General features: G+C 47.8%; 1 protein-coding gene across 4 annotated transcripts; it reads left to right on the top strand.

Annotated features, from left to right (window-relative positions):
- Window positions 1-24,067: 24,067 nt before the first annotated feature.
- Window positions 24,068-141,133, top strand: LOC132438038 (synaptotagmin-17). 4 transcript variants are annotated; one of them, XM_060031822.1, is made up of 11 exons: window positions 27,475-27,698; window positions 27,839-27,861; window positions 28,519-28,667; window positions 34,585-34,733; window positions 37,737-38,356; window positions 70,546-70,666; window positions 72,826-72,981; window positions 128,274-128,439; window positions 134,504-134,597; window positions 138,135-138,267; window positions 140,249-141,133. In XM_060031822.1, exons 1-11 carry the CDS (start codon window positions 27,596-27,598, stop codon window positions 140,326-140,328), a joined length of 1,794 nt encoding a protein of 597 aa, XP_059887805.1. In that variant the 5' UTR covers window positions 27,475-27,595; the 3' UTR covers window positions 140,329-141,133. The 4 variants fall into 4 exon arrangements, with proteins under 4 accessions (XP_059887808.1, XP_059887805.1, XP_059887807.1 ...); XM_060031823.1 differs by having other exon boundaries at window positions 27,567-27,698; window positions 27,844-27,861; XM_060031825.1 differs by lacking the exons at window positions 27,475-27,698; window positions 128,274-128,439; window positions 134,504-134,597; window positions 138,135-138,267; window positions 140,249-141,133 and adding exons at window positions 24,068-24,245; window positions 108,916-110,285 and having other exon boundaries at window positions 27,844-27,861.
- The last annotated feature ends 2,461 nt before the right edge of the window (window positions 141,134-143,594 follow it).

The following is a 143,594-nucleotide window of genomic DNA, read 5'->3' as shown; positions in this document are numbered from 1 at the left end:
GCAGGCTCAGCAGTTGTGGCACATGGGCTCAGTAGCTGTGGCATGTGGGCTCTAGAGCACAGGCTCAGTAGTTGTGACGCACGGGCTTAGTTGCTCCACAGCATGTGGGATCCTCCCGGACCAGGGCTCAAACCTGTGTCCCCTGTATTGGCAGGTGGATTCTCAACCACTGTGCCACCAGGCAAGCCCAGAAATCATCCATTTCTCTCCACTTGCCTGAACTCCCAGCAGAGACTGGCACAAAAAAGGTGCATTGTCAGGGTTTGTGGAATGAATAAATACATGAATAAATCAAATGATCATCTAACTTTTTGCTTGGCTTTGAAAAGCACACACTCTGAGTCATAGTTAATTCCCTCACTCCCAGGCTGAACCCTTTAAAAGATCCTAATTAGATTCTTAGAAGAAATAATATCCATCAGACAAACAAATGACAGGAGGTTGCCTGTGGAGCTAAACTCCAGGCTGAGAAAATGTAATAAGAGGGCCTATGCCTCTGGGGACTAGACAGATATGAGGGGGAAAGGTCATGCCAATTCACAGCAGGCACCATGCCCAGGAAGAGTGTCCTTCAAGGATCAGCACCCTATTCGCTGCGAGTCTGACAAGGAAGAGGCATCACTTTTATGTGACCATAAGGACATACTTGGTTTCTGAAAAATTAAGCTCCAGAGAGTTCTGGGTTGTTGACAAGGGTGTTTTACAACCAAAAGGGCTGTCTTATGGGCAATATGGGGAATGTCAGAACCATCTCTACGCTGCACTTTGGCAAAGCACCAGCAAGTCCTCCTGGGAAAGCATGACCCCTTCCTGTACTGGCCTATTTGTTATTCTCCTGTGTGAATACACATGGTTTGTCACAGTATCGTCAGGTCTCACAAGGGACCTCAGAATCATTCCAGAACCACCAGCTCAATTTGCAGATGAAGGAACTGGAGCCCAGACAGATTAAACATAGCACCGTTCGATATCTGTGGCCGGGCAGGTTGTGCACTGCACAACTTAGAGGCTGCTGATAACACAGGTCCCGTGTGAGTAGCGCCTCCTGGAGGTGTGCGGTTTGATCGTCCTACATCCTTCCATTGTGAAGAAAAAATGATCTGCTGCTTTGAATGAAAAATGTGTACAAATTTCAAGTATCTTTGAACTGAGATGATTTAAAAATGATTAGATTTCCAAAATTTTGAAGAGTCGCATATTTTTGTTTTCTTTCTGAAAGTCAGTGTTTCATTGCAGCTAAGAGCTCAAACTCGGGAATCAAGGGAGAAATGTAATTTGACCATTAATTAGCTGTGACCTTAGGCAAATCAATTTACCTCTCTAATATCAGGCTATTCATTTGTAATGTGGACGATGTTACCTACAAGTTACCCATCCCCCCTATTTTTTTGCCTACGCTGAATTAGTTCCAGGTAGGAGTGGGCTCATCTTAGACTATGGGTCACTAAGCCAGTCAGTTGGGAAATACTATTCCCTGCTGTCCCAGACGTCTTTGCAACCAGGGGTATCTGTGTGATCCTGTTTTGGCCAAGGGGAGGGCTACTTTCATTTCCAGGAGATTCGATGCCACTTGAGTACCTTTCATTCTTTTACAGAGTTGATAAGTCTTGGAGACTGTGTCCAGCTGGGAAGAGAATCCATCTGCCAAGCTCTGAATCAGAAATCAGAAACCCAAGTTCTCACTCCAGCTGTGCCGGTGGTCCTGTTGTGTGAGCCACTTTTCCTTTGGGGATCTCGGTTTTCTCATGCAAAGTGAAGGGGGTTGGGTGGTGCCTGAGAGGTTATTGATTTATTTATGTCCACATAGAGGACTCTTCAGACATCATGCCTGACCCCACTGCCCATCACCCTTTTAGTTCCTCTATGAGGGGAAGGTGCTAGTCGGCTCCCTGAGAGTCCAGGACACTCCCTGGGCCATGGGTCACTAGTGGGAGGGGTCACTGTGTGGCAATGGCTGCAGCTCTGTTCAGCCCCTCCCCCACTCCATGGGGCTGGGCAGGCTCCAAGATTTATATTCATGGATGGGGGCGGGGATTAAGAAGCCCGTTTTATTCTAGAGCTTAAGCTGAGTGCTCTAGAAAAGTGCTCCCTTTTTAAAGGGAGTTTTATTTTTTTCCTTTTTTAAGATGGTAGTATAGTTGATTTACAAGGTTGTGCTAATTTCTGCTACACAGCAAAGTGACTCAGTTATACACTATATATATACATTCTTTTTATATTCTTTTCCATTGTGGTTTATCCCAGGAGATTGGATACAGTTCCCTGTGCTATAGAGTAGGACCTTGTTGTTCATCCATTCTACATGTAATAGTTTGCATCTGCCAACCCCAAACTCCCAGTCCATCCCTCTCCCTCCCCCTCTCCCCCTTGGCAACCACAAGTCTGTTTTCCATGTCTGTGGGTCTGTTTCCCTTTTATAGATTGGTTCATTTGTGCCATATTTAAAGGAAATTTTACACTGGTGATTATTAGGTCTAGGTTCAACTATTAATAAAGTGTCTTGATTCCAGTCTAGCTACTATCCCTTGCACATGGCTCCCTAAGTAACATTGGGAATGAGGTGGAGTGAGCGGGTGGTATAAGGAGATTGACAGGGGCAAGATTCAGGCATTCCTGGATCCCGGATCTCAGTAGCATCTAAGAGATGAGCAAAATCTCAACCCAAGCTAATTCCTGCTGTAACCAAGCAGGGTCCTATGAGGCCTTCCCAGAATAGACCCCGTCCATGTCTTCTGCCCGCCTTCTGTCTATAGAAAAACTTTAGTCAAAGAAAATATTTAATCAGAGAAGTGAGAAAATGCAGAAAGAAAGGAAAACAGTCAAGTAAGACAAAATAATAATACTTTAGCCATTAAACAAAGTCAAGGACCTTTAGCTCCTCCTCAAGCACTGTGGATAATATTCTGAGCCATGTCCTTTGAGCTGTTTTGCAAATACTGAAATCCCCACCAGGTGGAAGAAGTTAACTGTACGCTGCCCACAAGCACGTGGACCCCACATGAGTTAGAACTGGAGGGTTGATGATGCTGACTCCCGATTACCTCACCACCAACCAATCAGAAGAGTGTCCACAAACCGATCACGCCCTGCTCCTTGAGCACTATAAGACTCCTCACTACCCCCTCCAGGAGTGGACACACCGTTTTAAGGGCATTAGCCCACCGTGGCCCCCTTTGTCTGGCAAAGCAATAAAGCTATTCTTTTCTGCTTCACCCAAAACTCTGTCTCCACATTTCTATTTGGCACTGGTGAACAGAGGCTGAGTTTTGGCAACACTGCTAAACTTTTTTTTTTTTTTTTTTTTTTGTGGTACGCGGGCCTCTCACTGTTGTGGCTCTCGCATTGTGGAGCACAGGCTCCAGACGCGCAGGCTCAGCGGCCATGGCTCACGGGCCCAGCCGCTCCGCGGCATGTGGGATCCTCCCGGACCGGGGCACGAACCCATGTCCCCTGCATCGGCAGGCGGACTCTCAACCACTGCGCCACCAGGGAAGCCCACTGCTAAACTTTTAAGAAATATTTCTGAAACACTCATCTTATGCCACGTCACAGCCAGCTCTGATGTTTTAAGATTGTAAAATTCTTAATCTGATGTGCTATTCGACATCCTCATTTTCAATCCTCCTTCCCAGCAGAGTCCCAACGTGTCTCCTAGTGTAAAAATTCTGGGGCTACCTCTGCTGAGTAGTCTCCAAAGATTTACCCTTCCTAAGATAGCAGAATGGGTTCCATTCAGAAAAATTACTTTCCTGAAGAGCAAACATCGGAACGGCACAGCTGAGTGTTGGGCCCTGGCTTTCAACAACTTTGGGGGGTTAGCTCTGCAACCAGGGACTCCAGGGCATTGTCATGCCTTTTAAAGTGGAACAGGCTATTGCTGAGGACACAGGCAGATGTAGTAAATTGGCTCTGTGCAGTGGATTCTTGTTCTTTTCCCTAGGCAGGGTTTAAAGAAAAAAAAAAAGGAAGTAGGCTGCTTGATAAAAACTCTAATAGGCAGGATGAGAACTTGATTCAATACTGTTCCCAGCAGTTTACTGTGCGAAGCTCTGTAATAGGTGTTCAGGAAACAGAGAAGTGAAAGAGGTGCAGTATTGCCCTTGCGGGGCTGGTGGCCTAGGGATGAAACAGACATATAAACAGGTAACTAAAATACTGACTAGCCTCGGCCAGCACCTTTCATAATTTAATATTCACATGAACTACCTGGGATCTTCTAAAAATTCAGACTCTCAGAAGTAGATTTGGGGAAAAGCCCGAGATCTGCCTTTCTCACAAGATCCTAGGTGATGCTGCTACTGGTCTAAGGACCACATTTTATTAGCGAGGGGCCAGGCATTGGAAGCATGGCCTCTAGAGCCTGACAGCCCTGGGTTCAAATCCTGGTTCCTCCACTAACTAGCTGAGTGAGCTTGGAAGCTCCTTTAGCTCTCTGAGCCTCAGTTTCTTCCTCTGTATGAGGACAATAATTCCTACTCAGGGTGTAGTGTCAGCATCAAATGGTATAGTTCAGGTTAAGTGCTCAGCCCAGTACCTGGCACACAGAAAGCACTCACTAAGTGGTAGCTGTTTTGGGGACAGGCTATTAAGAACAACTTACTTACTTTATTTTTGTGTGTGTGTTTCGTAGAATTTTAAAAAATATTTATTTGCTTATTTTGGCTGTGTCGGGTCTTAGTTGTGGCACACGGGCTCTTCGTCATGGTGTGCAGGCTTGGTAGGTTGTGGTGCACTGGCTTAGTTGCCCCACGGCACATGGGATCTTAGTTCCCCGACCAGAGATCGAGCCTGCGTCCCCTGTGTTGGAAGGTGGATTCTTAACCACTGGACCACCATGGAAGTCCCCTAGAATTTTTTAGTTTTATTTTTTAGAAGTTATTTCATTGAAGTATAGCTGACTTACAATGTTGCATTAATTTCTGCTGTACAGTAAAGTGACTCAGTTATGTATATATATTCTTTTTCACATTCTTTTCCATGATGGTTTATCACGGGTGATTGAGTATAATTCCCTGTGCTATACAATAGGTCCTTGTTGTTTATCCAGTCTATATATAATCATTTGCAGCTACTAATCCCAAATTCCCAATCCATCCCTCCACTGTCCCTCTCCCCCTTGGCAACCACAGTCCGTTCTCTATGTCTGTGAGTCTGTTTCTGTTTCATAAATAGGTCATATTTTAGATTCCACATATAAGTGTTATCACATCGTATTTGTCTTTCTCTGTTTTACTTCACTTAGTATGATCATCTCTAGGTCCATCCATGTTGCTGCAAATGGCATTATTTCATTCCTTTTCATGGCTGAGTAGTATTCTACTGTGTATAGATGTACCACATCCTCTTTATGCATTCATCTATTGATGGACATTTAGGTTGTTTCCATGTCTTGGCTATTGTGAATAGTCCTGCTGTGAACATAGGGGTGCGTGTATCTTTTTGAATTGTAGTTTTGTCTTGATATATGCCCAGGGGTGGGATTGCTGGATCATATGGCAACACTATTTTTAGTTTTTTGAGGAACCTCCATACTGTTCTTCATAGTGGCTGCACCAGTTTACATTCCCATCAACAGTGTAGGAGGTTTCCTTTTCTCCACAGTCTCTCCAGCATTCGTTATCTGTAGACTTTTAATGATGGCCATTCTGATCAGTGTGAGGTGGTATCTCATTGTAGTTTTGATTTGCATTTCTCTAATAATTAGTGTTGTTGAGCATATTTTCACGTGCCTGTTGGCCATCTGTATGTCTTTAAGAACTGTTTTAGAATTCTGAAGTTAGTGCTATGGGCATCCAAGGAAGGCTTCACAGAGATGGCAACATTTGAGCTGTTGAGCAGAATGGGAAGAAGTATAGGGCAGGTGGAGAGCATGAGCAGATGTCTTACAAGCGGCAGAATGCTGGGCACAGTTGTTCTTGGGTCAAGATTCTGTGTGACATATGGTTGGTGGAGGCTCTGCTCTTTCTGCTCCTTCTGCTTCTTCTTCTTTTTTTTTTTTTTTTTTTTTTTGCGGTACGTGGGCCTCTCACAGTTGTGGCCTCTCCCGTTGCGGAGCACAGGCTCCAGACGCGCAGGCTCAGCGGCCATGGCTCACGGGCCCCGCTGCTCCGCGGCATGTGGGATCCTTACGGACCGGGGCACAAACCCGTGTCCCCTGCATCGGCAGGCGGACTCTCAACCACTGAGCCACCAGGAAAGCCCTCCTTCTGCTTCTTACTCACTCCTGCTGTCATTGTTGCTCTGGAAGGGACATGTGTAGCGGTCTGCATGGAGCTGCTCTGTCCAAAACACTAGCTGTATGTGGCTAGCCAACATTTGCAATGTGCCATGCCACATGGTGAAATGACAATATTTTGGATATACTGGGTTAAAGGAAATATATAATAAAATATGTAACAAGATATATTATTAAAATTAATGTCACTGGGTTTTTTTTTTTTTACCTTTTTAGAAAATGTGGCTAGTAGGAAATATAAAATTAAGTATGTGTCTCATGTTATATTTCTATTTATTTGGAGCCTCTATCTGGTCCTGACTGGTTGCCTTGTTGAGGCTGGGTCAGGGTCAGTGGGAAGGTCTGATCTGGAAGGCTAGGGTATCCTCCCAGTGGCTGGGGCGGCTAGGAAAACAGGCATGGAACAGAAATGAGGGCTGGGTTTGGGGGAGTAAGGAGATCAATCACTGTTCCACCAGAAGTTCACACATGTGCTGTGTATCAGTTAGCTATTGCTGCATAACAAACTACTCCCAAACATAGTTGCATAAAACAATGCCTGTTATTAATGCTTACACCTGTTATTATGGTTTGTGGGTCAGTTGGGAAGTTCTGTTGATCTACACTTGGCTGGGCTGATTTTGGTCTGGTCTCTATGGGCTTTGGATTTAGTTGGTCTGCAATGGGACTTAGCAACCACTAAATTTTAAAAGCTACCCAGGAGATCCTAAAGCAACCAGGATGGAGAACTATTGATTTAGACCTTAAAGTAGGGGTTCTCAAACTTGAGCATGCATCAGCACCCCCTGAGGACTTATTCAAGTATAGATTGCTGGGTCCCACTGTCAGAGTTTCTGATTCAGAAGGTTTGGATTGGGTCCTAATCATCTGCATTTTTTACAAGTTCCTAGCTGCTGCTGCTGCTGCTGCTGGTCTGGGACCACACTCTGGGAACTACTGAACAGGAAGGAAACAGCTATGAGGTAATGATGAAAGAAGATTCCTACCAGACATAATGGGGAAGTAGAATCGGCTGGGAGGAGGAGGGGAGAGAAAGAGGGAAGTGAGGTAAGAGATTAGGTTTAAGAGTCCTCACTGCTTACCTCCTGGAGGAAGTAGCAAAGGCCAGTGAGTTGTAGAAATCTCCAGAAAGGTTTTGGGAGATCTGAGAGAATCCAGCTTTCCGTGACACAGCCTAGAGAGACTGTGGGTCTCTAAGAGAAACCTGCTTTGGCGTGGCATCGAATTCAAGGTGGCTCAGGAATGGTAGATTGACAAAGATTGAGGAAAACCTGGGGTGAGGGTGGACTTGAGGGTGACCGCCCAGAGTCTCAACTGCTGCACAACCTCCCTGCCACCCAAGGGTTTACATCACCCTCCCCCCTGCCTTGGGGCTACCAAGGTCATTGTGGACCTTTAGAAGCTGGGGTCGGAAAGAAACAATCACAGGGACACGAGGATGGAAGCAGGAACAGGACCCACCATCATGGGTAACGGATTCCAGCATGAAATCTAGGAAACAACACAATCCAGACTAGCGTAGACCTGCGACTCCTCAGCGGGAAGCAGCAAGAACAGAAGCTGACAGGGAAAGTGGGGCCTGCAGTAGGGTCAGGCAGGGGAGGCACTTTAGAACCCCAAATTTAAGGGTAGTTCAAGTGCAGGGTCAGTGCTCACCATAGCCCCAGTCCCCACACAAAGACATATGGGATGAGACCCCCCCCTAAACTGAGGTCCTACAGACCCAACAGTCTTCCCAGAATGCCGTTGGGATTCTTACATGTTCCATGCATCCGTCTTGGGAAGGGGTCAGGATACGGCACAGAGGGAAAGAGTTCTGATCCCTCTGTTTCCTGGGAAAAGTCTGTTTTAAGTGAGAGGAGACTGGATTATCTTTAACAGGTAAGTTTCCTGAAACAGGAAGAGAATTTCAGACCCAAATGCGAAGAATGATGGGAAACAAAGAAACTTGCCGGTTTCGCACAACTGAACAATAATCTGTAAGTATCAAATTTGTTACGAGGTATTTCACAGTTGACATAAATTACATCAAAGGTTTTGACAAACAGAGCTGCCATATGATCCAGCAATCCCACTCCTGGGCATATATCCAGACAAAACTGTAATTCAAAAAGATACATGCACCCCAGTGCTCATAGCAGCACTATATACAATAGCCAGGACATGGAAGCAACCTAAATGTCCATCAATAGATGAATGGATAAAGAAGATGTGGCACATATATACAATGGAATACTACTCAGCCATAAAAAGGATAAAATAATGTCATTTGCAGCAACATGGATGGACCTAGAGATTATCATACTAAGTGAAGTAAGCCAGAAAGAGAAAGACAAATACCATATGATATCACTTATCTGTGGAATCTAAAATATGACACAAATGAACTTATCTATGGAACAGAAACAGACTCACAGACATAGAGAATGGACTTGTGGTTGCCAAGGGGAAGGTGGGTAGTGGAGGGATGGATTGGGAGTTTGGGGTTAGCAGATGCAAACTTATATATAGAATGGATGAACAACAAGGTCCTACAGCATAGCACAGGGAACTACATTCAATATCCTGTGATACACCGTAATGGAAAAGAATATGAAATAGAATGTATATAACTGAGTCACTTTGCTGTACAGTAGAAATTAATGCAACATTGTAAGTCAACTATACTTCAATAAAAAAAAATTTTTAATTAAAAAAAAGCCTTTTTGGCCACCTAGAGGGGTGGGAGGGAGATGCAAGAGGGAGGAGATATGGGAATATACGTATGTGTATAGCTGATGTACTTTGTTATAAATCAGAAGCTAACACGCCATTGTAAAGCAATTATACTCCAATAAAGATGTAAAAAAAAAAGAGAGAGAGAGATAAGAAGAAGGCAGAATCAAAAGAAAAAAAAACTTTTGACAAATGAAGATTTGTCTGAGGCAAAAAGAGTTTGATCCTTGGAAGACTTTGGTGAGGGGTTTGCTAGGAGGCTCAGACATGCCTAGTGAGGATCTGGGTAATATTTGAGTCAGATGGGGTGATGGGTAGGTAGGTGTGCCTCTGTCTGAGAAAACTGGCTGAACCGACAGTGTGACAGCAGGTCTGGGATCAAGCAGACCAGGCCCCTTAGGAATTACTTGGTTACTCACTGGGTCAGCAGCATTTTTCTTGGAAACGGCGGGGGCCCAAGGGGCAGGGACAGTCTCTGGGTCGCGCCAGATCCAGGGAAAGGCCTGGGGTTACCAACTGAACATACCCCGTGTTGGGCTGTACCCCATAGGCCTGTAAGCACTTTTCTTGCCCAGCTTCAAGACTGAAGAAAGAGCCCAGAGTCAGTGACAGAGACATCCATGGTTTAATGGATGGGGGACCATACATGTCTGAAGCGAGGTCCTGGAGTCACACCCCACTGTGCGCAGTGCACGGCGGGCAGGACATGGCAGCAAGCTTCGCTATGGGGGCAGCGTGGGGGGTGGTTTACCAGTTATAGAGGGACTTGACCTCAGGTTGGCTCATCAGTTGCCAGGGAAACCCGCAGAGGGGCACGCCTCTTTGATAAACTATCATAGTGGAGATAGTTCTCATTGAATGATTAGAACAGTCACAAGCTGGGGTCAGGGCAAGTATGTAGGCATTTACTGATTAGGCTCCAGAGTTAAGAGAGGTTAGTCATGTGAGTAGGCATAGGTGAAGCAGGGACTGGCCAAGCAGGGGATGTACAGAGAGCAAGAGAACGGCCATCTCGGGTGGCCTGATCATATAGCCCCATACAAGGGGTACAAGCTTGTGTGTCAGACACCATGCACTCTGAGACTGTGATGGGGCATCTGATCTCATCAGGGAGATCTGTGGTTCGGGCGGTCAGGAAGGCAAAATGTGGTTCCCACACAGTGAAGTCAGTCCAGCCACAGAGATGAGCCACTGTTAACTGACAGTCAGGAGACCCTTCTCCCTTCCCAATGCCTGACCTCACTGTTAACTCAGCTCTCGCCTGTACGATCCCTCGCCTCCTCCAGCTTCGCATGCACTGTGTGCCTTCCCTCTAAAGATGGCATGAAGTCAGGTTAGTGAAGGCCTTGAATGCCAGGTCGAGGGGGTGGTATTTGTCCTGTAGGCAATGGGGGCCACGGGAGGCCTTTGGGCTGAGAGATGGCGCACCTTGAATCTCCCATTCCCTACACTCTGGCTGGCTCATAGAAATTTATGCTCAATACACTTGGCGGGATAAATGCTTCAAACAGTGTTTTAGGGAAGACGGGGCAAGTTTCCACTATTTTAGTACAGCCTCTCCTCCAGCTCTCTAAAGCAATCTCCAACCCATCCTTTCTCTGCAGGGTGGTTTACACTTACTCATTTCTACTAATTGCCCATTTGCTTTATTCAGGAAGACTATCGCTCAAGCTTCAGAGATTTTAACTCTGAACCTAGAAACATGGATAGTCTAGTAGGGTTTGACATTGGTTCTCACCAAAAGCACTTTGGTTGACCTATCTTTGATTTTCTTTTCCATGGTAACCTTCAAAGTTGATCAGTTTTAATGGAATTTGAGCACTGCAAAAGGCATCCACATGCATCTTAAGATGATAATGGCTTCATTTGCCCTGTGTCCAGTCTCCGGGACTCTGTGGGGTTAGAAATGGAATGATAAAACATTGTTCGGTGTCGCAGGAACTCTGCTCCCTGTCGGACCTGGACTCAGATCCCAGCTCTGCCACTGATTGGCTGTCTGACCTGGGATGATTTGCTGAATATCTCTTAGCCTCAGTTTTTTTCTTGAAAAGTGGATACTGCCTTTGTGCCTGGCTTACAGAGTTGTTGTGAGGATGGAATGGAATCCATGTATGTGGAGTGTGTAGGGCTGTACTTGGTCCCAGGGTAAGGGCTCAATAAATGGAAATAGTTATTATTAAACATCACCAAGTGGTGACAGCCCTGGGGACTGGGATTCCGTTCAGGAAGCTACTCATCTTCAACCCGAGGCCCACGAAAAATGCTGGGGCCGTTTCTAGGCAAGGATGAGGAGAAATACTGTAAGACGTACTTTAAGGTACTTAAAATGCAAAACTCTTTCTCCTGGCAGAGCTCTTTAGCCTCAGAGATATTTGGATTTAAACTTGCAGGAGAGGTGGGTTTTTTGTTTTGTTTTTGTTTGGTTGTTTAGTTTTCAATACTAGATACAAGTGGAGCCAGAGGTGAAGGAAGAGGGGGGCACAGGTGACTAGGGGGTGAGAGGGGTACCGGAGTCTTCTAAGTAGGACCAGAAAGAAGACATTTATGTCATGAGGACAGGGCCAGCTTTAGTGGCAGTGGCACAGATCCCATGCTCAGAAAGACCCTGTGCTTGCTTTTGATCAAGGGGCCCTTCATTTTCATTTTGCACTGAGCCCTGAAAATTACGTGTAGCCACTCCTGCATAGCTGTAAAGGTCAGGGGTGGAAAGGACCCAGTGGACAATGAACTGCCTGCTGTTGACCTTAAAAACTGTCAACAGTTTTAAAACTGACCTTAAATTATTAAAACAGCTAGTTATTTTACCAGCAAATGAGTTTATCTGGGAACAGCAAAGTACTGTGATTGGGGACGTGCAATCTATGATAAACCTTAAGCATGTCCAGAAAACAAAGGAAGGGAGCCTGGTTTTATAGGGGAAAGGAAGGAGTTGGGAGGGGCTGTTTTAAATGACAGTTCACTGGGGGAAAGGAGGAACTCAGGGTGGTGATGGCGTCTCATTAGCTTAGCAGTGACATTTCTCATTGGCCGGGCTGTTGCTGTGCTAGGAGAAATTCCGCCTTGGCATTTCCTGTTCAGGAGTGCAAGGTACCTTCTTCCCTCTGGGAGGCGATTGACATGGAGTCATGTCAGTAGCAGGACATGAGAGCTCCCCCTTCTGGTTTCTCGATTTTATTTTATATGAGGTTGCTGTTTTCACACTGCCCGTGTGAATCATCCAATGACCACCAGCTTTGGACCACAGGCTATCCCAGAATCCTCAACACTTTTAAGTCCCCTTGAGTGGAGAGCGAGGACCTGTATGTGTATGGGGCTGGCCCTAAGAAAGGAAAATCGTGCTGTCCTTGATCAAGGTGGATCTGAATATAACCAGGAAGGCATTTCCCTATGAGCAGATGTTAGACCTGTGCTCTCTGAAGCCCCTACTAGCTGCCCTTGCCCATAGGATATCTTGCCCTGTTGTGATTTTTCCACATGTGGGAGTAATGTAACGGCTCTCTGGTGCTGCTGCCTCCTCACCATCCTTACTTCCTTTGTGGGAACTTCCCTTCTCTTTTCCTTGTGTTTCCAGTGGGCTGCCATTCATGATGTGCCGTCCCTAGTGCTTACATGGGCACCTGACCGAGGCAGTGCCAAACCGAGCGCTACATCCCCCCTTGCATCTGCGCTCGCTCCAGGGGCTGCCGAAGTTGAAGCTGCCTCTGTCCTCTGATTGCATCGAGATGGAAACTGCAGGTCACCAAGAGACAGACTGATCAGAGTAGTTCATTCTTTCTCCACCTCCTGTAATCACAATGCAAGATTTTACTCGTACTCTTCCGGTTCCTACATGAATGTGGATTCTTCAGTTGCTCTGATGGGCACAGACCCCTGGAGCTGGTGCAGTTCACGCAGTGACAGAGTCAGATGACAAAGGGTCTGCATACATGAGCAGAGAACCACTTCAAAAGGTCAGAATCTTATGACCTTTTTATTGCCATAGGGCAGAAACAAGGCCTGCTTGTTTATTTATTAATTTATTGTGTTCATGTATATTATTTGGGACACCAATGGGGGCTTTTCATTGATCTTTCATAGAAACAGACATCTAAAAAGTAAAGAAGTATAAGCCTCAAAGAGAATTGAGAGGAGGTCCTTTAGACATAGAACCAAAGAAGGTTTTCAGCAAGGGCTTTTCATTTTATCTTCTTTTTAAAAATAGCTTTGTTAAGGTACAATTTACATGCCATAAAATTCACCCATTTTTAAGTATAAATTCAATGATTTCTAGTAATTCGCAAAGTCATGCAACTATTACCACAATATGATTTTAGAACATTTCCATCACCACTCCCCATTCCCCCCTGCAGCTGCGTTCGTTCCCCATTCCCACTACCAGCCCCAGACAACCACTAACTCCCTCCTATCTCTATAGGTTTGCCCTTTCTGGACATTTCATATAAATGGAGTCGTATAATACATGGGTTTTTTTGTCTGGCTTCTTTCACTTAGTAGAATGCTTTTGAGGTGATGCATGTTGTAGTTTGCTCTTTTTTTAATGACTTTAAATATATATATATATTTATTTATTTGGCTGTGCTGGGTCTTAGTTGCAGTGTGCGGGATATCATTGCCCCGTGAGGGATCTTTCAGTTGTAGCACGCGGGATCTAGTTACCAGACCAGGGATCAAATCCAGGCCCCCTGCATTGGAAGCACAAAGTCTTGACCACTAGACCACCAGGGAAGTCCCTTGCTTTTTTTTTTTTTTTTTTTTTTATTACTGTAAAGTTAGGCATTACATGACTAACCCTCATTTTGCTTATCCATTCACCCACTGATGGACATTTGGGTTGTTTCCACTTTGGGGCAATCATGAAGAGTGATGCTCTGAATGTTCACACACGAGTCTTCATGCAGGGCAAGGACTCTGTAGACAATGCTGAATTCTCCTTCCTCACCTCAGAGAGGCAAGCTCTTTCTTGGAAGAAAATGTACCCAGGCCTCCGGGTGAACCTTTCTTGACAATGATGGATAGAGTGTTAAGACTTATCCGCTACTCCTCAGAAGGCAGGTTGATACACGGATGTCAGAAGGTCTCAGTCCCTGTATAAGGGATTTTCTCACGTTTCTCTTAATAAGGTGGGACAAGAGCCAGGTGGGACCAATTAGTCCTTTCCTGGATTGATACACAGCAGTCCCCCTTGTTAGTGGGGCATATGTTCCAAGACCCCAGGTGGATGCCTGAAACCACAGACAGTACCAAACCCTCTATACGCTATATTTTTCCTACACATACATATGATAAAGTTTAATTTATAAATTAGGCAGAGTAAAAGATTAATAACAATAAAACAGAACAATTTTAATATACTGTAACAAGAGTCGTATGAATGCGGTCTCTCTCTCAAAATATTTTATTGTACAAATTTAATGCCTTTTCCACCTTTAAGCACTTATACACTGTAGCTGTAACTTTTTCAGTTTGAGGTGCAACAGCAAAACTAGTGCAGATTTATTTTTACTTCTTCACAATTTTGTGGATAGAAGATTCGTTCTTACTGTAGATCTTAGCAAACTAGGCATACAATTTCTTTCTTCCCTTGTTAAGTCAAGGACTTTCACCTTTCCACTTAAAAGAAGCACTTTACAGCTGCTCTTTGGCACATCTGAATTGCCAGCCTTGAGGGTCATTATTAAGTAAAATAAGGGTTACTGGAACACAAGCACTGAGATAACCCAACAGTCCATCTGATAACCGAGCTGCTACTAAGTGACTAATGGGTGGGACATGGACAAAGGGATGATTCTCAGCCTAGAGGACAGAATCGGATGGCGCGAGATTTTATCAGACTTCTCAGCATAGCATGCAATATAAAACAGATGAATTGTTTATTTCTGGAATTTTTCATTTAATATTTGTGAACCACAGTTGACCCCCTGGTAACTGAAACCACAGACAAGTGAGGACTACTGTATAAAAATGTCTGGAAAAACCTCTTTTCTCACTGGGGTTGCTATAGTGAAAAACTAAGGTTGGTGCCCATTACTGCTACTTGTTCACTGTATGGAGGGAGACTGTCGGCAGAATTCATTCATTCATTCAACAAAATTACTGAGTGCTTTCTACATGCTCGGCACTACTCTAGGTACTAGGGATACAGGTATGGGAGAAAAAGACAAAAAACAAACAAGAAAACAAACCCTGAGATCAGAATGCTTACTTCTAGTTGGAGAGACAGGCCATAAAAATATGAAAAGTATATGTCACAAGGTGATATGTATTATGGGGAAAAATTAAGCAGAGAAAAGGAATAGGGTGTTCTTGGCAGAATGGAAAGGTTGCTGTTTTAAAGAGGAAAGTCAGAAAGGTCAGATTTAAAAGGTGACATTTGAGCCAAACCTGAAGCGGGTTGTAGTGTCTAATGCTGTCTACCAAATTACCACAGCCTTAGCTGCTTTAAAACAACACTTGTGGGACTTCCCTGGTGGTCCACTGAAGAATCCATCTTGCAATGCAGGGGATGCGGGTTCGATCCCTGGTCAAGGAACTCATATCCCGCATGCCACGGGGCAACTAACCCCATGCGCTGCAACTACTGAGCACACGAGCTACAGCTAGAGAGCCCTACAGAGCCCACGTGCTCTGCAGCCTGTGCGCCACAACTGGAGAGACGCTCCCCTGCCACCGTGAAAGATCCCACGTGCTGCAACTAAGACCCGATGTAGCCAATAAATAAATATTTTAAAAAAAAGAATTTAAAAGCAAGTAAGAGTTCATCAAGGCTGCTAATAGATCAATCTACTAAAAGCAGTCCATTTGTATACATCTGCCACAAACATCTAAAAAATAAAAAAATTTAAAAAACCCAACACATTTATAATCTCACAGTTTCTGTGTGTCGGGGGCTAAGCATGGCTTAACTGGACCCTCTGCTTCAGGGTCTCTCACAAGTCTTTTTTTAAAAAATAAATTTATTTATTTTTGGCCGTTTTGGGTCTTCGTTGCTGCACCTGGGCTTTCTCTAGTTGCAGCAAGTGGGGGCTACTCTTCGTTGCGGCGTGCACACTTCTCATTGCAGTGGCTTCTCTTGTTGCGGAGCACGGGCTCTAGGTGCATAGGCTTCAGTAGTTGTGGCTCACGGGCTCTAGAGTGCAGGCTCAGTAGTTGTGGCACGCGGGCTTAGTTGCTCCGCAGCATGTGAGATCTTCCTGGACCAGGGCTCGAACCCGTGTCCCCCGCATTGGTGGGCGGATTCTTAACCACTGCGCCACCAGGGAAGTCCCTCTCACAAGTCTTTAATCAAGGCGTCGACTGGGGTTGGGGGGTCTCACCCAAAGGCTCAGCTCGGGAAGGATCTGCTTCCAAGCTCACATGGTTGTTGTCAGAATTTCAGTTCCTCTAGGGCTATTGGACTAAGGGTCTCAATTCCTGGATAAGCACCCCTCATTTCCTTGCCATGTGGGTCTCTCCAACATGGCAACTTGGGTCATCAAAGCCAGCAAGGAAAAGCATCTGTTACCAAGGCAGAAATTACTGCCTTATGTAATCTAATCACGGAATTGATGTCTCATTGCCTGTGATCGGTCCCGCCCATACTCAATGGTAGGACATTATGAAAGGGTGTCAATACCAGGAAGCAGGATCACTATGGACCATCCTAGAAGCTGCCCGTCACAGAGATGAAAGAGTGAGCCATGGGGGACCCCAGGGGGAAGAGTGTAACAGGCAGAAGGAATAAATGCAGAGGTCCTGGGTGGGAGCTTGCCTGGAGTGTTCAGGGAACAGCAAGGAGGCCAGTGTGGCTGGAGTAGAGCGAGCAAGGTGTAGGGGAGAAGAGATGAGCACAGCAGGGCAGGTAATGGGGGCCAGGTTATGTGGGGCCTTTTGACTTTTACTTTTTTTTTTTTTTTTTTTTGCGGTACGCGGGCCTCTTACTGTTGTGGCCTCTCCCGTTGCGGAGCACAGGCTCCGGACGCGCAGGCTCAGCGGCCATGGCTCACGGGCCCGGCTGCTCCGCGGCATGTGGGATCTTCCCGGACCGGGGCACGAACCCGTGTCCCCTGCATCGGCAGGCGGGCTCTCAACCACTGTGCCACCAGGGAAACCCCAGGGAAACCCCAGGGACCCTGCTTTTAGAACCGCTGGTCTACGGTATGCCCAGTGCCGGGGCTCAGGGCCGAGTAAGATAAAATCCCTGCCTTGAAGTGGCTCACAGCTTCAGGCCTTTCTCTGGCCTCTGCGGGGAGACAACACGTCAGTTCCAAAGCTCTTTCCTTGCCGTAAGTCCTAGGAAGGTAGATTTTATATGCTGCCCCTTGAAATCACATTAGTGATGTACGCTCATGACTACCCTGGTGTCCTGTTTTATTTCTGCAGTTAAATCCCATCTCCGTTTCTCCTAGCCATGGCAGACAGAGGGAACAGGTGGTCACCAGCTCCCTGCTAATAACTCTTCATATGTTTGCAGCCCATTATTAAATTGCCCTCAGATTTTCCTTCTTCAAGGCTAAATAATTAGCTACCCTTTTCTGAATCAAGGGGCGGAGAGAGTTTGGCTGACTATAGCTACCAGCCTTAATCAGGAGCATATGTGGTAGAAATTCTTGAACCAGTGTGAGGGCTGGAGGTATTATGGGTTGGGGGCTTCAGTGGGGTTTCAAAGGCGAGACCTTCAGATTCCTTCATCTGAGCAAGACCCTTAGAAGTGATGCCAGCAGACAGCATGCAAGATAAGGAGATGGCCAGTGGGCTGCAGGGATCAGCTGGAGGTCAAGCATCACCGGTGAGTCAAACATCTTGAGGGATTATGGACACCATCAGGCCTACCCCTGCCTCCATGAAATCTTCCACCTGATCCTTTCTAGCCAATGGAACGACGCTCATGGGGCAGCCTGGCTGCTGGTGACCATCTTCCTCGGTAGAAAGTATGTGACCAACATAAAGATGATGTTCTTTTTTTTTTTTTAATTAATTAATTAATTTTATTTTTGGCTGCATTGGGTCTTTGTTGCTGCGTGCAGGCTTTCTCTAGTTGCAGCGAGCGGGGGCTACTTTTCGTTGCGGTGCGTGGGCTTCTCATTGCGGTGGCCTCTCTTGTTGCAGAGCACGGGCTCTAGGCACGTGGGCTTCAGTAGTTGTGGCACACGGGCTTAGTTGCTCCACGGCATGTGGGATCTTCCCGGACCAGGGCTTGAACCTGTGTCCCCTGCATTGGCAGGCGGATTCTTAACCACTGCACCACCAGGGAAGTCCAAAGATGATGTTATAGTGTGTGGAGGTCAAGGTCAAACTTTAGACTACCTGCATCAGCCTACCCTAGGAGGCTTGTTAGGAAATGCAGATTCCCCAGACCCCACTGCACCAGAATCTCTGCTGAGGAGGCTGAGAATGGGAAATTAACAAGACAGCCCGCATCCTGCTCTTCTGTGCAGTCAGGTTTGAGAACGAATGTCCTAGTGTGTGACACAGCTCTCCTTCTCTTTTTTGGCCATGAACAGAAAAGGACAATGGTTCAGGGTAAACAAAGCGTCTAGTACAGCGACTAGTAAAAATAGTGACTTGTCTGTGTAGTGTGTATATATTTTGAAAATAAAAAATAATAATAGCTAGCATTTCTTGAGACCCCCCTCGTTGGCAGGCACTGTGCTAAGGGATGAATCCTCACTTCCATGAAATAGTGGCTGTTAGCATCCCATTCATGGAGGAGGGAGGTGAGGTGCACAGAGAGACAGGTGTGAAGTCACACAGCTTCTAAGTGGCAGGTGGTACGACCTAGACCCAGGCCTGGCTCACCCCGGAGGTCAGGATTTTAACCTCCACATTAACCCTTCCTTCCCCCTGACACACTCTTCCCTTCCAACTGTAAAACAGGGTAAGAGGCACCGTGGCTGCAGGTTAAATGTATGCTATGGCGGAAAGAAGCCACTGGTTTTGAACTATGCGCTCGTGTTTCACATGCATTTTTCTCATTGGCCCCATCTCACACCTGCCCTGGGAGGAAAGCATTATACCCATTCTTCAGGTGAGGAAAACTCAGGTTCCCAGAGATTAAATGGCTTACCTGAGGCCACACAGTTATTATGTAGGTGAGGTTGGACTTGAAGCTATCAAACCACACTACCCCTGGTGAAGATGGAGATGAAAGGGGTCTGACTCCAATGCATGGTCACTCAGAGGGTTGCCCTGTTATGTCAGCCCTGGGGCCGCCCTTCCTATTTCCAGACCAGCTATTTAATTAGCCTGGAGCCTTCTTACTTCCGTGGTGTTCAGAAACACTGCCCAGGGTTACGGGCACAGCTAAAACAGGACCTAAATGGCATGTGCTGGAAGCTGTGTAATTAAAATTGACTTGGGAGACGATGCCGTCAGCCTGTATGGCAGAAATAGAAAGTCACCTAACCAGAATGTGTGTTGCCCATATGGACGCCAGTAACTGCTTTTGCCGTTCTGGTGCTTTTTAGTTATAATAGCTATCCTGAGGTCTGTGGTTTACAATGCCACCTCTAACTACCTTCTTAAGGATCCTGAAGAGAAAACCATTATTAGGTGCCTGTGTCTGCCATCCAGGGCTGGGTCTCTGAGGGGAGAGTGTGAGAGGCCAGGTTCCTTGTAGACGCTGTAGACTGAGATGAGCTTGCGCGTGCCACCAGGAGGTGACTGAAGCCTCATCTCCTGATCTGCAACTCTGAGTGTCTTTCTGCATTAGGAGGGGCTGAACTCTGGAACCATCGAACCTGCCCATTGGGCATCTACACCTGGATGTTCCACTGCCGTATCATTGTGCGCATTTTTGTCTCCTGTAATCTCTTACAGAACCCCTCCTGCCCCTCTCTGGGTCCTTATGGGGTCATGGCTAATGATACCCACATATGTCTGGTCACCTGGTCCAGGCTGACTCAAGCAGAGTGCTGGGTCCTCTGGAAACACTGCTTGGTCCAGAGGTAGGCACGTGACCTAAGCAGGACCATTTAGAGTTTTTCCCTAAGATTTCATACAAAGTCTCTCTTCCTTTTGGAGCATAAACTGTTAAAATATAAGCTTAAGGCACTAGTGGCCATTTTTCTGCCATGTGAAACAAACCTACTCCAGGCGGAAAAAAATCCAATGTTCAGAGAGAAGATATGGAGAGAGAGTGAGTCCTCATGACTTCACCGCATCCCTAAATCCAGACATCTCTGTGGGATTTGCCCTTGGCCTTCCAACTTAATAAGCCCATCAGCTCTTTTCCGCTCAAGCTGGATTGAACTGGGTTTCTTTCAGGAACCCTAGACAATACACATCTGAGGTTCAACATATCCAAACACAAAACCCCAATTCCTCCCCCAGCAAACCTGCCCTCCTCCAGCCTCCCCTGCCTTCCCCACCTCATCACTGCTGATTCATTTTCGGCCACTGATTCATGGCCATGACCTTGGTTCAGACTCACACTGCTTGTTACCCAGATTGCTGCAACAGCCTCCCTGCCTTCAGGCCTGTCTGCTCGGCGCTCACAGACACACACACAGACAGACACACACACACACACACACACACAGACACGCCAGAAATCTGCCTCGGCCTGACTCTTCCTGCTCTTCTATGGGGTAACTCACAAGGCTGCCAGACTACCTGGCCCCTGGTCCCTCCTACCTGTTGAATTTCAGCTGGTACCACCCTCCCCTCACTTCAGCTAGAGAGCTACTTGGAGTTCGCACTCTCATCTCTAAGCTAATGTACATGTGACCTCCAGGGGTTCTTAATCCTTTCTCTGCCATGGACCCCTCTGCCAGTCTGTGGAAGCCTCTAGACCCCACCTCTGAACAATGTCTTTTCAATCATAGAGCAGGATACATGGAATTATAATGAAATTATAACATACTGAGATACATTTATCAAAATATTAAAACCAATTTAAATTTAACTATGGTAATGCATGTGCTTCTTCAATAATGCATTAAATAGAAAGACCTAGTGCGGAGGCCTAATAACTGCTGTAATTTTCAAACAGTAAAGGGTGTCAATGAAGAGTCAAGTTATAAAAGCAACAACTGTAATGTGATAGGAACATATGTGATTTCTACTGGTGACGAAGTCCCAGGTCAGTGACCATGGAGATGTAACTTTATGCCTTTCTAAATTCATGGACTCCTCCACCCCAATCAAGTACCACTGGGCTCTAGAATAATCTCCTCATCTCGGTTCTTTGGGACTCAGCTTAAGGTCACCCCTCAGGAAGGCTTCTCTGACCCTCACCACACTAGGTTAGGGCCCCTCCTCAGTACCCCGACAGCCCCCTGGGCCTCCCTTTATCACACCACAGGTCATATGCAATTCCATGAATTTGTCAGTGTACTGGCCTGGGGGCCTCTCCACTGAGACCCGTGAAGGTGCCTTATCCAAACAGGCACAGCCTCGGTCTGAGTCCAGGTTTCACCTCAAAGCTGGACCGCAGGTCCCCTGTGGGGCAGGTAGAGGCTCGCAGAGCCGGAGACCCTGAAGTGACATTCCCCTGATGAATGACTTAGGACCGATTTCTTGTTCCTTCTTTCATTGGAGGCAGGATGGTGCAGCCCTAAAGAAATGGGCCTTTGCAGCTAACCAGATCAGATTTTTCTCCTGTCTCTGCCACTTGTCACCTGTTTACCTTGAGCAACTCCCCTCCCCCTTCAGATCTTCACCTTCCTTACCTGTAATATGGGATGATGATAGTACCCACTTTGTAGGACTCTGGTGAGGATTACACAAGAATGCACGTGAAGGGATCAGCCCTCCATCATAATAATGACTCAAGAGTTGGAGGCACCCATATCAGCTATTAACACCATCCATTTGTTCATTCAACAAGCATTTATTAAGCGCCCATTGCATGCTGGTGCTTGACATAAATGAAAGTATTTGATAATCCCAGAGGTAGGTGCTATTATCCCCATTTAAAATAACCCCCTTCATTGGAGGAGGGGTGCTTGGTATTCTGAGGCAGTTTTAAGTCTTTACGGATTAAGGTACCAAACTAACCCTAAGGATTTCATCCCCCTACCCCCAATATCCGGCACTATGCAGCAACGTGGGGCAGCGGCTAGGGAAGGATTTCCGTTTAAGGGGTCTAGGTTTGAATTCCAGCTCCTCGTCGCTGTATATATAGCCCCTGGGCAACTTCACTGCTTTGTGCCTCCTTTTTATCTCATTTGAAGAGTGGGACAGTAATAGTGCCCACCTCAAGCATATCAGAGAATTAAAAGATTGAATTTGCTGTAAAAGGTTTTAAAAGGTTTAAAGCCCTGCCTGGCACTGTCTCAAAAAGCTTAGCTAGGGCTTCCCTGGTGGCGCAGTGGTTGAGAGTCCGCCTGCCGATGCAGGGGACACGGGTTCGCGCCCCGGTCTGGGAAGATCCCACATGCCGCGGAGCGGCTGGGCCCGTGAGCCATGGCCGCTGAGCCTGCGCGTCCGGAGCCTGTGCTCCGCAACGGGAGAGGCCACAGCAGTGACAGGCCCGCGTACCGCAAAAAAAAAAAAAAACAAAAAAACTTAGCTATTCCTCATGGGAACACCTGGCAAACCCCTCCACCTCCCTCAAGTCCCCACAAGGAGCACCTATCCCAGTGGGCACCCTTCCTCTGTGAAGCCCACTCCCGACCAAGCACACTTCCCATCAGTGTTAAAGAAACATTGTGGATACATACCATGAAGTTGTTAGGAGTACAGACCATGGTGGGTTCAAATGCCAGTGCGACCAACTGGCAGCTGTCATAACTTGGTAGAGTGGCTTTACCTCTGTGCACCTCACTTTCCCCATCTGTAAACTGGGGATAGTTGCAGCAGCTCCCTCATAAAGTTAAGAGGAGTCAAGCACTCTGCTAGATGTATAGGAGTACGCAAGGCAGAGGAGGACAAAATGAAATGCTTGTGAAGGGTTGAGCACGGTGCCTGCAGAATTATAATCGCTCAACATGTGTTACATGCCATGTGCTACAAATGAAATAGAATATCATACTTAGAAATGTATATGTATGCTAGATATTTACACAAAATATTTACACATATGTATATTACACCTTTTGTTTATAACTTCCGCATTAGTTTCCTCATTTACTCCCACAAGACAGCCCTGGAGGAAAGGCAGGGCAGAGATTTTATGCCATTTTTACTGATGAAAAGACAGAGGCAGTGGGAGATTTAAAAAGCGGGTAAACTGGTGACGGGCAACTGGAGGTGACTGGCAACTGGAGATGGCTGGGCATTTTAAAAAGAGAACCAGCGAAGGGCAGTCTTCCACTTCATATCCCTCAGTGGAGACCCAGCCTCAGCTCTGTGGCCTTGGGGTGGGAGGACGGGCTTGGGGGAGGCCTCCAGGCCCAGACCGTCCCAGCCACGAGGGCTGGCAGGCTGGCGGTGGACACGCCCGGGGGCGCACGCTCGCTGGCGCGGAGCTTCGAGCGGGCAGAGACGCAGGATGCTGGGCGCGACGCTGGGTGGCGCTGCTGGGCCGTCCCGCGCCAGACCTGTTGCGCCCAGGGCGCAAGTCCGGCAGCTTTAGGGTAAAGGGACGCGCCGATCTCTCCGCGCGCCCCTGCCACCCTGGCCGCGGTATCTCCCTCGGGGAGCCCAAGGCCCCACCTTAACTTGAGGCTCCCATTCGTTTGGCCTTTGCGTTCCTCACCGCAACAGTTCTAGGCGCGTCGGGGGCGGGGGCGGGAATAAAGTTTTTCCAACCTGGTCTGGGAGAGGGCTGGATGGGGAGGACTCTCCCAGCTCCAGACTACAAGGTGGGCTGGACCGTGCCCCTTCGGCTTCACGGCCGCCTCGGCGGCCCCGCTCTTCGTAGGTGCCAGCATCGGTGCCGACCGGATGGGCTGACCCGCGCACCGCCCCCTCCCACCCCGTTCCCCTTCGCGGTCCCCTCCCCCGCCTCGGGCGCGCACTGGCCCCAGCGTCTCCGGCCCCGCCCGCGCCGGGGTCGCTGCAGTCTCCGTGGTTGCCCCGGGCTTCCTCCCCAGGCGTCCCGGCCTTAATGTAGCCTGGGGAGCGCCTCGGGGGAAGCGCGGGACAGCGAGGGAGGCCGAGGCGGAGGCCCTGGGCGCCCGAGCTCTCCCAACCTGGGAGGCGGCCCCGACTCCGGGAGCCGGAACGCAGGGGAAGGCAAGGACGGGGCGGCCGACGGAGGGGCGGGAGCCGCTCATCAGCCACGCCAGTCACGTCTGGGGCCACCCGGCTGCCTTTTTCTTTCTTTCCCCCTTTGCTTTCTCCCCTCTCTCGGGCTGGCGAGGGCAAAGTGGCCGTGGCGGCGCCATGCCCGGGCCGGAGTGAGTGCGCGCGGGCGAAAATGGCGTACATTCAGGTAGGGCTGAGGCCGGGGGGCCAGGTCCGCGGTGTGGGTGAGGGGTGCCGCGCCCCCTGCGACTGTGAGCGCGCGGGGGGGAGGGCAGACGGCTGCGCTGCCACAAACTTGCCTGGAGAAAAAGGGTGTCTGAGCGCAGGCTACCTGTGCAGCAGTGGGGGGTGCGCCCCAGGAGAAGAGGCTGGGGACCCCCGCACCCCGTGACGAAAGGCCCTAAGCGGACTCTTCACGCGCGCCCTCACCTCCTGGGGAAGGAATGGGGGTGGGGCGGACTTTTCTTCTCCCTTCCCCCACCTCCTCCCTCGTGCACCCCTCCCCAGGGGAGGGGCCGCGGGCAGGGCGGCCCGGGGCGCGCCAGCCGCCCGGCCCGCCAGCTGCCGTTGCCTTGGTGACGGCTCCGGCTAATTGGCCGGCGGAGGGAGCCTGTTTCGGCCAGGAGGGACAAGGACGTCGTCTTTCCCGGGCACTGGGTGTTGAGCGGTGGGGGACACACCAGAGGCGCGCTGGTGGTGTTGGGGGGCAGCCGATTACTTTGGGCCATTGCACTGGGGTCTGGGAGTTGTGGACCAACATCATCTTGGGGACACCCCCCAAGAATCCTTAGGCTGAAATAATTTACAAGCACCTTCTTTAGGGGGCGGTGAGGGGGCGCTGCTTGACTGAAAGACCTTTCTTCTCGATACATGGGGGGGAAGTGGCGACGGGTCAGCGCCAAGGTCATGCAGTCAGACCCGCTGAGCTGCTTGCTTCTGGGGTTGGCTCCTCAGCCTGGCAGAGAAGCCTCCAGGCTCCCACAGTCAGGGTGCATCCGGGCTCACGTCTCCCCTCGGCTACAGCTGGGGTTGCTGCTGGTCCCCTCGTGCCCCTTTGGCTCACGCATCCCCTCGTCATGTCTTTAGACTTTTCCACCAGCCAGCAACTCTGCTCTGCCACCTAGGCCATAGCCTTCACATCCCTCTCCTTAGGTTCGCTCCATTGACTTCTCTTTTATGGAATCCCTAGGTCATCTTTTCAAGTTCAATGAAGGTCACATTTACTGTTCACCTACTGTGTGGATGTTGTCGGGCGGGGCGCTGTTCGACAGTTGCTCGAGACACATGGCTAATCACCTGCTATGTATGGGCAGTGGGGACACAGCTGAGAAAGCAGCAGGTCCCTGCCCCTCAGAATGCGCAGTGCAGCGAGAAAGGAACAATGCTTCTCTGGGTCTTAATGACTGCCTTCAAGCACAGAGTAATTAAGGGACCTGCCCAAGGCCATACAGGTGCTTAGGGGTCGTGGTGAGGCCTAAAAGGGGGCTGGTGGGGATCGGTGGGGGATTTGTTAAGCATCTGGTATGAGGATGGCCCGGTGATGTTGACTTTCCTCCTAGAACAAGGTGTTAAACTTTTTCTGTAAAGGGCTAGATAGTAAACACTTCTTTTTTCTTGGAGGGCTTCATGGTCTGTGTCACAGCCTCTTGACTCTGGCTCTGAACAGCCATAGACAGTAGTAAATTAATGGGCATGGCTGTGTCTAAATAAAAGTCTGTGGACACTGAAACTGAATTTCATATACTTCGTATGAGTCAAGAAGTATTCATCTTTAAATTTCTTTTTCAACCAAATAAAAATATACAAACCATTCTTAGCTGGAGGGCCATGGAAAAACAGGCTGCGGGCCGGATTTGGTCTGCTAGCCATAGCTTGCACCCCCTGTTCTAGAATATCTGGGTTCTCCTCCTTCCTCCTTTTTTTCCTGGCTCGAATCAGTTCTCCTCCATTGGGTCAAACACATGAAACCGAGCCTCAAAGACTTGGCATTCCTGGGAGCCTCAGAGCATCTTCCCTTTCCTCTTTCTTCATTTTCCTTGGTTTCTCTTTGCTGCCCTGACAGTCACCTTGCACCTGGGCCTTGAGAAAGCTGCGTGGTTGTACCTCATTGGGGCCCCTGAGGTGGCCTTGCTTCTGCTCATCATGGTTTTAGAAATGGTTCTCTTTGGATCACTGCATACCCAAGGAACACTTCCCTGTGAGCCTGGCTTGTTGTAAAGAAGCATCACTGTATCCTTGCACTTGACCGTAAGCATTTTAAAGCACTTTCTCATGTGAGCCCCACGAGGGCATAGCTTTTTCTGCATTGTTCACCTCACCGCTGTATTGGCCAGGACAGTCCCCGGTGCCTAGCAGGTTCCAACTGGACTTGACAAACTGTCTGGTTCTCATAAGCCACAGAAGGGGTTCAGATATTGTGCAGCTGGGCAGGACAAAGCATTTTCATAGTGTCCTAGCTTAGCCCTTCCACTAAAGAGAAGAGGTTAACTGAGGCTCAGAGTGCGCCCCCCCCCGCCACCCCTACTTGCCCAAGTCACATGATTGGCCACTGGTGAGGCCAGGACTAGCGCTTCTTCACTCAGTTTCATACCCTTCTCCTCACCCACCTCGGTGTGGTTAGTGCCCGAGACTTCGTTTCCCAAGCTGCAGTAAATCGCTTATCACTTCAAGGATTTTGAGTTTTTCATGAGCTGCGAACCACCTGTGCTGTTATTCACTTAATTTTTTTTCTATAAATGGACTTGCACTTTATTTTAACTTTAAAAAATAGTATGAAAAGGAAACTTTATGTCATTACCATAATAGAAAACCAGGGTCACGTGATATAAACAGAAGGCAACAGGAAAAATAAACACCATGAGAATAATGCCACATTCTTGGATTCTAGATGGGTAGGCTGTCTCCAAGGCTCTGAGCTGGGGTCTGCTCTCAGTTTAAAAAGGAAGGCGGGGATGGGATTTGCAACTGTTAGAAAAATGTCACATACAATGGTACCAAATTAAGACTTTCTCCTCCTTGCAAGAGAATTGAAAAAGACAGTTAACTTTCTCCCTCTTGACTCAAAGTTCTGAGTTCTGTGGGAGACTCCTCCTAACCTACCTGGTTTACTTGGCCCGTTTGGAAAGCCATTAAGACTCTCTCCCGGAAGGGGGTGGCGGGAGACTCTGCCTTGGGAACCGGAGAGAAGAAACTGGGGTGGAGGTGGGGCTGAAGAAGGGAGGGGCTCCCTCCCTTCTTCCCGAGGACCAGACTATGGCTTTCTTTTCTTTGGCTCCCTCTGTTTGTGGGTGGTCATGTGAAGCTCCCCACCATTGGAGCAGAATTGGAAGGTAGGGCCTCGGGGAGGGCGGGGGAGCCAAGTCACATCCACGCTGTGCCTGCCTGCCTGTTAGCTAATCATGTCCTTTTGGGTTGGCTTCATGGCTATTTCTGTATAGGAAGGTTTGCTCCTCTCCTGAAGTGTGGCTGCATTGGATAGCATGACTATCTATCCACCCGCTCTGATTCATAACAGCATACGGTGCAAATCAAATCGAAATGCTAAAGTTTCCCATTTATTCGGTGTTGGTTAGCCGGGAGGCTACCAGCAACCCTGAAGGTAGCAACACCTTGTTAGGAGGTCAGCTCCCTTCCCAGGATGGTAAGTGGAAAGAAGCAGGGCTTTTTTTTTTTTTTTTTTGGGTTGCTGGAATATTGCTAAACTGGTCTTGTCTCTCTCTCTCTCTCTCTGTCACCCCCCTCGCCCTCTGCGCCCCTTGGCTTCACGTGGATCTCTAAAAGGGCAGTTGGAACCTTTAAACGAGGTGAGTTAATTCGGCGATTCGTTTGGTCTGGCTTCTGATCAAGAAATGCTTGTTTGTCATTTTGGAGCCTTGTGTGGGGCTGCGGGGATATTGAATATTAAACAGCAACCGGATGTTGATAACGGCATAGTTTCGATCCCCTTCTACGGAAGGGAGATCCCGGTGAAAAGACACTAGTTGATGAGATAAGTTTTCCTTCCCACCCCCTACTTATTGCCATTTGATTATCTCTGTTTACTCTCATGTCATGAGATAATTTTTTTAAAATATTTTTGCTTTGCTTTCAAGAAGACAAAGTAATATTCATTGTGTTTTGAGAACATATTGCATAGCCCTCACGATGTTGAATAAACCATCCCCATGTCAAGAAAGACGTTCACATAAACTGCAAAAGAAAATAACCTGCAAATATTGTGCTCGCTATTAATGGCTCGAGCGGGTTGGTATTTGCCACATCTTTGTGCCTGCAGTTGGTAAATAGAAATGGAAAACATTTTGTTCTAAGTGATCAGTGGCGGAGGCAGACCTCCTGAATGTCGTTATTTCTCATCAGGGATCAGCTGCTTGTAATTTTGGGTGTTTTTCCTCTTTTTCCTCCCCACCCTTTCCACCTCCCCTCTACCCCTCTTCACTCCCCACCTCCCCCAATGGCCTCAGGGTTTTCTTTCTAGAATCTCCGATCTGCTGCTCTGCAGATGGACTTGCCGGCACTGCTGTCAGAAGTGCTATGAATCCAGCTGTTGCCAGTCGAGTGAGGATGAAGTTGAAATTCTGGGACCTTTCCCTGCCCAGACTCCTCCCTGGCTGTAAGTAAAACTGCTCCGAACTTCCTGGAAGGCAATCTTAAGACCTTTCTTTCCTCCGTTTCTGCGAGGGGGTTTGGGGCCCGGGAAGGAGGATTTGGGGTGTGAAAGTGGGAAAGGCTGAGTTTCCATCGACCTCTTAGCTGCTGATGGGATGTGCTCTGTGCCTCGCTGCGTTCGGCAGGCTGGCGAGACCAGCTGGGGGTGGGGCTTCAGTGTAGCTGGTTTCACATCGGGCCTTCTGAGATACGAACTGTGTAACGCTAAGCATGTGGGCACGTTTAATCACGCTGAGTGTCGTTCCAAGCAGAAAAAGAGATCTGTGAGCATCTATATTCTTCAAGGGATGTCCACATTCTAAAGGTTTCAATCCAAGTCAGTATGACAAACTGTCCTAGCACCTGGCCCGTGCCTGGCTCATGCTAGATGCTCAAGGAGTATTTGGTGTGGACAGCATGAACAAACAAGTGCCTCTCTGCTGGTTTGAGCAGGAACTTCAGAAACAGGGGAGCAGAAAAGCACCTCCAGTCGCCATCGTGTCCTCCTTCGCTGTTTATGTTCTCTCTGGCGTCTTTCGTTTTATTTCCAATTCGTTTTCCTCCCGCGCCCGCATACAACATCTCCATCTGCCAGTCGCTCGGATATTTTGGGAACGCAGTTTTGAAGCTTCTCAGCCACGTGTCTGGTCCACCTCTCTGTGGCTGGGAGAGGAATGTGGCCGGAGAGTCTGGGTTGAGTCTAGAGGGCCAGGGCCTGGGAATCACCAGGTGCCACTTCTCATGATACAGAGGGGAGGCTCAGAGAGTTGAGAAGACAGTGTGAGGGCCCACAGCTGCAGCCTCAGTGGGGATCCAGTGCTGTCTCAGCTAAACCCTTGGGCTAAGATTCCAGAAGCCTCTGGCGCCCATCTTTCCCTCCAAGTTGGGGGTCATGCCTCAGTCCTCTTATTTTCTTAGAAGCAAGTATCAGATATTTCCATAGCCAAATGGCTCTGTGTCAGGCTCTGTGAGTTCAAATCCTGTTTCTCCTACTTTTTTCTAGTTCTGTTCCCTTGGACAAGTTGCTTGATCGCTCTGTGCCTTGATTTCCCATCTGTCAAATGGGGATGATAAAAAGAATAGTATTTATCTTATAGGGTGGTTGTGGTGATTGCATGAATTAGTGTATGCAAAAGTACCTCAGGCTGCTTGATACCTTGTTGGTAATCACAGACGTTAAGTGATTCTTTTCACCCTATTCTGGGTTTCCCCATCTGTAAAGTAGGAAAAGTAATAGAACTTACTTTATAGGGTCGCTGTTAGGCGTCATGAGATATGCACGTAACGTGCTGAGCACAGTAGTAAGTATTCATCTCTGTTATTATTAGGTATAGATCAAGATTCTTTCAACTGATAAAGATAATGTTAAGGAACCTCCCATTACTCACAGGTTGTAGCCTGGATCCTGCAGGTGTGCACAGAGTTGAGATGTTTGGTGAAACCAACTCGTTAATCAAGGGATCATCCCCATTTTCCAGTGACGGAGGTTGGCTCAGCCCATCTGGCGTCTTTAAAGCCATGCTCAGAAGAACTCCAGCTCTGCTGTGCCAGGGCTGTCTTGTTCATTCCAAAAAATGGCTATTGACCAGCTGACTAACCTGCAGGCAGAAAGTGAGTCCTGAAAGTGGCAGTCATGCCCTTGAAAAGTTAATCTCAGTTTCTTCGGTAGTTTTTCTCTTGAGGTTGCCCTACAAGGCTAGATAGAGTCCTGTTCCCATGCTCAGGGGATTTAAACTCTAGTGTAGGAGGTACAGCAGGTATATAAGTTCAGTTTGTGTATTCACACCCTGCACGCCCGTATGACGGTCTTGCATAGAGTTTTGTTATGGAAAAATCCTGGGAGAATGACTGCAGGCATAGCTGGATCCAGGGGCTCAAATGATGTCATGGGCGTGCATGTACGCGCTCTCACTCTCTTTCTTTACGTTTCTTCTGTTTTGGCCTCATCCTTTTTTTTTTTTTTTTTGCGGTACGCGGGCCTCTCACTGTTGTGGCCTCTCCCGTTGCGGAGCACAGGCTCCGATGCGCAGGCTCAGCGGTCATGGCTGACGGGCCCAGCCGCTATGCGGCATGTGGGATCCTCCCGGACCGGGGCACGAACCCGTGTCCCCTGCATCGGCAGGCGGACTCTCAACCACTGCGCCACCAGGGAAGCCCTGGCCTCATTCTTAAGCTTTGTTTTTTCTCTGCCTCATTTTTAACAGCAACAAATGTATCGGGAAAGGCTCTCATTGCCCTGGCTTGGGTCGTGTGCCAATCACTTGATCCAATCACTTTTGCTTGGAGGAAAAAGTGCTGGGATCATTCCTGGGTTTGCTGACCATGCTGGAACCAGGGAAAGGGTTATTCCACCTGAAACACAAGAAATAATAAGCTAGTCGAACAGGGGTTGGCAAACTTTTCCGGTAAAGGGCTAGATAGTAAATATTTTAGCCTCTTGGGCTTAGTTTCTGTTGCAGCTACTCACTTCTATCCTTGTAGTACAAAAGCAACCATAGACAGTTCATTAGTGAATGGGCATAGCTGTGCTCCAATAACACTTCTACAAACTTAGGCAGTGGATTTGGCCCTGTAGTTTGCAGACCTGGGTAATAAACAATTTGGGTGCTGTGACTGGATCCAGGGTGGACAAACGCCACGAATCGGGGGGATCATAGAAAACGAGCCTGCGAGCTCAGGTCGTGCAGGGTCTCAAATGCCAGATTAAGGAATTTGGATTTTCTTCTGAACCAGAGTAGACCCCTGATAGACATTGAAAATCACAGCCTGGTATCTGTTTGCCCCAAATGCAGAGTGTTCCAGATGCACGGCCACTGAGTTGGAGGATAGTTTTGCTTTGCCCAGGCTGCTGACCCTTTGTACAAGCGGGGGATTTCTTCTGGGGTGGGACCCTCAGGGAAGACACTTGTTTTGGTTATGCCACAAGCAGAGAAGTGGGCTGGAACCTTCCAGCAGAGCCAGCACACCACACAGCTTCAGGAGGTGCCCTTCACGTGGTGGTCATTATGAATGGGACCACCTAGCGTAGTGCAGTGTACAGTCTGAGCAGCTGTACATGACCTTTGTGCTTCCTAAGATGACCCAGGTCTTCCTTGAATCCTGGGCACACTGAGTACATTTTTGACTGTCAAGATCATGCGAAATATTAAGAGAAATCGGTAAAGGGGAGGCCGGTTAAATCCTCCAGAAAGAGAATTTAGTGCTTGTGCTTTCCTCAGATTTATTTACCAGGCAGGCAGTTGCATGTTATCAAACAGGCAGAGAGTAGAAATGTCAAGTGTACAGGCCTTGTAGTGCTGTTGCTACTGTGACATTAGAACCAAGAACCACAGAACATGCCTCTCTGTGGGGTGGCATGTGGCAGATGAGCTGGCCCTTTGTGTGTGTGATTTGGGGGGACACACCATTAATTGTCACATATGCTTCCCTCACGTGGGTCCCCCCAGCTTTCTTGGGCTGGGCTGGGCTGGGCTGGTGAGGGTCAGAAAAACGGTACAATCCGACTGGCTCCTTTTGGGGCAGTGCCAGGAAGACCCTCACTGAAGAGTGAATTAGGTTATTTCTTTGTCCAACAAGCATGTGTTGAGTACCTACTAAGCGCAGGGCTCTTACAGGCCTCCCAGGGGACACCCAGCTCTGTAGCGTGGGGCATGTGATCCGGAGTCTGGTACTGCTGCATTCCACTGGGGTTCTGCCATTTCACAGTGGTGCAGGTCAATTCTCCACCCCTCCCTCCACCCGACTGGGGCCTCCATTTCCCTGTCTGTAAAGGAGGTGGGGGTGGTTCATAACGACTAACTCCTGCATTGATTCAAGGATGAAATGATGGTTCATACAGAGCATTGATCACAGTGCCTGGCACACAGTAGGTGCTCAGCACCTGGTACTTTTGATCACAGTAAGTACAGATCCCACCGTTAAGATCTGTACCCCGTTATGGGAGGAGTGACAAGGCGTGCCCTCAGATCAGAGTGACACAAGGTAAGTCAGATGAGAACCACTGGAAAGGTGTATTCATTCACCCATTCACTGAAAAAAATAAATCAGAGCGCCCCAGACGTGCCAGGTGCCGTGCCAGGGCAAGGAGGGCAGTGATGAGTAAGGCAGATACTGCCCCTGCCCGCGTGGAGCTGTGGCTTAGACGCAGAAGATAGGCAGGCAGGCCACCCTGAAGAAGAGTTATGTGCTGAAGGGGGAAAAAGAAGGTGCAGGGATAAGGAGTGACGGGGTGGGAGGAGGTGACGGGACAGGGTGGGGCCTCTGAGGAGGTGCTGTTGCAGCTGAGATCTGAACAATGAGGAGGAACAAGACAGGTGACGGGGGCAGGAAGAGCATTCCAGGCGGAAGGAACAGAGGGCACGGAGGCTTGATGGTCGCCAAAGGGACAGGGGTGGGCTGGGCATACGCCGCTACCGTGTCTGGGAGGACTCAACCAAAGCTTCAGGAAGCAATGGCATTTAAGCTGATCCTTGAAGACTGATGGGACTTCACAGGTGGAGGCAGCGGCCTCGGTGAGGTATGACAGCCGGGAAGCAGGCCATGCAGGCGGAGGGGCCCCAGTGGCCGCGTCGCATTTTGGTCCTGCCTTCCTTGGGAGGTGCTGCTGCTTCATTTACAGGAGAGAGAGAAGGACTGATCTAGTACGATCGCATCTCTGTGCCCTCGCCTGCCCCCTTCCATGCCCCACATTCCATCTGCTCCATTCTCCTTTTTTTTTTTTTTTTTTTTGCGGTACACGGGCCTCTCACTGTTGTGGGCTCTCCCGCTGTGGAACACAGGCTCCGGACGCCCAGGCCCAGCGGCCCTGGCTCACAGGCCCAGCCGCTCCGGGGCACGAACCTGCGTCCCCTGCATCGGCAGGCAGACTCCCAACCACTGCGCCACCAGGGAAGCCCCTCCGTTCTCCTTTTACAGACCAGGAGCAGGAGGCAAGCAAGGACTGGGAGTTTCGCCCCGTAACATGCCCATTCGTCCTGGCTGTGACCCTCGCTTTGGAGGAACATCAGATCAGTCTCATGTCATGCCCAGGCTGCATCTGCAGACCTTATAGAATTTGAAAGTTGCATTTTTCAAGACTAGTTTCGCCTCAGGTTTAAATGTCAAGTTGGGGGATGCAGTCTTGAAGGTATGGCTGAGGGGCTTGCTGTCAGCAGCGTCAATCTCACGGCCACTTTGCAAGCTGTCTCCCCGCTCCTTCCCCTTCCCAGCGTCCTTAGTAGCTGTGTGAGTATTGGGGGATCTTAAAGCCACCTCTGCTATAATAACATCAATTAAAATGTATTGAGCACTTACCTGCAACATACCAACCACTGTTCTAAGCATTTTATATTGTTAACTCAGTGTTCACAGCAACTGGGTAAGGCAGGTACTATTATTAGTCCCATTTTATAGACGGGGAGACGGAGGCACAGAGAGAGGGAGGGACTTGCCTTGAGCTAGCTCTTAATTACTACCTTGTTCCGCCGCCCCCCGAAGTGCTTTCTATTTTTTCAGCATTTCTCATCCTTATTGGGAGCACACTGAGTTGTGGCTGCTGCTAATTCGCAGCTGTTTCTACACATCAAAATGTTGCTCTTAAATCATTGATTCTCAGGGCCATTTTGTAGCCATAGCCTTGCCATTCAAAGAAACTTGGAGTGACCTTGTTATAGGATATTGTTCTAAATTGGGAAATACTCATTTATATCATTTCACATTTTGTACAACAAGCAAGATGTTATCGAGAGTTAACGGCTATTGAGAGTTTATTTCAAATTTGCTTTATTCCAAGTTGCATAAACTGGGTCTGAGAGCAGTTTCGTCATGGGTCTGTCTCCCACGGGACAGAGATGCCGATCCCTGGGGATTCTCTGACGACCACTGAGACCTCTTCTCTCCTACAGGTTGGCCAGCCGGAGCAGTGACAAGGACGGGAACTCTGTCCACACAGCCAGTGAAGTCCCGCTGACCCCACGGACCAACTCCCCAGATCGGAGATGCTCGTCCTCGGACACATCTAAGTCTACATACAGCCTGACCCGGAGGATTTCAAGTAAGCGTCTCTGCCGTGACGGTCAGGGGTCCTGGCTCGAGCAAGCCTTGCTGCTCAGCTGCCACTCAGAGTCCGTGAAGTTCACCCCCGCTATCTGGGTCTCCAGGACAAATGGAGAAAGCTGGCATTCCCAGACACTCAGGAGCATCCCCGGGAAAGACGTGAAGGACAGGGTCATCTCTGGGGAGGGGGTGGAGTGGTGTGACAGGCCAGGAGACGAGATGACAGAGATCATGGCAGTGTGACAAAGGAGGGCATCGCACCTGATTTCTTCCAAGTTCAGTGAGAAGCGATCATTTTGATTGATTTTTGTAGTATCGATCACAAGTTTCATTGAATTGGCTCAGTTGATGACACTGTCAGCATATTATCATTTCGGACCCCGAAAGGCAAGTGTTAGTTATCATGTTACGTAGCAGGGCTTGCAAATTCAAGTGGCTTCAGGGGCCAAATGGATTGTGTCAGTGACTGAGTGCAGAGGGTTGGAGAGAGATAAATATCACCCTAATGCAGTGACAAATGGCAGGCGACTCTTGGCCTTGTACTAGGGCAGGGTAGGGATTGGGGCCAGTTAGGCAGCTAACGTCTTATTGAACGGGGCCAGCTACTACTCAGCTCTTGCCATGTGGGATTGTATTGCCTGATCTTTGGAAAGGGAAACTGGCAGTCTGGGTTTTTATATGAAACTTCTTTACTTTTTTTTTTTTTTTTTTTTTTTGCGGTACGCGGGCCTCTCACTGCTGCGGCCTCTCCCATTGCGGAGCACAGGCTCCGGACACGCAGGCCCAGCGGCCACGGCTCACGGGCCCAGCCGCTCCGCGGCACGTAGGATCCTCCCGGACCGGGGCACGAACCCGTGTCCCCTGCATCGGCAGGCGGACTCTCAACCACTGCGCCACCAGGGAAGCCCGAAACTTCTTTACTTTTAAACCCAAACAGAATGTATCTCTGGGTTGAATGCGGCCCTCAGGCCACTCAGTTTGTCCATGTATAGCCTGTGTGTTTGACCAGATGGCATGATTTGTGTGGGGAGGAGAAAGCCCAGAGACTCCCAACCTCCTGTCACTCCCCAAATGGGTCTCCTCTGTCTCATTCAGCTGATGTCTGAAATTCACTTAACAGGGAAAAAGCTTAAATTCATGAAACTAATCCACTCAGCTGGAAATGACTGATGTCTGATCTTTCCCGGGACTATGGGGGGAAGAAGAAGGAAGTAAAGTTCAAGGGCTTGAAATAGTGAAACGGAGGGGATGTCGGGCTTCTGTAGCCTCAGTCTTTCCATCTGTAGAATGAGAGGGCTGACCTGCCCCCCGCGCTGGTCACAGCGGCCACCACCCACGTGGCTGAGCTGAGATGCCCCGCACCTGTTACATACCCAATGGGTTTTGAAGCCAGTGTGAAAAAAGAGAATTTATAGTGTCTCACTAAAATGTTTTTACATTGCGTGCATATTGAAATGATTATATTTTGGATATATCGGATATTAAAATTGATTTCACCTGTTTCTTGGTAGTTTTAAAAACTTGTGGCTACCGGAAAATTTTAAGTTACCTCTGTGGCTTGTACATCTGTATCTGGCTCGCATTTATTTTCTCTTGGATGGCGCTAGTCTAGATGATTCCTAAATCTCGTGCCCAGCTCTATACAGAGATGACTGCATTCAGCACACATTTATCAGAGAGTGCAGCCACGCACCGGCAAAGGCTCGTGATTTTAGCCAGCAAGACAGGCTTTGGGCAATCAACAAGATGCCATGAAAGGACAAATACCAATCCTATTAATACGAGGCATCTCATAATCAAACTCCTAAGCCCAGAGAGTAGAATATGGTTCCCAGGGGGAGCTGGAACCAGGCAGGTGTTGGTTTCACTTAGGCCAGATGAGTAAGTTCTAGAGAGTCACTGTCCAGCAGAGTGCATAAAATTAACAGTACTGTGTGGAGTACTTAAAAAAGAGGGTAGCTCTTATGTTCTTACCACACACATAAAATTAAAGAAAGAAAGAAAGCAGGAGGAAACTTCTGAAGGTGATGGATACGTTTATGGTATAGGTTGTGGTGACGGTTTCATGGGTGCAAACTTATCTCCAAACTCATCAAGTTGTGTATATTAAATATAGACAGGTTTTTGTATGTCAATCATGCCTCAATTAAGTCCTTTAAAAATGAAAAAAGAATGCCATGAGCTCATTGCTAGAATAGAGGGATGAGCAGAGATTGGAATGATGAACTGGGAGCAGTGAACTCTGCTGCTTGCCGGGGAGAGGTACCCCGTAAGTGATGAGGTGTGAGTGTGATCCTTGAAGATGGGCAGTAGCTACCATTTAGTGCCTCTTAACCACGTGTGCGTGTTCTGTGCTGAGCCCTCTCTGCATTGCTCAGTGAACCTTCACCACAGTCCCTGAGGTGGGTGCTGTGATGGACTCCACGTTTCAGATGGGAAAACCGAGTGTGTAAAATGTGCCTGGAGTCACACGGCTCATTACTAGAGATTCACACTCACTGGGAAGTAGCCGGGTTGGAATTTGACCCAGGCACTCTGGCCCCAGAGCCTACTCTGTGAAAGTGGAGGCAGTATAGGGTAATGGTTAGAGCCAGACTCTGGGGCCAGACAGGTGGGGCTTGACTCCTGGCTCCTCCTCTTACTAGTTGTGTGACCTTTGGTGAGTGACTTAAAGTTTCTGTTTCCTCATCTGTAAAGTGGAGATAACAGTCACTGGCTAATACCTTGTGAAGATTAGATAACTGGATATACGCAGTGCAGTTAGGGCAGTGCCTGGCGCTTAGCTGCCGTGATGATGGCGATGGGGATGGCTGTACCGCCAGGCTGCCTCCCATAGAGTAAATAAGAGGATTTCCGGGAGTGGAGAGCACCTGGCAAAGAGCATCATGAAGCAGAGCGAACAGGTGTGAGGATCCGGGAACTGTCGCCAGTCTCACAGATCGGCCCAGGTCCGGTCCGGTACTTGGTGTGGTGTTCATTGTTATTTCTGATGGGTGTGTAGGTCTCGATTCCAGACGACCCAGCTCCCCACTCATCGATATTAAACCCATCGAGTTCGGCGTTCTCAGCGCCAAGAAGGAGCCCATCCAGCCCTCGGTGCTCAGACGGACCTATACCCCGGATGACTATTTCAGAAAGTTCGAGCCCCGCCTATACTCCCTCGGCTCCAACAGCGACGACGTGGACTTTCTGACGGACGCAGAGATCCTGTCCAAGTACCAGCTGGGCATGCTGCACTTCAGCACCCAGTACGACCTGCTGCACAACCACCTGACGGTGCGCGTGATCGAGGCCAGGGACCTGCCACCTCCCATCTCCCACGACGGCGCGCGCCAGGACATGGCGCACTCCAACCCCTACGTCAAGATCTGCCTCCTGCCGGACCAAAAGAACTCCAAGCAGACCGGGGTCAAACGCAAGACCCAGAAGCCCGTGTTCGAGGAGCGTTACACCTTTGAGATCCCCTTCCTGGAGGCGCAGAGGAGGACCCTGCTGCTGACTGTGCTGGACTTTGATAAGTTCTCACGCCACTGTGTCATCGGCAAGGTGGCCGTGCCTTTGTGCGAGGTCGACTTGGTGAAAGGCGGACACTGGTGGAAGGCGCTGATTCCCAGTTCTCAGGTAAGGGATGGGTTGGCAGCGTCTCCTCTTGGGAGCTTTTTAAAAAAATGATTATTTTTATCTCAGTATTTAACTTTTTTTTTATTTGCATTTTTAAAACCTCTGGTTTTTAAAATAATTTTTGACTCCCAAGAAGTTGCAAGAACAGTACAGAGAGTCCTGTGTATTCTTCATCCAGCTTCCCCGATGATAAATCTGGTACAATCCGAGTGCATTAGCGATACCAGAAAACTGATGTTGGTAACTAAACTACAGACCCTATGCAATTTTCCCATGTGTGTGGGTTCATGTGGCCACCACTGCCCTGGGAGCTGTTTGTCATTGATGCTGGGTTATTTACTAAGGAGAGTGATGGTCCTGGGTATGAAGCTATCAGTCATTTTGACTTTCAGAAATTGATTTGGGAAAAATAAAATGAAGGCTGAAGAACGGGATGATAGATGGATTTTTTTCAGGCAAATTGTGAGATTAGCTTCCTTCCCTCTTCCAGCCCAGGGAAGAGCAATTGGCCCCTTGGGGAGCCACCCGTGGACCAGGCTGTCTCACCAGTGGGCTTTTAGGGTCCCTCCCTTGGGCATTCTGTGGGCTGGAGGACAGCACTGCCCCCACTGTGGGTGGAAAGATATGAGGGGAGTGTATGGGAAGGAAAAAACCCCACCAGTTGGAGGCTGGTCTAGCCCACCCACGCGGGGACAGTGATCCTGTGTAACGCAGGTGGGATTATTTTGCATCGAATACATCAAGGTGCTTCTAAAGCCCAGGTCTACTGGCCAGGGGTTTGATGAGCTAGCATCTCACATTTGGGGTGCAGGTGTTAAACATGAGGACTGGAGGGGCTGTTCCACCGTGTGTGTGTGTGTGTGTGTGTGTGTACACATCTTCAAAGCTATCACTCTCTTAGTTTATATTCCCCAAGAAAAAGAAGACCCTGAGGCAGGGGAAGTCATTTAATAGGGAGGTGACACCAGAGGAAACACCAGGAGGGGGTGGGAAAGTCGCATGAGGGGTGCAGTTATTGAGCCGACCACCACTGTGGGTGACTGGAGCTGAAACCTGCTGGGGGGACTGGGAGCCAGTGTCAGACACACACCTAAGAGCCTTTCCGCCTGAGGGGTGAGGGAGCCGGGGTCTTTGTACAGCACCTCCTATCAACCACTGAATGAGGGCTGGGGGGATGGAGAGGTTCATTTCTTGGTATTTCTGTCCTGTTACACTGGCAGGTACAGAGACTTTTGTTGTTGTTGTTGTTGTTGTTGTTGTTGTTGTTTTGCGGTACGCGGGCCTCTCACCGTTGTGGCCTCTCCTGTTGCGGAGCACAGGCTCCGGACGCGCAGGCTCAGCGGCCATGGCTCATGGGCCCAGCCGCTCCGCGGCATGTGGGATCTTCCCGGACCGGGGCACGAACCCGCGTCCCCTGCATCGGCAGGCGGACTCTCAACCACTGCGCCACCGGGGAAGCCCGGTACAGAGACTTTTGACATCCACAAATGCAAAAATAAGTGCAGGAGCTGGCAGGCTGAAGTGGTCCCGGTCAGGAGAAGCGGGCACGATGCTGGCAGTGTCTGCTATAATCCCAAAGCCTCTTTCCCGTCACACGGTCAGGATATATTTGGTACTTTCTGTGTATCCTCCTGGATATTTGATATCACTCGCTTTTCAAGTGTCAAGAAAATTATGTTGAAAGAGGGAGGCCCACCTGACAAAATAAATTCCAGATTTGCCAGCTCCTCTCTTCACGTCAGTGGAAGGCCCCGGAGGTAGAGAATCCGGACATCCCCATACCTGGCTCTTGTAGGTCTTGGCTGAAAGGTTACCTTGCCTGAAATGGAAAGTCTTCCTGGCCCATCTGCCCTGGTTTGGTTCTCCTGAAGCTGAGGCCAAGGCAGGGGCCTGGGTGCAGATCGTTAATTTAGGAGGTGATCCCAAGAAGCAGAAGTGAGAGCTGAGGAGGAGACGGGGAAGGAGGGGTCGTCAGAGTCAGTGGCGGTTCTGAAGGTCGCCCTTCTGGCACTGGGACGGGCATGGAGCCCGTCCCAGCACACTGGCCAGGTGGGCTCCCGAAACCTCACAGAAGGGCTAGGGCAGAAAAGAGAAGGAGCCCAAGTGTGCTGGTGTGCACCAGGTGTGCCGCCCTCTGCCTGAGCTGAGACCTCGCCCGACAGGACCATGGGAACATTTGTATCAGACGCCAGAGGCAGCCCCCGCCCCGGGCGCTCCCCGCCTGCTTCTCCTGCTCTAGTTTTCTCTATGGCACTTGTCGTCACCCCGTAGACGTACGTTTTATGGTCTGTCTCCCCTGCTAGAATGTGAACCCTGGGAGGGCAGTGGCTTTTGTCTATTCGTTCACCGCTCTCTCACCTGCTCCTGGAACGGTGGCTGGCACGTGGTAGTGCTCAGCAATATTTATTGAATGAGTGGAGGATGGAGGAAGGAAGGATCCCCAAAGTAAATTTCCTTCTCCTCTCCCTCACCCCTTCCTCCTTTCCTTCTTCTTCTTCTTTCTCTTGTGAAGAAAGGCTCGTGGAAATTGAGGGAAGAATGGACTCACATCTGCCGTCTCAAGCTTGCTCTGGAATTTATACTCTCTGAGTGGGAAGGTCGGTGTCTGCGGTTGGGGTCCCGAGGAGCAGAGCTTGAGATAGCATTTCAGTGTGGATTAGTTTCCTTAGGGCTGCTGTGACAAAGCACCACAAATTGGGTGGTTTAAAACTACAGAAATTTGGGGCTTCCCCGGTGGGGCAGTTGTTGAGAGTCCGCCTGCCGATGCAGGGGACACGGGTTCGTGCCCCGGTCCAGGAAGATCCCACATGCCGCGGAGCGGCTGGGCCCGTGAGCCATGGTCGCTGAGCCTGCGCGTCCGGAGCCTGTGCTCCGCAATGGGAGAGGCCACAACAGTGAGAGGCCCGCGTACTGCAAAAAACAACAACAACAACAAAAAACTACAGAAATTTATAGTCTCAGAGTTTGGAGGCTTTCAGTCAAAGAGCAAGGTGCTGTCAGAGCCGTGCTTCCTCTGAAACCCAGAGGGGATCCTGCCTTGCCTATTTCTAGCTTCTGGTTGTTGGCAGTCTTGGCTTATAGCTGCCTCACTCTCATCTCTGCCTCCCCCTCACTTAGCCTGCCTTCGCTCTGTGTGTGTCTGTGTCTTTTCTTGTAAGAACATCAGTCATGTTGGATTAGGGGCCCACCCTACTCCAGGATGACCTCATCTTCAATAATCCCATCTGGAACGACCCTATTTCCAAATGAGGTCACATTCTGAGGTACTGAGGGCTAGGAGGTCAACACACCTTTGGGGGATACAATTCAATCCAAAATGGGACGCAAGAGAAAACCCTGCAGGGGTGGGTGTGAAGTGGTCTAGGTGAAGGGTGACAGCCAAGCAAGGCTGAGCCTCAGCCTGGTGTGTGGTGGGGAGGGGACTCTGGGTCCTGGATCTCATTGCAGCATTTCCTCCTTCAGACAAGGGAGCCAGCCAGCCCACATTGTCGGTCATTGGCGGGGACCGTACTGGGAAATCCGATTTTCAGCCGGGCAGCCCTGGGCCTTCCTGAAGCCTCTATAGTATGGAATAGTGGTTCTGAACAGGGACAGTTCTGGTCCCAGGACATTTGTCAGTGCTGGGAGACGTTTTGGGTTAGGTGGATGGGAGAGTGCTGCTGGCCTCGGGCGGGTAGAGACTAGAGATGCTGCTGAACGTCCCGCAACGCACAGGATAGACCCTACAACACAGAATGATCTGGCCCAAGATGTCCGTAGTGCTGTGGGGTGAAGGGGAGGATGGAGGTTGGGGGGACGGAGCAGGGTCTGCCATGACAGGCAAGACGGGAGCTGGGCTGTTCCCTGTTGGGGAAGGAGGGTTTTCCAGGGAGAGACAGTTGTCAGGGGTCGGGGTCGGGCCAAGGGGAAGATGATGTGAGGGGTAGATCTCCAGGTAGCTGCTTTGGTTTTCATTCCAAATGTGAAAAAGGAGATAGCGGTTTTGAACAAAAATCCACATGGAGCAAAATAGACCTGCATTGGAGACAGAAAACGAAATCCTCACACAGTGCGCCCAGACGGTTAGGTTGGCCATCACCGCAGATTTCCATTGGAGGCAGGCGTCTGCCTTCACCAGAGTGCTCCGAAGAGGCAGCTGCGTGGGCGGGGGGTGGAAGCAGTTTCTCGTTTTCAGCCTGACTTCGCGGTATGTGGGTCAGAGCGACTCTGAGGGTTTCTTAGTTCCACGGTCTCTGCCGTGGAGACCCCGTGGGGGCGTATAGATTGCTGGCTTGTAGGGCCAGCATATAGGCATCTTCTGGCTCACGGCAGAATGTCCCAGTTGTTTTGTGCCTTTGAACATTGTGTCTTTGATCTTGACATTCAGGAAATTAGCAGCTAATGGATCTACTGCAGATGTTTTGGTCACATTGAGAACGCTGGGCCGAAAGATAATGGAAATGAAGACATAGAAATACCGAAGTGTGTGGTGTGATTGATGTGGTATGAAGTTATAGTGGCCTCTGAGAGAAGTTCTCTCATCCAAGTGGATTGAAGTGAATTGATACTTTGGCCATTTAGAGGTGAAATCCGTGTAGTCTCAACTCTTTTTTTAAAAATTATTAATAATTGTGACAAAGCACACATAACGTAAAATTAACCATCTTTCAGTGGTGTTGAGCACATACACACGCGTCATCACCCCCCACCCGTATCCAGAACTCTTTTCATCTTGCAAGAAATGAAACTCTGTTCCCATTAAACAATAGCTCCCCGTACCCCACTGGCCCCAGCCCCTGGCAACCACCACTCTACTTTCTGTTTGACTACTTTGGGTACCTCATATAAGTGGAATGACACAACGTTTGTCTCTTTGGGGCTGGTTTATTTCACTTAGCCTAATGTCCTCAAGGTTCATCCATGTTGTAGCATGTGGCAGGATTTCCTTTTGAAGGCTGTGTCATATTCCATTGCGTGGATAGACCACGTTTTGTTTGTTTTTTCATGCATCCATTGATGAATGCTGGGTTGCTTCCATGTTTTGGTTATTGTGAATAATGCTGCTATGAATAGTGGTGTGCAGTTATTTCTTCAACCTTTTCTTGAGCCAGAAAAACATTCAGGATGAAGGACGTTCGTTTTCTCTTGAGATCATGTGGTTTGGGGAAGGAAGGGGGAGGGAGGTGGAAAGAGCAGAGGTCCCGTGGGCATGCCAGAACCTCACAGAGCATTAGGAGGAACCAGAGTTCTTGTTCCAGCCCTTTCACTAGTTCCCTTGTGACTGGAGTCATGTAACCCTGTAGGTCTTTGTTTGCTCGTGTCAAGTGGAGACATGGTGCCTGCTGCCCGCTCCCTTGCAGTGCCTCTCTAGGGCTATAAACTCTTCTCAGGAGAAAGTAGCTTCTGGCTGTGAAAGTCCCTCGAGTCGAGGAAAATTATAAATATACTGTACATTATAAATATACAGTCAAAATATTGTACATATATAAACTATCCGTTTATTTAGTCAATGAATATTTGTTAGGTGATTGTCATGCTCTAGGGGCTGGGGCTACTAATTTCACTCTGAGTTTCCTGAGTGTCTACCATGAGCCAAGCAACGTTCTACATGTGCTCACTTGTCTATCTTCACAAGGGCCCATTTTACAAAGTGGGGAAACTGGGCAGAGAGAAGCTAAGTCATGTTTCTGTGCTGAGTGGTAGAACTGAGGTCTTTGGCTTACAAAGTGATGCACCATAACCAAGACATGAGACTGGTTCTCTACAGCAAGCAGAACAGAGCCCCTGCCCTCATGGAGCTTACATTCTAGTGGACATAGATAGTCAGTGAATGAATTAACACATCATGCCTGTTGGCATTGTCTCTGCCAGGAGGAAAAAGAAAGCAGGATAAGGGGCTGGAGAGGGGTGGCTGAGGGGTGAGAGTGGGGAAGCTGTTCTAGGTGGGTGAGGAGATGGCATTTAAGTAGAGAGCTGGAAGGGTTGAGGGAGTGAGCCTGGAGGATGTCCAGGGGAAGAGCATTCCAAACAGTGAGTACAAGAAGTGCAAAGGCCCTGAGGCAGAGTGTGTTGAAGGCTGGAGGAGAGTGAGTGAGGGGAGAGCAGCAGGAGTTGTGGTTGAACTGGCTTAAAAGGCCCCATCACATTGATCTTGTAGGCTGAGGTAAAGGCTTGGATTTTATTCCTGTGGGTGACGGGAAGCCTTGGAGTATTTTGAGAAGGAGGGGTGACCCGGCCAGGCTGCCTGGAGAGAACTGTTCCTGGGGGACCCACAAGTACTTATTTCCAAAATGTATAAAGAACTCCAACTAACATAACATTGTAAAGCAACTATACCCCAATTTTAAAAAAAGCAAAAGCAAAACAAACCTCCCATGACTCAAAAATACAAGCCAAAATCCAATTCTTAAATGGGCAACAATTTTGAACAGATGTTTCACAGCAGAAGACTCATGCAAATGGTCTAAAGGCACATGGGAAAGTGCTCAACTTCGTCATCCATCAGAGAAATGCAGGTTAAAACCTTAGCGAGACACCACTACAACCCACCTACCAGAATGCCTAAAATCACAAAGACTGACAACATCCAATGTTGGTGAAGGTGTGGAGCCACTGGAACCCTCGGGCAGTGCTGTGGGTGTATCACGTGATGTAACCCCTTAGGAAGAAATTCTAGTGGGTTCTTGTAAAACTAAACCGATATCTACCCCACGATCCAGCAGTGCCACTCCCAAGAGAAACAAAAATGTTATGTCCACACAAAAGCTTGTACGTGCATATTCAGAGAAGCTCTACATGTAATAGCCCCAGAAATTGCCCAGGTGTCCATCCACAGGATAAAGGATAACAAACTATGGTATATTCATGTAATGGAACGTTATTCAGCAGTAAGAAGGAAAAAGGACTGATACAGCGTGGATGACTGTCACAGACATTATGCTGAGGAGGACATCCTGCTGACAATCATTATGAGAAACAGAAGTCAGACCCGAGAGAGCCCGTATAGATGATCGCATATATACAAAGTTCAAGAAACGACAGAACTAATCTATGGTGAAAAATCAAAACAGGGGTTGTGACTGGGGAAGGGGATTGACTGGAAAGGGGCCAAAGGGAAGTTTCTAGACTAATAGTGATAGGGCGTTGGATACACAGGTGTATGCATTTGTCAAACTCATCACGTAAGGTTTGCACATTTCATTGCATATAAATTTTATCTGAAAAAGAAAAGAGCCGTAAACCTCAAATTCTGGTTAATGATATGCCTGCTGAAGTGTTCAGGTCACTAGTGCCTGCAGCTTACTTTAAAATGCTCTCAGAAAAAGATGGATAGATATGCGATAAAGCAAATATAGCATATTTTCAAAATGTTAGTTGCAGAATTAATAACTGTTCATTGTACGAGCTCGGTGATATATTTAAAGGGGTTCAGTGTACAGTTATTTCAGCTTCTCTGTATTTGATAACGTTCGTAAGAAAATGTTGGGGAACACCAGTTAGGAGTAGTACGCTGCGGGCTTCCGGGTGGGAAGGGGAGCGGACAAGTGCCCAGCTTGGGAGACAGTTTGAAGGCAGCATCTTTGATCCCCAGAGCCAGCCCTTAGCCTTTACACTCCAGCTTCAGGGGTGCTGTAAATGAGGGCTCTCAAACAGAGGGGGGATTCTCAAACAGGGGATGCTGCTGTTGTCTTACTTGCCAAGCACCAGAATCTCCCAGGAGCTGTGCCTGTGGGGTTCCCAGACCTCAGCCTCCTGGATTCTGATTTCTTAAGTCTTGGGTGAACCTGCACTTGAGTGAATGTGCTGGGAGAGTCTGACGTAAGTGAACTGCGGACCTCATTCTGGGAGGCACTTGCGTGGCCAGTGGAATGCTGAAGGGGCTGGGCTGTTGCAGCTGGACAGACAGGTCCGAGATGTGGTCTCGCTGGTCGGCTGCTGTGTTGGTTTAGCGAGCTGGCCTGGCTGCCTGCAAGCCCGATCTAGGCTGCCATTAGGATGGTATTTTATGGAGCCGTCTGGGAAAGGGGCAGGCTCCGGGTAGCGTGCTCTTAGATGTTCTTGGGGGATAATTCGGAGTCATGTGGGGTGTAGTATCTCTTATTACAAAGCCACACTGCCTGCTGAGGAACAATGTTTGATTGGAGCCCAGAAAAAGAAAATGTGCTTAGTCAAAAGTGATATTTGCACATCTGGCTACTGGATATTTATGTTTCTGAAAACTGCTTTAATGTGAGATTTGCTTTGTCCAAAGGAATGCCTTTTAGACCTTCAGTGCCTATAATTCAGGGCTCCGTGGCTTAGGAAGTGAAGTCTGTGTGTGTTGCCTTTGCAGCATAAGAGTCAGAGGTGGTGGCAATAAGCGTGTTCTGGTTCTCACCACGTACCAGACCCTGGGCTCGGTGTAATACTTAACGATTCCCCACCAGATGGATGGCACTGGCACCTGCATTTTATAGATGGGGACCCTGAGCCTCAGGAAGGTTAAGAAACTTACCCAAAATTGCACAGCTGGAGTAGGGACTTGAACCTGAGACGGACTGCAAGCCCATATCCATAACCGCTATGAAATAATCTATTTAGGAGGAAGTCCTGGCTGAGGACTTTGTAAATTGACTTACCCCATGTAACTTGGATGTGATAAGACTGTATTTCTCATAAGTATACCCAGATTTTTATATCAGTGTGTATCTTGCTTCTTTCCACCTTTGGAGCCACTCAGAGGATTTCTGTGTTTGCTTGGAGCCTCTTAGGAGAGCCTTCAGAGTCTGAGGGGTGAGCTGGTGGCCTTCTTCAGGAGCACCAAACTGATTGGATCTTTGGAAGAGGCCAAAGGACAGTCTGATTTGGTAACCAAGTTGATTGTCAGTGTGGGGACTGCTGTTCTGATTGAGCAATAGAAGAAAAATTGCATGACTCTGAAGTAAGAGATTTACTTTCTTAGGTGGCTCCCAAAATGCTGGTTACAGCCGACAGAACCCATCACAGACTGGCTTTGGTCAAAGAGAAAAGTCTGCGGTTGTGTGGGCTCCAGGCTCCACTGAGTCTGGTGTCCAGGTTGTATCCTGGGAATCTCTCAGCTGGAATGTTCCTCAGCGCCGCCTTCATCCGTTGCCTTTCTTCTCAGGAAGGCCCTTTCCCCAGGGAAGCAAAACCCGGGCTTACCTCCTGCCAGCTGGGCCACACCAGTGGAAAGAGAGATCCTCTGTCCCGAAAGTTCCGGAAGTCCCAGGGAGGATTCTCAGGGGCCTGGCCTCCCTCATCCTGCCCTCCTCATGCACGGTGGAGCGTGGCTTTTCACAGCCTTGAAGTGGGAAGGAGTGCCGTTTCAGAGAAGGAAGCACGACTGTCTCCTTATTTCACTGCCATGGCCACAGTTTTTATTGCTGAAGCTTCTCTGGCTAATATCCCCACGGAAGAACTTGGCAGGCAGGGTTCAAGAGCTGGCCCTGGTGGCAGGCATGTGTCAACTATTTGGAACGTCCTGGTGGTGGGTGGGTGGACTCCTAGCCCTGGGAGTGTCTCCCATGGCCTCTTACTGTTGGGGTCCCTTCAGTGAGGAGCAGCCCGGGAGGGTGGGCCCTAGTCAGATGGTCCAATCCCAGCTCCCTTCTCTGGGGCTCACTGCCCCCTGAGAGAGTCATCTATTGGCCTAGGTCGAGCTCCCCTAGAAATAGACCCTGAGATCAAGATTTGAGTGCAAGTATTTTATCTGGGGGGTGATTCCAAGAAGAACCAGTGTTATCAGGCAAGTCCCCACTGTGGGCATGTGGATCGCGACCCTCCTGGACTCTCGGTGTAGGCTTCCCCAGGGGTGGGGGGCGCTGGGGCATGTGTTCCCCAACTCCCAGCAGGCACAGGTTGAAGGATGTTTCCAGAAGCGCTTAATTCCCCAGGCTCCTCCAGCCTGCCTTATGCATCTGAGGAGAGAGTGTTACCAAACCAAACCAGGGTCGACTCGCCTGCGTACGGTAAAGCCAACCCACTGACACTGGGTTGTGGTGAAGGAAAGTACAACATTTATTGCAGGGCACCAAGCAAGGAGAACAGGCAACTCATGCTCAAAAGACCCAAACTCCCAATGGCTTTCAGAGAAGGGATTTTAAAGGCAGTGGGAGGGAGGGGCTGCAGGGTGTGTGATCAGCTCGTGCTCAGTTCTCGGGTTGGTCGGCATCAAGGTGAAGTTTCAAGCATCATCAGCCTTCTGGTTTCAACCAGCCTAGGGCCTGCGTTCTTGCGATCAGCAGTTTCCATCTGGAGGGGGTCAGCTTCCTATAAAAACAACTTAGGACTGTGTGTCAGGCCTGTATCTGTGTCTTTCAGGGAACTGGAAGTTGGGTGATCCTGCTGTGTGGCGGATTTATAGTCTAAATTGGTACCAGTGTCCCGGCCCAATAGCTATTCTGTTTCTACATCTTCACGTTTCCTAATTATGAAGTCTTGAGCCGGCCTTTAGAGAATCAAAGGGAGGCCTGGGAAACTAAAGCAAAAAGGCCTTTACTTCAAAGGGGCTTGTATATGGTCCCCATCCCCCCTTTTCTTTGGTAGTCCTCAATCTTGAGGGGAACAGGTTCAGGAAAAGAAAGGGAGTAAAGTTTTGGATAGAGAGAGGTAATCATAAACTCAGAAGAGGAACTCAGTTTTAGGGGGACTGGGTTTCAAGAGGACCCTGGTGACCTGAGACTCTGTGGGCAGAGAGTCTGCGGGCTGGTCAGGGCCGGGGGCCGGGGTGCACCCTCAACGTGGCCACACTTAACCTTGCCACGTCGAAGGCTCCGAGTGCAGGATCCTCCGCGTTCCCCCTTCCCTCTCCATTCTTCTTTCCTCTGGGCAGGAAGGTGCAAAGCAGATGAGCAAGACCCCTGGCTAAGTGGATGCCATGGAGAAAAAGGCGCCGGTCTCCCCTTGAGGAGGTGCCTGATGTTTGCAAGGGACCCTCTTGGCAGCCGTCTCTCTCGGTTTTGAGTGGGTGGGCAGGGAAAATCCCCAGCTCTCCCCACTCGGCCAGCACCTCCCCTCTGCTTATAGAGGTGGGAAAGGAGGATGGTTTTGAAAACTGCAGGACCAGGTCTCTGCCTCTTAAAAATCCCAGAGGGAGGTGTTGGGCCCGGTTTTTGCCAACCCCTTGCTGCCTCTCCCTAGTCCCCAGCTTTGGGCCCAGGCAGCCAGTTCTGGCCTAACAGGAAAAGTCCCCCTCCACGTTCTGTCCGTGCACAGCTAAAGGCTTCCCAGACCCTCCATAACGTCAGCTTTTGTTATCTATTCTCTGTACCTTTGGCACTTAGAAGGAACTTGATAGGTGTTTTTTGAATTAAATAAATATCATTGTATGAAGAGTGTTAGCTTTTGAGTTAGACTGACCTGGTGAAGGTCCTGGCTTCACCACTTACTGCTGAATGAACTTGGGTTCAACTCCTCACCTTTAAATTAGGAATAATAATGCTTACTGCGTGGAGAGTTGGGGGAACATCGTGAAGATAACAATAGCAATGTCTGACCTACATAGCACTCACCATGTGCCAGGCATGGTGCTAAGGCTTCTATTGTATTCACTACTCTCAGCATCCCATTTTATGGATGGGGAAACTGAGGCATGCATTAAGTAACATGCCTAAGGCCACAAAATTGGGATTTGAACCCAAGCTAGTCCAGCTCCAGGGTTGTGCACTTAGCCACTCTACTGCACTACATTGCCTCTTGATAACCCAAGGTCTGGCACGCAAAGCACCTGGCGTATAATATACACTGAATAGTGGTGACCAGGAGCTCAGGTACCAGGAGGTTGGGGAGGGAACTGAGGAAGGAGGAGGGAGAAAAAGAGGGAGGAGAGGTTAGGGAGCAATTGAGATTGAGCCATGAGGAACTGGCCTTAGAATCCGATTTGTGTTTCAATATGTGCAACTTTGGTCTTAACCGTGCCCCAGGCAAATGAAGTTAGAAGGAATTGAGGACATTTTTTAATAGCAAAAATGGTGATGATTTGAGGTACCCAGAGGCATGTGCTGATTGGGCCTAGTACCTGGAATCTGCCTGGGGCCGTACACGCCCCAGCCTCTCCTGACTGCATACTGTATTTGGTGATCACTGACCACCTGATACCTAAATAGTCAAGGCCCTTGACAAGGCATATGTCAGTTTTTTAATGAGAAGCCGTCTTTAACTTGTCCTGAGCTGTTGTCAGCCTTGACCCTCTCGGCAGGAACCTGTCCTCTGCATGTGTTAGTTGAAAGGTTTCCTGCCCAGGTTTGGTGAACAGCAGTGTTGGCACCACTGTGCAGCCAGGGCTGGGCGCAGACCAGAACCTTACAAGGCAGCATTAACTAGAAGGTTCTTTCTATGTGGTCCTTCTTGTTTCTTCCTCCTAAAATACAAATGTAGTTTACATTTCAGACCTTAAAGTGAGCTTTTGATTCCTAGTTTATAATGTGAACTGGAAGGGGAACCAGAGATGATTTGAACCAATCCTATTTTATAGATGAGAAAACTGCAGCACAGAGATGTTGAGTGACTTATCCAAGGTCACACAGCTTTCAGTGACAGAAAGGAGACTAGAGGTAGGTCACCTGATCAGCAGGCAGGAGGTCTTACTCCTGGCACATACTGCTTTACCCCACAAGGGAAGGGATCTATAGTGGCTAAGAGCACAGGCCCTAGAGTCATACAGACCTGGGTTCAAGTCCCAGCTTTGCCACCTTCTACAGATGTGGGTCCAGGAAAGTTAACTTTATCATTTCTAAGCCTCAGTTTTCTTTGTCTATAAAATGGGAATCATGTGGTGTGCTGGAACCAGCTTGAGCTGGCCTGTAGAGTCAATTGTTATTTTCAGGAATTTCACAAACCCGCTGACTTCACACTGGCAGATTGAAAATCAGCCGCTGTGTATGAAATTGACAGATGCTGTGGCATTTGTAATCAGAGCCTCCACCTTCTGCCCCCCCGCAGAGCAGAGCCTGACACGTGTATACAGTGATGCCATGTCGTGGTCAAGAGCACGACCCAGCAGTCCCCAGATCTTCAGGCCAGAGTCAGTCCAGCCACTTCCAGCGGTGTGACCTTGGGCAGTTACTCAAGGTCACTGGTAATAATGGAAATTGCTGACTCTTCCTGAGTGCTTCCCATAGACCCGGTACTGTTCTGGGGCTTTCCGTGTAAGTCAGAAAACCACCAGGGACTATCATTCTCCCCATTTTACAGTTAAAGAAAGTGAGACAAAATTTGAGTAACTTGCCCAAGGCCATGCAGTCAGTGAAGGAAGGAGGCTCCGTTCAAATCCCAGCATCTGCTCTTGGCCACCACCCTGTCTCGTTGAGGTTCATCTTCCTTCTTTGGAAGATGGCAGGAATAGCAACCCTGACCTCAAAGGCTGTGGTTAGGGTGGGATGTGATAACGCCTGTGCTGTTTACACAGGCCCTGCACGTGCGCTGCAGTAAGCGCTGACGTGCGCTTACTGCTGGTGAGCACTGAGTAAATGTCACTGTCAATCGTTACCATGATGATTGCACTAAAATCTTCCCAGCCGAGGGACCGCAACTCAGTTTGACCAAGGCGCTTAAAGCAACATTTGCCAGCCGAGCCATTCATCCACTCCAGCTGGGGTTGAGAAGATGAGGCTGTTACTCTGAGTGGCCGGCTGGCTGGGTGGTCCAGGCATCTGGCGGTGCACCCCAGAGAGGATGCCGGGGCTCTCTTCAAAGAGGGAGAGGTTGAAAATTTCCACGGGCTGTCCCAATTGCTTGAGCACACGCAGAGGGCAGGTTCTGGGGCTACCAACATGAGTGAGACCTGATCCCTTCCTTTAAGATTCTCATCGTAATACAGTCGGCCTCCATATTACAGGAGTTCTGAACCCAGATCCAGTTGGTTGAATCCACGGATGCGGAACAGAAGACCAACTGTGCTGCACCCTTTTGTATAAGGGACTTGAGCGTCCGTGGATTCTGGTATCTGAGGGGGTCCTGGAACCAGTCCCTTGCAGATACCAAGGAACGACTGTGTAACAATAGTAAGCATTTGTCAGTGCTCCCTGTTTCCTAACACTGCACGAAGCGTTTTCCATACATGATCACGTTGAATCATACGAGCCTGTGAGGTACCGTGATCATTTTACACGGGAGTAAACTGAGGTTCAAGTCAATGAGTGACTTGCCTTGATGTTCAAGGAATAAATATTGGAGCCGGGATTTGAACTTAGGTGACTCCGGAGCTCAGTCCTTCCTCATTACCTGGAAGTGCCTCTGAGAAACAAGTCAGGGCCATCAGTAACTATGATACAAGGTGAAAATTAGTGGGACCAAAGGAGAACGGTCTGTTCATTTCAAGCAGCAGCAGATCTGACTGTGGCCACCTTAAGGGAAATGATAAATAAAATAATAGATCCACTTACTAAATGCTGGGCTCTAAGCCCTTCCCATATATTAATCCATTTAATTCTCTCATCAATTATATATGACAGGTGCTCTTACTGTCCCTATTGTACAGATGAGAAAACGGACGTCAGGGAGTTAGCGAACCTGCCCAAGGTCACACAGTAAATGGCAGAGCCAGGCTTCATACCAGGCTCTCTGGGAGAAAAAGAGGGCAGTATAGAAAGGGTAGTGGAGTAGTTCATAACAGCAAGGGAAGAATTGAGCCCTGCAGGCTCCCAGGCAGCTCTGGGGTCCTTTGGAGCAGAAGTATAACGTGAGCCACTTACGTCATCTGAAATGGCCTAGTGGCCACATTTAAAAAAACTAAAAGGAACCAGATGAAATTTATTCTGTACTATTTTATTTAATCTAATCTAACTAAAATGTTATGTCCATGTGTGATCATCAGAAATTATTAGTGTGAACATTTTTTTTTTTTAGTGTGAGATTTTGCATCTTCTTTCCACACTAGATCGTGGCCTCCATTGTCTATTTCATGCTTATGGCACAGCTCAGGTTGGAGTAGCCATAGTTCAGGAGCTCAGTGGCCACGGGAGCCTGGTGGTGTCTGTTCTGACAGCGCAGCACTGGAGCGAGAAGATGGATTGACTTGGATCCAAGGGTGTGGGGTTGCTTTCTTTCTCTGACTCCATTCCAGTTTCAAATTTCCAGGACAGAGGGAATCCAGTGGGCCCGCACCTTGGGCTGGGGGTCTTGGGCAGGTGCTGTCAGTCACCCCCGGAAGGCGTGTCCCTGTTTGATCTGGACAGTTACTTCAGTTGGCTTTGGCCTCAGGGTGTGTGTAATCCCAGTGCTGGGGGCAAGGAGAGAGGGAGAGATGAGATGCCCATTCAGTTCCTGAAGTGTTTCTGCCCACACTGGTGACTCTGCCAGCTTCCTTGGCTCAGCTGCCCCTCTGAACTGGCACAGGAATTAAACTAGGCAGGCAGGTCGGTGCACGGAGGCTGAAAGTGAGATCAGCTTGCAGACGCATCTGGAAGAAAGGCTGTGCATCCTAGCGGGGGAACAGCTGCAACTCCCCACCATCCAGGGCTCTCTCTGTGGCCCCTCACACGTTCTCAAGGCCCATGGCAGAGGTCGCCTTCAGCGCCAGGCCCTACTGAGGCCCCGGCCACCCCTGGATGGTCCAGGTGACTACACTACCTGCGCTTCAAGCTTGTGTGATAGAAGAGGTTGGTTTCTGTGTGGCAGCAGGGTAAACGGAGACTGCTTATCTGCAGCACGGAGAGGCCGGCCGCCCCTCATCTTCTGGCGGGAATGGGGGCTGGGACTTGCCTCCTGTGACATTTGTGAAGTGTGTCGGGACCCTTTGGGCCACCAGGGACACAACCCCAACTCAGGCTTCCTTTATAGGAGATGGGAGGAGAGATGCCGGCTCAGGGAACTAAGAACCCCCAGAGTTTCCCGGGCTTCAGGCACAGCTGGCTCCAGAGGCTCGAGCCTTGTTCTCAGGGCCACCTTTCTCTCTTTCTCCATCCCTCAGATAGACTCTGTCATTAGACAGCCGCCAGCCAGCTCACAGCCTGGCACCCTGTATTCACTTCCTATTGCTCCGTAACAATCACAAATTTAGCAGCTTAAAACAACACCCCTTCCTTATCTCACACTTTCTAGGTACGGCTGAGTTGGGTGCTCAGAGCCCCACCAAGTTAAAATCAAGGTGTTGGCTGGGACTTTGATCTCATCTGAGGCTTGGCGTCCTCGTTTGGACTCCCTGGTTATTGGCAGAATTCGGTTTTGTGTGGTTGTAGACTGAGCCCTCAGCTCCTAGAGGCCTCCTGCAGTTCCTGCCTTGTGGCTTTCTCTGCAGATGACAGTTTCTTCAGGGTCAGCTTGAACCTGAACTGGAGAGTGTCTGCTGGTGCTCCTTATCTCTGACTTTGAAATCCCCTTTTAAATGGCTCGCCTGATGAGGTCAGACGCACCCGGGATAATCTCCCTTTTGGTGAACTCAGAGTAACTGATGAGGGACTTCATTACATCTGCAGACTCCCTTTACGTTTTCATCAATGTAACCTAATCATGAGAGTGATGTCGGATCCTCTACCCAGGTCCCACCCACTCAAGGGGAGGGATTGATTGTTCAGGGAGGGTAATCTGTGTGTGGGAGGGTGTGCACCAGTCTTGGGGACCATCTTAGAATTGGATCTCCCACATCCCCCATGAGGGAGGACTCTGACTGGGTGGTTTGGTCACATGGCCATCTCTGAGCCCGTCACCTGGCCAGCGAGAGGAGAAGTTACTCTAGTGGGGGGGGGCGGGTGTCAAATGCCCAGGGTTAGCCCCACCCAAACCACAGCCAAAGAGGTTCTGATAAGTGGGAGGGATGCTAAATAGGCAGAAATAACAGGTGCATCCTATAGGGCCCCTCCAAAGCCTAAGGCTGAGAGAAAGTGTGGATTTTCATAAGTGAGGGCTTTTAAGGGCGGCAGGTGTAAGAAAGGAAATGCCCTTCCTTCCTTCCTTCCCTCCTCCTTCCCTCCTCCTTCCTTCCTTCCTTCCTTCCTTCCTTCCTTCCTTTCTTTCTTTTCTTTCTTTTCTTTCTTTTCTTTCTTTCTTTCTTTCTTTCTTTCTTTCTTTCTTTCTTTCTTTCTTTCTTTCTTTCTTTCTTTCCTCCCTCCCTCCCTCCCTCCCTCCCTCCCTTCCTCCCTCCCTCCCTTCCTTCCTTCCTTCCATCAATAGATGTATTAGACTTACATCTGACAGACCTGAGTTCTAATCCAGACTTGACCAAGTGTAAGTATGCCTTCATCTATTCAATAAACATTTACTGAGCACTTAGGGCACTAGTGTTGTCATAGGAACCACTTGCTATGTGACCTTGGGAAAGTTACTTGACTCTTCTGAGCCTTAGTTTTCAGTGGGGGAAATGGGGATAAAAGCCCGAGAGCATAGTTGTCAAGAAGGCGCAATCTGGAGCCAGCCTCCTTGGGTTCATACGCCGTAAACTGCTTTTACTCATAACACTTCTGACACCAAATGTGTGGGGTTTTTTCTCCACACCAGCAAATTCTCCATTTCTCTAGACACCAACTGGGAGTCCTGCAAGTCTGTTTGATTCTGATACTAACTGCTTGGAGTTAGCTCAGACCCCACAGGTTAAGGCCCATAAGACTGCTCCCACTTCAGATGCCCAGTATGAGTCCCAGGTTGTCAGCCATGCTTCTGACCCACCCAGCTATAAATCAGGGGTGCTCACGACCTCTTCCTCAGGTTCCATAATTTACTAAAATGGCTCACAAAACTCAGGAAGGCCCCTACTATTATCAGTTTATTATAAAGAATACAACTCAGAATGGCCAAATGGAGGAGACGCTTAAGGCAAGGTATTGGGTGGGTTGAGGGGGGAGAGCGTCCATGCCCTCTCCAGGGGTACCACGTTCCCAGTACCTCAGTGTGTTCACCAACTCAGAAGTTCTCTAAACCCTGTAATAAACCCTCTCCCCTTCCCAGACGATGGGGGTTGCGGCTGAGAGTTCCAACCCTCTAATCTTGCCTTGGTCTTTCTGGTGACCAGCCTCCATCTTGAAGCTATTTTGGGACCCCCAGCCTAAATCAGTTATCTTGTTAGCGTCCAGAAGATACTCATCACTTCAGAGATCCCAAGAGTTTTAGGACATGTATGCCAGGAACTGGGGACAACGACCAAATATGTATTTCTCATTGTATCACACCCTGGCTCTGCTCCCTGCTCACTATATAAGGTCAGGCACAAGTCTTAACCTCCCAGTGTCTCAGTTTACTCATATGTGCAATGAGGATAATAATAGTCCCTCTCCCAGAGGGTTGTAGTAAAGATTAAATGGGAAAATAAAGGAAAGGGCTCAGAACTCAGGGCCTGGCACGTGGTGTGTTCTCAGTCGTGTTGGTTATCACCATCATCATCATCAACATAATCACCATCATCACCATCACCATCATCATCAACATCATCACCATCATCATCATCATCATCATCAACATCAACATCATCAACATCAACATAATCACCGGCATCATTATCATTATCAACGGGTTCTTTTGAGAACTGCATGAGATAACACATGCCACGTGCTCCACCCCACGTGTGGTACAGAAGTATTCAGTCAATATTTTCTGCTGCGGTTGTTCATTTATTTAGTGAACTTGTTTGCAGGGTTTCCCATGTACCAGCTCTAGTGCAGACTCTCAGTCTAGACAGAAGGTCTAGACAGTTAGAACCCAGTGTCCTAAGTTGTGCTCTGCGCTGGTACCTCCCTGGGCTGAGGTTCCTGGGGGGACATGTTCACTGCTCTATGCCCAGTGCTGTGCCAGCGCCTGGCTCAGAGCAGAGCTTCTGTTTGTGGAATGAATGACCTGTTGGTAGCATTTCCTCTGAAAGTCTGAGGCCTGTGGGAGGGGCCCCTGTCCCCACTTGGGGGTGGGGTGGGAGCATGGAGGGAGCTTGGGTGGTCTGGGATGTTCTGTTTGCCTGGCACATAGTCGGACCCTACAAGGAATTTCACAGCATGAGATGGAGGGAAACTGAAGCTGGGGAGTGAAGAACCTCATAGATGGCGTTTATCCTGAGCGGGGCATGGGGGCAGGAGCCACTGAAAGATGATAAGTAGCAGAGAAACCTGGCCAGGGTTGCATTTTAGGCTAATCCTCTGGGGTGTTTAGACCAGATAGTTTAGAGCTCACTCTCAACACTACTGATCTTGGGCCAGATTATTCTCTTTTAGGCAGAACTGAGTATTATTAACAGCATCTCTGGTCTCTACCCACGAGATGCCAGTAGCACCTCCTACCCACGTTGTGACAACCAAAACTGTCTGCAGGCACTGCGAAATGTCCCCTGGGGGCACATAGCCTGCTTGAGAAGCACCCGTTGAGAGAAGTGTGAGAGCAGAGGCGGGTGGCCTGTAACTAGTGGGCGAGGCGTCCTGCTGTGACTGAGGGCAGGGGTGGGCTCGGAGTCGAGGGTGTTTAGTTGTTGGAAGTGACACGAGGGACGAGGGTGAAGGAGGCCTCCAGGATCTTGTTCAGTTTGAGGGGCTTGCTGGCTGGGGGAGCTGGGCAGTGAGGAACAGGCGGGGATGAGTGGGGGTGGTGATGAATGCTTCATTTTGGGATGCTGGGGTTGAGGATGACCATGAAACATCCATGTGGAGATTTCCTGTGGACTGAAGTTAAACTCCCTAAGTGATTGTGTCTGATCCCATCACTTGAAACACCTGTGTTATCAGTTTTTCTGGGGCACTTGTTTAAAATGCGAATTCCCAGGCCCCTCCTATGAAGAATCTGATCAAGTAGGTTTGGGGAGGCCCCGTAAATCCCCCAGGGATGCGTCTGATGAGGGAGGCTATGGAAACATGGAACTTTGTAAGCCTAGGCCTGTCCCCTGCCTGGGTGGATGGCCGACACCTCACTCGTAATACGTTCAAGACTGAACTGTTGATTTCTCCCCAGATTGCTCCTCCACACATGTTGTCCATATCCATCAGTGGTATCAGCATTTACCCCTAAACCTAGGAGTCTTATCCTTCAACCATCAGCAAACCATGCCAGCCCTACCAACCACTTCCAGTTTCCTCCACTCCGACTGTCTGGTCCAGCCCACCTTCACCTCTCACCTGGGTTATCGTAACTCTCCTATGGGTCTCCCTGCTTCATCCGTTTGCCTACCTCAATATATTCTCAACACGGCAGCCAGGGAATCTAGTAAAATGAATATCAGCTCAGGTCTTCCTCCTGCTTTCAACTTTCCGGTGGTTTCCCATCTCATTTAAGATAAAATCTAAACAAGATCCAATCCCTTCTCCCTCCAACCTGTTTTTCCCTGTTGGTGGCCTCCCTCACTCTGCTCCAGCCATACCAACTTTGTTGGGTTTCTCAAACACACCAAGCATGGTCCTGCCTCAGGGCCTTTGCACTTGCTATCTCTGCCTGGAATGCTCTCCCTCCGGATACCTGCATGGCTCCCTCCTTTCTTCATTTAAGTCTGCCCTCAGAGAGGCCTTCCTTGACTTCCCTCTTGAAGAGCAGCCCCATCACTTTCTATCCCCTTAGGCAGCTTTATTTTTCTTCACAGTACTTACCACTAGCAGACTTTGCAAACTGATTTCTTTATTATCTCTTCCTTCCACTACAATGTGAAGGTCAAGGGGATGGGGATTTTTTTCTGTCTTGTTCACTGCTGGTCCTCCAGTGCCTGGTACATAATAGATGTTCAATAAAAATATTTATGGAAGAGAAGCAAGTAAGGAAGAAAGGAAAGGAGAAGGAGGAAGGAAAACATATAAGGCTTAGGCAGGACTAGAACTCGAAAGAAATCAGCATGTTTGGGACACACAGAAAATATGATAGTTGAAACCCTAGGCATCAACAGCATTTACTGAGAAACACTGTATAATGTAAGAAGAAAAGGTGACCATGAGTTGAATTCTGGGGAAAACTGCATTTAAGGGCAGGGGAGAAGGATTAGGAACTATGAAGACCAGGAAACAGAAGCTAGAGGGAGAGGGAAGGTAGGTGAGAACCCTGTCGTGCATGGTGACAGAACTGCAAGAAGAGCTGGTCTCCACTACAACTTCGTGGGGTGTCTTATTATGCCCCCCGTTTTCCCCAGGAGGAGAGGAAAAGAGGCTCAGAGGGGTTCAGCAGCATGTCCAAGGCCACACAGTGAGTACGTGGTGGAGCTGGCATTGGGTTGTAGGGCTGTGACTCAGTCCTACTTATACCACCACTGTATCAGTTTCCTATGGCTGCTGTAACAAGTGACAACAGATCGGGTGGCTTAAAACGACAGGAAAGTGTTCTCTCCCAGTTCTGGAGGCTGGAAGTCCAAAATCAAGGTGTCGGCAGGGTCGGGTTCCTTCTGGAGGCCTTGAGGGAGGTTTGGTTCCATGATCTTTTTGAGGGACACAATTCAATGCATACCAACCACCCTACCTCCAAATACTGGGGTAGGAAAGAGAGGTGAGGGCGAACATAGAAGGTGCAGCCCTGCCCCGGAGAAATGATAGTACATGAAAAGTAAAATAGCCTCACAAAAGAGATTGTTACAAGAGGTGCAGAGAAGTTGAATAATTACGACATGAGTGGAAGAGGGAGTCAGAAGCAGAAACAGCTTCCATCGGAAGAGGGAGGACGTGCAGCCAGAGAGATCTTGTAAAAATGCAAGTTGAATTAGGTGATTCCGTCTAAAACCTTCTGTGGCTCCCTATTCCTCAGGATAAGTCCAAACTCCTTACCTGGCTGCAAGGCATGAGCTGACCTGCTTTTTCCCCCAGCCTCAGCTCTGCACCTTGCCCTACCCCAGCCCTTCCCCCTTTACTTGTCCATATAGGCCTTTTCCGCTGTTCAGTGGACCTGCTCCTTGGCCCTCTAACTCCTTGGCCCTCTAACTCCTTGGCCCTCTAACTCCTGTCCCTACTTCTGCAGGGGAGTGTTAGGAAAGTCGGTTGCCACAGCACCCTGTTATTCTTCATAGCACACACCACAGTGCTAATTAAATCATCTCATTATTAACTCGTTCTGCATAGTAATTCATTAAATAATGTTTACTCTCAGGAACTGCATTACAGTGACCTTGACCGTCTTGCTTACTGCTGTGTCCTTTGTGTCTAGCAGGACTGCCCAGTCAACAGATAATTATTGAGCACCTACTGTATGCTAGCCCTGTGCCTGACATGTGGTAGACACTCTATAAATATCTGTGGACTGGATGGTTGGGTAGGGGGTGGTCTAATTAGGTGACTAAGACACAGAGAAGCAGAGGGGGGCTTTCTGTGCAGAAGTGGGATGAGCAGACGAAAGAAAGGTCTGGGGCTGGACCCCGCTGACTCGAAAGCCCTCCCTTGGCTGGCAGAGCTTCTCCCAGCCACTTGCCTGCAAGTGCCCTGGCCCATCCTGGAAGCTGCTGCTGCTGCTGCTTCTCCCTAACTGTCCACTGTTGGCCCTTCATTATGGACACTGGGTAGCTGGAGGCGGGGCTTCATGTCTGCCATTCAGGTTTGGGTTGATAGTGTTGCATACTATGGCGGCATCTCTGCTAGAGCAGCTGTCTTTGCTACAAGATGCTCACTGGGGGCCCAATTTAGAATAGAGTCAGTATCTCACTCTTTCAAGATGCTTGAGTGGATCTGAAGTAGGTTGATCTAATTTGGACAGCCAGTGAGCACTAGACATAAACTCTCAGACATGAGAAGATTGAGCCTCTCTCCCATCTTCCCTGGAAGGTTTAGCTTCATACACAGGATATAAACAAACGTTTCTCTTGGCCAACATTCACCCAGGGTCTGTTCTATACCTGGGAAGATGGACGGAGGTAACATAAAATCACTACCCTTGACAGCCTCATGGGCAGAAAGATAGGAGAAAAGAGGGTCACTACCTCAGAAATGAAAACAGAGCCTTACCTCACATCATACACCAAAACCAAGTCCAGGTGGTCCAAGGACTTTTTGAAAAGCCAAACTTTAAGTTTTAGAAGGGAAAAAAGGAGAATATCTTTGTGACCTAAGAATAGCAAAGCATTTCTGAAAAAGTCATAAAGTATGAACCATAGTGGAAAAAGATAAATGCATTCTACCACTTTAAAACTATAAACTTCTGGGCTTCCCTGGTGGCGCAGTGGTTGAGAGTCCGCCTGCCGATGCAGGGGACACGGGTTCGTGCCCCGGTCCGGGAAGATCCCACATGCCGCGGAGCGGCTGGGCCCGTGAGCCATGGCCGCTGAGCCTGCGTGTCCGGAGCCTGTGCTCCGCAACGGGAGAGGCCACAACAGTGAGAAGCCCGCATACCGCAAAAAAAAAAAAAAAAAACTATAAACTTCTGCTCATCAGAAAACATGGTTAAAAAGATGTAAAAACAAGCCACAGACTGGGAAAACTATACACATGTATTAGTTTGTTAGGGCTGTTGTAACAAAATTCCACAAACTGGCTTAAACAACAGCAATTTACTGTTGCACAGTTCTGGAGATCCACATGTTGACAGGGCCATGCTTCCTCTGAAGGTTCTAGGAAGGGTCTATTCCAGGCCTCTCTCCTGGCTTCTGGTAGTTCCTTGGCTTGTGGCAGCCTGACTCCAGTCTTCACATGGCGTTCTCCTCGTGTGCATGTCAGTGTCCAAAGTTCTCCCTCTAATTGGATTAAAGCCCTGCCCTACTCCACTATGACCTCATCTTAACTAATTACATCTGCAACAACCCTATTTTCAAATAATGTCACATTCTCAGGCACTCAGGAATGGGACTTAAACGTACGAATTTGGGGAAGGGCACAGTTTAACCCATAACATATAACTGGTGAGTAATTTCATAGCCATAATATTTAAAGGCCTTCTTATAAATCAGTAGATGCCCAATAGAAAAATGGGCCAAAAGGGACTTCCCTGGTGGCCCAGTGGTTAAGACACCACGCTTCCAATGCAGGGGGCCCAGATTCGATCCCTGCTCAGGGAACTAGATTTCACATGCATGCCACAACTGAGAATCCGCATGCCACAACTAAGGAGCCCACCTGCCACAACTGAGAGACCCGGTACAACCAAATAACTAACTAACTAAATAAATAAATAAAAGAGAGACACCTAGTTTTCTTTTTTTTTAAAAAAAAAAAAAGGCCAAAAGAAGTGAACAGGGTTTTCATAGAAGAGAAAAAAATGAATAGCTGATACTCAGTCCTTTTAGCAGTCAGGGAAATACAAACTAAATCCACAGTAAGATATCCAGTGGACAGGAATAATTAGAAAGCCTGACAGTAACAGACACATACAGTCCAGTGCGAAGTGTGTATTGTTGACCACAGCGTGGGCATATATCGAGGAGGGGCATTGAACTCACACAGAAACTCAGTGTTTCCACGTAAAAAAGGAAATGTAATTAAATTGATATATGGCTAGATATTCAATCAAAGAAATGCAACCACACTGATCCCACCCCCATTTGTCAAAATGTTAATACCCGGTGCTGGTGATGTTGTGGTGATACTCCTGTCCTCTCCCTCTCCTGACGGCTGTGAGGTTAGTTCAGCCCTTTTTTTTTTTTCTTTTTTTTTGCGGTACTCGGGCTTCTCACTGTTGTGGCCTCTCCCGCTGCGGAGCACAGGCTCCGGACGCGCAGGCTCAGCGGCCATGGCTCACAGGCCCAGCCGCTCCGTGGCATGTGGGATCTTCCCGGACCGGGGCACGAACCCGTGTCCCCTGCATCGGCAGGCGGACTCCCAACCACTGCGCCACCAGGGAAGCCCTAGTTCAGCCCTTTTAACAAATAGTCTGGCAGTTCATTACTGAATGACAGAAAAATATCTGGATATTTTTGATATGTTTTAATATATTCTTTGACCCAGTGATCTCACCCCTGGGTTTTATTAGAGGGATGTAATCTAAAAGAAGAAAAGTGCCAAAGTGCCCTATTTTAGACCATTAAAAATAACCTAAGTACCTAGTAATAGGAAAATGGTTAAAATAAATTGCAGTATTTCAGCCTAATGGAATATTCTAAGTAGACATTACGAATGATACTTGTGATGTCTGGGTAATAACTTGGAAAATGTGTGTGTCTGTTTATTTAAGTTTTAAAATGGTCAGGGGTGGTATTTCGGAATTCACCTGTGCTGTCAATGCAGCTATGCAAATATTGTTTTGATTATTGACAAGGACTGGAAAAGAGTCTGAAAGCGGGGCAGTGGAGAAAAGAAAGCATTTGATGAAATGTGTAACGTGCTGCGATTGTGGTTGGATTTCGCTTTTTTAAAAAATCCGTTCCTATTTTAATGTTGTTTGTGCAGTAAATTAAGAGACAAAAGGTTTCTCCTGACCCACGGGGACAAAGACGGTGGGCGCACAGCAGCTGTGTTTGGCATCGTTCAAAGTACGTGCACACATCCGAAACCCCCTCTGCTAGGGGAGCAGGAGCCGGGTGCCATTAGAAACACTTCAGAGGAAGTATGTCAGGAGGGGAGCTGGGCAGTTATTTTCCCCAGAACGTGTCTTTTGTCCCACATGGTTTTCTTTGATTTCCTTTTTATTGATTAGAACTTAGCTGTGTTCAGAGGCTGCAGAGAGACCGAAGTTTTCTCTGGGTGGAGAGTGAAGCAGCATTTGCACAAGCCAGCTGCTGGGGGGCTGGCAGGGTGGTTCTGGATTCATCTGAGTAACTTACGGGCGGTCTATTTCAGTTCTCCCAAGCCCACCCCACGTGATTCAACCAAATGAAGCTTATCAGGCTCTTAAAAAGGAAACGAGGCCTATTTGTGATGTTGTCTTGAAACGGGAAAAGGTAGAAGTGTCACCAGTCACCCAGGTCCTTCTCCCACCTCAGCTTCAATTCTCTGGAGGTTGGGTAGGACAGGCGACAGACACTGTGCCGATGACCCCTCTCGGACCAGGATGTGGTGCAGGAAGCCTCCACGTTGGGGCCGCATAGCTTGTTCTCGTGGCCCCTGGATTGTAGTTCTTCCACGTGCTCGGAATGTAGTGGTGGAGAGACGGACACTGTCTTTGCCTTTATGGAGAACAGGAAAACATCCGACGAGGACGAGTGCCATGAAAGAAAGAAAACAAGGTGATGTGATAGAAAGTGATGGAGGCAGGGGGCTCTTGTCCACTGGGTGGTCATGGAAAGCCTAGAAGAGGTGACATTTGAGCTGAGATTCCCAGGCTAAGGGAACAGCAAACCTTGGGGTAGGAGCGGTCTTCTGTTTTCAAGGGATAGAAGGCAGAGGTGGCAGCTGGTCTGAGACGTAAGCAGGGGTCAGATTATTTAGATCCTGGTAGACAAGTGGTTCTCAACTGGGCACTTTTACACTGCGGGGACCTTTGGCAATGTCTAGAGACTTTATTTGTAGGGAGAATCCTCACTAATTTATTTTAGAAATCCAAATTATTCACCCTCTTTGGCTACTTTATTATTAGTAGCAAGTTACGCGGGACTTTATGTTTTGAAATCAAGAACCTTCAGGATCAGAGCGGCAAACGGTGCCAGGGCTGCAGTGAAGGATTCCCTCATTCTGTTCCATCTGTGTGGAGTGTGCCTCCCTGCAATAGTTGCTGGACAAAATCCTACTTAGCTTTCTTTTTTCTAGCTTTATTGAGATCTAATTGATACAGAACATTGTGTAAGTTTAAGGGGTACAATGTGATGACATATTTAGATGTGTACATTTTGAAGTGACTACCGTGATCAGCTTAGTTAACACATCCTGTCTACCTGTTAGGGATTAACTCAAATGCGTCCTGAGCGAAGCCATCCCTAGTCATGCCCCTCCCAGGAGTGGGTTGTGCTTCCGTCTTGCACTAGGTCTGGTTCATATGGTTCCTTAACAGTTAGGACCTATAACATTTTTTTAGTTGAAGTGAAATTCACATAACATCAATTGAACCATTTGAAAGTGTACAGTTCAGTGGCATTTACTACATTCTCAACGTTGTGTGACCATCACCTCTCTCTACTTCCAGGACATTTCTATCACTCCAAAGGAGACTCTGTACCCACTAGGCAGTCACTCCCCATTTCCCGCTCCTCCCAGATCCTGGCAACCACTAATCTGCTTTTTGTCTCTGTGGATTTACCGATTCTGCGTATCTCACGAAGGGAATTACACAAGATGTGGTTTTGTGTCTGGCTTTCACCTAGCATCATGTTTTTAAGGTTCATCTACACAACACTGTAGCATGTATCAGTACTTCATTCCTTTTTATGACTGAATAATATTCCATTGTGTGGATAGACCACATTTTGTTCACCCATTCATCCACTGATGGACATGTGGGCTGTTTCCACCTTTTGGCTACTGTGAGTAGTGCAGCTGTGAAATTCATGTGCACATATTTCTGTTCTCTTGAGTATGTACCTAGGAGTGAAATTGCTGGATCATATGGTATCTGTATGTTTAGCCTTTCATGGAATGGCCAAACCGTTTAGAGTTTACAGCAGAGCAGCTGTACCATTTTACATGCCCACCAGCAATGTACAGGATTCCAATTTCTCCACATCTGTGCCAACACTTGTTATTTTCTGTTTGTTTTTTTAATAACCATCCTAGTGAGCATGAGGCCCCTGGAATTTTTATTTTTTTATACCTTCCTTAGTCTTCCCCAACAGACTGACGTATTGATGGCTGGGATTATGCTGTAATTGGCAGCAACATGGTGTGAGAGTTAATGTAGGGGCCGAGCTCGCATCCTGTCCTACTTTATGATTTCTTGAGTCACTTGCCTTCTCTGAGCTGGAATCCGTTCGTCTGTAAAATGGAAATGTCTAGGGCTATTGAGGGGAAGAAATGAGATTGAGCCTTAACTTGCCAGGGTCAGTGCCTGGCCTAGGGTGATTTCTCCATAAAGGTTTGCTGTAATTAACCATGTTCATAACTTTCCAGGCCCAGGCCCCAGTAACTTGAATAAATGTTTGTTAAATGAATCAGCCCTTCGATATTGCTCAATTAGCCTTCTTTTCTGTTTCTACCAACTGTTCCCCAAATTCCAGACAGCTGTCTTGCAAACTGATCACTCCCAAGACAGAGAGAAAGAGTGACTCGATCAAGGGAACGGCTTCCCTGGAAAAATAGAACATGAAAACCTTGATATGCTTGTGTTGGGGGCGGAGCACCGGAAGGGCACAGGGAGCTTGTGTCCTGCTAAGGGAAGGAAGACTAAAAGAAGCTCTTAGATGACAAACAGCCTTCTTAGAAAGGTGATGACACCAGGAAGCTGCCTCGTTGAGGGTTCAGTCAATGGCCTCAGGGGCGGGAAAGAGCAGCTCTCTAGCTCTCTCCACTCCAGAAAGCACTCTCCACTTAGAGAGGGCTTGAGGGCCTCTTAGGCGCTGAGGGCTCAGGAGCTGGCCTCAGGCCCCTCTCTCTCCATCCATCTCTTGAGTTGGCAGCCGGGGGTGAGCAGGCTCCCACCCGGTCGGCCGCCGGGCAGCTTTCTCTGGCTCTGGGGACGCTTCCAGAATCCACCTCTTCTCACCCTCCAGCCACACTGGCCTTCCCTGTGTTCTTGAACACACCGGCTTGGTTCTTCCCTCTTCTCACTTGCTGTTCTCTCTGCCTGGCGTGTCCCCCGCCTCCAAGCTCACCTCACAGAGAGGCCTCGCCCTCCGACCACCGTGGCTCACATAGGGGTCCCCACGTGTGCCCGATCGGTCACCACTCTCTTGCCTGAGTTTTCTTGCTTTCTTTTTTAATATTTATTTTCTTTTTTTATTTTTATTTCTTTATTTGTGGTACGCGGGCCTCTCACTGTTGTGGCCTCTTCCTTTGCGGAGCACAGGCTCCGGACGCACAGGCTCAGTGGCCATGGCTCACGGGCCCAGCCGCTCCGCAGCATGTGGGATCTTCCCGGACCGGGGCACGAACCCATGTCCCCTGCATCGGCAGGCGGACTCTCAACCACTGCGCCACCAGGGAAGCCCTATTTTGTGTTTTTAAATGAAATATTTCTAACGTAAAACAATAAAACAAACACCCATGTACCCATCTCCCAGACTTGACAAGGGCTAATGTTCTGCGCTACTTGCTTACTTTAGATCTTTCCTTTTAATCAACTTTATCGAAGTATAATTTACATACAATAAATACATACATTTTAAATATATAGTTTATTGATTTGGGGGCAAATGCACCTGTGTAACCACTACCACAATCAAGATACAGAATATCTCCATATCCCCAGAAAGGCCCCTCACCTCCCGTACCCTGCAGGAGTTTTCTTCCTGGTACTCAACATTATCTGAAATCACCTCATTCATGACTTTTTTAGTCTGTTTCCTGTCTGTCTTCACCGCCAGAGTGTATGTTCTACAAAGGCAGGGACCGTATCCCATTCCCAGTCCAGGCACATGGTAGGCCCACACGCAGTCTATGGAAGTCATGATACTGTCTTCATTATCCTTGTGTGTACACATCCCGACACACATGTCTGAGGATATCTGTGGGGTAAGTTGCTGGGAATGGAACTATTGGGTTAAAGAATATTTACTCTTTTCTTGTTATCACAAAAGAGACATCTACCCCCCTTTCTCTTGTCTATCCAGGGTTTCTCAACCTCAGCACTGTTGCCATTTGGGGCTGGATCATTCTTTGGGGTCCAGGACTTACACTAGATTTGGGTATCCTACAAAGGGAAGGGTTCCAGGAGCATCCCTGACCCCAGTTGTGACAACCCAGAATGTCTCCAGACATTGGCAAATGTCCCCAGTTGAGAACAACTGGTCTGTGTACGTGGGCTAATTTCTTGCCATCCTAAATTGTTCCTCAGTTGAGCCCATCCCTAAACAAACTACCCTCGATGACTGGATTGGTTGAATCCATTTTTTGCCCTGTTTATGCAGCTCAGCTGACTGAATTACAAGTCCTGATCGCTGTCTTTACAGCTACATCATCAAAGGAGATGCTGGTTTGTTTTAGAAGCAGGGAAGGCATTACTCTGACTTATAAACCTGGGAGGAGCAAAAAGTCCACAGGACATGAATGGCTTCTCCATGGCCTGGGCACCAGCATAGTTCACAGCATTCTTTGCCTGAGGACAAATATGTCTTCAGGGTCATGCTCTGAAGATGCGGCATCTTCCAGGCCTTCGAGAACAAGAATGGAAACCCCTAGCAAATGCGTAAAGGGCTCTGAACTTCTTTGTTTACTCAGGACACTGAGTTGGCCGTTTCTTTCTTGAAAAATCTGCAAGCTTATGTGCCCAGAGCTGGACAGCAGGAACCTAAAGGGTGAAGGAGGACAGGTGGGGACCCAGTGACGTGAAGAGGCAGGTCCCATCTAGAGGGCACTGCATTGTGGCCAGATGTTGCCAGGTGGGAATGTGGGCCCAGCCTTGCCAGACCTTCCTGTTTTTCAAGAAAGACAAGAAATCCAGACTTTTTTTAGTGTGAAAAATCTTGATTCTTAAATTTTATAATTATCAGCAAGGAATTATCTGTTTAAACATGATGTGAACCAAACAAAACGCATCTACAGGCTGCCAGTCTGCAACCTCTGAGTTAATTTACAAGGTTGTTTCTTGTTTGGGGACTAAGTCGCTCGGTTCAGAAATCTTTTCGTTTGACTCTTCATCTAGTCAACAAATCTTTATTGAGTATCTACGGAGCATTGTTCTAGAGCTTCCGCTTGGCATTAATTTGCTCAAATGACTGACAGCAAAAGGGATAGAGATTATGGGTGTGTGAGTGGGTTGGTGGATGAAGAACGGATGGATAGATGGATAGGCAGATAGATCAATCTGATCTTTTAGAGATACATGCTAAAATATTGCAGATGAAATAATGTGATGTTTGGGAATTACTTCAGAATAATACAGGGAGTTGAACGAGGGGATAGGTGAATCAAGATTGGCCATGTGATGATAATTGTTGAAGCTGAGTGATGGTGGCTATGAGGAGGTTCCTTATACTCTTCTGCCTTCTTTTGAATATGATTGGAAATTTCCCATACTAAAAATATTTGTTTTAATGTCCTTATCAGTTAGAAATGCACTCTGAAAGAGATATAGGTAAAATGACGTCATGTCTGGGACTTGGTTTAAAATATTCAGCTAAAAATTTTCACAAGTCAGGGTGCAGATGTGCTATGATCTGAATGTTTGTGTTCCCCTCCCCACCACCTACAAATGTGCATGTTGGAAACCTGACATCCAGTATGATGGTGTTAGAAGGTGGAGCCTTCGGGAGGGTGATTAGGTCATGAAGGTGGAGCCCCCCTTGAATGGGATTAGTGCCCTTACTAAAACTCCAGAGAGCTTCCCAGCCCTCTGCTGAGGATACAGTGAGAAGTCCGCAACCCTGAAGAGGGCCCTCACCGGACCATGTAGGCACCCTGATGTCCCAGCCTCCAGAGCTGTGAAAAATAAATTTCTGTTGTTTATAAGCTACCCTGTCTGTGGTATTTTGTTATTGTAGCAGCCTGTATGGCCTAAGACAAGATGAAACATCCTTCAGCAAAATGTTGATAATTGGTACAATTGGGTGATGGGTATGTGGAGATTCATGGAACTGGCGTGTTTAATTTGTATACGGTTGAAATTTTCTACAGTTAAAAAAATGTTTAAAGGGATAGAGAGGTGGGGGCCTCTTGTTTCCAGGTACTTTTGGAAGTATGGAGTCATACACTGGGTGCGTATGTGAATTTCCCATGAGTGTGGTAGTGTTGACAGCAGAGGAATGGGTACTCTTTAACAAGGGATGTCACAGTCTGAGCTTGCCTTGGTGAGGCAAGAAGCATGGGCTCTGTTGTGGACTCAGCCTGCAGGTTGAGAACAGATTTCTCACCTGGATGGTTTCCCTGCAGGGTGGTCTTCCTCCCTGTTACCCCGCAGGGAGGCAGAATAGCACAATGGTCAGAGAATCTGGAATCAGCCTCCCTGGCTCCAGGTGCCAGCACTACCACTTTCTAGCTGTGTGTAGCTTTGGACATGTTTCTGAGCCTCTGTTTCCTCTGAGCCTCAGTTTCCTCTCTCATTAAATGTAACACTCATATCTCACAGACTCGTTATGAAGATTGAACTAATAATTACATGTTAAGTACTTAGCACAGAGCTCGACATGTAGCATTTATTTATTCTCATTATTGATGCTTTTGTTCTTACTACATTGTGGCTGCTCTGAAACATTCTAAGAGCAGAACGAACTTTCTGAAATAGATGGAAGAAAATACGTGGGGACAGAGGCTAAAAGAAGTCAAAGAAAGAGGCACTTACTGTTAGCTGATCCACCCACAGAAGTCCATTTGTGAGCTGCTAGAATCAGTTTCCTGCGTGATAGGTACAAAAAGAATACAAAAAAAATGCACCATCCTGACCATCTCCTTCCTCCGCAGAATGAGGTAGAACTGGGGGAGCTGCTTCTGTCACTCAATTATCTCCCGAGTGCTGGGAGACTGAACGTTGATGTCATTCGAGCCAAGCAACTTCTTCAGACAGATGTGAGCCAAGGTTCAGGTACTGTGTGGCCTCTCCTTCCCCCATTTCTTTAACAAGCCATCTATGTTTGTTTGACACAAGGGACCTGATTTTCTTTTTCTGCCTCCTGGATACTATTAATTAACGCGACCCTTTGAGGGCGAAATAGCGTCCGTATCTAGGATGTTAGTGCAAGAGGAAGAATAACGATCGGTTGTTTCTTAGGATGAGGCAGGTAAGTGATACCATTCCAGTTACTCCATTTGAAGCAGGGGTTTGACCGAGACCAGGTGTGATGACTACTGAAATCTAGATCCTCTTTGTGTACACATGCAGCCCCAAAGAAGTTAACTTGCCTTTCCAGATGCTATGCATGTAATGCAGACACCATGCTCCAGGTGGCGGTAGCGTGCACTGACCATGCATTCTAATCTGTGAGAGCAGTGGACACACCCTGAGGTTCTTTTCCCAGCCCTTTTCAAGAGTAGCGTAAGTCTTTATAAATCCCAGCTCTGAAAAGCCTGTTGTATTTAAAGTGCCTATAACACACCAATTCAAACGTGACTTTGAATGAAGTAGAACAGATTCCATTCCATTTGTATGTAGCTTTCCCATGACAGCAAAGGATATTATCATGAAAGCAGCCACGGTTGCTCAGTAGGGGAAGTACCGTCTTCTCTAAGTGCCGTAGCTAAGATAAATTACTTTTGCTATAAAGTGACAGCTGAATTTAGAAGACAACTTGTATTCTCAAAAACCACATTATAGGGCTTCCCTGGTGGCGCAGTGGTTGAGAGTCCGCCTGCCGATGCAGGGGACACGGGTTCGTGCCCCGGTCCGGGAGGATCCCACATGCCGCGGAGCGGCTGGGCCCGTGAGCCATGGCCGCTGAGCCTGCGTGTCCGGAGCCTGAGCTCCGCAACGGGAGAGGCCACAACAGTGAGAGGCCCGCGTACCGAAAAAAAAAAAAAAAAAAACACATTATGAAAACAGGTTTTGAAGGGACCAGTAGAGGGAATGGTATTAAGGCTGGAGAGTTTCAGAATCACCACAGTGGGAGAGTCAGTGTGATAAAATGATTAAAGGCTCCGGAGTCAAACTGCCTGGAACCAAAGCCTAGTTCTACGGCTTATAAATAATGTGGGCTTGGGGAAGTTATATATACTTCCCCATATATAAGTATATATACTTATAACCTCTATAAGCCTCAATTTCTTCATCTGAAAAATTGAGATAATAACAGTATTCATCTCACTGGGTTGTTTAAACCAATACAAGATTAGATAATGTACATGAATCTCTTTGTAAACCATAAAGTGATCTGAGAATGACAGTTATAATTCTGTTTTTCCCTGTACGGGCTATGGGCTCACTGACATGTTAATGGGTCTCTAAGGGCAGAAAACTAGGACAGGCTCTGGGTCTAGCTCTTCTTCCACTAGCCTGATCTTAAGCAAATCATTTCCTGTCTTGAGTCCTGAGTTTCTTCATCTGTAAAATGAACACAATGCCTGACACACGGGAGGAGCTCAATAAATTTTGGATGGCTAGAGTAAGAGAGAAAGGGGTGAGCAGAAAAGCAGCTGGATGGGAAAAAGGAAGAATATGTAATAGATGGATAGATGGGAAAATGGATGAATGAAAGGAGGAGTGGAAACCTGGAATGGATGGACTGATGAGAAACGAAAGGATGGGTCAGTGGTTGGGCTGTCAAATGGATGGGAAGTTGGATGGATAGGTGGATGGGTGGATGGATGGATAGGTGGATGGATGGATAGGTGGATGGATGGATGGATGGATGGATGGATGGATGGATGGATGGATAGATGGATGGATGGATGGATGGATAGATGGATGGATGGATGGATGGATGGATGGATGGATAGCTGGATGGGTGGATGGATGGATAGGTGGATGGGTGGATGGATGGATAGGTGGATGGATGGATGGATGGATAGGTGGATGGATGGCTGGATGGATAGATGGATGGGTGGCTGGATGGATAGATGGATGGATGGATGGATGGATAGCTGGATGGGTGGATGGATGGATAGGTGGATGGGTGGATGGATGGATGGATAGATGGATGGATGGATGGATGGATAGATGGATGGATGGATGGATGGATAGATGGATGGATGGATGGATGGATTGGGTTTCCTGATCTCCAATGCTATGATTCTGCATCCAATTCTCAGATCCCTTTGTGAAAATCCAGCTGGTACATGGACTCAAGCTTGTGAAAACAAAGAAGACATCCTTCTTAAGAGGCACAATTGATCCTTTCTACAATGAATCCTTCAGCTTCAAAGTTCCCCAAGAAGAACTGGAAAATGCTAGCCTAGTGTTTACAGGTAGGTAGTGTTCCAGACATTGATGAACTGCAGGTGAGGCATATTTGGTGTATTGTCCTAGGGATAGAAGGTGATCTAGAGAGGGTGATGTTTAAGAACTTCGCATCTGGTATTCAGCTACCTGGGTTTGAACTCACCATTTGTGGACTTGGAAAAGATTCATAGAACCACAAAGTATAATTGTTACAAATGTAAATTTTGGAGCCAGATTTCCTGGCCCTTCCACATAATTACTAAAGTCTTGGGCAAATTACTTAGCCCAGGGGCTTCCAACCCCCAGTTTGTGGACTGGTACTGCTCTGCGGCCTGTTAGGAACCAGGCTGCACGGCTGGAGGTGAGCGGCGGGGGAGCAAGCGAAGCTTCATCTGCTGCTCCCCATTGCTCACATTACTGCCTGAACCATCGCCCCCATCGCTCGTATTATCGCCTGAACAACCGTTCCACCCCCAACCTCCGTCTGTGGAAAAATTGTCTTCCACAAAACCGGTCCCTGGTGCCAAAAAAGTTGGGGACCGCTGACTTAGCCTCTCTGAGCCTCAGTTTCTTCCATCTATAAAACGTGAGCAATAATAGTACTTGCTTCATAGGTTTGTCGTGAAGATTAAGTAAATTGTGTCTTTGAGATAATAGTTAGTGCTGCGTTAGCTTTGACACTATGATGATTCAAGTGGCTTATGGTCTAATAGGGAAACTTGAGAAAATAGGATCACCTAACTCCGAGAGGAGGATTTTGAAAGGCTTCCCAGAGGACATGGTATTTAGGTAGAGGCTTCAGGTGCCCCACTCTGGCTGAATCTATTGTTTCCAGCGTGTAATTTAATCTACTGTTTCCAGAGTGTATTAGTTATCACCCCAAACTTTAGTGGCTTAAAATAATCAACACTTATTATCTCATAGTTCCTGTAGGTCAAGAATCCAGTCATAGATTCGCTGGGTGCTTCTGGCTGAGGTTCTCTGGCAAGGCTGCAATTAAGGTATTGGTGAGGGCTGCGGTCTCATCTGAAGTCTCAACTGGAGGTAGGGTGGGGATCTGTTTTCAAGATCTCTCACATAGTTGTTGGCAGGAATCATTCCTTGCAAAATGTTGGCTTGAGACCTCAGTTCCTTCCTGGGTGTTATCCAGTGACCTTGCCCACATGGGCTGCTTCAAAGGGCAGTGCACAACATGGCAGATGGCTTCCATTAGAGTGGGCAAGTGAGGGAGTAAGAGAGGGTAAGCAAGACGGAAGCTCGAGTCTTTATGTAACCCAGTCTTGGAAGTGACGTCCTATCACTTTTGCCATATTCCACTCATTAGAAGCAACTCGCTAGGTCCAGCTCACATTCAAAGGGAGGGGATGATACAAGGGTGTGAGCAACTCGCTAGGTCCAGCTCACATTCAAGGGGAGGGGAGGATACAAGCGTGTGAGCAACTTGCTAGGTCCAGCTCACATTCAAGGGGAGGGAGGATACAAGGGTGTGAGCAACTCGCTAGGTCCAGCTCACATTCAAGGGGAGGGGAGGATACAAGGGTGTGAGCAATACGCTAGGTCCAGCTCACATTCAAGGGGAGGGGAGGATACAAGGGTGTGAGCAATTCGCTAGGTCCAGCTCACATTCAAGGGGAGGGGAGGATACAAGGGTGTGGATACTGGAAGGCAGGGATCATTGGAGCCATTTTAGAAGCTGCCCCCCCCCACCCGGCACAGGGTAATTAGTAGAAGTAATGGTTATTATTTCCCGTGTCCTTTTCATAGACGTCACCTGTGTGGTTGCTAATATTCATCATAGTACACCCTGTCAAGTCAACATCATCCTCGTCCATTTACAGGGCAGGGGCCTGAGGCCTAAGACATAAGCAATCCACCCAGGGTCTCAAGCTGGTAAGAGTCAGGATTCAAGCTCTGGTCTTGCTAGCTCCTAAAATCAAGGGATCTGCATTTCCTCAAACACCCAAGTAGTGCTGGCATTAGGGATCTGACATCATACTTTGAGGAGTCCTGCACCAGAGTGGAAACCTTCATCTGTTTAGATCCAGTCTAAAATCCTTGGCGCAGGTGTCCCAAGAAAGCAGGCCATGGCTGAAAAATCCTTGCATGCAATCCTTCCGCTGCACAAGCTCATCGCTTCTCATCCCCAAGGTTGCTAATGTTCCGTGCTCCAAGACCCCTCCGAGGCAGGCTGGTTCTGGGCTTTCTCAAGACCTGTCACCCAGAGAGTCTGCATCTAATCAGGGCCACCTGCCCTAGCAGATGTAATGATTTCTGATAGAGCCTGTGATGGCTTCTGTCCAGACTGAGTTACCAACAGACAAGGACCCCCCTCCCTGGAAGGTTTCAGGTCAAGACAAGACAGTGATTCCACTGACTCCTTAAAAGTAGCCAGCAGGCAGTGGGAACCATATTGAACCAAGACTGGATCCAAGTATGGAATATCGATTCCTACATCCCTCCTGAGAATAAAGGACTTAACGTTGCACCTTTAGATCAGGAAGGGGTTCGGGCAGGGGGCGGGTTGCATTGGGAGAGCCTGCGTGGAAAGTCCTGACACTTTTGTATTTTACTTAAAATTTTATGACAAAAGTAGCACATGCTTGTGAGTGATACAACCGAAGGATGTGTATGGACGGAGAATCAGAAGAACGGAGGGGTTCATTGCATAGCCTGGGTGCTGACTTTGTGGCCTTGGGCAAGAGCTGCGCGCTTTGGTTTTCTCATCTGTAAAACGGGGATAACCATACAAGGAGACCTCAAAGGACTGTTACGTAGATTAAATGAGATCCATTCATAATCAATGCTGAGCACTGTGCCAGGCACAAAGCAAGCCCTCAGCTAACTGTTCACTATTAGTAAAAGGAAATTTTACTCTCTTCTTCACCCTCCTTCCAGGCCCTTCTCCCTGAACTCGCCACCTTTAACGTCCCGGTGTGTCTCACTCCACACTTTTCCCCTTGTTCACACAAACGTCATCCACATATGGAAGAGTCAGTTCTTTGAAAAAGTTATTCATTAATCCAGAACTGTGTATTAAGCAGTCCCTGCTCTTGTGGAGGTTTCTGGACCATTCTGTGAACGTCACTCTGAAACTTGCTTCTGTTTCATTACCAATGAACGTGTTCAGTCCCTCCAGGTCAATGCAAGTATGAATGGATCTAACTGTTTTTAATAACTGCAGTATATACCATCACATGGTATTCTGTGATAAAACCCCAAGGTTCCTCATTCTGGGGGCGGGGGTAGGAGTGTATGACAGCTTCAGAGCATGTGATAGGAACTCTGGAGTACCCTCCCCAGAAAAATACACAATAGGACAGAAAATTTTGCACACAGTTCAGAGGTGTTTTGAACCCCCTGAATCCCATATGTGAGGTCAATATGGCAGAAGCCTCAAACCGGAGTGGCGCTCCCAGCCCCGCCTCCCCAACGTACATCTCTCATTTGACATCCCCCCTCCCCCAACTTTAGGGGGCAGTTGTCAGCTGCGGCCATCAGCAAGGCCTGTGCTCTCCATTTGTGGAAGACCTGCTTCTCTCCTTTAAAGGTTGGCGTTTCAGGCCTCTAGCTCGGGTTTCTCTCCTCAGGTTAAAAGCCCATTGAAAATATTCTTTGTAGAGCAGGAAGGATTGCAGGCCTCTGTGCCCCCTTAAGCAAGGGATTCTCAAGCCTGGCTGTACTTTAGAATCAGCTGGGAGCTTTAAACTGCTACCAGTGGCCAGATGCCACCTCAGAGACTCTGATTCAGCCGGGCTAAGCTGGGGTCCTGGGCTCTCTATAAATATCTATATTTTTAAAGCCCCCCAGATATTTCTAATGCTCAGTCAGCCTTCCGAGCCACAGCTTTGAGTGGAAATCCCAGCTGGGGTGGCATTTTACATAAAGGCCACTGGCTGGAATAATAAAGAAATGTAGATTAAGCTGGTATCTATCTAGGCAAAGCTGTGATTCTCCTGAATTCAAATGCATAAGGTTCTAACTTGCTTTATTTATCCACTGGGGGAAAGAGCTGTCACCTCTAGGCTAAGCATCTGAAAGCCAGTCCATTAGCATGTTTCCAAACACCTAACAAAAGGAAGGTTGATCTGCAGTTGAAGCATTTGTGGAGAATCCTGGTAAAAGCCTGTAATTAGCTGGTGGGCTGGGCTTTCTGAACAGTTCCTTTCCTGTGTGGGTTGAGGGTTCTTCTGCAGGTTGCAATCAGGTGATTTCTGCAGCTTACGTTTAAAAGAAAAGAGGGGAAAAATGGCTTTTTGACTCCTGAGACAGCAGCCTGAGGTCCAGAGGCCTTCCAGGTAGTCAAGTGGAGTCACTGGGCTTATTGGGCTGTTATTGGAAGTAGGAGGAAAAAAGAAAAGAAAGAAAAAAGGAAACGTAGCTTGATCACAGCTCTTCGAAACATTAAAAATAGAATTGCCATATGATCCAGCAGTTCTACTTCTGGGCATGTGCCCAAAAGAATTGAAAGCAGAACTCAGACATATTTGTACACTCGTGTTCAAAGCAGCCTTACTCACAACAGCTAAAAAGAGTGGGGATGGGAGCAGGCAACCCAAGTGTGCACTGATGGATGCATAAATGGGTAAACGAATGTGGTGTGTCTATACAGTGGCATGTTATTCAGCCTTCAAAGGAAGGAAACTGACGCCTGCTCCTACGTGGATGAACTAGAGGACATTATGCTAAGTAATAAGCCAGATATAAAAGGACAAATAGTGTGTCATTCCCTTTATATGACGTACTTAGAGTAATCAAATTGATAGGGACAGAAAGTAGAATAGAGTTACCAGGGGCAGAGGGGAGGGGAGAATGGGGAGTTAGTATTTAGTGGGTACAGAGTTTTAGTTCGAGAGGATGAAAAGATTCTGGAGATGGATGGTGGTGATGGGTGGCTGCACAATGCGAATTGTCTTAACGCCACCGTATACCTTACAATGGTTAAAATGGTAAATTTTATGTTACATGTATTTTACCACAATTTAAAAAAAGGAGAGAGACAAGAAATGTAGCTTGAGCTCCGCAGAACCCCAGTGGTTCAGCATAGTTCCTGGATGCTGAGGCCAGACCCTTGCAGACTGTCCTCCCTGAGGGGGTAAATGCAGTGGTTAGGGGCCAGACCCTTGAGCCAGATGCCCAAGGTTGAGTCCGTGATCTTGGCACTTTCCTTGGCCTCTCTTTGCCTCAGCTTCCTCATCTGTAAAATGGGGACAGTGGCCCTTACTTCAGTAGATGTTGTCAAGCCCGAAATGAGTTAATATATGTGAAGGCTTAGAATGGTGCTTGGCTCAGAGAAAGTGCTCCTTCAGTATTAGCTACTATTATTGCTACTTGATAGACACCAGATTTATGCAGCCAGATGCCATCTTAAAGCTTCTGAAAGAAGACAGGTAATTATACATAAATAAATAATATGTTCTACCCACTTTGTCAATTTAGAGTCTGAGATTCTGTGGAAAGTCCAAAAAGGAAAGGACTTATTTTACAGACTTACCTGGGTGGGGTATTGTCTCATCTTCCTGTCCCTCTCCTTCTGAGTGTCAGAGGAAGACCCTCTGTCTGCTTGGAGGTGAAGTTTGGGGGAGATCGCTAGGTTAGAAGGAACTAAAGTTTATGTCATGCTCCTCTGGCCCTATGCCTCTGTCTGTTTCCCCTAAGTACCCTGGGCTTCCTGGCCTTCTGAAAAGCATTCAAAGCTCTTACTCATCTGGTGACCTTAGTCAGGAGGCACTTAGCTTAGAAAAGATTCCCAATGCCTGGGGGCAGCAGGAGTGGGGACCCGCTGCCTACAGGCGGCCTCTGACGGCAGAGCTGGGGGCGGGCAGGGTCCAGCTGCCCAAGACAGGAGCTAACCAGGCATCCGTCCCCACCAAATGAATTTTTTTTGAGCACCTACTATGTGCCTGGCACTGTGCTGGATGCTCCTTATTCAGTAGACAACCAGACGTTCCTGACACGTGTTCTCATGGAGCTTCCCTCTGGAGGGAGACGTCAATCCAATGCCACAGCAAAGCGATGTAATTGTGAGTTGGCCTAGGGGTTATGAAGCAGAGAAGCAGGGCCTATTGTAGAAGTGCCCGAGCCAGTCTGGGGAGTGAGAGGAGGTGACGTGTGAGCTGGGAGCTGAAGGGTGTAGGGAGGGAGAGGAGATCAGGCAGGGCTGGAGGAGACATTTCAGCCTGGCGCTGACGGGCGCTAACCCATGCCCTGCTGCCCTCCCGTCCTGTTCGAATTTCTCAAGGCAGCTGCCGTAGGAATTGGCCTGGGCATAGGCTTCGAAGGGGGCCTGTCAGTGATAACCAGTGCCGGGCGGCTGCAGAACACCGGGGAAGGGAAGCCAGGCAATGAATGACACCCCTAGCTTTTTGCCAACGCTTAGTGTCTCTAGCCAGGACTAGAGAACTTGGCACCTCAGACTTTCACATGCAACGGCGTTCCCCAGGGAATTGTTAAAATGCAGATTCTGACTCCGTCTGGGGCGGGGCCTGGGATTCTGCATTTCTAACAGCAGCCTGGTGTGCCGATGCCGCAGGTCCGCAGACCATGCTTTGGGGAGCAGATATGGAGAGACCCAGAAAGTGCTCAGGGTGAGTGACAGTCTTTCTGCCTGTGTTAGAAAGAATCAGACTCTCCAGCTGTGATCCTCACCTCTGCACATCATTAGATTTCTTAACCCCATCTGTACATTCGTTATTACGTGGGGACTTAAAAAGACCCTGATGCCCAGGCCCTGGCCCTGAGCAGCCGAATCGGCCAGGGCATTTGTATCTGGGGGGTGTGTGGATGTGTGTGTGTGTGTGTGTGTGTGTTTATCAAAGCTTCCCAGGTGGACCTCTTGCACAGCCTGGGTTGGCAAGCGTTTGCCCGTCCTGTTCTTCCTCCCTCCCGACCCCACTGTCTGCTTGGAGGCTTCCCAGGGCCCTCTGTGAGAGAGAGTTCCAAGGCACCTGGTCTGTTTTCCATAATTGCTTGGCTTTCTGCAGCTGTAGCATCAAATTGGTTAATTGTATCTGCTGGTGAGATGAGACGGGTGGGAGGCGTGGAGGAGAATGAGAGGGGAGGTCTGGAGCACAGTGTGCCGCCCTCTTACCTGGAAAGACCTCAGGGTTGAATGGGCAACAGAGGACATGCTGGAAAAGTGTCGGGGTTTGAGAAGTGGAGCAGTGGGTTTCTAGCCGAGGAGAGAAGGGCAAGCCAGTCTGAGAGGGGCATAGCCATTCTGTGAGAGCCAGAAACGCCGTTGAGATCAAGATGCTGTGGGTTTGTTCTGGGACACAGATGTTCCCCAGCATCTGGCCTCGGCCCACCTATGCCCTGCCCCCTTTCTGCAGCCTCCGCAGGCTCTGACTTCTCCCAGCCCTGCTCACTCGGTACCAGGCCTAGCTCTGCCTCCTGGAGAGATGGTCGCATGGCCACTCAGAGTATGGATGGAAGTGAGATGCAATTTGGTTCAGATGTCACCTTTACCACTCAGCAAGTGCCTGTGACCTTGGGTAATTGGTATCCCTCTTCTGAGCCTCAGTTTCCTCCCCTGTTATAACATTCCAGTCTCAACAATTCATATAAAGAGCTTTAGGGGCTTCCCTGGTGGCGCAGTGGTTGAGAGTCCGCCTGCTGATGCAGGGGACACAGGTTCATGCCCCGGTCCGGGAAGATCCCACATGCCACGGAGCGGCTGGGCCCGTGAGCCATGGCCGCTGAGCCTGGGCGTCCGGAGCCTGTGCTCAGCAGCGGGAGAGGCCACAGCAGTAAGAGGCCTGCGTACTGCAAAAAAAAAAAAAAAAAAAAAAAAAGAGCTTTAGGCAGTGCCTTGTACATAGTTAGTGCTCAAGAAATACCAGATTGGGTTTCCCTGGTGGCGCAGTGGTTAAGAATCCGCCTGCCCATGCAGGGGACACAGGTTCGAGCCCTGGTCCGGGAAGATCCCACATTGCTGTGGGGCAGCTAGGCCCGTGCGCCACAACTACTGAGCCTGCGCTCTAGAGTCTTCAAGCCACAGCTACTGAAGCCCTCGCGCCTAGAGCCCGTGCTCAGCAACAAGAGAAGCCAGCGCAATGGGAGACCCTCGCGCCGCAGCGAAGAGTGACCCCCGCTCGCGGCAGCTAGAGAAAGCCCGTGCGCAGCAACAGAAGAACTAATGCAGCCAATCAATAAATCTATAAAAAAAAGAGAGAGATACCAGATTGATGATGATGGTGAGATTAATGGACGCTGCCATAGAGGAGTGGACCCTGGAATTACACAGACTTGGGTTTGCATCTTGGCCTCACTGTTAACCAGCTGTGTGACTTCAAGCAAATGACTCCACCTCTCTGAGTCCCAACTTTCTCTTGTGTAAAATCTAGCAAATCATTCCTATTATGGGGATTAAAGGCAGATCATCATGTGGACCTGTCCATCCCAGAAGTGACCCCTTAGAAATCCATACCTACTGTTTTAATAATCGCAGTGTGTGTGAGTTGAAACACTGGCACTTCTGAGGTTACTGGCTCAGCCCAGCTGCCTGTGGTTGTCTCCCTCACCTAATCACCGTCACCCCAGAGCTGCCAGCTGGTACAGCGTCCAGGAGCCAGGGATGGACACTGAAGCTGTGTGGACGCAGCCACGGGACCAGGCCGGCTTGTGCTGCCTTTAGTGCCCTGGGTTTGGCAGTGTGTGCGGGGCTGGCAGTAGGCACTTGGCTCCAGACCCAGTCACGGGCAGTGAGCGGCAGAGTGGGAAGACTAAAGCCTCCACTTTCTAGCCGGAGGGCCTTGAAAGTGGGCCCCTGGAAGCCAGAATGAGAAAGATTGCAGAGAGGAGGTGCTCCAGGAGGGATCCCATAAGCTTATGTATAAACTCCTGAGCTCATCCCAAGCTGCGCGTGAGTGGAGATGGCCCTACACAGTGTATCAGAGACTTTGAGAACTGAATCACAGGGTAGACCCCTGGGGGACACACGTGAGGCACACACAGGGATAGCACTGCAAAGGCTTTGCAAACTGAACTGGCATCGGAATGACAGCACATGAAGGCAGGTTAGAACTTGCAGTCTGAACCTAATCTTTGATCAGTTGCCTGCTACAGCTAAAAAAATCAACATATTCAATAGGATTTCGACAAGACCTAGACTCTCATAATACAAGATCGAAATGTCCAGGATACAGATTACCTGGTTTATGAAGAACCAGAAAATCTGGCAAGTTCCTAGAGTAAATATAATCAGCAGACACCAACCACAAGATGACCCAGGTATTGGAATTATCAGACAAAGACGTTAAAGCAGCTGTTACAACCATGCTTCAGGAAGTAAGAGTGAACCCTCTTAAAAAGAACAGTAAGATAGAAAAGACAGCAGATCAACAGATATAGAAATAGAAGACATAAAAGAAAAAACCCAAATGGAAATTTTAGAACTGAAAAGTACAGTCACTGAAATGAAATATTCACTGGATGGACTCAATAGCAGACTGGAGAAAACAGAGGGAAGAGTTGGTGAACTTGAAGAGAGATCAAGCGAAATTAGGCAATCTGAACAACAGAGAATAAAAAAAATTCTCTGGGGGTGGGGGAAGATGAAAAGAAGGGGAAAAAAGACCTATGGAGAAATATTAAGAAGTCTAATATTTATGTCACATGAATCCCAGAAGGAGAGAAGAGAAACAGTGGGGAGCATTGGGATGAGGGTGGACGACCCCAGCTCAGCAGGACCACTACTGTCCTTCCCTTCCCAGAACACATCAGCAAGTCATGAGTAGACAGTATTGCATTGTGGACAAAGTCAGCCAGACCTGGCTTCACACTCTGTGTGATTGTGGGCAAGTTGCTTTACGTCTCTGAGCCTCAGTTTCCTTGTCTGAACAATGGGAACAGTAATACTGATACTTGTAGTTATCGTGAGGCTCCTATGTACTCAGTATCTCATTGAATCTTTCAACAACCATATAAGGTGTGATCTCTTTGATGGCCATCTTTCAGTTGGGGAAACTGAAGCTCAGAGAAGGGAAGTGCAATGAATTGAGTCAACTGCAGAGCCTGAGAGAACATCCCCACAAGACTGTCCTCGCTTCAGGCTCAGTGGTCCCCAGCTCAGGGGTCCCCAGGACCACCCTCACTTCATGCCAGTTGGCTACAAGTTCGCAGTCCCTGTGACCACCCTCAGGTTTAATAATATACCAGAATGACACACAGAACTCAGGAAAGCACTACTTATGACTACAGTTTTATGATAGCGAAAGGGTACAAATTAAAATCAGCCCAGGAAAGAGACGCACAGGGCAGAGTCCAGGGGATCCCGTCATCTTCTCCCTGTGGAGTCATGGGCAGCGAGCGGAACCTCCTCCTGGTCACTAAGGGTGACAGTGTGCACAGAGTGTTGCCAACCAGGGAGGCTTACCGAGCCTTTGATGTCCAGCCTTCTGACTGGGGCTTGATCACACGCTGTCTGGTGGCTGACCTTCCGTCTCTAGCGCCTCCCGGAGGTCCAGCTCGTGTCTTAGTCATCACTTTCTCCAGGGGTCTGAACTGAACTGCGAGGCCAAAAGCTCCCATCATAAATCACGTTGTTAGTCCCATGGCCAGAGCCCTGAGACACACAAAGGCACTCAGCAGGACATTCCAGGGGCCTGGAGATCACCTCCCAGGAGCCAAGGGCATTGACCACCCCTCGCTTTGGGTAGGTGAATTCTTCACTGCACAGCAAGTAACTAGTCACTTGTGCCAAGTCGCCCAGCTGGTGAGTGGTTGAGCTGAGCTTCCCACTCAATCTGTTTGATTCCAAAGCCTTCCTGACTGTTCATCGTACACTTAGGTGTGTATGAATCACCTGGGGATCTTGTTAAAATGCAGGTTCTGAATCAGTAAGTCTGAGATGGGACCTGAGCATCTGTATTTCTAATAAGCTCTGGATGACCCCAGTGCTGGTGTGAGGCCCACAGTTTGAATAGCAAGAAGACCTTTCCTCTGTTCTCCCATGTTACCCCAATACATCTAGAGCAAGGAAGCCAATATGAGTTTGGAGAATTAGCAGAGGACAGATCAAGTAGAGCCTGTAGGGCAAGAAGTTGTAATTGTTCTCTAAGTGCTTCGAGACGCATTTGGAGGGGTTTTGACCGGGAACTGATAGGATTTGGATAACGTTTTAAAGTATCATTCCAGCTGTTGAGCTGGGTTGAAGGAGAGCAGGAGCGGGGAGCGAGGCTGCTCCCCACCATGTGCGAGGCTGTGGTGCTGGTCCAGGGGAGAGGTGACGGTGGCTTGGACCAGGGAGGTGGCAGAAGGGTTTCAGAGAAGTAACGTGGTAGGATGTAACTACATAGGCAGAGTCAACAGAACGTGCTGGTGGGTTAGATGTAAAGGACCATCCTCTATCTCAGCAAGTTACTTCAGTCTGAACCACGATTTCCTTACCTGTACATCTCAGTTGCCACCTCACAGAGTGGAGTGTTGCAGGGACAAAAGGAAATCCTGTATGTAACATGCTTAGCACAGTGCTTGGTGAGGGCTCTGCAGATCACGGCTTTGACCTTGGATGTGCGCAGACGCGGAACTCCAGCCAAGTCATCAGGAGAGGGAAGCAGAGACCCGTCACCCTGGGGCTCCCCTGGCACAGCACGCAGCCCGCAGTGGCACCTGCACTTTAGCCTCTTCTCCAGAGGCTCCTTGAGGCTGCCGGAGTCCACCCAGGTGGTAAAACCTGGCTGGATCTTAAACCTTCATTGGGTTCCAGTGGCAGCCTTTGAAGACCAGGCCAGCTGCCAGGGTTCCTGGGGATTTTTATTCCATTTGCATGGTTTTTTTTAATGATTTTGGTGCCTTTTGATGAAGCCTCGTTCCAGGCAAGTCCCCATGGGGGAGACCATCAGGGGGCTGGGAATTTATCCAGCCATATGTGTGCCTGCAGGGCCTGAGCTACATGGAGTGAGAAGGGGGCGCCAGTGGAGGCCAGGTTCAGCCTCACCTGTGCCTCAGGGCTGGCTGCAAGCAGTCAGGCCCAGCAGCCAAGGCCAGCACCCGGGGGCGGTTGAGGTGAAGGCTGGTGCGTGAAGTAAAATCAGAAATCGAAAGTATCCTTTCCAGATCTCCCTTCTGTCCATTGCTTTGACCTGACTTCACCAACCCAGAGCCGCCAGTCAGCTGGAGAAGGCTTAACCCTTAAAATGCCGGGGCCTGCAGGGCACAAGCTGTAGTGTCACCTGTCTCTCTATATTTCGAGGAGAGCTTTCACCGTCGTGGAAACAGATGTGGCTTAGAAATCAGAAAACCAGATTCCAGAGCTTCGTTGCTGTATCACGTCGTGAAGGACCTTTTAACATCTTTGAGCCTCCATTCTCCATCCTTCAGATGCACCTAGAATCTACCTTGGGGTTGTTCAGTTTTTTTCCCCTGGTTTCTTATTTTAGATCTCTTTTTTTCCCAGTTTCATTGAGAAATAATTGACCTATATCAGTGTATGTGTTTAAGACATATAGCATGATGGTTTAATTTACATATATTGTGAAATGATCACCACAGTAGGTTTAATTAACATCCATCATCTCATCTAGATACAATAAAAAGAAAAGAAAAAACATTTCCCCTTGTGGTGAGAACTCTTAGGGTCTACTCTCTTAACAACTTCCCTGCGTATCGTACTATGTTAACTGTAGTCATCATGTTGTACATTGTATCCCTAGTACTTCTGTATCTTATAATTGGAAGTTTGTACCTTTTGACTTCTTTCTTCCTCTCCCCCCTCCCCTCCCTGACCCTGTTCATTCAGTTTTTAGCAATAATAATAGCAAATAGCTATACAGCGTCTCCTACATGCCAGGAACTACTCCAACTGTTTTCACGTGAATTAACTTATTTAATCCTCATAGAAACACTGTGACATGGGCATCGTCATCATTTTAGTGAGGAATGAAGAAACTGAGGCAGCAATAGGATGAACATCTGGTTCAAGATCCTGGAGCCCGGATTCCGACTCGGGTCATGTCGATCCAGAATCTGGGCTCTCAATCGCTGGGTTTTAACAGCCTCAAATATTTATCAAGCCTCTACTATGTTGAGGTGCTGTGCTTCGTTGCTGGAGAGATAGCAGAAAGACAGAAGTAATCCATCCTTTCACGATGCTGGCATTCTAGTTGGGGTGAGACAAACAAGAAATAAATGAACACCTAAAGATGAGTAAAGTAAGGCAACAGAGAGGGCCTGGAGCATTACTTTAAACTGGGTAACATAAGCTGAGAAAGGAGCAGCCCTGCAAAGATGGGAGAGAGGGACATTCTGGGCAGAGGAAATGGCAAATGCAAAGGCCCTGAGGTAAGAATGAGCTTGTTTTGTTCAAAGAAAAGAAAGATGGTTCAGTGGCGAGAGCCTGGTTAATGAGGGGAGTGACTTATGCAGTGAGGTCAGAGTGATAAGTAGGGGCCATGGTCAGGAGCTTAGGTGATAACCTCCCGTGTGCCTAGGACTGTTTGGCACCGGAGAAACGGAAATGAGGAAGGCAGATGTGGCTCTGCCTTCACGAAGGATGGGTGAGCTGACGTGAGTGCAGGGCCCTTAGCACACAGCAGATGCTCAGTGGGTGTAATTTTCTCTTTCCCCGTTTGTAAGTTGACATGAAAACTGCTTCGCTGGGTGTCTGCCGGACCCACCCCCGCCCCCTGCATTAAATCAGGACAGAATGTAGTTGACCTATGGTAATTATTTCTAGAGATGGCCTTAGGCAAGGGCATAATTTACCAGAAAAAAAAAACGACAGCAAAGCATACAAGTGGGTGAAGAATAAGCGGAGTGGGCGGAAGGGCTCATCCTTCCCTCTGTCTCTTGGAGCTGGTGCCCGGGAAGGGAGGGTCTTTGGGGGCTTAACTCTCAGCCACTCCCCTTAGGATCCTGAGTTACAGCATCCGGAAGGGTATCCCCTGGCTTGGTGCCAAACTTCCCAGATTTCATTCTACTTCATCTCATCGGGGCTGGAGAAGCAGAGGAGAGGCAGCCTGTGGATGGTTCGTGGATGGGGTCCTCTTCCATCCTTGTGCAGGGTCACGTTGGCTTCTCAGTGGCCTCTTTGGTACGGAGAGGCCAGGATACTTAAGAGATGCCTGGACAACCGCATGATAAAATGAGGGTCTCCAGCCTCATTACAAGAAGTATCCCTACAATCCCGGTGTGTCCCTAAGGCATTTCAGGACGGCAGCAAATCATTCTTCTCCAGGTTACTGAGTGTGACTTGGAAGAATTCACAGAAGAGATAATGGGAGGGGCAGGAATTCAGTTGTAACTCTTCTCCCCACTAATCATAATAGCCAGCCTTTATCAAGGCTCTGTGTGTTCCAGGCACTGTCCCAAGCACTCTCTCAATTGATCCTCACAACCACCAAGTGAGGAACGTACTAGTGTTATTCCCATTTTACAGAGGAGGAAACTCAGAGAGCTCAAGTGACCTCAAAAGGCACTGTATTAGTTAAGGTAAGGCGAGCAGCTGTAATAGATCAAATGCTGAGGTTTTGTGGCCCTTCTTTCTTTTTTTTTTTTGAATTTTTGAATTTTATTTTAGTTTTTTATACAGCAGGTTCTTATTAGTTATCCATCTTATACATGTTAGTGTATACATGTCAATCCCAATCTCCCAATTCATCCCACCACCACCACCACCACCCCGCTTTCCCCCCTTGGTGGCCATACGTTTGTTCTCTACATCTGTGTCTCTATTTCTGCCCTGCAAACCTGTTCATCTATACCATTTTTCTAGGTTCCACATATATGTGTTAATATATGATATTTGTTTTTCTCTTTCTGACTTACTTCACTCTGTATGACAGTCTCTCTGGCCATCCACGTCTCTACAAATGACCCAATTTCATTCCTTTTTATGGCTGAGTAATATTCCATTGTATATATGTACCACATCTTCTTTACCATTCGACTGTCGATGGGCATTTAGGTTGCTTCTGTGACCTGGCTGTTGTAACTAGTGCTGCAGTGAACATTGGGGTGCATGTGTCTTTTTGAATTATGGTTTTCTCTGGGTATATGCCCAGTGGTGGGATTGCTGGGTCATATGGTAATTCTATTTTTAGTTTTTTAAGGAACCTCCATACTGTTCTCCATAGTGGCTGTATCAATTTACATTCTCACCAACAGTGCAAGAGGGTTCCCTTTTCTCCACAACTTCTCCAGCATTTGTTGTTTGTAGATTTTCTGATGATGCCCATTCTAACTGGTGTGAGGTGATACCTCATTGTAGTCTTGATTTGCATTTCTCTAATGATTAGTGATGTTGAACATCATTTCATGTGTTTGTTGGCCATCTGTATGTCTTCTTTGGAGAAAGGTCTGTTTAGATCTTCTGCCCATTTTTGGGTTGGGTTGTTTGTTTTTTTGATATTGAGCTGCATGAGCTACCTGTATATTTTGGAGATTAATCCTTTGTCAGTTGCTTCTTTTGTAAATATTTTCTCCCATTCTGAGGGTTGTCTTTTCATCTTGTTTACGGTTTCCTTTGCTGTGCAAAAGCTTTTAAGTTTCATTAGGTCCCATTTGTTTATTTTTGTTTTTATTTCCATTTCTCTAGGAGGTGGGTCAAAAAGGATCTTGGTGTGATGTATGTCATAGAGTGTTCTGCCTATGTTTTCCTCTAAGAGTTTTATATTGTCTGGCCTTACATTTAGGTCTTTAATCGTTTTGGGTTTATTTTTGTGTATGGTGTTAGGAAGTGTTCTAATTTCATTCTTTTACATGTAGCTGTCCAATTTTCCCAGCACCACTTATTGAAGAGGCTGTCTTTTCTCCATTATATATTCTTGCCTCTTTTATCAAAGATAAGATGACCATATGTGTGTGGGTTTATCTCTGGGCTTTCTATCCTGTTCCATTGATCTATATTTCTGTTTTTGTGCCAGTACCATATTGTCTTGATTACTGTAGCTTTGTAGTATAGTCTGAACTCAGGGAGTCTGATTCCTCCAGCTCCATTTTTTTCCCTCAAGATTGCTTTGGCTATTTGGGGTCTTTTGTGTCTCCATACAAATTTTAAGATTTTTTGTTCTAGTTCTGTAAAAAATGCCACTGGTAATTTGATAGAGATCACATTGAATCTATAGATTTCTTTGGGTAGTATAGTCATTTTCACAATCTTGATTCTTCCAATCCAAGAACATGGTATATCTCTCCATCTGTTTGTGTCATCTCTGATTTCTTTCAGCAGTGTCTTATAGTTTTCTGAGTACAGGTCTTTTACCTCCTTAGGTAGGTTTATTCCTAGGTATTTTATTCTTTTTGTTGCAATGGTGAATGGGATTGTTTCCTTAATTTCTCTTTCTGATCTTTTGTTGTTAGTGTATAGGAATGCAAGAGATTTCTGTGCATTAATTTTGTATCCTGCAACTTTACCAAATTCATTGATTAGTTCTAGTAGTTTTCTGGTGGCATCTTTAGGATTCTCTATGTATGGTATCATGTCATCTGCAAACAGTGAGAGTTTTACTTCTTCTTTTCCAATTTTCCTTTTATTTCTTTTTCTTCTCTGGTTGCCATGGCTAGGACTTCCAAAACTATGTTGAATAATAGTGACGAGAGTGGACATCTTTGTCTTGTTCCTGATCTTAGAAGAAATGCTTTCAGTTTTTCACCATTGAGAATGATGTTTGCTGTGGGTTTGTCGTATATGGCCTTTATTATGTTGAGGTAGGTTCCCTCTGTGCCCACTTTCTGGAGGGTTTTTATCATAAATGGGTGTTGAATTTTGTCAAAAGCTATTTCTGCATCTATTGAGATGATCATGTGGTTTTTCTCCTTCAGTTTGTTAATATGGTATATCACATTGATTGATTTGCATATATTGAAGAATCCTTGCATCCCTGGAATAAATCCCACTTGGTCATGGTGTATGATCCTTTTAATATGTTGTTGGATTCTGTTTGCTAGTATTTTCTATCTATATTCATCAGTGATATTGGTCTGTAATTTTCTTTTTTTGTAGCATCTTTGTCTGGTTTTGGTATCAGGGTGATGGGGGCCTCATAGAATGTGTTTGGGAGTGTTCCTTTGGCTGCGATTTTTGAAAGAGTTTGAGAAGGATGGGTGTTAGCTCTTCTCTAAACGTTTGATGGAATTCACCTGTGAAGCCATCTGGTCCTGGACTTTTGTTTGTTGGAAGATTTTTAATCACAGTTTCAATTTCATTACTTGTGATATTTGGTCTGTTCATATTTTCTATTTCTTCCTGGTTCAGTCTTGGAAGGTTATACCTTTCTAAGAATTTGTCCCTTTCTTCCAGGTTGTCCATTTTATTGGCATAGAGTTGCTTGTAGTAGGCTCTTATGATGCTTTGTATTTCCGCAGTGTCTGTTGTAACTTCTCCTTTTTCATTTCTAACTTTATTGATTTGAGTCCTCTCCCTCTTTTTCTTGGTGAGTCTGGCTAAAGGTTTATCAATTTTGTTTATCTTCTCAAAGGACCACTGTTTAGTTTTATTGATCTTTGCTATTGTTTTCTTTGTTTCTATTTCATTTATTTCTGCTCTGATCTTTATGATTTCTTTCATTCTACTAACTTTGGGTTTTGTTTGTTCTTCTTCCTCTAGTTCCTTTAGGTGTAAGGTTAGATTGTTTATTTGAGATTTTTCTTGTTTCTTGAGGTAGGCTTGTATTGCTATAAACTTCCCTCTTAGAACTGCTTTTGCTGCATCCCATAGGTTTTGGATCATCATGTTCTCATTGTAATTTGTCTCTAGGTATTTTTTGATTTCCTCTTTGATTTCTTCAGTGATCTCTTGGTTATTTAGTAACGTATTGTTTAGCCTCCATGTGTTTGTGTTTTTTACGGTTTTTTTTCCCTGTAATTGATTTCTAATGTCATAGCATCATGGTTGGAAAAGATGCTTCGTATGACTTCAATTTTATTTATTTATTTATTTTTTTAAGGTAGTAATTTTTTTTTTTTTTCCTGACTGTGTTGGGTCTTCGTTGCTGTGCATGGGCCTTCTCCAGTTGTGAAGGGGCTGCTCTTCATTGTGTTGCGCGGGCTTCTCATTGCTGTGGCTTCTCTTGTGGTGCAGCACTAGCTCTAGGCGGGCAGGCTTCAGTAGTTGTGGCATGCGGGCTTAGTTGCTCTGTGGCATGTGGGATCTTCCTGAACCAGGGATCAAACCCATGTCCCCTGCATTGGCAGGTGGATTCTTAACCACTGTGCCACCAGGGAAGTCCCTGATTTCAATTTTATTAAATTTACTGAGGCTTGATTTGTGACCCAAGATGTGATCTATCCTGGAGAATGTTCCGTGTGCACTTGAGAAGAAAGTGTAATCTGCAGTTTTTGGATGGAATGTCCTATAAATATCAGTTAAATCTATCTGGTCTACTGTGTCATTTAAAGCTTGTGTTTCCTTGTTAATTTTCTATCTGGATGATCTGTCCATTGGTGTAAGGTGTTAAAGTCCCCCACTATTACTGTGTTACTGTCAATTTCCTCTTTTATAGTTGTTAGCAGTTGCCTTATGTACTGAGGTGCTCCTGTGTTGGGTGCATATATATTTATAACTGTTATATCTTCTTCTTGGATTGATCCCTTGATCATTATGTAGTGTCCTTCCTTGTCTCTTGTAACATTCTTTAAAGTCTATTTTATCTGATATGAATATTGCTACTCCAGCTTTCTTTTGATTTCCATTTGCATGGAATATCTTTTTCCATCCCTTCACTTTCAGTCTGTATGTGTCCTTACGTCTGAAGTGGGTCTCTTGTAGACAGCATATATATGGGTCTTGTTTTTGTATCCATTCAGCGAGCCTGTGTCTTTTGGTTGGAGCATTTAATCCATTCACATTTAAGGTAATTTTTGATATGTATGTTCCTGTTACCATTTTCTTAATTGTTATGGGTTTGTTTTTGTAGGTCGTTTTCTTCTCTTGTGTTTCCCACTTAGAGAAGTTCCTTTAGCATTTGTTGTAAAACTGGTTTGGTGGTGCTGAATTCTCTTAGCTTTTGCTTGTCTGTAAAGCTTTTGATTTATCCATCGAATCTGAATGAGATATGTGCCAGGTAGAGTAATCTTGGTTGCAGTTTCTTCCCTTTCATCACTTTAAGTATATCATGCCACTTCCTTCTGGCTTGTACAGTTTCTGCTGAGATTCAGCTGTTAACCTTATGGGAGTTCCCTTGTATGTAATTTGTTGTTTTTACCGTGTTACTTTCAGTAATTTTTCTCTGTCTTTAATATTTGTCAATTTATTTACTATGTGTCTCGTGTTTCTCCTTGGGTTTATCCTGCCTGGGACTCTCTGCACTTCCTGGACTTGGGTGGCTATTTCTTTTCCCATGTTAGGGAAGTTTTTGACTATTATCTCTTCAAATATTTCCTCAGGTCCTTTCTCTCTCTCTTCTCCTTCTGGGACCCCTGTAATGCGAATGTTGTTGTGTTTAATGTTGTCCCAGAGGTCTCGTAGGCAGTCTTCATTTCTTTTCATTCTTTTTTCTTTATTCTGTTCCATGGCAGTGAATTCCACCATTCTGTCTTTCAGATCACTTATCTGTTATTCTGCCTCAGTTATTCTGCTATTGATTCCTTGTGGTGTATTTTTCATTTCAGTTATTGTATTGTTCATCTCTGTGTGTTTGTTCTTTAATTCTTCTAGGTGTTTGTTCTTTAATTCTTCTAGGTCTTTGTTAAACATTTCTTGCATCTTCTCGATCTTTGCCTCCATTCTTTTTCCAAGGTCCTGGATCATCTTCACTATCATTATTCTGAATTCTTTTTCTGGAAGGTTTCCTATCTCCACTTCATTTAGTTGTTTTTCTGGGGTTTTATCTTGTTCCTTCATCTGGTGCAAAGTCCTCTGCCTTTTCATTTTGTCTTTCTGTGAATGTGGTTTTCCTTCCACAGGCTGCAGGATTGTAGTTTTTCTTGCTTCTGCTGTCTGCCCTCTGGTGGATGATGCTATCTAAGAGGCTTGTGCAAGCTTCCTGATGGGAGGGACTGGTGGTGGGTAGAGCTGGGTGTTGCTCTGGTGGGCAGAGCTCAGTAAAACTTTAATCCATTTGTCTGCTGATGGGTGGGGCTGGGTTTCCTCCCTTTTGGTTGTTTGGCCTGAGGCGACCCAGCACTGGAGCCTACCTGGCTCTTTGGTGGGGCTAATAGCGGACTCTGGAAGGGCTCACGCCAAGGAGTACTTTCCAGAACTTATGCTGCCAGTGTCCTTGTCCCCACGGTGAGCGACAGCCACCCCCCGCCTCTGCAGGAGACCCTCCAACACTAGCAGGTAGGTCTGGTTCAGTCTCCTATGGGGTCACTGCTCCTTCCCTCTGGGTCCTGATGTGCACACTACTTGTGTGTGCCCTCCAAGAGTGGAGTCTCTGTTTCCCCCAGTCCTGTCGAAGTCCTGCAATCAACTCCCACTAGCCTTCAAAGTCTGATTCTCTAGGAATTCTTCCTCCCATTGCTGGACCCCCAGGTTGTGAAGCATGACATGGGGCTTAGAACCTTCACTCTGATGGGTGGACTTCTGTGGTATAAGCGTTCTCCAGTTTGTGAGTCACCCACCCAGCAGTTATGGGTTTTGATTTTATTGTGATTGCGCCCCTCCTACCGTCTCATTGTGGCTTCTGCTTTGTCTTTGGATGTGGGGTATCTCTTTTGCTGAGTTCCAGTGTCTTCCTGTTGATGATTGTTCAGCAGTTAGTTGTGATTCTGGTGCTCTTGCAAGAGGGAGTCGTGGCCCTTATTTCTTGCACACTGATCCTTTGTGGGTCTTCTCACAAGTGGCCTTCCACTCCATGATTCAGTGACCCAGGCCCCTTCCATCTTGTGGCTCTGCCATCTTCTCAGGCCTTGGAGGGTTTCATCTCCAGCTGGTGAATGGGGGAGAGAGAGAGAAAGTTGAGGATTGTGTGTTGCCTGGGAAGTTTTTATGGGGCAGGCCTGGAAGTTATGAATATCACTTCTGCTTCCACTCAGACACTTTTGGCTACAACTCCCTGCAGGGAAGGCAGGGAAATGTAGTCCAGCTGCTTGTCCAGGAAGAAAAGGCTTTGGAGACCACACGATTGTCTCTGCCACAGGCACCCAAGAGGCAAACAAAAGAGCCAGCCTGGACCCTGAACCAGCTTGCTCCACTGCCTCTCTGAGCACCTGTTACCTGAATTCATGATCAGTGTCAATGGGCGATCCCACACCACCAAATTCCAAGCTTGGGGAATTCAGCCTAACAAGAGAAGTCCTTGCAGTATATTCACCAAATACGTTTTGGCTGGCAAGCTCCGGGCACTTACTCAAGTAGAAGAGCTGTTAGATGGGTGGTTCTCAGCTGAGCTGATTTTTGTCACCTAGGGGACATCTGGCAATGTCTGGAGGTATTTTTGGTTGTCACAACTTGGGGGAAGCTATTGGCGTCTCTATTGGGTAGAGGCCAGGGATGCTGCTAAACATCCTACACTGCACAAGACAGAGGAGAACATCAGGGATGCTGAGGTTGGGACCCCCTGAGACGTAGTAGCAGCTCTGCTGGTCGCCTTGGAGTTTGCAGGTGAGGTGGTGGCCTCCGCCAGGAGCTGTGAAGGGCAGGTTGGTGTGGGCTCGGAGCCAGTCCGCTCATGTCATGTGCCTGTTTGGGGCATGTTTCTTCTCTTTATGGCTTTTTTTTTTTTTTTTTTTTTTTGTGGTACGCGGGCCTCTCACTGCCGTGGCCTCTCCCACTGTGGAGCACAGGCTCCGGACGCGCAGGCCCAGCGGCCATGGCCCACGGGCCCAGCCGCCCCACAGCATGCGGGATATTCCCGGACCGGGGCACGAACCCGCGTCCCCTGCATCGGCAGGCGGACTCCCAACCACTGCGCCACCAGGGAAGCCCTCTTTATGGCATTTTAACCTCTCATCATTCCCAGCAGTTTCGCTTTAGCTGCCTAAGTGTGAAGAGTTCCGGGGCAGAGCCTGTTGGCTGAATTCGTGCTCATCTGTGCACGGTTTCAAACGGCTTCCCTGTTTCTGCCCATAATCACTGGGCCAGACAGAAACATCTTGCTCTGCAAACAAGCCCCATGTCCCAGGTGGTGTGGCCTGGGCAGATGCACTGTGGCCTGGCTCGGCGGGAGACAGGGCTGGGCAGCCCTCCTGGGCAGATGAGCAGAGTATTTTTCAATCAGGTCTCTACTCCACCCCACATTGTGGTTTATGGGTGCATGTCACCTGCATGTGGTGACGTGAAGGGGTTACATGGGACAAGGAGTACTGGAGGCTTTTTTATGTTGTTATTATACGTACATGTAAATGTATATTCATATATGTATGTATAATACATATGTGTGTATGATACAGACATACAGGAGAGAGTAGAATAAAAAGTAAAAATCCCTAAGTCCCCCTACTTAAAGGTAACTACTCTTAACAACTTATTGTAGCCTTCTTTCCAGGAATGTACACACCTGTGTGTGTGTGTGTGTGTGTGTGTGTGTGTCTGTGTGTGTGACATGTGTGCACATGTGTGTATGCATAGATCTCCAGCCTCTGTTGTTAACATCCAAAATATATAAATATACTTTCATGCAACTTACCCTTTTCGCATAATATATTTTGGATATTTTTCCATATTAATGTATATATTCATTCAACTCAAATATTCGTTGAGTACCTCTTGTGAGCCAGGCTCTGTACATACATCAGTGAAGAAATCAGACAAAAATCCGAGTTTCATCGGGTGAGTGCTTGAATGTTGTAAACAGAACAGGCAGTAAACAAAACAGCTTAGAAATGTCGAGTAGAGACATTTGAGTAGAGTAGAAATGATGTTAAGTACTAGGGAGAAAACTTTGTATACTTAAAAATGGATGGATTTTATCCTATGTAGGTAATCTTTTTTTAATGAAACAATTGGATGTGATTTTAATTTGCATTTCCCCAGTGACCTGTGGTGTAGATCATGTGGAAGGAGTAAGGCATTGAAGGCAGGGGTTTGCTCTGTGGTCAGTGGTCCACAGTCAACTTGAACCTTCAGTTTGGTGTTGTGAGTAGACAGATCATCAGGGTGTGAGACCCCCTGGTTCAGGCGCAGGACTGTGTTTCTGGCCATGTGTGGTCTGGTTATTGTGGTCATTGGGATAAGCTGGCAGGACCCACTGGGAGGTCTGCACCGTCTCCCCAGAGAGTCTTGTCCTGCTCGCTCCTGTGTCCCTGATGATTCCCCAAGTTGCCTACCTACTGCAGGATCCAACAGCCCTGTGACCAGCCTGTGAACTGAATGGGCGCACAGACCTGGAAATTGATATTTCTGTGGTATAAAGAAGCAAGCGAAAACTATAAAATATACAAGTAGGACAATTAAGGTGTTTGTGTGTTTGGGGGTTTTTTAATCCCAACATTTTATTGAGAAACTTTAAAAATTTTTGAAAGAATGGTTCTGTCAGCATCCGTATTCCTACCACTTAGATTCTGCAATGAACATTTCCCGCTTGCTTTATCACACGTCTCTCCATCTCTCTATTTATCTCTTGATTCATTTTTTTTCTATGCATTTCAAGTCAGTTGTAGACATTAGTCGCATTCGTTTGTTTTTTAAAGTTGACTTTTTGTTGCAGTGTAATATACCTATAGAAAAGTGCATCAGTCTTAAAGATACAATTCATGAATTTTTATAAAACGAACACACCCATGTGACTGGCACTCAGATCAAGAACAAGAGCGTTCCCAGAAACTTCCTTGTGCCCTTTTCAATTACTGCTCCCTCCCCCCGGGGACACTGTGCTGACTTTTCTTATCATACATTCATTTTGTCTCTTTTTGACCTTTGTGTAAGTGGAATCATACCACTTCCTTCACTCAACATCATCCTTATGAAATTTATTCATATAATTATGTGTACTTGTGGTTTTTCATCACGTTTTTTTAAAAGTCTTTATTGAATTTGTTACAGTATTGCTTCTGTTTTTTATGTTTTGGTTTTTTGGCCGTGAGACATGTGGGATCTTAGCTCCCCGACCAGGGATCAGACCCACACCCCCTGCATTGGAAGGCAAAGTCTTTACCACAGGACCACCAGGGAAGTCCCCTTTCATCACATTTTTAATATAGTATTTCAGTGTGTAACTATACAACAATTTATGTATCTATTATAAAAGTAGGGTGATATTTAAACATACTAGAATGTGCCCATCCAAATGAGCATCACTTCTTTCAAAGCATGATTTAGAATGCTGCAAATGCCAAGAGAGGTTAAGAGTAGGGACCTAGGAGGTCATCAGGACCTGAGTTCAAGCCCAGCTCTACCACTGTCACTCTGGCTGGATCCCAGCTGGGCCTCCATCTATCACTAGGATTTGACACCTCGTCTTGAGCTAGGATTCAAGACAGTTGCTGCACTGACCCGCATTGATGGTTAAGAAAGAGACTGTGTTGGGGAATAAGGAAAAATTATGTAGGACAAGTAGATCTCCAGTAGATTCAGTAGATCCCTGATGGCGCCTGAGAACTTGCATTCCTAACAGGCTCTAGATGATGCTGGAGCTGGTGTCCTGGGGTCTATACTTTGAAGATCGCTGCCCTAGATAGATCAGGATTGGCAGATCACAGCCCATGGGCTAAATCTGGCCCACTGCCTGTTTTTATAAATAACGTTTTATTGGAACACAGTGAAAAGAAAAAACTGTCTTTCTCTACTCAACATTTCTGACACCAAACGTGTGGGGTTTTTCCCCAGCTAAGCCACCAGTCCAGTGGATATTTTGATCTACTTCTAATACCGTGTGTCTAACCTGACCACACGTGAGACTCACCTGGGGAACTGTTGAAAAACACTGGCCTCCAGTCCCCCACCCCTAAACCAATCAACAGAAGCTCTTGGGGTGAGGCCCCGGCACTGATACTTTTAAACAAGTGATTCTCACGTTCGGGGTCTCTCTCCTTCATTTTCTCAGTTATTTTAGAAAACGAGGGGCATCTTCTAAAGCTCCAGTGGGTGTCGTATAACTAGCTCGGAAGACAGTTTGCAGTGAACATTCTCTCCCAAAGCAATGCCAGCATCTCTTAAACAAATATTACAAAGATGATCCTCATTCAGACGTGTAAGTTTCAGTTGTTCTTGTAAAAGCAAGCACGTTGCATTACAGTCACACTTCTAAATGCTTCCTCCTAGACAGTGTGATCCACACACAGATCTGAACATGATGCTTCAACCCATATGTCATCCCTGTAAACGCAGGCTCCACGTGGCTCAGTTTCCACACAGACACAAAGTAGTCCGGCCGTGGTCCGAAGGAATTTTAAAACATTGCAATCTTGAGTTCTTTCTCTTGGGCAAGGAGGAAGATCTGATTCGTAAGCCACAGCGACATTCTCAGCAGGCCCTGCCCCCACTCCCTGGTTTCCTCTCGCCCTGAATTTGCTCGGAATTTCTTCTCTGTTGAGCTCCCAAACCCTCTTTATCTCAGACAGGTGACTTCTCTCCCTCCCTCTCCCCTCCCAGTTCTTTTTCCCTGCAGATCTTTGTAGCCACTTGGGTCACAGGGACTTTCCTTTGGTGACAATGGATTGGGTGTTAATGAAGGGAAACCGCCAAACGTGTGCTTTTCCCTTAAGGCAGGATTTTTAACCTTGGCACTTGTGGACATTTGGGGTCAGATAATTCTTTGTCATGGCGCTGTCCTGTGCAGTGTAAGATGGTTAGGAACATCCCTGGCCTCTACTCACTAGATGCCAGTAGTAACCCCCCATCCCCAGTGTGACAATCCAGATGTCTCCTGACATTGCCAAGTTTGAGGGCAGAATTGGCCCCAGCTGAGAACCACTGGATTAAAGGAACCCAACGCTTTAAGCCATCATTGCCTGCAGACCTGGGCAAGAGGGGCCTCTACCCTGGGCCTTGTACTTTAATTTTTTATTTTATTTATTTATTTTTCATCTCTTCGTGTCTTCTATTACTTAAAGAGGTCTTTTTTGTTAATTAATTATCTATTTTATACATATTAGTGTATATATGTCAGCCCCAATCTCCCAATTCATCCCACCACCACACCCCCTTTCCCCGCTTGGTGTCCATACGTTTGTTCTCTACATCTGTGTCTCTATTTCTGCCCTGCAAACCAGTTCATCTGTACCATTCTTCTAGGTTCCACATATATGCATTAATATACGATATTTCTTTTTCTCTTTCTGACTTATTTCACTCTGTATGACAGTCTCTATGTCCATCCATGTCTCTACAAATGACCCAATTTCATTCCTTTTTATGGCTGAGTAATATCCCATTGTATATATGTGCCACATCTTCTTTATGAGTTCATCTGTCCATGGGCATTTAGGTTGCTTCCATGACCTGGCTATTGTAAATAGTGCTGCAATGGACGTTGGGGTGCATGTGTCTTTTTGAATTATGATTTTCTGTGGGTATATGCCCAGTAGTGGGATTGCTGGGTCATATGGTAATTCTATTTTTAGGTTTTTAAGGAACCTCCATACTGTTCTCCATAGTAGCTGTATCAATTTACATTCCTACCAACAGTGCAAGAGGGTTCCCTTTACTCCACACCCTCTCCAGCATTTGTTGTTTGTAGATTTTCTGATGATGCCCATTCTAACTGGCATGAGGTGATACCTCATTGTAGTTTTGATTTGCATTTCTCTAATAATTAGCGATGTTGAGTATCTTTTCATGTGCTCTTGGCCATCTGTATGTCTTCTTTGGAGAGATGTCTATTTAGGTCTTCCTGGGCCTTGTACTTTAAATGGGGTGAGGGGGTCTAAAGGCAAGGAGCCCAGGGAGACAAGGAGATGTGCCCACCTGGAGCCCACATCTTCCTTTCCAGATCACCTCTGAGTACTGGGATCCCAGAATTTTTCACCCAAATGACCGAAGCCTGCTTAGGGTTTTCTCCAGGTCCATCTTCAGGGAGGTAGACCATGATGCCAGTGTGTGACCTCTAGGCCCAAGGAGATAATAATAATAGTACTCTCTTTGTAAATAGAGTTGTGTGGACTAAATAATTTAGTGTATCCAAAGTCCATGGAACAGGGTTGGCACATGATAAGCTCTATATAAATGTTAGCTGCTATTATTATACTTTTCATATCAATAGTCCCTAAACATAAGACAACTTCCTTGTCTGCTGCACCCTGAAGAAGCAGCCATCCATTCAGATGTTGGAGGTTAACCTGACCTTGCTGGACCCCAGAGAGATGGTGTGAAGGTCTCCAACCCGGCACTGTCATGAGGGGGTTTTAGGGCCATTCTCCTTGACGTGCTGACTTGAGGACCTGTTGTGTATATTTCTGTTCCTAATCTTGTCTTTGTCTTGTGGCAGGGTCAGTGGAAGGGGGGAATGGGTGAGAAGTCTCTTCTTTCTGAGACAGAAGGAGGAGAAATGATGCTGAGCTTTGAATGTCAATTCCTTCTATGCCCATGCTGGCTGTGTGACCTTGGACACTCAACCTCCTAAGCCCTCTGAGCCTCTAATTCCCCATCTGCAAAATGGGTGTATAGATAGCACCTTCCCTATAGGATGGTGGTGTTGATTAAGTCAAAAATGTATACAAAGTACTTTGCTCAGTGCCTAGTAAAAAGATGTCAGGATTCGGCATTGCTGATTTTAAATTATTGTAATACTGCTATCTAAATTGTCACGATGACTATTAGAAGGAAAAACATGGAGAAACAATTCCGTCCATGCAGCTGCTGTGAATCACAGAATGAGCCAAGAAAGCATGAAAAACGTCACCCTTAAATCATGGATGAAACTGGAACTGAAGAAATCTCAGAGCTGAAAGGGACCTTAAATCCTACATAAACCCACTCATTGTGTAAATGGGGAAACCGAGCCCCAGGGAAGTGATATGATCTACCTGGTTTTAAAGAAAAACCTGAAACAGCTTCTAGGTTCCAGAGAGAAGAAAAAAGAGGCACTTGCGGGCAGTTGGTTCCAGACCCGCCTTGGATCCCAGACTCCGTGGACGCTCACGTCCCTTATATGAAATGGCCTCCGTGTCTGCGGATGCAGGGGACCAACTGTAATTTGAGGAAGTTTTGCAAAAGTTGAAAAGAGAATGGGTGCGTTTGTGGAGTGGCCTGTGGGGAGGGGGAAGGGGAGGAAGCAGGGGCGTGTAGACTGCTTTGGGCTCCTCCAAGGGCTGAGATCACTCCCGAACAGCCTGCTGAAGTGCGGGGATCCCTCCAGAGTGACGAGTTCAAGAGGACTGGGAAACAGCTAGGATGGGTTTTGGTAGCTTAGTGCAGCTTTTTCAGAAGTGCGGGAGCATGCTCAATCCAGCACCCAAGAGGTGGACTGCAGGGGACAGCGACGAGGTGGGGTTCCACGAGGCGGGGGTCTCTGTGCAGGTGGGGGCATCACCTTGTGAACCGAACCTGCAAACTGGGCAGCTGCCAAGTCTGCTCCCACTGGTAATGATCAAGATTTTCTTCCCTTTTCATTTGCAGTGTTTATCACACCCACACTCTAAGTCGTCCAGCTTCCCTTCCAGAACCGTCTGCCTTGGCAAACTAAATTAGCAACCAAAGGAGTTTAGCTCTTGTGGGAAAGAACAGAATCATTTTTCCAGCACATATCAACACGTGAAAGCCTCAGCTTGCCCCTGACTCACTCAGGGCACGTGGATGTTGACTGGAGCAGGGATCTCCCTGCACCTCTGGGCCTCGGGCTCCCCAGCTGTAAAATGGGCCAGTGACAGCAGCTGCCTTAGAGCAGTGGTTCTCAGTGGAAGGTGGGGGGTGGATTATGTCTGGCAATGTCTGGAGATACTTTGGGGAGAGGACTGCTAATGGCATCCCGTGGGCAGAGGCCAGGGGTGCTGCTGGACACCCTGCAGTGCTCAGATCAGCCCCCATAACACGGAACAGTCTGGCCCCAAATGTCAGCAGTGCTGAGGATGAGAAACCCCATGCTAGTGGGTTGATATGAAGATTAAGTGAGTTAATCCATGTGATACGCCTAGCCCTGGGCCATACACATGGTAGATGCTTCATAAAGCAGTGGTGCTCCCCGTGTTCCTTCAAAGCCTTGAGCCCATCGGCGCCTCTCATCATGCTTTTGTTTTGCCAGTTGTGTGTCCCTAACCTGAATTGCCATGGCAATCGTCACCACAGAAGCAGACAGATATTGATGTCAAAATATGGGCTCTTTTTACACGGATGCTGAAATAAGATATGGAGACAGAGTTTTGGAGGAGAAAGAGCTTTATTCTTTGCTGGACAGAAAGGGAACACAGCAGGCTAGCGCCTCAAGAACTGTGCCCCCCTCTTCAGGGAATTAGGAGAGGTCTTTCTTCTTTCCCCTCCTTGGGATGTATATTGAAGTGTGCATTTCTCTTCGACACTTTATTTATTTGGTTGCTCTGGGTCTTAGTTGCGTCAGGCAGGCTCCTTAGTTGTGGCATGGGAACTCTCAGTTGTGGCATGCATGTGGGATCTAGTTCCCTGACCAGGGATCGAACCCTGGGCCCCCTGCATTGGGAGCACGGAATCTTAACCACTGTGCCACCAGTGGAGTCCCAGGAGAGGTCTTGTAGTCTGAGGTCTGGGATAGATGATAAGGATCAAAGCAGTGACAGCCTTATATTCTTTTTTTTTTTTTGCAAAAAGTTAAAACAGTCACAGCTGGCATCAGGCAGCCCAGTAATTAGGTCTGTTCATCTGTGGGTTATAGCTGGTGACCTTTCTGAAATGAAGAATGCTACAAGGGGTAAATTGTTACAAGGGAGTGTAGGGGATGTAAAGACTAGGTGCAGGATGTAATTCACATGAGTCAGAGAGTGTTTAAGGAGTTAGCTTTGTGAAGGACAAGTAACAGTTACAGTAAAACTAGGATTGCTTAACTCTTTCGGGCCAGTTTATGTTGTTTCCGTAGCCTACCCATTGTTCCTTTATTTTCCTTGTTTGTCAGAAAAGAAAAAAACCTCATTTCTATTTTTGCTGCAACATGACAAGGAGGCAGGGCTTGTACATGGTTTCAATATGTTGGTGATCCTTTAGAGATAAATTTCAGAAAGTAGAATGTGCCAGGTGTGTCCACGCCCCGTCTGAGGATAGAGCTGGACTTCAGTGACTCACTGGCCCACACGGAGGGTGATCCTTGGAGACTGTAGCCATCAGGGTGCATGGAGTTTGTCGAGGTTAGAGAGAGAACAGTGTGACAGGGCACAGAGCACGTTCCTGGCACGCCTGGTGCTGTACTCTGATCACTGAGGGAGGGGCACTAAAGGGGTTTTGTGTGAGTAAATTTTCTACTCGCCAAGCGCGTTCCCCTTAAACTTTAAAAAAGGCTTTAGGGACTTCCCTGATGACGCAGTGGTTAAGAATCCACCTGCCAATGCAGGGGACGCAGATTTGAGCCCTGGTCCAGGAAGATCCCACATGCTGCGGAGCAACTAAGTCCGTGCGCCACAACTACGGAACCTGCGCTCTAGAGCCCGTGTGCCACAACTACTGAAGCCTGTGTACCTAGAGCCTGTGCTCCGCAACAGGAGAAGCCACGACAATAAGAAGCTCGCGCACCGCAACGAAGAGTAGCCCCCGCTCGTCACAACTAGAGAAAGCCAGCGGGCAGCAACGAAGACCCAACGCAGCCAAAAATAAATAAATAAATTTATCATTTTTTTAAAAAGGCTTTAAAGTTTTAACTGTTTGATAGAAAACTGTTTGTACTTCCTTTGACCCATTAACCAGGACGTTGAGCTTTCTTACCGATTCAGAATCTTAATTATAAAAATAAATGATCACACAGTGAATTTCCCCAGGCTCTATGAAGGAGAAAAGGGTTGTTTGCCGCTTCACCTAGCCCTGGTTCTGTTGTACTTTTTTAAGTTCTGGTATCTGTCTGGTAGTCACAATCTACCAGATTAATTTAAATTACTCCAGATGGGGAAACCACATGACCAAGCTTATTTGAATTATGTCTAAAGCCATGAAGAGTAAATAGTATCTAAGAGGAAATGCGAGGCGCCCTCTTCACAGGTTTTGTGCATGGACTTCGTGACATCTATGCCTTTTTTTTTTAATTGAAGTATAGTTAATTTACAATGTTGTATTAGTTTCAAGTGTACAGCCACGTGATTCAGTTATACACACACACACACACACACACACACACACACACACACACACACACACACATTCTTTTTCAGATGCTTTTCCATTATGGGTTATTACAAGATACTGAGCACAGTTCCCTGTGCTATACCGTAGGTCCTTGCTGACATCTATGGCTTTTCTTCACTCTCTGGTTTGTAAAGGTTGTTTTGAAGTTCCCTCCAGATGATGAGGGTAAATTAGAGCCTGTACATTTTGCAGGTGTATACTGTTGACTGCAGTAAGACGAGTCCCCCATAACAGCCAGTGGGGATATTTGGGGTGCCTCACAACAAAATTCCTAGATGTTATTGTTTCTAAAGAGGAGAAATGTAGGGATCTAGTTATGAGGAATTTGCTTCCTTTACAGGTTTTTTGCTGCAAATACTGCGAGTGTCTCACCAGCTTACTCAGTGACTTGGCTTCCCTGTCTACAAAGTGGAGTGGTCAGGGGTATCTGGTCTCCTGTCTCTGAGCCCCTTTCTGGATTCAATAAATATCCAGTCTTAATTCCCTATTCTCACACTCCCTAGCATTTACAGTGATGGCAAATTTTGATACTCTCCCAGGCAAATTTTATGATAGAAGTCATTAGTTTTATTCAGCTTGTTATAATTTGCATTTTAAATGTATGTTTTTTAAAAGACTGTTAAGATTGCCATAACTTTACCCAGTGATTTGCAAGTCCCAAAGCCTGCCAATTAGGTCAGATGGCCATAGCAGCAACTGCTTCCCATCAGAAGGGCTGAATCACTGAGGAGCGACCACCTTTCAAGTGCTGAGTGATTTACCAAGCCAAGTTACTTTGCACCTTGGGATAAGGAACGTAGGCTATCAGATTTCCATTCATCCTTCTGCCCCTTCTGGTAATTTCGATGTTGATTCTCTAATATGAACTTATTTTTTCCTTTGTTTTCTTTCCAAAATAATATATTCTAGTAAGAAGTTCAAACTGTACATACTTATATAATAATTAGAAAAAGTGTCAAGTTCTCTGTTTCCTCTCTCTAGAGAGAGCTACTCTTAACAATTTTGTGAATATTCTTCCAGATACTATTTTCTATTCTATATGTTAACATTTTCTTAAGCAAAAAGAGATTGTGTTTACATATACTGTTTTGCAGCTTGATTTTGTCTCCTAGCAATATGTCTTGGAGATGTTTCCATCTTGTATATATAGGTCTGTCTCATTTTTTACCATGGTTCTGGTTTCCATGGTGTTGTCACATCAGAAATTATTTAATTAGTCCTCTTGGGCTTCCCAGGTGGCGCAGTGGTTGGGAGTCCGCCTGCCGATGCAGGGGACACAGGTTCGTGCCCCGGTCCGGGAGGATCCCACATGCCGCGGAGCGGCTGGGCCCGTGAGCCATGGCCGCTGAGCCTGTGCGTCCGGAGCCTGTGCTCCGCAACGGGAGAGGCCACAGCAGTGAGAAGCCCGCGTACCGCAATAGAAGAAAACTCATAATTAGTCCTCTCCAGTCTTAGTTTAGGTGCTCCCAAGTCTGGTCCTAAGACAAGGACGTGGGTGCAAGCAGGCTACTAGGAAGGTGATCCCAGGAAACACCAACAAGAGGCTGGGGAAGTGAGACCAGGAAGGGAGGCAGGCCAATCAAGGACGATTTTTTTCTTAATTTATTTAATTAATTAATTGATTGATTTACTTATTTATTTATTTTTGGCTGTGTTGGGTCTTTGTTGAAGTGCACGGGCTTTCTCTAGCTGTGGCGAGCGGGGGCTACTCTTCATTGTGGTGTGTGGGCGTCTCATTGTTGTGACTTCTCTTGTTGCGGAGCACAGGCTCTAGGCACACGGGCTTCAGGAGTTGTGGCACACAGGCTCAGTAGTTGTGGCTCGCGGGCTCTAGAGCGCAGGCTCAGTAGTTGTGGCGCACGGGCTTAGTTACTCCGCGGCACGTGGGATCTTCCCGGACCGGGGCTTGAACCCGTGTCCCCTGCATTGGCAGGCGGATTCTTAATCACTGCACCACCAGGGAAGCCCCCAGTCAAGGACGATTGATGCGTGGGTAACTGCAGCTCGGGAGGGCCCCAGGACCACCGTCAGGTTCAGTGATTCTCTAGAAGGGCTCACAGAACTCAGAAAAGCTGTTATACTCCTGGTTATGGTTTATTGAAGTGAAAGGGTACAGACCCAAATCAGCAGAAGGCAGAGTCCAGGAGAGACCGGCCGTGAGTGTCCAGTTGTGTATGGACAGCACTTCATTCTCCCAGTAATGATGTGTGGCAGCATGCTCGGAGGATCACCAACCGGGGAAGAGCACTGAAGCCTCGGTGTCTAGGATTTGGATTGACCCTAGTCCCCAGCCTTTTCAGAGGTCAAGTTTCTATTGAGTGGTCCAAGGCCCCTACCGAAAGTCACATTGTCGGCATACACTGGCACGTCCCAGGCAGAGAGCACCGGGCGCTCATGGTAGGATGCCAGCAACAGAAGCTATGGGTAGCCTCTGGGGTGGGCTGAGGGGGCAGGCAGGGTACCAGCAAGCCTCAGCCACACTTCGTCATGAAGTGTTTTTGTTATTTCCATTTGTCATTCTCACAAATGATGTTCTAGAGCAGGAGTTGGTGAACTTCTTTGTAAAGGGCCAGCTAGCAAAGATTTTCAGCTTTGCAGGCCACACAGTCTCTGCTGCAGCTACTCAACTCTGCTGCTGTAGCACAAAAGCAGCTGCGGGCATTATGGAAATAAATGGGTTTGACTGGGTTCCAGTAAAACTTTATTTACAAAAAACCGGTACAGACCAGATTTAGCTTGAGGGCTCTAATTTGCCAACCCCTGCTACAGTGGATAATTCTTGGGTGTTTATCTTTGTCCATTTGTGCAGATAATTCTATGGGACAGATCCCTAGAAGTAGAATTGCTGGATCTGGAGTAATGACATTCTTATTTTGAGCAGATACTGTGAACCTCCCCCAAAAGTTGAACGTGCTTCCTCTTTCACCAACAGTGCCTGAGAACCTTTGAGATTTCCTTTCTTAGAACCACTTGCCAAGGAAGCAAAACCTGCACCTGTTGACTAGGATGTTTGTGCATTTTCAGTCTTGAGCTTTGGAGAGGCAGAGGAAGACAGAACATTTTGCCCCCAGGAAAGAAAACCAAATGGGGCCTGAAATGGTCTCCTAATGTCTTACTTTAGATTTGAGGCCCACGGGGAAGGGGACTCTGGTAACTTGTTTTCATTTGGTGAAAATTAAACCTTACATTGCCCACTAGGTGTAGTTCAAGAGTCCTGAATGTTACCTATTCAAAAAAGATTTTTTTTTTTTTTTAAGATGCATCAGAGAGCTTCTCAGCAATTTCCTTTATTAAGCAAAGATTCTTTTCCTAATTTTTCTCTTCCGTAAGGGATTTTCATATAAATAAGGCCTACCTATGCATAGTGAACACTTTACCAAATGTACAAAAAATATACATGGTCCAATTTTTGTTCATGGAGCTGACAGGTACGGGACACTCTTGATGGAGATGGCACAGCGTTTCACTTAGCCTGGTTCACTCTAGGTCTTTTTTGGGTTTGAAGACGATGGGATTTTTGTTTTTGTTTTTCCACTTTTCTTTTTTTCCCCATATTTTTATGTTTGGAATTCTTTTTTTTTTTTTTCTTCCGTTGCAGAGCACAGGCTCCAGATACACAAGCTCAGTGGCCATGGCTCATGGGCCCAGCCGCTCCGCGGCATGTGGGATCTTCCCAGACCGGGGCACGAACCTGCGTCCCCTGCATCGGCAGGCGGACTATCAACCACTGCGCCACCGGGGAAGCCCCCGTTTGGATTTCTTGATGTGAGCCCCACAGGGGGAAACAGAGATTTGTTAGCATTCAAGCTCTGTTTTGGGCTGCATATTTTAGCTGGTTTGTTTGATAATGGGCATCCCTCCTGGGATCCAGCCTGCCTGTGCTCTGCTCACGCTGGGTGAATTTGTGATGGTCCCCTTTCTGTAGTCTTTCATGTGTAACACAGACACAGCCTGCTTCCCCGGTAGTGAGATGGCATGCCTGGACTACCCACATGCAGATAAGGAATTAGGCAGAACTCGGCTGGAGAGATAAATCAAGCTAACTATCTCATTAGGCTTGAAAGACACAAATTAAGCTTTCATGGGAATTAACAGCCTTCCAAAGAGACATGCAGTGCAACAAGGGGAGGAGAAATTGCTGGAGCCCTTTCTCTCAGGAAACTTGCCTCTGTTGCCTAAGTCCCTTTTGTAAAAGGTCAAGAGGTAGAAATTGAGGATCGAAAGAGCAGTGTCGTGTTTATTGAGCACTTACTGAGTGCCAGGCACAGTGTGCATTATCTCACTGAAAGCTCTCAAAGTACTGTTAAGATTCCTGTGTAACCGAGGAGGAAACTGAGTGCCAGAGGGGCTCCTTTGCTTGTCTCAGGGTCTCGGAGCTGTTGAATGACAGAGCCAGGATTCACCTAGGATGTCTGGCCCCATGGCCCAGTGGTTCTTATCTGGGATGAATTGACCCCCTGGGGATACCAGGCCATGTTTGGAGACTCAGGGGTTGTGACAGCTGGGGGCGGTGGGTGCTACTGGGATCTGGTGGGTAGAGGCCTGAGGTGCTGCTGGACATCCTGCAGTGCACAGGATGCCCCACAAAGAATTATCCAGGCCCCAGTGTCAACAGTGCCGGGCTTGAGAAGCCTGGTTTAAGTGCTCAGCTGGACTCCAGTGGTGGCTGGCAGTTCCACCAGGACTGTCCGGCTGTAGTGCCCTGAGGACAGTGTGGTGAGTCTATGAGTCAGAAGCTTAAATTTGCAGCCACGGGACTCGTGGGAGGATGATGAGGGAATCCGGGAATTCTCATGGTTAAAAGTGTCCTGAGAACAAGGACCTCGCACCTGCAGTTGAGGAGTATGGAGACTAACGCCTCTGTCTTGCTCCTGCCTCCCGTCCTGCCCCCTCCTCCTCTCGCCCCTCTGGCTAGTGTTCGGCCACAACATGAAGAGCAGCAACGACTTCATCGGGAGGATCGTCATCGGCCAGTACTCTTCGGGCCCCTCAGAATCCAACCACTGGCGGCGGATGCTCAGTGCCCACCGCACGGCCGTGGAGCAGTGGCACAGCCTGCGGTCCCGGGCCGAGTGTGACCGTGTGTCCCCTGCCTCGCTGGAGGTGACCTGAGGGCTGCGGGGAAGGCAGCTTTCATTTGTGAAAAAAGGAAGAAAACTTAGGACAAAAAATATGCCATATATGTATACTATGACATCCACATCTGCACACACCCTCCTCACCACACACACAGCTCCTCTCAGAACCGAAAGGAAGCTGACTCTTGATCACAAACTGGCCGCCCTCAAGGAGCGAGGCCTGCGAACTTGCCAGAATTCCCACGCATAGGTCATGAGCTGAGTGGGCTCCGCTCCGAGACTTACGGGCAGTGCTTGCTCTCGTGGATCCCCCTGCCCCAAAATGCACTTTCAACCTCAGGCCAGAGGAAGGGCCTCCCCAAAGGTGCCAACCTCCATTGAGACAAAATTTTCCAAGAGTTTGGCCAGTGTTGGGAGGCCTGACCCCCCCATGCCCAAAAGGCACACCCACTGGGTGACTTCTGAATGGGCTGCTGTTCCTAGGGGTTCTTCAAACCTGGTACCTTTCCCCAAAAGTGTTAAGTACTCTGTCTTCTCTTTAGTAGATGTGATAAATAGATTAGACTATTTGGAGAAACCAAACGGCAACAAAAAATATTCCAGTGTAAGAAGGCGCTCCTGGCTTAATTGAACTCGTCCTTGTGGTAGCTTTTCTTCTGGGGACTCCCTGTGGGTATGTATGTGGACGTTCTGGTGTGTGTGCCCTCAGGTGAGCACGTGTGTGTGCCTGTGTGTCCCCTTAGTGAGCAAGGTGCTGGGCCGGGACCTCAGTCCTGAGTACTCCCTTCTCTCTGCCTCGCCCGTCAGTGAAGTTTCACCCAGCGCCCTCCTGTCTGTGAAGACCCCACCTTCAGTAACAGTAGCGTGTGTGTAAGTCAAGTAAATAAAATACGATAGAGCAGAAGTAACGTTTTTTGACCGAATCATGGCGACTGCGACTCACAGAAGACCGGCAAAGGACAGTTACAGGGAAGAAAATGGCCACCACGGCTGCTGCACGCCCCCATCCAAGACGACACCCCTCCTCGTCACACCCTGAGGATCGCTCTGTGTTTGTGTGTGAACCAAAGTCATCTCTCTCGTGCTAAGAAATTAGTGTAGTTAGAATAGATCTCTCTCTCTGTTGATGCTTCTGTATCTTTTCCCACAGCCTATTGTCTGGTATAATGGGGAGCTATTTATTGACATTAAAGATTATCTATTTGTGCCATGCATTTGAGTTATCTTTTTCTTCGTGAACATGGGCATGGAGGGTAGGAGGGTGTTTCAGTTCCTACCACTGTGTAACACGTCATCCCAACGGCTCAGAGCGCTGGTATTTATTATGCTCACAGATTCTGTGGCCCCAGAATTGAGACCAGACACGGGGATGGCTTGTCTCTGTCCCATGAGACCTACGGCCTCAGCTGGAAGACTCGAGGGCCACAGTGGGTATAACCAGACAACCGGTCACGCTGGACATTGTTGGTAAGATGAGTGTGTGGTCTGGGAAGGAAGAACAGTGGAAACGTTAAGATGTATTCATCTGACGACTGACAGGAGAACCCGTGCAAAGAGAAGACGAGGATTTATGGTAGGTCCCTCCCATTGCAAGCAACAGGAAATTAACACAAAATAGTTTAAGCAACGAAGGAAGTCCTGGCTTCAGGCATAGCTGGATCCAGGGCCTCAGATGAAGTGATCAGGGCTTTGTTGATCGTGCTGTCTCCTGGACAGGCTCTCCCCATTCGGTGAGCGTCATGGATACCAGCAGCTTAAGTTCCAACTCATACTTATCATCAAGACCCAGCTTAAACTACCACTTCCTGATTTTCCAAGACAGAAATGACGGCTGCTTCCTGTCCTCCCCACAAGAAGCTTATATTTCTATTTAACTCTTGGGGCCTTACTGTATGCTAAGCCCAATACCTGCACAGTCTTGTTTAGTTCTCACAACAACCTTTTGACAAAGAAGCTATTATTATCCCCATTTTCCAGGGGAGGAAAGTAATGCTTTTTTCTATAAAACTATTTGCTTGTTCAGGGCAAGAGCCATGGCTACTTAGCTTTCTACTGGCCATGCCCAATAAAAGGGGCTTGACCTAGGTAACCCCCTGTGGGCTGAGATGGCGTCACCCCTTCTGGCCACATTGGGCATTGCAGGGTCCCCACGTGGGTCCCTCTGGTGTCTCTCACTCTGGAGTGGAGATGGCATGAAGGTCAAGGGGGAAAGGCTGGGAGGTTGAGTTAGGTTATGTTTGTTAGGAGACAAAAGGAGAAACTTTTCCCTCTCTATAAAATGGCTTCCTTCCTGTGGTTGTACAGAAGAGGATAAAAATATGAGAGAACAAACAGAATGAGGAAAGACAGAAACAGGACAGGCATTCAGGACCAGAGATGAGGTTATACGGTGATTGGGCCCGTGGGCTTTGGATCCAGAGAGGCCATGGTTCAAACCCCAGGCCCAGCACACCCTACCTGTGCCCTCACACAAGCCGCGGAGCTGCTCTGGGCCTCAGTTTCCTCATTACCTTACATTGGGCACTTCAGAAGCCGACGTTGAGGCAAGGACTCGGCTGCCGGTGGTTTATTTGGGAGGTGAGCCCAGGGAGCACAAATGGAAGGATAAGCCAGGGGAAGGAGAAAGGCAAAGGCTGCTTTAACTGGCATGGTGGGCAGCTGGGGCTCGGTCGTGCTGGGGGCCCACGTAGAATACGCTTGAGAATGATCGTTATGGGGAAGCTGGACTATTTAACTACTGCGCCTCGTCTCTCAGCGCATGAGGGTACAGCCCCGGAGGCGTTCAGTGATTGGCAACTTAGGACTGTCCTGTGTGGGCTGAGCCAGCTTGGGCAGCCCCGAGAACTCCCCGGGCAGAGAAGGAGGGGCATGTGCCTGAGCAAGCGAGCCGCCCCTCTGCATGGCCCAGCCCACCTCAGCATCGGGGAACTCAGGTGGCCGAGGGCTGGGCGTGGGGCATCCCCAGCATCTGCTCCCCTGATTTACAATAACCACAGGGCTGACTAGGCACCGTGCCAAGTGCTAAGCATCTCATTTAGTCCTCATGCAGCACCCCACGTGAGAGGTGTTCTTATTCCTCTTTTATAAATGAGGAAGCCGAGGTTTCCTGGGATTGAGTGGCAAGCGAGCATTAGAGCTAGAATGCCAGCCCAGGCCCAGCTGACTCTAGAGCCTGGTATGGGCTAAACTGTATCTCCCCCCAAGCTCACATACTTCATGAAGCCTTAACCCCCCGTACCTCAGCATGGGACTGTATTGGGAGGTAGGCTCCTTAAAGGCAATTAAGATTAAATGAGGTCATCAGGGTGGGCCCTAATTCAATACGACTGGTGTCCTTATATTAAGGGGAAATTAGGACACAGAGACACACACACAGAGGGAAGACGGCATCTACGAGCAAGGAGGGAGGCCTGGAGACCCAGGCCAAGGAGAGCTCCTTCCTTCCCAGCCTCAGAAGGAAGCAACTCTGCCAACACCTGGACTTCAGACTTCCGGCCTCCAGAACTATGAGGCTACGAAGCTCTGTTATTTAAGCCACCCAGTTTGTGGTCCTTTGTTACGGCAGCCCTAACAAACTCATATAGAGCTGGTGTGGCTGACCGCTCTGCTGGGCTGTTTCATCTGAAAATAGGATGACCGTTTTTACCCCATAGGGTTGTATGTGACGTGAGGGTTAGCCGGGATAAATGCCTGCAAAGGCTTAACACACAGCACTTGATGGCTATTCCTACTGGGCACACATCAGGCATTGTTTGCTGAGTGACTGGAGAGAACAGCAGAAGCACAGATGTCAGAGCCATCCACGTCTCCAAGGATAGTTTGTCAGGTGTTGAGGGAAATGTGTTGAAAGGTGAAGAAATGACTTGGTTTCTATAGAAACCTGGACCCCAGGTGCCTTATTGTGGGCCACCTGCCCGGTTTAGTTAGCATCCTCCTTCTCCTCGGCCAGGAGATGAGAAAGGAGATGCATGGGCCACCTACACACCCTCTGGGGTGCGGGGACCTGAGTTCAAAGGAAGGAGGTAGAGGAGAAGCGGTGGTGTCAAGTTTTAAATCTGCATCTATTTTCCCAGGGCCCATCTTGAGCTGTCTCATCTCTGGGGACTCCAGATCCCCTCAGGACTCCAGTCTACCCCTGGGACTTGACAGAAGCTATGACCTCTGCCCAGCCCTGCCCAGATGTGCTGGTTCCCAGGGCACCAGGAACAGCTGTTTTGGGTACTGATACTTTACTCCCAGAAAGCTGGGAATCACTGCAGGGAAAGAGGAAGAGTTCCTTTCTTTTCTGGGTGGCCTGTCTTCCACCGCCAGTGGGATACCTTTTCTTTTTTCATGGTCAAAAATACCATTTAAAAGAATCCAGGAATGAGCACCACTAAGTAAAAATTTAAAACTTATGTCTAGAAAAGAGACTGGAAGACATTGCCCTGAAGGTTGCAGGGGTTAACTTTTGGGAAGTGGTTTTGCTTCTCAATTTTATACCTTCCTATTCCGTTTTTTTGAAGGTTCCATAGTGATGTAATGGTGGTTAACATATATTGAGCATTTATGGGTCAGGCATTGTTCTAAGCACTTGTATGAGGAAAAGTATTGATTTGTCCCCATTTTTCGGATGAGGAAACTGAAGCTAAGATGGATTAAATAATCAGTGTGTGGTCACACAGAAGCAGGTCTGGAATTTGAACATAGATACAGATGTGCCTGGATTGAAAGGTATGAAATAAACTAGCCTCTATTGTCCCTTTTATGATGGTGGTGAGGGGAAGGGAACTTTGTTTTACTTACTGGTAAATAAATGACAATTTTAAAAAGCTAAGAAACTAAAGGAGATAGATAGATAGATAGGCAGACAGATGATAAGAAGAAAGAAATAGATCTTCACCAAACCCCCAGGCCACCATGAGCACAGTGTGTGTATGCGTGTGTGTACGCATGGGCCCGGGTGGGGGTGGGGGGGAGAGTAATGTCTTTAAGAACCCAGAAAATACATACTGTGTTACAGAGAGACCTCTACAACCTCCAAATGGCCACAAAGATCCTATTTGTTAAGTGAATAAATTGTCTATTTCCTAGCCAGTAAACTTGAGGTCTAGAGCAAGGGGTGGCAAGCTATGGCCCGTGGGCCAAATCCAGCCCACTGCTCGTTTTTGTAAATAAAGTTTTATTGGAACCTGGCCAGACCCATTCCTAAAGTCTTTCACAGAGCTGTGATAGAGACCATGTGCGCTGCAAAGCCACTACTATCTGGCTCTTTACAGAAAAAAAATTAAAGTTGCTGCTGTGTAGGCTGAGTAAGTCTGGAGATGTAAGGTACAGCATAATGATTGTAGTTCATCACACTGTACTGAACACTGGAAATTTCCTAAGGAGTAGATTTCAGGGACACTCACCACACACAAAAGGTAACCCTGTGAGGAGATAATATGTTAATTAGTTTGACTGTGGTATCATTTCACTATATATATGTATATCACATCATCATGTTGTACGCCTTAAATACAAACTATTTTTTTAAAAAATAGAATTTTTTAGAAACGTTGCCTACCCCCATCTAGAGCAATGCTTCATAACATTAATGTACACATGACTCCCTGGGGATCTAGTCAAAATGCAGATTCCGATTCAGCAGGCCTGGGGTGGGGCCTGAGGTTCTGCATTTTTAACGAGCTCCGAGGAGATGCCGATGCTGCTGGTCCGTGGACCACACTTGGGAATGAGCGTGTCACAAATACTTTACATGTTTCCATCCAGAGAGGGGGCATGAACCAGCTTACCCAAACCTCCAGCCGTCACATATTGTATTATCAGCACAGGTCATTTAGGAGGTTTATTTGCCAAATCAAAGGCTCCTCCACTTTTCAAAAGTATTTCCAGCGGCCTGTGTCTGACGACTCTCCTTTTCCCCCTGGGTCATTCACGCAGAGGGTGTTTGATTTCCATGACAGCAGGGGCCTCTAAGTACAGTCAGCACACCAGATGATGGGGAGTGGGGAGAAAGCCTTCCAACTTTCTTCCATTTTTATAGTTTGTATCAACTTTTTAAAAAACTCAGTTTGGGGGACGGCTGTTTTATAACAGACACGATGCACATCACTTATATAATAAACATATGTCATTTATAAATAAATAAGTGCGCATGCTCTGGGGGGCCTCATCGCAAAGCTTTGAGACACCGGGTAGACGGGAGTTACACCATGGCTGAAACTGGGCCTGGGCTGTGCTCGTAGCCTGAGTCAGGCCTTGGCAGGCTTTCAGCCCCATGTGGGCCGGCAAAACACGCTGCATGGGCACGAGTTTTATTCCTCGCAGGCACAGCGGCAGGTGTTCCAGAGAGAAAGTGAGCGACTGGGACACGCTTGAGCCCTTGTGAATGCCAGCCACACGAAGTGTCAGGGCACCTGGCTGAGCACTTCGGGAGAGAAAGGAGGGAGTGTGCAGGGAAAGACCTGCACTGGATCAATGACAATCATAGCAAAATTTGCTGTCAGGTATTCAACACCTACTACTAGCCAGCTTCTATGCTAAGTATTACAAATTATTACATTTAATCTTTGTGAGGTAGGTACTGTTATTATCCCCTATTTTATAAAGGAGGAAAGTGAGGCTCAGAGAGGCAGAGGATACACAAAGACTGAGTTTTAGAGGTATCAATTCATAAATGCAGTGAGATTCCAATGAAACACCAGCGGATCTATTTTAAGTTTGAACACGCTAGAACTGTACACTAATGATAACGTTTGCCTATTTTTGGTGAACACTTCCTCTGTGTCGAGAACCTTCTACCGGCACATCCTTTAACCTCCAAGAGACCCTGCAGGAGATGACGGGCCTGCCCTTCCTCCTCGCTGCGGGGAATCCAATGCCCTGGAGCTGGGCCGACACGTTGGGGCCCCGCTGAGCCAAAGCACTGAGGCCCCGCCCGCAGGGGGAGCCCTTTCTCAGCTCCGCGTAATTGTTCCCGTGTGCAAAGGAGGCCTAATTCTTGTCAGATCTTCAGATTCGTAGCAGAGGCAGAAATCTCGACTTATACTTAAAATCTCCTGATCTTACACCCTGACAACGAATTTTTAGAAATTTTAAAACACAGCATGGACCCAACACATCACATCCACGGGTGAGCTCGCTTGGGCCCAGGAGGCCTCTGCCCTAGATGCTGACTTGTATTTTTACCTTCTGGTACTATTTCCTCCTAGGGCTCCGCGATGCTTTATCTGCTGTGCCAGGCGGGGACGTGCGCGCCGCTATTGTCCCATCTTACAGAGTCTCAAGGGAGGCAAGCACGTGCCCAAGGCCACTCGGTGGCTCGGAAGCAGGGCTGCGCTTCCTCTGAGTTCTCCGAAGGGGGCCGGCCAGGGGCGGCTTTCAGGCTGTCACTCTGAGCTGGCCGCGGCCGTGCAGGGAGGAAACAGGAGTCAGGGGAGGGGCGGGGGAGGAGACTGGGGTCTACCCAGTGCTCCTGAGCTCTGGGCAGGAGAGCCATCCGGACCCGAGCTCCCACGGCAGGGCCTCTCTCCTCTGCTCAGGCCGTGAGGTGGCTTTCTCGGGGCCCAGGATGCAGAGGTGGGGACTGTGGGCCGCGGCCGTCCTGACCCTCCTCTCCGCACAGGCTTTCCCGCAAACGGACATCAATATCAGCCCAGGTGAGCACGGGGCCAGGGTCGGGAGGAGAGGAGGACACCCCGCAAATGCTTGAGCTGTCAGTGAGGCCTCGCTGCCTGGGCTGCAGGCCTGCCTGACCCAAGGAATGCTGGGGGGCCAAGCTGAGCCTCCTGACAGCCCCTCCAGCTGCTCTCCCTCCAGCTCACGCGCATTGTGCTAGGGCCAGACGCAAAGAGACCTGGTGATAAATCCCAGCTTTGCATCTTAGAAGCTGTATGACCTGGCACAAGTTTCTTAACCTCTCTGAGCCTCAATTTCCTTCAGAAAACGGTGGTCACAGTGACACCCTCTGGGGCTACCGTGCAAGGGAGATGAGATCATCTGCGGAAAGTGCCCGGTACCACAGGAAGATCTGAAGATGGTATTTTTGTTAGGGGTTTGGCATCTGGGCTCCGCGGTCCCACCTTGGCTGTGACAGCTGTTCCCAGGGAGCTGGGCACGCAGGAGGACATAGTTGTCCCTCTAGTGACCTCCCTGGCGGCCTGGCCCAGTGACACCCAGCTCTGCGGATATTCAGTGTCCCCAGGGATTGGGATCCATGAGCCTCGGGCATGTGGCCTCCCAGTGTCCCACTTGGAGGACGCGGGGCTTCAAATGAGCTCAATTTCTTCACCCTTGCAATAGGGAGGCTAGGGTGCTGACTCTGGGGTAGGAAGAATCCTGAGTCCTTCAGTCCCTTCAAGGTGGAAGATCTTGCCTGTCACCTCTACCAGGAGGGTTCTTCCCAAACATGGTTTAAAAGCTATAATAATAATACCAATAACAACAAGTGATACTTTTGTAGCCCTCACTATATGCCAGGCACTGTTTTAAGCCCTTTTTACATATGGATTTATTTAATCCTCACAAAAACTCTATGGCAGAGATACTGTTTCTATCCCCATTAAAATAAAACTAACACTGTAATAAAACATCTGTAAGGTCCCCATAAAGCCATGTTATTGGGCAGTTACAGTGTTGAGGGGAATTTAAATAGTGGGGTGATAAGATTGAAAGATAAAATACCTGATGTCCAGGTAAATTTGAATTTCAGATAAATCATTTTTTACTGTAAGTGTCTCGCATATTGCATGGGGCATACCTTATGCTAAAAATTATTTCTTGTTTATCTGAAATTCAAATTTAACTGGGAATTCTTTTTTTTTTTTTTTATCTGGTAACCCTAGTGATGGGAGATAAAGGGTGGTCAGTTCATTTGGGCAAGCATCAGGGGCTCTGGTCTGCCATAAACTCTCTGAGTGTCTGTATTAGTCAGCTCGGGCTGCCATAACAAAATACGGTAGACTGGGTGGCTTCAACAACAGGAAGAGTTCTGGAGGCTACAAGTCCAAGATCAAGATGCCACCTGATCCGTTACCTGGTGAGGGCCCTCTTCCTGGCTTGCAAGTAGCCACATGGTGGAGAGAGAGAGTGCTCTTGTCTCTCTTCCTCTTCTTACAAGGGCACTAATCCCATCATGGGCGCCCCATGACTCCATCTAACCCTAATCACCTCCCAAAGACCCCATGAAAACACCATCACATTGGGTGTTGGGGCTTCAACGTGGGAATCTGGGGGGCACACAAACATTTAGTCCATAACAGTGTCTTTGCCTGCTTGCTCTTGTGCCTCAGTATCCTCATCCGTGCAATGGGTGAGCAGGAGGGAAGTTGGACAAAATATCCTTGAAAGATACTTGTGTGTTCCAAGATCTTGCCTTTCTGCCCAGCATAAGAGGAAAGTCCTGAGGCTGAGTTTGAGAGTGGGAGCGACGGGGAGTCCTCTCTCTCTCGCTAGCTTGTGACCATGGGACCTTTCTCTGAGCTTCAGGTTTCCTCCTGTGGAAAGTGAGGATGATAATGGTGTCCATCAAACATTTTGGGGAATCTTCAATGAGATCATGCAAGTGAAACACTTAACACATAGAAAGCACTTGAAAAATGGCTTATTACCTTACTACTTCTGCCACTGTGGTTGTTGATGTTATGATAGAATTGACCAGGAGACACAGTTTTCTGCTGTGACAAAATGCCTTCAAAAAGGAACTTCCAGACATCTAGCCCCATACCTCAGTCCCACTCTACAGATGTGGAGACTGAGATCCCTTCCAACCCAGCAACTTTGGAGACCTCAGAGTTGGAGTTGGAAGGAAGGGTCCCGGAAATCCACTTGGCCCAATCCTTCCACAATACAGCTGTGGAAACTGAGGCCTACAGAGGCCCAATAATCTGGCCAAGGTCATCATCCATCCAGTCCAGCAGAAAGCCCAGTTCAAGCCTGAGTGGATAAATCTGCTAGAGGAAAGTGATTTCAATGCAGAAGAGAACGTGTGAGTTAAGTGTGTGTATGTGTGTCAAGTGGGTGTGTGTGTGCGTGTGAGTGTGCGTGTTGATGTGTGCCTAGGGAAGCCTTATCTGGGGTCTTGGTGAGCCGTTGGCAGACCATGAAGGTGGGCGCACAACCACAGCCCTCCTTAGTGACAGTGGGCCTGGTTCTTCTTCCTCTCCTGCATCCCGAGCCTTTAGGTACAAAACAGAACAGGGTCATTCCATCCTTCATCCCACTGCTCTGGACCTTTCATGAACATGCAAATATACGCAAATAGTGCAACCCAGCCATACCCTTAGATCTGCTTTGGAAACAAACCTTTAGACACTTCTGAAAGACTGAGAAGGATTTAGCCAGACTAGATCCTTTTCCTAAAACCCTTCTCTGAACCTGGCTTTGATCACTTTGGTTACACGGATTAACAAATATTCAGTGATTAAAAGAGGGCCTGGCACCTGGTAAAACTACATAAATATTTGCTGTTATGATTCTTCAACCATAACCATAAAAAGTTTCCTTTCCGTGGCTCCTGAGCCCAAGAACTTTCCACAGCAAAGGAAATTCTAGCAAAACATTTTGATGCTCAGGGTCTGCTTCTGCAGGGCTTCAGGGGTGGGAAGGGAGAATCAGTCAAGTTCCATAGCCTCTTCCTCTCCCCTCCAAGAAGCTGGCATTGTGCACTCAGCACCAGGATTATTCCAGGGCCCAGGCTGTTTCTGTTGTGATATCTCATGTTTACTAGAACACCTACTATAAGCCAGGCACAGGCTTCCCTGTGAAGTAGGCACTATCATCATGCCCATTTTACAGATGAGGAAACTGAGGCACAAAGAGGTGAGTTTCTAACTGGAGTCATCTAACTCCAGAGTCTAAGCTCTGAGGCAGGAGCACAGAGGCTTGGGCAACTGGGTGTCCCTACTTCCTAGAGTACACCCTTCCCCACCCACCAGTCTGTATCATAGAGTCAGATCCTAGAGTACCCCCGCCTGGACACTCTGACCCATTCCCTACCCCTCCTCTATGGTCACAGAGCCCTCTGCCTATTTCTAGAATGTCCCTTAGTATATGAGGACTCATTGCCATGTGTACTATGCATTCCTCCCTCCAGACTGTGAGCAACTTGAGGGCACAGACCTCAAGCCAAATAAGCACCCAGGAGACATTGAATTATTACCTAATTATGTTGGTCTTAGTTAGCTCAGGCTGCTATCAAAAAATACCATAGACTGGAAGGCTTAAACCCCAGGAATTTATTTCTCACAGTTCTAAAGCCTGGGAACTCCGGAATGAAGGTGTTGACCAATTCAGTTCCTGGTGAGAGCTCTTTTCCTGGCTTGCACATGGCCACAGAAAGGAGAGCTCTGGTCTCTCCTCTTCTCCTAATGGCACTAACCCCATCATGGGGGTCCACCCTTATGACATCATATAACCCTAATTTCCTGAAGGCCCCAGCTCCAAATACCATCACACTGGGGGGTAGGGCTTCAACATATGAACTGGAGGCGGACACACAAACATTCAGTCCATAATGCTGTTAAATTGGGTGTTTAATATATTTGTCTTGCCAAATGAGAAAACCAAGACCAGAAAAAGATGTTTTCTGGAGGCACTGTAGTGCTTAGGAATTTTCAAGTCCATCAGACCTTAATCTCATCCTGACACTGCCACTTGCTAGCTGTGGGAGTGAGTGACTTAACATCTTTGAGCCTCGGTTTCTGCACCTATAAAATGGGGATGATACAGATACGCCTCCCAGTTTGGTCCCGACGGTTATATTAACCACGCAATGAATGGCCACTGTTATGAGCAATACAGAAAATCACCCAGTGCTGTCTCCTCTGTATCACGTGACCACAAAAGCAGCCTGGAAGGAGGGAAAGCAAAGCTGAGGCATGAGAGACCTGGGACCAGCAGTTCTGCACCCCAGAGCCAGGGCTCACAGGGAAGGGCCCACTGAGGGTGGGATGTGTGGACCAGGGAGACAGCAGGCAATGAAGGTGACTGAGACCTCCCAGTGGCCACCTTCCCAGACACTGGGAGACACTTCCGACCCCCTGGGACATCTGGGGCCCAGTAGTGACGGGGGGGGGGTGGGGAGGCCGCCAGTGTGGCCCCCAGAGCCTCCCCCTCCACTCCCAGCTGGCTCTCAAGGCTGATCTGGGCAGGAGGAGGCAGTGTAGTGTGTTTGTGGGCAGCTGGACTGGGGCCAGGGGAGCGAGCAGCCAGATCGTGTGGGAAGGTGACAATTTATTCTTTTAAAAAGAGAGAGATTAAAAAAACAAGTCCTGAACTCCGGTGGCATGTCCTCTTTCCTTAACAAGCTCAGAGCTTCCAAAGGCTTTGACTCCCACCCCAGCTGGGAGACCCTGGGGGCCTTTGGTGCTGCTAATTGAAGTAAAATACCTTGTTGTTTGGCCTCTTGGTTTCCAGAGCAACAAGCTTTGTGCATCCCTCCCCCGCTTCCACCCCTCCCCTCCGTCACCTCCAGCCTCAACCCTCCCTCAAATTCCCAGCCAGGCTGAACCTTTTGCAATTCTCCAAATGCTCCCTTCTCTCTCATGCCTCTGGGCCTTTGCACGTGCTGTGCCCTCCACTTGGAACCCTCTTCCTCTGACTCTTCCTCATCCTTCAGTTCTCAGTGGGGGTCTCACATCACCCCCTCCAGGAAGCCTCCTGGATCTCCAAATCCGGGTTATGTGCCACTTTTGGGTGCTTCTGTGGCAACACCTTTATTTTCCCCATCCGGAAGGGGACTCACTCTGGTGTCCTGTCTTAGTCACCAGTGGACACCCTGAAGGCAGGGTTGGGGTGGCCACCAGTTCAACTAGGGAGAAAAAAGGGGCAAACAAATGACCAGTTTCCAAAATAACTTGAGCGCTGCTCCCTCAAGTTTTTGCCTGCATGACAGAAATCCATATTAATTGCATATTAATGACATTTTATTTCTGTGCTTATTTTTCTTAATGTCAGCCTCCAGAGAGTGTAAGATCCATGAGGGCAGAGGTCACCTCTGTGTAGGCCACAGTAGCTCCAGCACATAGCCAACTACCTGAGACCAAGTAGGTGCTCAAATAAGACTTGTTGAATGAATAAGGGGATGAATGAAGAACCAGACCATCAAGATTGAGACCAAAGGAAATGGGCTTAAATGCAGCAGGAATCTCTAAATTAGGTCTGGAGCCACACAGCCTGGCTTCCAAACCCAGCTCTGCCACTTAGTAGCTGTGTGACCTCAGGCAAGTTACTCAACCTTTCTGTGCTTTGGTTTCTTCATCTATAAAGGGGGATGATCATGGTACCTACCTTGTAGGATGTATGAAGACCAAATGAATTGAAATGTACAAAGCACCTGACACAACGCCTGGCTCAGACGGAAGTTCAGTAGGGTTGGCCCTGGTTGTAATGTCACCATCACTACCTGAGTGTCAAGCTCTAAAGCTATAGAGATCTCTTCACCAGAGAGACACAAATTAGCAAAGGCTACTCTGGGTTCCAGGTTGATGAAAGTCCTTTAAGGGACTTCCCTGGTGGTCCAGCAATTAAGACTCCACACTCCCAATGCAGGGGGCTCAGGTTCGATCTCTGGTTAGGGAACCTAGATCCTGTGTGCGGCAACTAAGAGCCTGCATGCTGCAACTAAGACCTAGCACAGACAAATAAATAAATAAATTTTTTTAAAAAAAAAAACAGAAAGAAAAAAGTCCTAAGTCTAATCCTTGTTTCTAAAATCCCAGAGGTAAAGGAGGTAGGGGGTTGCCAGGCAGGGTGGAGTTCATTATCATCCCAGTGCAAGCGAGTGGCTCCTTTTTGCCTCCCAGATCCTCCCAATTAAAAGCCTTTGCCTGCCCAGGTGGAAAGGGGAGTAATTGAGCAGTGACCTGTCACAGCCCTATTTTCTGGTATGTTTCACCCCAGGCATCCATAACCACCACTTGCTCAGTGGAGAAAATCAAAGGGACCAGGGGTGGGGAGAAGGGCGGGAAGGTGGGGGCTGAGATTCTCCATTGCTAACGAGCTCCCTGGTGATGCTGGTATTGCTCCAAACAGCAGTCATTGTGCTAAGTAATCTGGAAAAACAGGGTCGGTCAACTGCCTTCAGTGCTGACTTAGAAAAGTCCAGGCACGCCATCCTAGAGTCAAGATACACCAGGTTGGAGGCATCAGGGCACATGGGCGGTGCCCACACCGTTCTCACCACTGTCCCCCAAAAGGGGCAGTTGACCCCAAGAAGCAGCATTTGATTTCCTAGCATGCATTTAGTCATTCAAAACTAGTTATTGCACATCTACTATGTGCCAGGCACTGGGGAGAGAGATGATCACGGCAGACCTTGTGCAGGGGGAGGCCAGACTGAACAAGAATTCACGGGGATGTGTGAAAGGAGGGATGAGGGGCTCTAGGAGCTCTTAGAGAGGCTCCTACCTAGTCTTCCCTAAAGAAGCCACCACGTGGCTGAGACTCAAAGAAGAAACTCGAATTGGCCGAAGACAGGCCAAGGGAAGTATCTGCAAAGATCTGGACACACTTTGAGAAATGGCAAGAGCTGAAGCAAATCTGGAGCATGTTGTGAGCGACAGGGGATAAGCTGCAGGGGCAGGTGGGAGCCCTGTTCCCGAGGGTGATGGGCACTCCTGGAGGGCTTCGGTGAGATGAGATCAGGGTGTTGGAAGGATCCCTCTGGATTTGGAAGGTGAGATAAGGCAGGAAGAACAGCCAATTGAGGAGGTCTCTGTGAGAGACGAGGGGGGAGGAAGAATGTGGAAGGGAAAGCGACAGAGACAGAAGTCGGGGAGGGAGAGGGAGGGAGGGAGGAAGACAGGAAGGAAAGAAGAAAGGAAGGAAGGGAGGAGGGAAGAAAAGGAAGAAAGAAGGGAATTGGAAAGGTGCTGGGAGATGGAATAAACAAGACTTAAAAATTGATTCGATGTGCGTAGAGGGAAAGAGAGGAGGTAAAGATGATTTGGGGCAAATATCCAACAATGCTAGACAATTCTGGTCAGTTCCAGCCAATTCTTGTCAGTTTTGTCTAATCAAAACTGTGTGTGTATGGGACTTCCTGGGTGGTCCAGTGGTTAAGACTCCACGCTTCCACTGCAGGGACACGGGTTCGATCCCTGGTCTGGAACTAAGATCTCGTATGCCGTGTGTGTGTGTGTCTGTGTATGTGTGTACACTGTGCATTTTTCTGGGGAAAGAAAGGAGCAGTAGCTTTAATCAAGACAGCTATACTATAATATTTGATATCAAATAAATCACAAAGGTAGAGCAAATGTAATGGGGTATCCTAGGTTGGATCTTGGGAACAGAAAAAGAAAAAACTGGTGAAATCTGAATAAAGCCTGTAGTTTACTGAAGAATAAATTTATTAATTTTATTAATTATTAATTAATTTATTAAATTTATTAATTTCTTAGTTATGACAAATGTACTGTGGGAAGTTTACATCAGGGGAAACTGGATGAAGTTTATTCAGGGACTCTGTATAATATTTTTGCAACTTTTCTGTAAATCTAAATTTATTCGAAAATAAAAAGTTTATTATTTTTTTTAAGTGAAGGAAAAGAAAAAGAGATAGAGGACAACGAGGGTGGAAACTTCCAGATCAGACCTTATGGTAAATTAGAGAACAGAAAACGTCTCCACTATAGACATCCAGAAATACAGATAAACTTTACAAACATCCTTTGAAAATTAAGCTGGGCTTCCAAGAAAGTGAGGAGGGCGACCAGGGGCGGGAAACAAAGTTAGAGATGGAAACCAAAGCAGTGGGCACACGCGCGGCAGAGCGCTGGGTGCGGTGTCAGCCTCCCTAATACAGAAGCTCGGGCTTCACATCCACACCGGGGAGGGAGTGATGAGACTTGGACCCTCTCACAGAGAGGAGACCCGTGAAGAGTCCCACCTTACAGGAAAGGATGCGCCGAGTGGGGAGGGGGCGGTCCTCCCTCTGTCAGAGAGATGATGAAGAAGTTTGTCAGCTTCATCCCAAACTCAGGGAGGAAATGCAAGACTTCGCCTCTGCAGCATCCTTTGGTGAAGTCTGTACCATTAAATTTAAACACAGAGTTCTAGCAATGCCCCGGGGCTTTTAAGCCATGGGTTTATAACAGTTATATATTTTAACTCCAAAATTAGAAAAATAACACAAACTCTACTTCTAATCGGTTGTGTGGCTTAATTTTTGTTAAAGAAACTACAGATAGGCTGAGACATGTGGACGTTTGCTGTGATGTTTTGTGGTGCTGCCCTGTGGGGTTATTTTACATTTTGGAGTTCTGCCTTCCATCTAGGGCGAGGATTCTATTGACATGTGGGGTTAGAAAACCCTTCGCTGTGGGGCTGTCCTGGTCATTGTAGGACGTTTAGCAGCATTTCTGGCTTCTACCCGTTGGATGCTAATAGCACCACCACTTCTATTTTTGACAACCAAGAATGTCTCTAGGCATTGTTTAATGTCCCCTGAGAATCAAAATCACCCCTGGTTGAGAACCAGTGCTCCAGGGTGATCGACTTAGGGGGGCCTGGGATGTGGCATTTTCAGATTTAGAACTGGGACAGTCCTGGGCAAACTGGGGTGGTTACATCCCCTACTTCCATCTCTAATATGAATAGTTAGGGTGCAAGATAATTATAGGATGGGTGAGAGTGGGGAAAGTGGTTTGGCACCAGCAAGTATCATACTCTTGGGCTAACTATTCCAGCCAACACCTGACAGACGTGGCCACGTTCTCACCAATGAGTGTCCTGGGTTACAAGTGATGGGTGGAAAGCAGATGGAAATGATTTGCTGCTTCTCATCCATGCAAAGGGGGAACTGCTCCAAAAGCAGACCCCTGGGAATGATCCAGCCGAATCTCTTTGTGTGGAAGGAATGGGCAAAAGTCCCCACAGGGAGCTCAGCAATGCCCAGCATCACAAGGGGTCCTTCAGCCCTCTCAGCATCGAGGCGATATCCTCCTAGACCAATGCTCTCAACTGAGAAAGGAGGAGACCGAAGTCCGGGGAGGGGCAGGGAACAGGGAAGGGCCGAGGTCCTGAGCCCCCTAACTCCATAAGCAAGAGTTCTCTCCCTTTGCCATGTAAGGGAGGGTTAAGAGAGCCAATTCCGAACCAGCTGGCTCCAGTTTGGATACTGGCAAACACTGAAAGACGGTTGGCCGGGACTGGTGGGGAGAGGTGGGACAAGGCGGGACTGACCAGCGCAGCTGCCTAAGATGGGGGAAGGGCTGGTTCTGATCAAACAGGAAAGCCCAATGGTTCTTATCAGGGACAGGTAGCCCAGATGGAAGCTGCCTGCTTAGCATAGCTCTATTTTTTTTAAAAGCTTTATTTATTGATTTAAAGTAAATTCTATCTATTTATTTATTTGGCTGCCTCAGGTCTTAGTTGCGGTACGCGGGATCTTCATTGCGGCACGCGGGATCTTTCGTTGTGGCACGCGGGCTTAGTTGCCCCGCGGCATGTGGGATCTTAGTTCCCCGACCAGGGATCAAACCCTCATCCCCTGCATTGGAAGGCGGATTCTCAACCACTGGACCACCAGGGAAGTCCCAGCATAGCTCTAGTGACTAAAGCAACTGTCCCGTTCCTTCCCCAGAAAAATTCATATAGATGCGTGTGTACACATACCTGCATACAGACTTCTGATTTTGCATTTAATTTCGAGGGATTCACTGGACCCCTGAAGCCCATTAACCTCAGTGATGAAACCCTGAGCTAATCGTTAATAATCACACTATTACGGAGCATGTATACATGCCAAGCACTCGGTGACTTTATTTGACCCAATTAGTTGGCCTAGCAACCTGACGAAGTAGGGGCTAACACATGATCAACCATGCTCAGCCCTATTGGTTTCCCATGATGAAGTATCATGTGCATTTTAAAATCAAAGACTTTGGTGTCAGGAGGGCTGGGTTCAAATCCCTACTCTGCCTACTACCAGCAGGATGATCTTGGGCAAGTCACTTAACCTGTCTAAGTCTCAGCTTCCCTCTACGTGCTTGACACATCATAAATGCTCAGTAAAGGTGGTCCACTACTTCCTTATTCATGAGCCCAGCCAGCTATTACAGTGGCTTTGAAGGCAAGATTTCACACCCCTGGGCATCACAAAAGGGACCCCAAAGATCTTCTAGTCGGACAGCTGAGAAGGGAAGGAATGTACCAGCATCACATGGCATGTCAGGCGCAGAGCTGGAGCTGGGACCCGGGCTTCTGGATCCCAGTCTAACAAGTTCACCACTGCCCGGTGCCTGCTGTCACAGATGAGCCACCCAGCTGAGTTCCAGGCAGGTTCTCAGCATGCCTTTCTCCCCCAGTCAGTCATCTTCAATCGTGGTTTCCAAAAAAAGTATATGCTAAGAGGTCTCCAGAGGGGCTGAGACCTTGGAGAACTTTAGTGTCTCAAACATGGGGTTTTTGTTTGTCCCTTTTCAGAATTAAGAACGCATCCTGAACCCCAGTAGTTCCACGGGCTAAAGATATAAGTAGTCTTGACTACAGTAGGGAAATATACACCTTGGCCAGACAGCCCAGAAGTGCAGATTGAAATAAGATGCCATTTTTTTGCTTATAAAATTTGCAAAGATTGCCATTAAAGTGGTAACACTCAGTGCAGGCAAGGGCGCTGTGCGATGGGCACTCTCAGACATCACCGTGGGAGTATAAATTGCTTTCAGGAGGTAATTTAGCAAATTGTATCAAAGCCTTAAAAATCTATCCCCAGAAAATCATCAGAAATGCTGCAAAAGCTTTATGCGCAAGGCTTTTCATCTCAGGGTTATTTCTAATTGTTTTTTAAAAAGAGAAAACAATCTAATTATCCCAAAATTGGGGAATGATTAAATAAACTCTAGGGGGGCCACTAGGGAATATTAAAGAGCTATTTGAAACAACGTTTACAAAAATTTATAATGACATGAGGGGAAATGCTTATACTCTTAATTTTTAGAAATCAGAATACTGACAGGGGTGTATGGTCAATAAAATCGCAATTGCATTTTTAAAAAAATCTTTGCATTCAACATGACAAGAAGAAAAACACTCTAATGTAGTAACGTTTTCCAAGGATTCTATAATGAGCACATATTACTTTTATTATTTTGTAAACTTTAGGTATGCGTTAATCATAAGGCGACACTTTTTACTTTCATTCTTAAAAAGATGTCATAGCATCAACGTTTGCACGGCCAAGCTTCTTCCCAACCCGTATTCTCTCTGCCCCCAGCCATGCCAGAGCTGCCCCAGGCTTCCCTGTGCCCACTGTTCTGGATGGAGTTCAAAGGCCACTGCTATAGATTTTTCCCTCTCAATAAGACCTGGGCTGAGGCTGACTTCTACTGCTCTGAGTTCTCCATCGGCAGGCAGTCCGCCAAACTGGCCTCCATCCACAGGTGAGTGGACTCCTCTGTCCTCTGTAGCCCAACCAAACACCCCCTCTGGAAAGGGGTGTGGGGAATGGTGTGTCCCACTGGTGTTCCTCTTTGGTAATTGCAGCTTTTATTCAGCCCAATTTCTCATTGAAACTGGCCTTGGCAGTAGAGGACAAAGTATTTAGCAAGGGTAGCAAACAGCAGGCTGGAAGGTCCATTTTTATAAGTGCCGACCTTGTGCTGTGCCCTGTTCTGTATCACAGGGGCTTTGACCCTATGATATAACTCACATAATATGTATGTAAAGAACATAACATGAGACATAATAACTGATATTTATTTGCTAAGAGTTTATAAGCATCAAGTTCCCGCAAACCATATTAGGTAAGTATCCTCATTTCACAGATACGGAACCTGAGGCTCAAAGAAGGTAACTCGCTATAAAGTGGTGGAGCTGGGATTTGAACCTGAGCAGTTGGGTTCCATAGCCCAGCCACCAAGGCCTCCTTCAGTGTTCCTCCATGCCTCCTAAACCCCAGCCATGCTCACCATCTCGAAGTTCTCCAAAGTGGTCCAGCCCATTTACGCCTGCATACTTTGCACATTCTGTTCCCTCCACTGGGAATTCCCATCCCTATCTTCTCCTCCAGGGAGACACTTCCTTAACCTTCCAGACAGTTCTGCCATCTTTCCACCGAAGTCGCCCCTGACTCAATGGCACCTGACTGCACTCACCACCCACCTCTCAGGAGCACTTTCTTCATCACTTTAGTGACTTCTTTTCACATCTGTCTTCCTTGCTGATTCGTGGGTTCTTTGAAGCCAGCGGTGATGTGTTCCATTGCCACTAAACTACAAATTTACAATCTTACCTCATTTTTCAAGAATCTCAGAGACTTGAAGTTACAATGACGGTTGGTTCTTTATGCTTTCCAGTCACAGAGTTTTGTTAAGAGTGGGGAAGGGGTCCTCAATCTTTGTTTCCAAAGAAGTCTTGAATCCTTGCATCAACTCATCCAGCAGATTTATTGAGCACCTACTGCATCCTTGGTGGTGCTGAAGAATATAGTGAGGTAGTCAGGGTCTGACCAGGAAAACAGGAAGCACTACAAACATTTAACACAGAGAGAATTTCGTACATACACAAGTGATGGGCTCTGAGAACTTAAAGAAGCAGTAGTGTATCTAGAGATTAACACTAGCAGGAAGCCAACTCCACCCCTAACTGGAGGGCGGGCCAGTCCTATGGGAGCTAGAGCCACAGAAGGCAGGCAGCCCCTGCCAGCACCTCCCCAGGCAGAGAGGGAAAGATACACCCTGGCTTCTCTCTCCCTCCCATCCTTCCCATCAGTGCCTCCCGTCACATGGAGGGCAGCTGACGTGGAAGCCTGGGAAAGGCGATCTTCGGGGGTCAAATCCCCTGTGATACAGAGCACAGCACGTGACTGGCATTTATAGAGATGGATAAAATAAGTTCTCAAAAGTAACCAACCTGTAGAGGAAGATGAAATATATGTAATAAACAGTAAATTTAAAAGTGATTCCAAATGAAGATTTCCCTTTGGCCAGTCCGCAGGAAGGACGGCTCAGCCTGCCTCATGGTGCTTGTAATCTATCACTTGGTCTAATAGGCATTAGAAAGGATTCCAGGCAAATGCAGGGGTTTTCCAACAGCCGCTGACCCAGATCCTGTTCCTTTCTTCCTAAACTTACCTCCTTCCTCTCTTCTCCAGTCCTGACATCCCTCTTTTTCTCTCTTATACTAATGTTTCCCAAATGTTATACCAGCATTTCCTCTCGTATACAGGTAGTTTTCCACTTTGGTATATAATAGAATACTTTCCCAAAAACATGTAGAAAAGTTGAATTTGCACAACGCATTCATCTGTTATAAGTTCAGTTCCCATAAAGCCAGACAATATTATAAAATCTCTAATTACATCTTGTCTTTGAGACACAATCCAATTTTCTAATTCTGGCATTTTTTCATGCTTTGTAATTTTGTTCTTTTCCTTCATAATTAAGCACGCTATCAACTTATGTTCATCGAGCAACTGATTAAAGCGTAAGGTTTTCATACTTTCAGCTTACCTAATAATTTCCATCTTTGCTTCAAGTGACGGTTGAATTGAATTAAGTTTATTTGATCTCTGCTTACTACTTGCAGTAGCACCTTGGGCCTTTCTATGTCCCAGTTATTTTGAACAGATATGGGGAAAATGCAATAAACTATTGAAATAGTTTCCTGAGCAGGTGCCGCTGAACAAAGATGGCACTAGTGCTAAAATGGCTGGGCAGCCACTCCCCCAGATGACCGCTCACCATGCATGTTCAGCAGTTGCTGTAGGACACCCCAAATTGCACATGAGAGGGGCACTTGGGGATGCCAGTGCCTCACTGGGTAGGACCAATGGCAAAGACCCATTGGACTGGAGAGCACTTTGTCCCCAGAAATCTACCACTCTGATATTAGACAGAACACACTGTCTTGGAACATCGGCACTGAGTAGAGCCTGGTGATGGTGTGAGATAAGATGTCAAATAGAAAAAAGACGTCGTGTGGGTCCGTGTTGGTCTCTCTCTTTGGGGAGACCAGCCCATCAGAAATAGAAAACTAAACCAACCAGCCTGCCCTGGGGAGCATGGAAACTTTGTGCTACAGGTGGGCAAGAATTGGATAGAGGGTGCTCATGGAAGGTTTCCTGGAAGAACTAGTCCTGGATCAAGATCTTGAAGGCTTGGGAAGCTTAGGGAATGGGGGCAGCAGATGTTCTAAAGGAAGAAACCTGTGCAATGTTATGTGCATTGATTGAGGGCATTAGAGTCAGTCAGCCCTAAGCTAGTCCCCACTCCACCACTTCCCACCTGGGCGACCTCGCCCAAGTCCCATAAACTCTCTGAGCCAGAGTCCTCAGCTGGGAAATAGAAGTAGTCACACTGACTTTAAGGTTGAGGGGCTTTAGAGGAGATAAAAATGGATCTGAAGTTCTTACACAAGTGCTCGGGTAACTCAATGCTCCGTGGTGGGAGCTGTTATTCTTTTTATTAATTATAATTACGAGTGTCTCAAGAGGTCAGTGCTTACTTAGCGTGCGCACGTCAGATCATCTTTCGGAGGGCAAGTAAGCCTTGACTCACCCGCCCTGTTTCCTTTCCATTGCCTCTAATAACATCTGTCTTCGTCCGTTTAGGCTGCTATAACAAAAATATCACAGACCGGGCGGCTGATAGACAATAGAAATCCATTTCTCACCGTTCTAGAGGCTGGAGTCCAAGATCAGGGCTCCGTCACCGTCAGGTTCTGGTGAGGGCTCACTCCCTGGCTTACAGATGGTCATCTTCGTGCTGAGTCCTCACATGGCAGAAGCGGCAAGGGATCTCTCTGGGGCCTCTTTTATAAGGGCGTTAGTCCCATTCACAGGGCTCCACTTTCATGAACTAATCACCCCCAAGGGCCCCACCTCCTAACACCATCACATTAGGGGTTAGGATTTCAACATATGAATTGTGGGGGCAGGGGACTGACATTCAGTTCATAACAGTATGTGTTTAGCAATGCCCAGCATGTGACTGCCTAGAGCACTGCGTTGAGAAGGATTCTGAGAGCCAGAATTCTGGGTGCTTCTGGGATGGATCAAGAATGTCTTCCACAAACACAAAATTAAGGAGAGTGGCTCTGTGTGCTTTGACTTGCCACCAGCGTCTCAAGCAAAAGGAAATCTATTGGTGGGTGTTCTAGACAAGGTGGCAGCCTGTAGAGAGCGGTCATTTAGAACAGTGTCTCCAACCTTTTTGGCACCAGGGACCAGTTTCGTGGAAGATGATTTTTCCGCGGACCAGGGCGGGGGTTGCGGGGGTGATGGTTCGGGCGGTAATGCGGGCGATGGGAAGCGGCAGATGAAGCTTTGCTCGCTGGCCCGCCGCTCACCTCCTGCTGTGCAGCCCGGTTCCTAACAGGCAGCGGACTGCTACTGGTCCACGGCCCGGGGGTTGGAGACCCCAGATTTAGAAGACGCCAATGGGAGCAGATATACACCGTTGTAACGTAAAGGGTACCTCAACATAGTCCTGTGTTTTGTTTTGTTTTGTTTTGTTTTGTTTTGCGGTACGCAGGCCTCTCACTGTTGTGGCCTCTCCCGTTGCGGAGCACAGGCTCCGGGCGCGCAGGCTCAGTGGCCATGGCTCACGGGCCCAGCTGCTCCGCGGTATGTGGGATCTTCCTGGACCGGGGCACGAACCCGCGTCCCCTGCATCAGCAGGCGGACTCTCAACCACTGCGCCACCAGGGAAGCCCCATAGTCCTGTTTTGAAGTGAGTTATTGGTTAGGTGTTTGTTAGGTCTGGGGCTGATTATTATTACTACGTAATGACTTCTTCAACACACCAATGTTCACCTTTTAGTGTCATGTGGAAGCCAAAAATGTGGAATCCCTTGTCCAGTGGGATCTGTCCCTCTGGGTCTGTGAGCTGCCTGAGTGAACTGTGCCTGTTAGTTGTTCGTTTTCTGTCACATCCCTTGCCCACCCTTCTCATCTCTGCAAATGACACTCCCCAGGTTCATGGATATTGGGGCACTAGGTGAGTGGTTACCTTGCCCCCCCCCCCCCCCTCCAGGGCCTCCAATGCAGCAGCTCCAAGTATCATGTCCACACACAGCTACAACCCCAGGAAGGGAGGCAGTGGTGGAAACTGGGACCTTTTCCACACACCACTCTCCATTTATAGGGGAGGAGAATGTTTCCAAGACGTCCTCTACCAATTCCCCCATACATCTAATTGGCTGAACTTGGTCCGATGGCCAATGTTAGCTGCAAAGGAGGCTGAGAAAGTGAAATCTGGCCTTCCTAAATTTGGTTGTAGGCAATGGGCAAAAGGATTAGGAATGACTGTGAGGCAGGTAACCTGTAGCATCTGCCGCTGTGCCTGCTTGATGTGAGGATGAAATGAGTTCATGTATATAAAACATCCGGCATAGTACCTGGCATGAAATCAGTGCTCAAGAAACATTTTAATGACCTGAAGAAAAAAATCGCTGTGTTCCTATCTATCTATCTATCTATCCATTCATCCATCCCTATTTCTCTGTTGTTTTTGGCAGCAGACTGCCTCCAGGGTCCTCCATCAATTTCTTTTGTTGGGTGAATTACTTTATAAGCTCTTTAAAATAGGAGGTGAGAATCCCCCAAGAAGACACCAATGCCTTCTGCTATGGTTTGAATGTTTGTGTGCCCCCCAAGATTCATATGTTGAAATCCTAATGCCCAATGTGATGGTATTAGGAGATGGGGCCTTGGGAAAATGCTTAAGTTCTGAGGGTGAAGCCCTGATGAATAAGGTTAGTGCCCTTATAAAAGAGGCCCCACAGAGCTCCCCTGCCCCCTTCTGCGATATGGGGGCACAGCAAGAAGTCTGCACCCAGAAGGGGCCCTCACCTGACCATGCTGGCACCCTGATTTTTCACTTCCCAGCCTCCAGAACTGTGAGAAATAAATTCCTGTAGTTCATAAGCTACCCAGTATGTGGTATTTTGTTGTAGCAGCCTGAATGGCCTAAGATACCTGCTGAAGAGGGTGGACTGATAATTGCAGGATTTGGTTTTGCTGAGTCGTCTATGCAGGTTCAGGCCTCGAGCTGAATTTTCCAGCAAAACAAAAGATTTTGAAGATGTTCTGTGAGAAAGGATTAGGAGAGAGGAGGCTATGTAAGGACTGGCGCCGTAAGGAGGGCTTTTGAGAAAGACCAAAAACATCCAGTGGAGATTTTCGTTATTTGACGTGTACAATGCAAAGTCAGCTCCTTTCTTTGTGTCTTCGATGTAATCCACCTTGTTTGCTAGTGTTTTTACATTTCTAGGATGAGTAACAGTGTGTGCTGAGTCCTGCTTTGGACCAAATCCAGAGATGCCCCTGAGAGGACAGCCCACATGCGTGCCTTAGTTTAAAAAGGAAAAAGAGAAAGCAGGACCGCATCACATCCTCTATTTTCTTTGGTCTGGGAGGGCTAACGAAGACTTCTGTCCATTTTCAACTCAATCCTATGGCAAGAGGCGATGAGTAACAGGCTACCGGGTTTCTTACCTTCGCAGCTGGGAGGAGAATGTCTTTGTGTATGACCTCGTGAACAGCTGTGTTCCTGGGATCCCAGCTGACATCTGGACAGGGCTTCACGATCACAGGCAGGTGAGGAAGTGCTGACCGTCAAGCCCTTTTGGAAGTTCCAGCCAAGATTCCATTTTGATTTAACCAGCCTTTCACATGGAACCTGGGTGCCAGGTCACGGCTATGTGCCCAGCACACAGAAAGATCAGACACGAGGATGCCTCAGTTAGAATATGATAATTGTTGTGAAAGAGGGTATTATGGGAACATGTTGGATGGCCAGGGACGGCCTCTGTTTAGGTTTGGGTTCTCCAAAAAGCAGACACAAAAACGTGATTGGATGGGTAAGAGGCTTTTGAGGGAAAACATTGGCGAAGGAAAAAAGACAGGAGGGTTGAAGAGGCAGGGAAGACCTTCAGGCCATGATGTGGGTCTGAGCCCAGTGAAAGAAGAGGGGGAGGGAACGGCTGAGTGGGGAGAGCCTTAGACCGCAGCTCACCCTGGAAAGTCTTAGCTAAGCCAGTGGGGTGTCCCCAGGCAAAGGATGCCCATTCCAGGAGTCCCACCTTGGGCAGGAGGAAGCCAGCACTAATACCCCTGACATGCTAAGTCACTAACTGGGAACAGTGTGGAGGAAGCACAGTCTCACTGTGAATACAGTGCTGGGTCCAAGGGGCTTTCAGTCAGCCATGCTCCCTCAGCTGGTCCTCCTGAAGGAGCTCTGAGCAGTGCACGTCTACAGCTGCCACAGCCTCCCTGGGTCAGAGATATTTAAGCTAACGTCTAGTGGATAAATAGGAACCAGCCAGAGGAAGAGCATTCCAGGTAGAGGGCGCAGCATGGGCAAAGGTCCTGAGGTGGGAGAGATCACGGCACACTCAAGGACATTAAAGACTAGTGTGCCTGGGACGCAGAGTGGCGCAGGGGTGAGTGGAATAACGGTGGAGAAGAAGGCCAAAGAGGCTGGCTTGGGCCAGATCTCATACCTGGCAATATCACGGCACACTCCACCTGGAGATTTGGTCTCCACACTTTCCATGGACAAGTTGTATCCTGAGCGTCTCTCCTGCATGGATGCCTCCAGCCCTGCCTCAGATAGGGTTCCAGTTCCAGCTCCTGTTCTGCCACGTACTGGATGGTAGGTGACTGGGACTTTTTTTTTTTTTTTTTGCGTCTCTGAGCTTCAGTTTCCTCAGCTGTAAAATGGGATGACAATAATAGTGCCTGATTGTAAAAAGTAAATGGGCCAAGGTATATAAAGGGCTTAGCCTGTGCTCAGCACACTGTGAGAGCTCATTAAGGGTGGTTGAAGTTGCTGTCAAAGTAGCAGAAGTGGGACTTCCTGGTGGTCCAGTGGCTAAGACTCCGCACTCCCAATGAAGGGGGCCTGGGTTTCCATCCCTGCTCAGGGAACTAGATCCCGCACGTATGCTGCAACTAAAAGCCTGCATGCCACAGCTAAAAGATTCTGCATGCCCCAACTAAAGATCCTGCATGCCGCAATGAAGATCCCGCGTGCCACAACTAAGACCTGGTGCAGCCAAATAAACAAATATTAAAAAAAAAAAAATAGCAGAAGTATCAATAGTGGCCAGACTCAGTATAGATACTTTTAAAAATCAATAGAATTCATCTGGCAAAAACTTGTATAGAAGTTGTAACATTAAAAAACCAAATGTCCCATTATAATAGTAACTTTAAAATTGGCTTATGAGTTCCTTAACTTAGAGTTAAGGAACTTGTATAACAAGACCTAAGAATAATAACAACAAATGATACAGTAAAAGGACTTGTTTTTTTTGTTTGTTTGTTTTCTTTTTTGCGGTACGTGGGCCTCTCACTGCTGTGGCCTCCCCCGCCGCGGAGCACAGGCTCCAGACACGCAGGCTCAACGGCCATGGCCCACGGGCCCAGCCGCTCCGCGGCATGTGGGGTCTTCCTGGACCAGGGCACAAACCCGCGTCCCCTGCATCGGCAGGCGGACTCTCAACCACTGCGCCACCAGGGAAGCCCAGGACTTCTTTTTATAGTTTTCAAGCCTAGGCACCGCATGCCAGGCACTAGCTAGGTCTCTCAATGCTTTTAATTCATTCACTTCTCTCAATAATTCTCTGAGGGAAATATTAGCTCTATTTTATAGTTGTGGAAACTGAGGCTCAGAGAAGTTAAGTAACTTGTCCAGATTGCAGAGCTAGGAAGTAGACAGAGCTAGAATCCCAGGCTCTAGTCTCTCCCAGAAGGAGCGTGCAGTGTCCATTACATGACATGGCCTCCAAAATCATCAGTGCTTTGGGAGACACTTCTCTAAAAACTTGAATAAATGGAGAAATGACTTTTGTTCCAGGACATTGCAAAGAAGTAATTCTTTCCATAGTTAATTTGCACATTTATTGCAACACCTGTCAAATTCCCAGCAAGACTTTTCTTGTAATTGGACAGACTAGTTCCACAGCAGGCAAGAAAAATACACACTATTTGGACAGAAAGAAAAGAGATGAAGGGTGACTCGCACCCACTGGTAAACAACATTTTCTTTTCAATATGGTAGTTAGGGTCTTGAGTGCTGGAGTCAGACAGACCCGGGTTTGAATCCTAGCACTAATGCTTTATTAACTGTGTGAATTTAGGTAGACTAATCTGAGCCTCAGTTTTCTCGTCTGTAAAATGGAGATGACAACGCCTGCTTTGCAGGATGGTGAGGATAAAATGAGTAAAGCACACCTGGCATGGTACATAAGAAGCCCTCAACAAACGGCGGCTTGTAATGTTACCAGCCGGAGCCAGAACCACACTCCAGGTTGGCTGCTCAGTGCTCAAAAGACAATGTTCGAGAGACAGGGTTGGTAGAACAAGAAAGATGCTTTATTCCAGAAGCCGGCAACCTGGGGAGATGACGGACTCGCATCCCCCAAACCATCTCCCAGTTGCTGGTTAGGAGACAAAGGTTTTAAAGGGGAGTTTCAGGGGTGCACAGGCAGGGGGCTACAAGCAGAACAGCACAGCCAGCTCCGACAGTCACCTCGAAACTGGTCATGCGGTGGTTGGATCAGCATCATCTTGATGGTTTTAAGCATAATCTTCAACTCCAGGGTCAGTTTGTTCTCACTTCCTTGAGGCCAGTTCTTGGCCCTGAGCTAGCCATAGATTCAGTGCTGCTCAAGACGGAGCAGCTTATGTCATGGCTACAGTCTGGTCATCAGGCAGTTAGCTTTTTCCCTCTGGCGGCAGTCATAATATCTGCAAAACTACTCAGGAATGTACATAGGACACTGTGATCTATATCTTTCAGGAAGGAACTAAAGATTCTGTGACTCTAGTGTCCTAATCATTAGCTGTATGAGCCTGCTTTTTTTGTGACTCAGGGAAGGTCTGGGAGACTATAGCTTTTCTGCAAACAAGAGGCAGGGGACATGGAGGGGCTTTTGTACCTGGGAGGGCCCTGGAGGGTCCTGCTCAGTTTCAGTAATGGTGGTTAATAATAGTATATCAGATAAAAGTGAGGGCTTCTGCACTGTTAGATATGGAGGTATTAGAATGTTACCCCAAGCTGGAGCTGGCTCAAATGCCTGACCTTTCTCTCCTTGGCTTGCTTCCTTTCCTCTGGGTGCAACCCCCCAGGAAGGGCAGTTTGAATGGACAGACGGCTCATCCTATGACTATAGCTACTGGGATGGGAGCCAGCCGGACGATGGCATCCACGCGGACCCAGAAGAGGAGGATTGCGTGCAAATATGGTACCGACCCACCAGCGGTGGGTGCCCTCGAGACCAGGGCTCTTGCAGGGGTGCTGGGGAGGTGCCAGGGGTAGCCAGGAAACTGTGAATTATTCAACACCTTGGAGAGTGACCAGAGGTCACTGGGGGGTGGGGGTGGGGTGTTTGGGGCGTGGCAGTTCCCTATGGTGGATGCATTTTTTGTTTGTTTTTTTTCTTGTTTTTCTCTCTTTTTTAGCTTTTTTTTTTACATCTTTATTAGACTATAATTGCTTTACAATGGTGTGTTAGTTTCTGCTTTATAACAAAGTGAATCAGTTATACATATACATATGTTCCCATATCTCTTCCCTCTTGCGTCTCCCTCCCTCCCACCCTCCCTATCCCACCTCTCCAGGCGGTCTCAAAGCACCAAGCTGATCTCCCTGTGCTATGCGGCTGCTTCCCACTAGCTATCTACCTTACGTTTGGTAGTGTATATATGTCCATGCCTCTCTCTCGCTTTGTCACAGTTTACCCTTCCCCCTCCCCATAGCCTCAAGTCCATTCTCTAGTAAGTGTGTGTCTTTATTCTTGTCTTACCCCTAGGTTCTTCATGACATTTTTTTTCTTGAATTCCATGTATATGTGTTAGCATACGGTATTTGTCTTTTTCTTTCTGACTTACTTCACTCTGTATGACAGACTCTAGGTCTATCCACCTCATTACAAATAGCTCAATTTCGTTTCTTTTTATGGCTGAGTAATATTCCATTGTATATATGTGCCACATCTTCTTTATCCATTCATCCGATGATGGACACTTAGGTTGTTTCCATCTCCGGGCTACTGTAAATAGAGCTGCAGTGAACATTTTGGTACGTGACTCTTTTTGAATGATGGTTTTCTCAGGGTATGTGCCCAGTTTAAACAATGTTTAATGGTGCGTTGTTGACATGCAAACTGTGATTTGGATGAAAAGACATTAGAGATAGAAGCATGAAAAAAAGAAACTTGTATAGAGACCAAAGGATGGTGCTTTTATGTCATCTCACCAATGCACCAGAGGTGGCTCGTGCTCCTGGACATTAGAACGAAGGGATGCCTGGAGGAGCGCCCAGGTGTAGTAGTGAAAAGAGTACCCAGATGGGTACAAGTACTGGCCCTGTTGCTTTCTAGTTCTGTGCCCTTGCAGGCAATTACTTATTCTCTCTGAGATTCCCTTTTCTCTTCTGTAAAATGGGTTTAATAATCGTTGCTACCCACAGGGCTGTTCTGAGCATTGAAGGAGATATAGTTGACACAGCACAGTGGTAAGAGCATGGACTCTGGAGCTGAATGTCCTTGTCTGAACCCCAGCTCAACCACTTATGAACTGTGTAGCCCAAAGTAAGTGCCTTAACCTCTTGGTGCCTCAGATTCTTCATCTGCAAAATGGGGCTAATGACACAACTCACAGGGTTGATGTGAAGGAAAAAGAAGATAAGAGACATAAAGTGACTGCAATGGTTTGCATGTGGTATCAGCAATCACCACCATCATCGTGAACAACAACGTCACTGCTCACACCAACCTTAAGAAGTAAAAACTATTAATATTTCCATTTTGCAGATGAAGAAATCAAGACTCAGAGAAGTTAAGTGATGTATTCAAGTTTGTCCAGCAAGCAGATATGGAGCTGGGTTTCAAACCTATATCTACTCCAGATGCAAGTGCTGAACTGCTGCCATTCCTACTTTGCTCCTTTTTCTTTTTCTGATTACGGGAGGGAGGCATGGAACAGCGACTTGCTATCCTGGGAGCCAGAGCTGGGCCAAGCCTCTGGGTGAGGCTTGTCCTGTTCCTCCACAGTGACAAGTCAACACTAGCCTTATGAGAGAGTAAGGCTGGACAGCAGCCTCATTAAGCATCTGCAAGAAAGGAATGCCAGTGGAGACACCAGGCCTACGGGAGAGGACTTTTACTCTGGTGGGATGGCGGGGTGACTTTTACTGTGATGGATGGACCTTCACGCAGAGTCTCTGCTTTTTCCCGTCACAGCTCTGAGGTCATGGAATGATAACACCTGCAGCCGAAAGTTCCCCTTTGTCTGCAAGATCGCAGCTCTGACCATTCACTGATCCAGTCTCGCCCTCTCGGAGCAAGCCCAACTCCAGCATCGACTTGTAGATGTACCTAATATAAAGTCGGCACTCAATAAATGTAAAACGCACAGAGGAGACAAATCTCCCAGACAGAGATTTTATACAAGCACATCTTAAGATACAGAGTGATCACTTGGTGACGAGTGACGGGAAAACCAACTCAGCTGGCTTTATAAATAAAGGATGGTGCATTTATTGGTCCAAGTGATAACAGTCCAGGGCTTGTTCTAGATTGAGTTGAATCTCACTGGCCTGGCTCAGGGCACATGCCCATTCTTGAAGCAATCTCTTTAGCGTGTGCTGGTCGGCTAGACCCTGCTTAGATGCACATGGCTGGGCAGGAGGGGTGGGGTCAACATCACCTGAACCACATGGGCCCAAGGAGGAAGGTGGTTCCCCAAGGAAAAGGAAAATACCACCAAACTCGTACATTGCCGGTGGGAATGTCAAATGGTAAAGCCATTCTGGAAACCAGTTTGGTACTTGCTCAAAAAGTGAAACACAGAAATACCATATGGTCCCAGCAATTCCAATTCTGGGTATACACCCAAGAGAACTGAAAACAGGTATTCAGATATGAATGGTCATAGTAGCATTACTCACAATGGCCCCCAAAGTGGAAACATCTTTGGGGGCACCACCCAGATGACCCCATCCCATCGTCAGGATCCCAACCAGGGCCTTGACGGTAGCATAACACGCTGCCTTGGTTGAGAGCTCAACTCCCTTTGAAGTTCGGACACTCTGAGTCCCAGGCTTGATCTGCCCTCCTGCCACAAGAGATGAGAACTTCTTTGTCTGCAACCAAAGAGACTCTTTGGCTTTCACTCTTGGAGCAAGAACCTGTTACTTGTCCTCGGCTGTTTATTTTATTATTATTATCATATATATATATATATTTCGGGGGGGGGCTGTGTTGGGTCTTCGTTGCTGCCCACTGGCTTTCTCTAGCTGCGGTGAGCGGGGGCTACCCTTCGTTGTGGTGTGCGGGCTTCTCAATGCAGTGGCTTCTCGTTGTGGAGCACGGGCTCTAGGCGCACAGGCTTCAGTAGTTGTGGCTCGCGGGCTCAGTAGTTGTGGCGCACGGACTTTAGTTGCTCCACGGCACGTGGGATCTTCCTGGACCAGGGATTGAACCCATGTCCCCTGCATTAGCAGGCGGATTCTTAACCACTGTGCCACCAGGGAAGCCCCTCGGCTGTTTATTGTCTTTCTGTAGAACATCAAAGTCTTAGCAACAGCCACAGTCTAGTTATGCTTATAGGTGCTCTTCTCTGCTCATCAACTACCTGCTACCTCACTCCTCCTAGTGCATCCCCTTCCCGTAAACCCTCCCAGTTCACTCCATGGAAGTCTGAACAGTTGAAGACCACCCCGTGCCAGGGGCTGTCTGTTCCACACACCACCACTGATCGCCAGTTGGAAGGTAAGCGATCCAGCTTCTAAGCCCCATCTTGTCACTTGCTCCCTCGACTGCTCCCGACTGGGTTCTCTGGAAGCAGTTGCTGAGACAGGGTTTGTAAACGATGTTTATTAGGGATAAGTACCTGTGAAGGGAAGGCAGAGGAAGAAGCGGAATTGAGATGCAGCCTGACAAATTATCGGTCCACCTGGCAGGGAGATCTGGGGCAAATAGAGGCGATCAGAGTGGACCACATAGGACTGAAATGGCCAGGCCTTTAGCCGCATACTCCACTCAGTCACTGATGTGGGCTCCCCTGGAAAGGAGTTGACTTTTCTTTCTTTTTTGGCTGTGTTGGGTCTTCATTGCTGCATGGGCTTTCTCTAGTTGTGGTGAGCAGGGTCTATTTGTTGCCGTGCATGGGCTTCTCATTGCAGCGGCTTCTCTTGTTGCAGAGCACGGGCTCTAGGCACGCAGGCTCGGTAGTTGTGGCACTCGGGCCCTAGAGTGCGCGGGCTTCAGTAGTTGCGGCTCATGGGCTCAGTAGTTGAGCTGGCTTCAGTGTTGCAGCATGCAGGCTCAGTAGTTGTGGCTCGCGGGCTCTAGAGCGTAGGCTCAGTATTTGTGGCTCACAGGCTCTAGAGCACAGGCTCAGTAGTTGTGGCTCGCGGGCTCTAGAGCACAGGCTCAGTAGTTGTGGCTCGCGGGCTTAGTTGCTTTGCAGCATGTGGGAATCTTCCCGGACCGGCGCTCGAACCCGTATCCCCTGCATTGGCAGGCAGATTCTTAACCACTGCGCCACCAGGGAAGTCCCAAGGAGTTGACTTTGATTAAGGCAGCTCTCTGCAGCTGAGGCTGACCCTGTAGGAGCTGACAGCTGGAAGCCACTCTGCCGCCTTCCTTGAAGGTGGGGATCTGGGTGGTACATCTCAGTGTTACCACATCTGGCATCAGAAAGACATGGGGTTCAGACTTCCCTGGTGGCTTATTTGCCACAACTACTGAGCTCGCACGCCTCAACTAGAGAGGCTGCGTGCTGCAAACTACAGAGCCCACACGCTCTAGAGCCTGCGCACCACAACTAGAGAAGAGAAAAACCCGCAGGCCACAACTAGAGAGCAGCCCACGCGCCACAACAAAAGATCCCACATGCCTCAATGAAGATCCTGGGTGCACAACTAAGACCCGACACAGCCAAAAATAAGTTAAATAGATAACAAATAAATCTTAAAAAAAAAAAAAGACATTGGTTCAAATCTCACCATTGCCACTTACCATGTGATCTCACGGAAGTGGTTTAACCTCTCTTGAGTTTCAGTTTTCTCCTTTGTAAAATGGAGACACAGTCCCTTCCAGCTCTAACTGATTTATCAGGCAGCTTTGGGAAATGAAGAGCTCTGCATAGGTGACGTTTCCAGAAAACTAAAATTCACTCCTCAAGCACCACAACTATCTCTACTTTTTCCACTTTGGATAGAAATCTTTCTAAACCATGTTATACATTCTCCTGCTTCCTTAAACAGAAGATACTCAAGGGGATTAGTCTTTTCGTGATGACTCAGGGTCATGTGGGCTGCATCAACTTCAGGTATTTTTGTCTCCTCTTGTCATATCTGGGTGTCACTGTGCCAGTCTCTAACAGCCCACAGAATCCCCCATCTTTTCTAGGTTGTTGCTGCTGAGATGCTGTGGGCTGGGAAGCCAGGCAACCAGGCCTGAGAATAATTTGAGGGAGAAGAGAGAGAGAGAGAGAACTCGCCTTAGACTGCAGGACAGTCTAGGACGCCTCCACGTTCTCTGCTTCACTGGGAGTCAGACTTGCATCCAAGTCTGACGACTT

This window comes from Delphinus delphis, chromosome 15, assembly GCF_949987515.2.
Source record: "Delphinus delphis chromosome 15, mDelDel1.2, whole genome shotgun sequence".
NCBI classification, from domain to species: domain Eukaryota; kingdom Metazoa; phylum Chordata; class Mammalia; order Artiodactyla; family Delphinidae; genus Delphinus; species Delphinus delphis.
This window is presented reverse-complemented; position numbering and strand designations above follow the sequence as displayed.

Coding starts and splice junctions, on each gene's coding strand:
- LOC132438038 (XM_060031822.1), top strand. CDS start 27,596: ATGCTAAAGTTTCCCATTTATTCGGTGTTGGTTAGCCGGGAGGCTACC. Junction 27,862..28,518: donor AGTTGGAACCTTTAAACGAG/GTGAGTTAATTC, acceptor CAATGGCCTCAG/GGTTTTCTTTCTAGAATCTC. Junction 72,982..128,273: donor TGCTAGCCTAGTGTTTACAG/GTAGGTAGTGTT, acceptor CTCTGCCCCCAG/CCATGCCAGAGCTGCCCCAG.